At 40.9% G+C, this 107,851-nt stretch overlaps 3 protein-coding genes across 12 annotated transcripts in view; 2 read left to right on the forward strand and 1 right to left on the reverse strand.

The window, feature by feature from the left end:
- The first annotated feature begins 4,867 nt into the window (after positions 1–4,867).
- On the forward strand, positions 4,868–40,611 carry LOC128704010 (receptor-type tyrosine-protein phosphatase H). Of its 3 annotated transcripts, none has more exons than XM_070099228.1 (14): positions 4,868–4,886; positions 12,348–12,375; positions 12,479–12,841; positions 17,099–17,362; positions 18,251–18,369; positions 19,907–19,963; positions 21,373–21,487; positions 26,634–26,692; positions 26,778–26,921; positions 28,930–29,055; positions 29,592–29,740; positions 32,419–32,554; positions 32,939–34,205; positions 34,303–40,611. In XM_070099228.1, exons 3-13 carry the CDS (start codon positions 12,583–12,585, stop codon positions 33,017–33,019), a joined length of 1,509 nt encoding a protein of 502 aa, XP_069955329.1. In that variant the 5' UTR covers positions 4,868–4,886; positions 12,348–12,375; positions 12,479–12,582; the 3' UTR covers positions 33,020–34,205; positions 34,303–40,611. The 3 variants fall into 3 exon arrangements, with proteins under 3 accessions (XP_069955329.1, XP_069955327.1, XP_069955328.1); XM_070099226.1 differs by lacking the exon at positions 4,868–4,886 and adding an exon at positions 9,924–10,025 and having other exon boundaries at positions 26,799–26,921; XM_070099227.1 differs by lacking the exon at positions 4,868–4,886 and adding an exon at positions 9,967–10,029.
- A 3,318-nt stretch (positions 40,612–43,929) lies between these two features.
- On the reverse strand, positions 43,930–82,646 carry ko (Stork-head domain-containing protein knockout). Of its 3 annotated transcripts, XM_053798916.2 has the most exons (8): positions 82,157–82,646; positions 68,770–69,060; positions 66,672–66,867; positions 60,951–61,448; positions 59,925–60,131; positions 58,759–58,922; positions 56,735–58,423; positions 43,930–46,370 (listed from the first exon to the last, which is right to left on the reverse strand). In XM_053798916.2, exons 1-8 carry the CDS (start codon positions 82,205–82,207, stop codon positions 46,272–46,274), a joined length of 3,195 nt encoding a protein of 1,064 aa, XP_053654891.2. In that variant the 5' UTR covers positions 82,208–82,646; the 3' UTR covers positions 43,930–46,271. The 3 variants fall into 3 exon arrangements, with proteins under 3 accessions (XP_053654891.2, XP_053654890.2, XP_053654889.2); XM_053798915.2 differs by lacking the exon at positions 43,930–46,370 and having other exon boundaries at positions 50,367–58,420; XM_053798914.2 differs by lacking the exon at positions 43,930–46,370 and having other exon boundaries at positions 50,367–58,423.
- An 11,373-nt stretch (positions 82,647–94,019) lies between these two features.
- The window catches only part of LOC128704013 (endoplasmic reticulum junction formation protein lunapark-A), a 27,262-nt gene continuing 13,430 nt past the window's right edge, over positions 94,020–107,851 (forward strand). For 2 of the 6 annotated variants that reach the window (XM_053798917.2, XM_053798919.2), the window contains exons 1-8: positions 94,020–94,159; positions 96,153–96,194; positions 96,531–96,718; positions 97,795–97,981; positions 101,233–101,302; positions 102,343–102,501; positions 104,153–104,320; positions 105,406–105,603. In XM_053798917.2, the coding sequence (XP_053654892.2) occupies positions 94,133–94,159; positions 96,153–96,194; positions 96,531–96,718; positions 97,795–97,981; positions 101,233–101,302; positions 102,343–102,501; positions 104,153–104,320; positions 105,406–105,603 (1,039 nt within the window). In that variant the 5' untranslated portion in view covers positions 94,020–94,132. Of the gene's footprint in view, positions 94,160–94,191; positions 94,316–96,152; positions 96,195–96,519; positions 96,719–97,794; positions 97,982–101,232; positions 101,303–102,342; positions 102,502–104,152; positions 104,321–105,405; positions 105,604–107,851 lie in introns of those variants that run through there. The other 4 variants (XM_053798918.2, XM_053798922.2, XM_053798920.2 and 1 more) reach the window with 4 other exon arrangements.

Below are 107,851 nucleotides of genomic sequence, written 5' to 3' on the forward strand. Positions count from 1 at the left end.
TGTTCAACACACTTCCTGAGAATCATCAGAGTCGTTCTGGCAGTCGGGCAGCGATCTGAGTGCCAGGAATGGCTCAAATGGAGTTGAATTAACGTGCCCTTCTCATAGGGCTGCCCCCGCCATGGGGCTGTAAAGGGTACTCCACTTGACACGAAGACTCATCATGCCCTTGTCATAGGGCTGCCCCTGTCATAGGGCTGTAAACGGTACATCACTTGTACACAGACACTCCTTCGGGAGCCACTGTCGGGTCACCACTTGGAGAAGACCCGGGCCAGGACCCGCCCTGGCAAACCTACCTAAACATGGCAATACAGTGCTGAACATCTACAAATGGGAGTTTGTGTTAAATTTCCATTTTCGATTTATTAAAATCCTCCTGTTCTGCCCATCCTGAGAGGTAAACAATATCACTAACGAGGAATTAGACACATGTCCAACATCTGGGTATTATTGTAGACGTATCGATAATTCAGTGCCTTTATAAATACAAGGACATAATTGAAAGTGAGTATAACCATATACAAAAGATTAGGTAATCAGTCCCTCAGTAACAACAATAACAAGAGCAGCAGTAACAGCAACAATAACACTACTATCAACAACAAACACATCAGTCCCTCAACCTTAGCGGAGGGACTAATTACCTCATCTTTTGCATATAGTTCTACTCACTTTCAGTTATGTCGTTGAATTTGCGTTGATAAAGCCACTAGATGGAGAAACATCTACAATAAAGATACCCAGATGCTGCACATGTGTATAATTCTTCATCTTGTCGGTAGTGTGTACCATACACGTACAGTATCAGTATCTCCAACACGTGCTTGACCGGCAATATGGCGGACACTTTACCTTGTGTCGTCATGTGAAAACTATAGCCCCGTAGAACCAGTGTTAAGGACCTTGATGCCGGTGATGGGCTCTTGATCCAGGGAACTAAAATATCTTCGCAATTCCCCAGGTACTGTATGAGTGAAGCCCTACGGGTTTAACGCTCCTCTCCCCCCCCCCCATGAATTTTCTTGCGTTTTATTTTGTGAAATTAGATAACAAGGCTGAAGGATGTGTATTATGTGTTATCTCTGTGATAACATTGTGATAACTCTCTTGTTATTACTGCAGTGTTGAGATAGCTAGCAGGCTGCTCTCTTTGTTATAGTAGTGACCAACAGTGTTCTTGTGTTTGTTACTGTTGTTATTGCTGCTACTGTTATTATTGTTACTGTTGTTATTGGTGCCACTGTTGTTGTTATTGTTACTGTTGTTATTGGTGCTATGGTTGTTGTTATTGCTGCTACTGTTGTTGTTATTGTTGCTGTTGTTATTGCTGCTACTGTTGTTGTTATTGTTACTGTTGTTATTGGTGCTATAGTTGTTGTTATTGTTACTGTTGTTATTGGTGCTATGGTTGTTGTTATTGCTGCTACTGTTGTTATTATTGTTACTGTTGTTATTGCTGCTACTGTTGTTGTTATTGTTACTGTTCTTATTGGTGCTATGGTTGTTGTTATTGTTACTGTTGTTATTGCTGCTACTGTTGTTGTTATTGTTACTGTTGTTATTGGTGCTATGGTTGTTGTTATTGCTGCTACTGTTGTTGTTATTGTTACTGTTGTTATTGCTGCTACTGTTATTATTGTTACTGTTGTTATTGCTGCTACTGTTGTTGTTATTGTTACTGTTGTTATTGCTGCTACTGTTGTTGTTATTGTTACTGTTGTTATTGCTGCTACTGTTGTTGTTATTGTTACTGTTGTTATTGCTGCTACTGTTGTTGTTATTGTTACTGTTGTTATTGCTGCTACTGTTGTTATTGTTACTGTTGTTATTGCTGCTACTGTTGTTATTGTTACTGTTGTTATTGCTGCTACTGTTGTTGTTATTATTGTTGTTATTATTGTTACTGTTGTTATTGCTGCTACTGCTGTTGTTATTGTTACTGTTGTTATTGCTGCTACTGTTGTTGTTATTGTTACTGTTGTTATTGCTGCTGCTGTTGTTGTTATTGTTACTGTTGTTATTGGTGCTACTGTTGTTGTTATTGTTACTTTTGTTATTGCTGCTACTGTTGTTATTATTGTTACTGTTGTTATTGCTGCTACTGTTGTTGTTATTGTTACTGTTGTTATTGGTGCTACTGTTGTTGTTATTGTTACTGTTGTTATTGGTGCTACTGTTGTTATTATTGCTACTGTTGTTATTGCTGCTACTGTTATTATTGTTACTGTTGTTATTGCTGCTACTGTTGTTGTTATTGTTACTGTTGTTATTGCTGCTACTGTTGTTGTTATTGTTACTTTTGTTATTGGTGCTACTGTTGTTATTATTGTTACTGTTGTTATTGCTGCTACTGTTGTTGTTGTTACTGTTGTTATTGCTGCTACTGTTGTTGTTATTGTTATTGTTGTTATTAGTGCTACTGTTGTTATTATTGTTACTGTTGTTATTGCTGCTACTGCTGTTGTTATTGTTACTGTTGTTATTGCTGCTACTGTTGTTGTTATTGTTACTGTTGTTATTGCTGCTGCTGTTGTTGTTATTGTTACTGTTGTTATTGGTGCTACTGTTGTTGTTATTGTTACTTTTGTTATTGCTGCTACTGTTGTTATTATTGTTACTGTTGTTATTGTTGCTACTGTTGTTGTTATTGTTACTGTTGTTATTGGTGCTACTGTTGTTGTTATTGTTACTGTTGTTATTGGTGCTACTGTTGTTATTATTGCTACTGTTGTTATTGCTGCTACTGTTATTATTGTTACTGTTGTTATTGCTGCTACTGTTGTTGTTATTGTTACTGTTGTTATTGCTGCTACTGTTGTTGTTATTGTTACTTTTGTTATTGCTGCTACTGTTGTTATTATTGTTACTGTTGTTATTGCTGCTACTGTTGTTGTTGTTACTGTTGTTATTGCTGCTACTGTTGTTGTTATTGTTATTGTTGTTATTAGTGCTACTGTTGTTATTATTGTTACTGTTGTTATTGCTGCTACTGCTGTTGTTATTGTTACTGTTGTTATTGCTGCTACTGTTGTTGTTATTGCTACTGTTGTTATTGGTGCTACTGTTATTATTGTTACTGTTGTTATTGCCGCTACTGTTGTTATTACTGTTATTTTTGTTATTGCTGCTACTGTTGTTATTATTGTTACTTTTGTTACTGCTACTACTGTTGTTGTTATTGTTACTGTTGTTATTGCTGCTACTGTTGTTATTATTGTTACTGTTGTAATTGCCGCTACTGTTGTTATTACTGTTACTTTTGTTATTGCTGCTACTGTTGTTATTATTGTTACTGTTGTTATTGCTGCTACTGTTGTTATTATTGTTACTGTTGTTATTGCTGCTACTGTTGTTATTATTGTTACTGTTGTTATTGCTGCTACTGTTGTTATTATTGTTACTGTTGTTATTGCTGCTACTGTTGTTATTATTGTTACTGTTGTAATTGCCGCTACTGTTGTTATTACTGTTACTGTTGTTATTGCTACTACTGTTGTTGTTATTGTTACTGTTGTTATTGCTGCTACTGTTGTTATTATTGTTACTGTTGTTATTGCTGCTACTGTTGTTATTATTGTTGCTGTTGTTATTGCTGCTACTGTTGTTATTATTGTTACTGTTGTTATTGCTGCTACTATTGTTATTATTGTTACTGTTGTTATTGCTGCTACTGTTGTTATTATTGTTACTGTTGTTATTGCCGCTACTGTTACTACTGTTACTTTTGTTATTGCTGCTACTGTTGTTATTATTGTTACTGTTGTTATTGCTGCTACTGTTGTTATTATTGTTACTGTTGTTATTGCTGCTACTGTTGTTATTATTGTTACTGTTGTTATTGCTGCTACTGTTGTTATTATTGTTACTGTTGTTATTGCTGCTACTGTTGTTATTATTGTTACTGTTGTTATTGCCGCTACTGTTACTACTGTTACTTTTGTTATTGCTGCTACTGTTGTTATTATTGTTACTTTTGTTATTGCCGCTACTGTTGTTATTATTGTTATTTTTGCTATTGCCGCTACTGTTGTTATTATTGTTACTTTTGTTATTGCCGCTACTGTTGTTTTTGTTACTGTTGTTATTGCTGCTACTGTTGTTATTATTGTTACTGTTGTTATTGGTGCTACTGTTGTTGTTATTGTTACTGTTGTTATTGGTGCTACTGTTGTTGCTATTGTTACTGTTGTTGTTGCTGCTGTTGTTGCTGTTATTACTGTTGTTAGTCCAGGAAATAACACACTAGTGATAACAAGCCTGTAACTGTACGTCTTCTCTTTCCGTTACATTTGTTCACTTTCCGTTACATTTGTTCACTTTCCGTTACATTTGTTCACTTTCCGTTACATTTGTTCACTTTCCGTTACATTTGTTCACTTTCCGTTACATTTGTTCACTTTCCGTTACATATGTTCACTTTCCGTTACATTTGTTCACTTTCCGTTACATTTGTTCACTTTCCGTTACATTTGTTCACTTTCTGTTACATTTGTTCACTTTCCGTTACATTTGTTCACTGTTATTGCTAGTGTTCACCCAATTTAGTGTGAGATTTAATAAGCCTACTACATCGTGTTTAGAGTGCGACTGAGGCCTATTTAACCCCATTTAAGAAGGAATGAGGTCAACTTGACCCAGTGAACGGGGTACTAGAACTATCTGCGCACTGATAGGCCTCCTTGGTTTGTGTATAGTGTGGTAGGCCTACCTGACACACACGCAGGAAGTGGAATAGTCTGGAAAGTGATGAAGTGAAGGCAGGATCCATACATAGCTTTAAGAAGAGGTATGATAAAGCTCATGGAGCAGGGAGAGTGATCTAGTAACGACCAGTGAAGAGACGGGACCAGGAGCTGTGACTCCACCCCTGCAACCACAATTAGGTGAGTCTGGGAAATGATGTAGTGAAGGCAGGATCCATACATAGCTTTAAGAAGAGGTATGTCTCCCAGAAATGCCCCGGCATAATAGTGACTTTCTTTGTATTTAGCAAACCAAAGCTGTAACCTTTACAAAGAAATAAATCTTTATCTTTTTGGAGCTGTGACTCGACCCCTGCAACCACAACTAGGTAAGTGCAATTAGGTGAGTACACACACACACACATACACACTGGTGCTGCCTACTCCAGTATGGGCCTGATGTACACAGTGTATGGGTATGCAGCAGTTATGTGGTTGATGTGTGCCTCAGGAGATGTGCTCGGTGTGATGCTCACCCCTAGATCCTTTTTCTTGAGTGAGATTTGCAGTCTTTGACCTTTGAAACATTCTCTGTCCACCGTGTCAATTCCTCTCATTATTTTATATGTTGTTATAATGTCCCCTCTTGTCGTGTGTGTGTGTGTGTGTGTGTGTGTGTACTCACCTATTTGTACTCACCTATTTGTACTCACCTATTTGTGGTTGCAGGGGTCGATTCATAGCTCCTGGCCCCGCCTCTTCACTGATTGCTACTAGGTCCTCTCTCTCCCTGCTCCATGAGCTATATCATACCTCGCCTTAAAACTATGTATGGTTCCCGCCTCCACTACTTCACTTTCTAGGCTATTCCATGGCCTGACTACTCTATGACTGAAGAAATACTTCCTAACATCCCTTTGATTCATCTGAGTCTGCAACTTCCAATTGTGACCTCTTGTGTCTGTGTCCCATCTCTGGAACATCCCGTCTTTGTCCACCTCGTCTATTCCGCGCAGTATTTTATATGTCGTTATCATATCTTCCCTGGCCCTCCTGGCCTCCAGTGTCGTCAGGCCGATTTCCCTCAACCTTTCTTCGTTAGACAATCCCCGTAGCTCTGGGACTAGTCTTGTTGCAAACCTTTGCACTTTCTCTAATTTCTTGACGTGCTTGACTAGGTGTGGATTCCAAACTGGTGCTGCATACTCCAGTATGGGCCTAACATAAATGGTATACAGAGTCTTGAAAGAATCCTTACTGAGGTACCGGAACGCTATCCGTAGGTTTGCCAGGCGCCCGTATGCTGCAGCAGTTATCTGATTGATGTGCGCCTCGGGAGATATGCTCGGTGTTATACTCACCCCCAGATCTTTTTCCTTGAGTGAGGTTTGCAGACTTTGGCCATCTAAACTACATTGTGTCTGCGGTCTTCTTTGCCCTTCCCCAATCTTCATGACTTTGCATTTGGCAGGGTTAAACTCAAGGAGCCAGTTGCTGGACCAGGCTTGTAGCCTGTCCAGGTCTCTTTGTAGTCCTGCCTGATCCTCATCCGAATTGATTCTTCTCATTAACTTCACATCGTCCGCAAACAAGGACACTTCTGAGTCTATCCCTTCCGTTATGTCATTCACATATACCAAGAACAGCACAGGTCCTAGGACTGACCCCTGTGGAACCCCGCTTGTCACAGGCGCCCACTCTGACACCTCGTCACGTACCATGACTCGTTGTTGCCTCCCTGTCAGGTATTCTCTGATCCATTGCAGTGCCTTTCCTGTTATGTGTGCCTGATCCTCTAGCTTTTGCAGTAACCTCTTGTGAGGAACTGTGTCGAAGGCCTTCTTGCAGTCCAAAAAAATGCAGTCGATCCACCCCTCTCTCTCTTGTCTTACTTCTGTCACCTTGTCATAAAACTCTAGTAGGTTTGTGACACAGGATTTTCCCTCCCTGAAACCATGCTGGTTGTCAATTATACACTTGTTTCTTTCCAGGTGCTCCACCACTCTCCTCCTGATGATCTTCTCCATGACCTTGCATACTATACACGTTAGTGATACAGGTCTGTAGTTTAGTGCCTCATGTCTGTCTCCCTTTTTAAAAATTGGGACTACATTTGCCATCTTCCATACCTCGGGGAGTTGCCCAGTTTCAAATGATGTGTTGAAGATCTTTGTTAACGGTACACACAATATCTCTGCTCCCTCTTTAAGGACCCATGGAGAGATGTTGTCTGGTCCCACCGCCTTTGAGGTGTCAAGTTCGCATAGCAGCTTCTTCACCTCCTCCTTGGTTATATGTACCTCATCCAGCACTTGCTGGTGCACCCCCCTGCTCTGATTTCCTGGAGTCCTACTGGTTTCCACTGTAAATACTTCTTTAAATCTTGTGTTGAGCTCCTGACATACCTCCCGGTCGTTTCTTGTGAATTCCCCATCACCCTTCCTCAGTCTGATTACCTGGTCCTTGACTGTTGTTTTCCTCCTGATGTGGCTGTACAACAGCTTCGGGTCAGTCTTGGCTTTCGATGCTATGTCCTTTTCGTATTGCCGCTGAGCCTCCCTTCTTATCTGTGCATATTCGTTTCTGGCTTTTCGGCTAATCTCTTTATTTTCCTGAGTTCTCTGTCTTCTGTACCTTTTCCATTCTCTAGTACACCTAGTTTTTGCCTCCCTACACCTTTGGGTGAACCAAGGACTCATTCTGTTCTTCCCATTATTTCTGTTTCCCTTGGGAACAAACCTCTCCTCTGCCTCCTTGCATTTTGTTGCCACATAGTCCATCATTTCTTGTACTGGTTTTCCTGTCGGTTCCCTCTCCCACTGAATGTCTTGAAAGAAGTTCCTCAAGCCTGAGTAGTTCCCCCTTTTGTAGTTTGTTTTTTCCCAGCCTATTCCTGCTGCTCTCTCCACTTGGAGCTCAACTATGTAGTCGAAGCACAGAACCACATGATCACTAGCTCCCAGGGGCCTTTCATACATGATATCCTCGATGTCAGAACTACTCAAGGTGAATACAAGGTCCAGTCTTGCTGGTTCATCCTCTCCTCTCTCTCTGGTAGTGTCTCTAACATGTTGATGCATGAGGTTTTCCAGTACCACATCCATCATCTTGGCTCTCCATGTTTCGGGACCCCTATGGGGCTCCAGGTTTTCCCAGTCAATCTCCTTGTGATTGAAATCACCCATAACTAGTAACTTTGCTCCCCCCATGTGTGCTCTCCTGGCCACCTCGGCTAGTGTGTCGATCATTGCTCTGTTGCTCTCATCGTATTCTTCTCTTGGCCTCCTGCAGTTCTGTGGTGGGTTGTACATTACTGCAATTATCACCTTATGTCCCTCAGACTGGATTGTTCCTACTAAGTAGTCCCTTTCGCCCGTGCCATCCATTCCTTCCATTTTCTCAAAACCCCACTGGCTTTTAATGAGCAGTGCAACTCCTCCTCCCCCTCTCCTCCCTCTGTCTTTCCTGAGGATTTGTGTGTGTGTGTGTGTGTGTGTGTGTGTGTGTGTGTGTGTGTGTGTGTGTGTGTGTGTGTGTGTGTGTGTGTGTGTGTGTGTGTGTGTGTGTTATTGTTGTTGTCATTCCTGAAATAAAGATGTTTGTTATGACTCGGCTTACGGCTGGGTGGCGGCTTGGCTATCATGTTACAGCTTATGACCTAGGCTTATAATGTACGTGTTGTCGTAGTCTATAGGCCTAGATTACAGCTGATAAATGAGAAGACTCCTGGAGCGGAAATGTCTGGTTATTTACAAGTAGCCAGACACTCCATAGCTCAGACAAATGTCACTACTTATATTAATAACGTTATTGTGCACCTTATACCCGTCCTGTGGGTGGTAGTTACCTTATACTTGTGTTTACAATTTACAAATATCTATTAAGTTATACCATGAATTAAGGAAAGATCCTGGACTTCACCTTACGAAACAGACAAAGCGAATACGATAGTAATTATGGACAAGGTGGATTATAGTGGAAAAATAACATTACTACAACAGAGGAACTAACATGCCTCTTAAGCGAGGATGCACACTCGTTCCATGCATGACACTATTGGAGTGATAAGCCAGTGGAAGGCCTCGGTCAGATGACCAAAAGCTCCAGCTATGGGTCATAATATGACTAAGACCCGCGTCAGGAAACACTTGTCCTGTTTCCTGACGAACCTTACCTAACCTAACTATATAGCCAGGGGGCAGCAAGTGTTTGATTCCATGCACTAGACGATTCAGAACCATCTTCTGAAATGTCTTTTTTGATGGTGATTTGGTCCATGTCTCATAGCTGGGTTGGTAGCGCACTCAGCTCATTCTTTGAGTGTCCACGGTTCGACCCCCGGTACAAGTGGAAACACTGGGGCGGGTTTCCCTAAGACGCCTGCAGCCCATGTTCACCTAGCAGTAGGTAGGTATCTGGGTATTAGTCGACTGGTGTGGGTCGCATCCTGGGGGTGAGCTGGGTTTTGAAATGAGTTGAGGTTAGATAACAGCTCTTGGTCTGTTCTCTTATGTATCTGCTGAAGAGGGCGGAAATATACAGATGAATTAATCTGAGTTTCTGTCTCCATGTTGGTTATTATTGAACATCAGTAAGTAACAATTGTTCATTATACTTTAGTTATACACATATGTATAATCTTTATTCCTACATGATACAACTTATACAGACCATAGCTGACACCAATAACACACTACTATATAGAAAGTCCCTTGTTATGCTGAGTATTTCCTGCAAATTAGGTCAATTTTGTCACCAGGATGCGACCCACACCAGTCCACTAACACCCAGGTACCTATTATACTGCTAGGTGAACATGGACAGCAGGTGTCTTTGAGGAAACACGTCCTAATGTTGTTAGGTAAGACACATATGCAACAGTTAGGTATCTTTATTATGAAACGTTTCGCCTACACAGTAGGCTTCTTCAGTCAAGTACAGAAAAGTTGATAGAAGCAGAAGATACTTGAAGACGATGTAATCAGTCCATCACCCTTAAAGTTTTGAGGTGGTCAGTCCCTCAGTCTGGAGAAGAGCATTGTTCCATAGTATGAAACAATCCTAATGTTCCCACCCGTACCGGGGATCGACCCCCCGGGCCTCAGTGTGTAAAGTGAGTGCGCTAGCGACCGAGCTACGGGCAAACATGGAAAAAAAATATTTAGTGAGTAACGTCACCTGTAAATAAAATGAATCTCAAGTCTGATAAGGACAGATAGATAAGTCGGTAAATCAGGTAAAAATTATACACAGATAAGATTGCAAGGAGTTAGTGGCTGTAGTGTGTTCCGAGGCAGCATGAAGCTAATTCTGTGCCCCTCACTGCTGCTCTTATTGTCCGTAAGTACGTCTGATCACACTACTGGTATTGTACTCGCCTATTTTTGGTTGCAGGGGTCGATTCACGGCTCCTGGTCACGCCTCTTCTGCTTGTACCAATGTTATTGTGTTACTCTTCTTATATTGCTGTTCTTGTGTGTGTTACGTAGCACACACTGGTGTTACTGTGTTAGAGAAGTTGTGTTTCCTGTAGGGGTGCCATGTTAACAACGTTAGTATACTGCCTGATGCTTCCAGTCACCAAACTACACACACCATGGGTCACACACCATGGGTCTCACACAATGGGTCACACACACCATGGGTCACACACCATGGGTCTCACACCATGGGTCTCACACCATGGGTCCCACACCATGGGTCCCACACCATGGGTCACACACCATGGGTCACACACCATGGGTCACACACCATGGGTCTCACACCATGGGTCCCACACCATGGGTCTCACCATGGGTCACACACCATGGGTCACACACCATGGGTCTCACACAATGGGTCACACACACCATGGGTCACACACCATGGGTCTCACACCATGGGTCACACACCATGGGTCTCACACCATGGGTCACACACCATGGGTCACACCATGGGTCCCACACCATGGGTCCCACACCATGGGTCACACACCGTGGGTCACACACCATGGGTCACACACCATGGGTCACACACCATGGGTCTCACACACATCAGGAAGGCATATAGAATACGTAAACAATGGCTGGTGGCTCAAGGCCCCACCATAACCCATTTTTTCAGTAGTTCTGTAAACAATACGTTTTTTAAGACAACCATAATAGTGAAAACGAATGTATGTAAACGGATAACTAAAATAAACCCAAGAATGACTTAACTCGCTGTAAGAAAAGTGATAATTGAGACCAGGTAAAAATCAACCATTTATTATGTTCTAGATATGTTGACAGCAAGTTAGGTTAGGTAAGATTGGCCAGGAAACATGACTCTGTGTTTGGTCATCTGACTGTGGCCTTCCGCTGGCTTACCACTCCACCCCTTTCAAAATAATGGTCATAGTTATAGCCATTTTTTACCATTATCATTATAACAAGGGATGAGTTCAAAGGGAGAACCCATGACCAACATCATTAAGAAAGGATGGGTTCAAAGGGAGAACCCATGACCAACATCATTAAGAAAGGATGGGTTCAAAGAGAGAACCCATGACCAACATCATTAAGAAAGGATGGGTTCAAAGGGAGAACCCATGACCAACATCATTAAGAAAGGATGGGTTCAAAGGGAGAACCCATGACCAACATCATTAAGAAAGGATGGGTTCAAAGAGAGAACCCATGACCAACATCATTAAGAAAGGATGGGTTCAAAGGGAGAACCCATGACCAACATCATTAAGAAAGGATGGGTTCAAAGGGAGAACCCATGACCAACATCATTAAGAAAGGATGGGTTCAAAGGGAGAACCCATGACCAACATCATTAAGAAAGGATGGGTTCAAAGGGAGAACCCATGACCAACATCATTAAGAAAGGATGGGTTCAAAGAGAGAACCCATGACCAACATCATTAAGAAAGGATGGGTTCAAAGGGAGAACCCATGACCAACATCATTAAGAAAGGATGGGTTCAAAGGGAGAACCCATGACCAACATCATTAAGAAAGGATGGGTTCAAAGAGAGAACCCATGACCAACATCATTAAGAAAGGATGGGTTCAAAGGGAGAACCCATGACCAACATCATTAAGAAAGGATGGGTTCAAAGGGAGAACCCATGACCAACATCATTAAGAAAGGATGGGTTCAAAGGGAGAACCCATGACCAACATCATTAAGAAAGGATGGGTTCAAAGGGAGAACCCATGACCAACATCATTAAGAAAGGATGGGTTCAAAGGGAGAACCCATGACCAACATCATTAAGAAAGGATGGGTTCAAAGGGAGAACCCATGACCAACATCATTAAGAAAGGATGGGTTCAAAGGGAGAACCCATGACCAACATCATTAAGAAAGGATGGGTTCAAAGGGAGAACCCATGACCATACCAACAATCACATCCAACAAAAAATCAATACACATAGTTTCGTTTGCAATAACGCTGTGCTGTGTAAATAAAAATTCTATGTCAAAATCAAGGTTAAAGTTATTTATTTATTGCACAAAGGAGAAACAAATCTGTACAGTAAATTAAATGTGAGACGCTGCAACACGAGAGCATAACTAATTTAGCCGAGTTATGGTTATGTATGCAACTGAGAATGTTGCTTGTTATATAGATGTATAAAGTTTGTAAATTCAAATTGGAACACAATCTAAATATTTTTTTTTATTTTGCAGGTCGATGTTCCAAGATGTGGAGCTGCATGTAAGTATTCTCTCTCACTCTCTCTCTCTCTCGCTCTCTTTCTCTAACAAGAACCAGAAAGCTTACTGCAATACTCATTTCTTGTGCTCTGGCGTTATTTCAGATATTTCTCCGCCTTCCAACGTGAAGGTCTTAAATACATCATCCACGGAGCTTCATGTGTCATGGAGCCCACCAGTGTCCTGGGTTAATATATCATCCACTGAGATGTCCCGGAACCCACCAGTGTCCTGGGTGAGGATGTCTCCAGCAATCACTGCCAAGACCAGCACTGTGTCCCAGCTCACCTACACTGTGTATTGGAGAGTGTCAGATGTTGACACCTGGGTGACACACAACACCAGTGACCTGGAGTACACCATCAGGGACCTGCAGGATTGTACGGTGTACCTGGTCAAAGTCACCTCCAGGGTGGATAACATGGAGTCAGCCTCGGGTCTCACAGCAAAAACAACATGTCTGAATGATAAGTCTGATGTTATTTTCTCTTTCGTGACAAGTTGATAAGTGACATACTTGTTCAACATTTCGGTAAGTTTCGCCAGTCAGTCCATTGCAGAGAAAGGTGGAAAATAAGGAGGAGTTTGAGGTGATCAGTCCCTCAGCCTGGAGTCGATGTGTTCACTCCATCAGTCATTTTTCTCAGATTGTTGGACTGAGTAAATTGACTCCAGGCTGAGGGAGTGATTACCTCATTCTCCTCCTCATCTTTCACCGTTCTTCTCTGTAATGGACTGAAGAAGCCACTGACTTGCGAAACGTTTCCTGAATAAAGCTGCCCAAATGTTACACAAGTACGTATCTCAGTTATGAACCCATTCCGGGGACCCGTGTGTGTCTATAGTAACTACCATTCACAGGATGGGTATAGGGATGCAAAATCAAACTAATAACTTTGCTCATGTGTTTTGGTCTATTTTGTAGTTCGATTGGTAGCGCACTCAACTCACACACTGAGGTCTGGGGATCGATCTCCGGTACGAGTGGAAACATTAAGACACCTGATGTCCATGTTCACCTAGCAGTAAAATAGGTACCCGGGTGTTAGTGAACTGGTGTGGGTCGCATCCTGGGACAAAAATTGACCTAATTTGCGGGAAATGCTCAGCATAACAAGTGGCTTTGTATATAATAGTAATATCTTTATTTACTACAAGTATATGCACATGGTATATAGGCCTAGCTGACATCAATGACACACTACTATATAGAAAGCTGCTTCTTATGCTGAGCATTTCCCATGTGAAAACCTGGGTAGCCACAGCCACTCAAGAGGGAGAGGTTTTTTAGTGCCAGGAAGGAAAAAAAAACTGGCAGGAAATGGCAGAAATCGTACACCAAATCCAGTCATTCCTGGAGTGGAACCACAGTCGATGGCCTCCACTCCAAACCAACAGATACAGATACTAATGCCGGAAAAAAAATTCCCCCCCAGTACCAACAATACCACCAGTCCGATGACATTCTTCTTTGCAAATATACAGGGTCTAAAGCCAGCAACAAACAACAAAATACCTTTCATCCGTGGACTGCTTGCAGAGGCAAAGGCAATGTTCGCGGCTTTCACTGAGACCCACATAAAGGATCACTTGGACAACGAAATATGGATCCCAGGTTACAACCTATACAGATGTGACAGAGTGAACAGGCAAAAGGGGGGGGGGGGGGGGGGTTGGCCTGTACATTGCAGAGTCACTTGTTTGCACAGAACTGCTTAATGCCTCAAATGATGTAGTGGAAGTTTTAGCAGTAAAGGTCGAGAACCAAAACCTAGTCATTGTGGTAGTCTACAAGCCTCCGGATGCAACTTCCCAGCAATTCCAGGAACAGCTGTTAAAAATTGACCACTGTCTGGAAAATCTTCCAGCTCCTGCACCCAACATCTTGCTCCTGGGGGATTTCAACTTAAGGCACCTAAAATGGAGGAATATAGCAAATAATATTGTTGCAGTAATAACACCAGGAGGCAGCTCTGATGAAAACTCACACTCACGCGAGCTTTTAAATCTCTGCACAAAATTCAATTTAAACCAGCAAATAATAGAGCCTACTAGACTGGAGAATACACTAGACCTCATCTTCACTAACAATGATGATCTGATAAGAAATGTCACCATATCAAAAACAATATACTCAGATCACAACATAATTGATGTTCAGACATGTATGCGCGGAGCCCCAGACCGACATAATGAGATTTGTCACGAGGGAGCATTCACCAAATTCAACTTCAATAACAAAAACATAAAGTGGGACCAAGTAAACCAAGTCCTAACCGATATAAGCTGGGAAGATATACTAAGCAACACAGGCCCCAACTTATGCCTAGAACAGATTAACTCGGTGGCACTCGATGTATGCACAAGGCTTATTCCTCTAAGAAGAAGGAGGAGTAGATGTAAAATAGAAAGAGACAGGCGCTCCCTTTACAGGCGACGGAAAAGAATAACAGAGCGGCTAAAAGAGGTCAATATATCTGAAATGCGTAGGGAGACACTGGTCAGAGAAATAGCAAGCATCGAACTTAAGCTAAAGGAATCTTATAGGAGTCAGGAATCGCGGGAAGAACTAAAAGCCATAAATGAAATCGAAAGAAACCCAAAGTATTTCTTCTCCTATGCCAAATCAAAGTCGAGAACAACGTCCAGTAGTGGGCCCCTACTTAAACAAGATGGGTCCTACACAGATGACAGCAAGGAAATGAGTGAGCTACTCAAGTCCCAATATGACTCGGTTTTTAGCAAGCCGCTAACCAGACTGAGAGTCGAAGATCAAAATGAATTTTTTATGAGAGAGCCACAGAATTTGGTTAACACAAGCCTATCTGATGTTATCCTGACGCCAAATGACTTCGAACAGGCGATAAATGACATGCCCATGCACTCTACCCCAGGGCCAGACTCATGGAACTCCGTGTTCATCAAGAACTGCGAGAAGCCCCTGTCACGAGCCTTTACCATCCTATGGAGAGGGAGCATGTTCCTCATCCTCATATCTGACATAGACAAGGAAGTCAGCCACAGCACCGTGTTTTCCTTTGCAGATGACACCCGAATCTGCATGACAGTGTCTTCCATTGCAGACACTGCAAGGCTCCAGGTGGACATCAACCAAATCTTTCAGTGGGCTGCAGAAAACAATTTGAAGTTCAACGATGAGAAATTTCAATTACTCAGATATGGTAAGCTCGAGGAAATTAAATCTTCATCAGAGTACAAAACAAATTCTGGCCACAAAATAGAGCGAAACACCAACGTCAAAGACCTGGGAGTGATCATGTCGGAGGATCTCACCTTCAAGGACCATAACATTGTATCAATCGCATCTGCTAGAAAAATGACAAGATGGATAATGAGAACCTTCAAAACTAGAGATGCCAAGCCCATGATGACAGTCTTCAGGTCACTTGTTCTATCTAGGCTGGAATATTGCTGCACACTAGCAACACCTTTCAAGGCAGGTGAAATTGCTGACCTAGAAAATGTACAGAGAACCTTCACGGTGCGCATAACGGAGATAAAACACCTCAATTACTGGGAGCGCTTGAGGTTCCTAAACCTGTATTCCCTGGAACGCAGGAGGGAGAGATACATGATTATATACACCTGGAAAATCCTAGAGGGACTAGTACCGAACTTGCACACGAAAATCACTCACTACGAAAGCAAAAGACTTGGCAGACGATGCAACATCCCCCCAATGAAAAGCAAGGGTGTCACTAGCACGTTAAGAGACCATACAATAAGTGTCAGGGGCCCGAGACTGTTCAACTGCCTCCCAGCACACATAAGGGGGATTACCAACAGACCCCTGGCAGTCTTCAAGCTGGCACTGGACAAGCACCTAAAGTCAGTTCCTGATCAGCCGGGCTGTGGCTCGTACGTTGGTTTGCGTGCAGCCAGCAGTAACAGGCTGGTTGATCAGGCTCTGATTAACCAGGAGGCCTGGTCACAGACCGGGCCGCGGGGGCGTTGACCCCCGGAACTCTCTCCAGGTAAACTCCAGTTCTGTCCCAGGATGCGACCCACACCAATCGACTAACACCCAAGTATCCATTTTAAACTGATGGGTGAACAGAGACAGCAGGTGTCTTATGGAAACACGTCCCTAATGCTTTCCAGTCGTACCGGAGGACATTCGAACCCCGGACCTCAGTGTGTGAGCTGAGGATGCGACCCACACTAGTCCACTAACACCCAGGTACCTGATAGGTGTACCTATCAGGTACCCCCCCTCCCCCCCGGCCATATCAACGCCCCCACGGCCTGGTCACAGACCGGGCCGTGGGGGCGTTGACCACCGGAACTCTCTCCAGGTATATTCCAGAGGATCTTGTGATATACATGGCGCCTTGAATGGCGAAACTAATTGGTTGATGCACTAAACTGTATGTATGTCACAGGTAGTGAATCATCTTACAAGGACTGGTGTCCTTACTATTAAAAAAAAGTTTCTCAGTATCACTTATTTCTGCTGGTGAGAAAAAAGAACAAAAGTACACAATACGGTGACTGGAACAATACAAGAATAACCCGCACATAGAAGAGAGTCAAGGTAATGACGATGCTTCATTCCGTCTTAGGCCATCTACAAGTTATACTAACAGTAGCTTGTGTAACTTGTAGATGGTCCATGTCTGTCCGAAACGTCGCAATTAGCTCCTCTCTATCCTATATGTGGGTTATTTGTGCATTGTACTGTTACTGATTTTCCCCATATATACATTCAGCACCAGAAGATCTTGTTTTGAGCGAGTCTGGAGACGACGTGTACGTGTCTTGGACGTGGTCACCGACAGGACTAGTGGTAGTGTTCACGGTGACGTGGTACAGGAATAACCAACTTCTTGGTAGCATCAACGTTACTGACACTCACTACACCATTAACAATGTCAGCTTGGATGAGAACCTCAAGGTGTGCGTCACCGCTGTTTACGACAACTGCAACAGCGTCCCTGTCTGCCAGACTGGAGAAAAACAGACTTCAGGTAATGGACACGAATTATACTATAACTTGCAGGGGAAAATTGAGATAATGATTCGGTCGCAGTTTCTGCTACTTTAGTCCAAGACTGACCGAATTGTCAATTTCCTCTTCTAAGTGAGCTGTTACATGAAGTATTACATTAACAGTATTGCGATATTTGTTATACATGAACGATACACAACACCGACAAAATGAAAATTAGACATGTGCAATATCTGGGTATCTTCATTATAGACGTTTCGCCATCCAGTGGCTTTATCAGTACAGTAGCCACCAGGCCACCGGTGGCCTGGCCTGGTGGCTAAAGCTTCCGCTTCACACACGGAGGGCCCGGGTTCGATTCCCGGCGGGTGGAAACATTTCGACACGTTTCCTTACACCTGTTGTCCTGTTCACCTAGCAGCAAATAGGTACCTGGGTGTTAGTCGACTGGTGTGGGTCGCATCCTGGGGGACAAGATTAAGGACCACAATGGAAATAAGTTAGACAGTCCTCGATGACGCACTGACTTTCTTGGGTTATCCTGGGTGGCTAACCCTCCGGGGTTAAAAATCCGAACGAAATCTTATATTATCTTAAGATAGTTGAACTATATGCAACAGATAAGGTAATCAGTCCCTCAGCCTTGGTGAATAACATCGTAGTCCTGAAGAATGTGAGGCATTCTTGATGACTACGGTGGTGTCCACCAACTCCAAGACTGAAGGACTGATGATTACCCCATCTTTTGTATTGATAGAGCCACTGGAGGGCGAAACATCTACAATAAAGATACCAGATGTTGCACATGTGTCTAATTCTTCACCTTGTCGATATTGTGTACCATACATGTGCAAGACCCACCTAGCATGGGCCACTACGTATACTATAATAACACTTACTGTTTCAGGAAAGGGTTTGATAATTGGTCTTAGCATTGGGATCCCTGCAGTTCTCATTATCATTGCTATCATTATCTACCTTTGCTGGCGTCCCAAACCTTCACAAATTTATAGTGCTGATATTGAGGTAAGAAGGATTTGTAGTGCCTATATCTGATTAAATATTTGTGAATTGTTGCTTTCTCGATTTGATAACGGTCCAAGGTGAACCGAAACTATGTGTTCCGTTTGTATTGTTGTGTTGTGAATACTTCTTGGTCATAATAATAATTATAATCTTTATATTAGCATAATGCAATGTTTGTACAGAGATGAGTGACATCTGTGTGTGCGTGTAGAAAGTCCTTAGTTTGCAAAGGATTTCTGGCAATATATATATATATATATATATATATATATATATATATATATATATATATATATATATATATATATATATATATATTTGTTCGGATTTTTAACCACGGAGGGTTAACTATCCAGGATATCCCAAGAAAGTCAGCGCACCATCGAGGGACTGTCTGTCTTATTTCCATTGGGGTTCTCAAATCTTGTCCCCCAGGATGCCACCCACATCAGTCCACTAACGCCCAGGTACCAACTTGCTTGCTAGGTGAACGGGGATAATAGGTGTAAGCTTGCCTATCTCTGCCTTATTAACTGCATGTAGTTGACCGATGATTATTCATATCTTACTATGTCCTGTTACCTATATTTAGCTTATCTTAATCTGATTATCTATCTGTGGTTTTCCTTTTCGTGATTATCTTCGTCAATGTACAAAAAATGATGAGTGGGCGATATTTAAAGTCCCTCTCCGTCTTCTGAAGAGGAGCTCAGAGGTCGAAATATGCAGACCTCTCATTATTTCTTCTTCTCCAAGTGGGCGCCTGCACTTACAGAATTCTGTCACCAATATCTCCAGTTAAGGTGCTCTGAGGGTGTAAAAATATTGGCTAAATCTCCCGCTTCACACACGGAGGGCCCGGGTTCGATTCCCGGCGGGTGGAAACATTTCGACACGTTTCCTTACACCTGTTGTCCTGTTCACCTAGCAGCAAATAGGTACCTGGGTGTTAGTCGACTGGTGTGGGTCGCATCCTGGGGGACAAGATTAAGGACCCCAATGGAAATAAGTTAGACAGTCCTCGATGACGCACTGACTTTCTTGGGTTATCCTGGGTGGCTAACCCCCCGGGGTTAAAAATCCGAACGAAATCTTATCTTATCTAACATTGAACATAATAATTTTGTGTCACACTGTATTGTGTACATATTAAATACAGATGATATGTGGAAGGAATGTGAAGTATCGCTCTGTATAGAGCTTTATCACGTCAAGAGTTGCTAAAGCTCTATACAGAGCAAAATATGACATGACGAAGCTCTATACAGAGCAAAACATGACACGACGAAGCTCTACACAGAGCAAAACATAACATGACAAAACTCTACACAAAATATGACATGATTAAATCGCTACACAGAGCAAGAAAAACACATGAAACTCTCCTCAGAGCGAAACATGACATGATAAACCTGTACATAGAGCGAAACACTCTCGGTCTTAAAGTTTGTTCTTCAACGCATTTCGCCTCTCTCCCTTTGTCTTCAGCATGACATTTGCACCTGAAGTTGCTGATGACCCACTGTCTGTGTTTCAGATCCGAGGGAGACAGAGCGGTGGACACAACCAGAGAGGTGAAGCACATTCGAAGAGCGTAAGTTAGGAACTCTCTAGAAATTTAACTCTGTTGTGGCAATGCTACCGTATCTTCTGGCATATAAGGCGCACGACAGAGGTATCGTAACGGTAAATCAGTAATCAAATTCAAAGGTTAATTATTTTTGTTTATATTAAAAAGCATAACCCAAAGCCTAATCTTGACCCTGACCTTGAGCATATAAGGCGCAGGGTGTTTCCCAAGACTTCTGTGGGGAAAAAGGCGCGTCTTATATGCCGAAAAATACGGTATGTGCCTTCTCTCTCTTTTTTTAATGCTTCTCACTGGCTGTATCGTTTGTTATTTATTAAGACCGTGAAATACAGTTACAAACAACCTATCTTAACATTACAGAACAAGCTACATGGGGATGGAAATCTTCAGCTCTAGATCTTTCACACTCGTGCGTCGTCAGGAGCTATCCAATGTTGCAAAACTAGCTGAAGATTTCCATCTCCATGTGACTTGTTCTGTATTTCCTACTGATGTCAAGATAATTATTTAGCATATATGTAGATGGAGTTGTAAAAGAAGTGAATGCTGGGGTGTTGGGGCAGAAAAATGAGATTAAAAGATAATGAAGCTTATACAGAGTGGAAGTTGTCACAGTTACTTCTTTCCTGATGACTTAGATCCTTAAGTTACAGAGTTTGGTGGACGAGTTTGAAAGGGTGTGTAAAAGGAGGACAATAAAACTAAATACACAGGAGCAAAGTGATGAGATTAGCAAAAAAGAGAAAATCTAGGCAGTGAAAGATTGGATATCAGACTGGATGAAGTGAATGACGGCAAGAGTGTCTCATGAGAGACGAGGTGAACCAGAGAATGGACGAGGGGGGAAATAGATTCTAGATCTAGACCATCTCCCTTTCTCGTTTTCCTAGTACAGTAGATGTGTGTGTGTGTGTACTCACCTATTTCCTAGGTCCAGTGTGTGTGTTTACTCACCTAATTGTGGTTGCAGGGGTCGAAATTCATCTCCTGGCCCCGCCTCTTCAGGGATCGCTGCTAGGTCCTCTCTCTCTGCTCCCCGAACTTTGTCATACTTCGTCTTAAAGCTATTTATGGTTCCTGCCTGTGTGTGTGTTCCAGTGTACCACACATGCATTCCGTGTGTGTTTATACCCCTATAAAGAGGTATTTAAATCTTTGGCTGTTTCCCCTATATAAACACGACGTCACTCCTAACATACAATGCTGTAAGTTGCCACTGTGGGTAATTTAGATTACTTGGTGTGTCCTAGATTAAGCTGTCCAGTAAGCTGAAATCAGTGATTATTATTATTATTATTATTATTATTATTATTATTATTATTATTATTATTATTATTATTATTATTATTATTATTATTACAGCGCCTGAGGAATAGGAGATAATCAAGTTGTGTAAATGGTGCTCTTTACAGGAGGAATTGTTGAGGAACGAATTTTATGCCAAATTCGCGAAGCAGGTATACAAGAAACCCACAAAGAACGCCTTGAATCACGCTCACAAGAACAGATATGCTGACATATTGCCATGTAAGTCTCTGGTAAGATGGGCACTCACTGCCCACAAATGGAGGGGGGAAATGGATACGTCTGCACACACAACATCTATATTGAAAACGTTTCGCTCCTGGAACCTTGATCACTGGTTTATTATCTATTATACACCCTATACCCATAGTGTGGGCGGTAATCATAAGATTATAGAGACTTGGCAGACGATGCAACATCCCCCCAATGAAAAGCAGGGGTGTCACTAGCACGTTAAGAGACCATACAATAAGTGTCAGGGGCCCGAGACTGTTCAACTGCCTCCCAGCACACATAAGGGGGATTACCAACAGACCCCTGGCAGTCTTCAAGCTGGCACTGGACAAGCACCTAAAGTCGGTTCCTGATCAGCCGGGCTGTGGCTCGTACGTTGGTTTGCGTACAGCCAGCAGCAACAGCCTGGTTGATCAGGCTCTGATCCACCAGGAGGCCTGGTCACAGACCGGGCCGCGGGGGCGTTGACCCCCGGAACTCTCTCCAGGTAAACTCCAGGTAAACACAATGAATCCAGTGATTGGGCCGCAAGGTTCTGATAACTAAACAAGTTACAGTGGTACTGAACTACGTATTTGTGTATATACATCTGGTTATTATCATAATGAGTTACTTATACACACAAAAATATAGTATTAAGTGTAATATCAGAGGAGTGTAGGAGTGTAAATTGTTCAGCTATCAAAATTTTGGGATCCAGTCCCTGGACCCATTATGTGCCTCTGTAATGTTGAGGTACAGTCCCTGGACCCATTATGTGCCTCTGTAATGTTGAGGTACAGTCCCTGGACCCATTATGTGCCTCTGTAATGTTGAGGTACAGTCCCTGGACCCATTATGTGCCTCTGTAATGTTGAGGTACAGTCCCTGGACCCATTATGTGCCTCTGTAATGTTGAGGTACAGTCCCTGGACCCATTATGTGCCTCTGTAATGTTGAGGTACAGTCCCTGGACCCATTATGTGCCTCTGTAATGTTGAGGTACAGTCCCTGGACCCATTATGTGCCTCTGTAATGTTGAGGTACAGTCCCTGGACCCACTATGTGCCTCTGTAATGTTGAGGTACAGTCCCTGGACCCATTATGTGCCTCTGTAATGTTGAGGTACAGTCCCTGGACCCATTATGTGCCTCTGTAATGTTGAGGTACAGTCCCTGGACCCATTATGTGCCTCTGTAATGTTGAGGTACAGTCCCTGGACCCATTATGTGCCTCTGTAATGTTGAGGTACAGTCCCTGGACCCATTATGTGCCTCTGTAATGTTGAGGTACAGTCCCTGGACCCATTATGTGCTTCTGTAATGTTGAGGTACAGTCCCTGGACCCATTATGTGCCTCTGTAATGTTGAGGTACAGTCCCTGGACCCATTATGTGCCTCTGTAATGTTGAGGTACAGTCCCTGGACACATTATGTGCCTCTGTAATGTTGAGGTACAGTCCCTGGACCCATTATGTGCCTCTGTAATGTTGAGGTACAATCCCTGGACCCATTATGTGCCTCTGTAATGTTGAGGTACAGTCCCTGGACCCATTATGTGCCTCTGTAATGCTGAGGTACAGTTCCTGGACCCATTATGTGCCTCTGTAATGTTGAGGTACAGTCCCTGGACCCATTATGTGCCTCTGTAATATTGAGGTACAGTCCCTGGACCCATTATGTACCACTGTAACGTTGAGTTACAGTCGCTGGACCCATTATGTACCTCTGTAATGTTGAGGTACAGTCCCTGGACCCATTATGTGCCTCTGTAATGTTGAGGTACAGTCCCTGGACTCATTATGTACCACTGTAACGTTGAGTTACAGTCCCTGGACCCATTATGTACCTCTGTAATGAGGTACAATCCCTGGACCCATTATGTGCCTCTGTAATGTTGAGGTACAGTCCCTGGACCCATTATGTACCTCTAATGTTGAGGTACAGTCCCTGGACCCATTATGTACCTCTGTAATGTTGAGGTACAGTCCCTGGACCCATTATGTACCTCTGTAATGTTGAGGTACAATCCCTGAACCCACTATGTACCTCTGTAATGTTGAGGTACAATCCCTGAACCCACTATGTACCTCTGTAATGTTGAGGTACAGTCCCTGGACCCACTATGTACCTCTGTAATGTTGAGGTACAATCCCTGAACCCACTATGTACTTCTGTAATGTTGAGGTACAGTCCCTGGACCCACTATGTACCTCTGTAACCATTTGACTACCGCCCACACCATGGGTATGAGGTGCATAATAAAGAATTTGAACTCAACTTAGGATTATTAACTTCGGATGACTAATGATCCAGGATAACCCAAGAAAATCGAGCAGTATGACGAGTGTTGCTCCGGAATGTCAACACAGGAGGCGCTTAGTGTCAGTCAGGATGGAGGAAGTAAGTAAGTAAGTAAGTTTATTCAGGTATACACAAATATAGTTACATAGAATTATCATACATAGCAGCATATGTGTAGAGAACCTGGGATAACCCAAAAAAGTCAGACAGAGTGACTTATTTCCATTGGGGTCCTTTTATTTCCATTGGGGATAATAGGTATCCAGAAAAGGAGTCTTGAAGTGGTTACGTGAACGTTTATTACTGTTTTTCTTCTTCCAAACTCTCGATTATATTTCTCTCGTAACTCCAGAACGCTTCATCAGATCGGATTCAAATTTTGAAAGCTTGCGAGTGGTAAACATTAACCAGAATTGAGTCATTATTTTGGCTGTGAGCCTAATAGGCTTTGAGAGCAACTCTCCTATTGTATCCTTTGGAAGAACAGCAGTACTTGTGTTGCAAGAACAGCAGTACTTGTGTTGCAAGAACAGCAGTACTTGTGTTGCAAGAACAGCAGTACTTGTGTTGCAAGAACAGCAGTACTTGTGTTGCAAGAACAGCAGTACGTGTGTTGCAAGAACAGCAGTACTTGTGTTGCAAGAACAGCAGTATTTGTGTTGCAAGCCTGCTGTACTTGTGTTGCAAGAACAGCAGTACTTGTGTTGCAAGAACAGCAGTACTTGTGTTGCAAGCCTGCTGTACTTGTGTTGCAAGCCTGCTATACTTGTGTTGCAAGCCTGCTATACTTGTGTTGCAAGCCTGCTGTACTTGTGTTGCAAGCCTGCTATACTTGTGTTGCAAGCCTGCTGTACTTGTGTTGCAAGCCTGCTGTACTTGTGTTGCAAGCCTGCTATACTTGTGTTGCAAGCCTGCTATACTTGTGTTGCAAGCCTGCTATACTTGTGTTGCAAGCCTGCTGTACTTGTGTTGCAAGCCTGCTGTACTTGTGTTGCAAGCCTGCTGTACTTGTGTTGCAAGCTTGCTGTAATTGTGTCGCAAGCCTGCTGTACTTGTGTTGCAAGCCTGCTATACTTGTGTTGCAAGCTTGCTGTACTTGTGTTGCAAGCTTGATGTAATTGTGTTGCAAGCCTGCTGTACGTGTGTTGCAAGCCTGCTGTACTTGTGTTGCAAGCCTGCTGTAATTGTGTTGCAAGCCTGCTGTAATTGTGTTGCAAGCCTGCTATACTTGTTGCAAGAACAGCAGTACTTGTGTTGCAAGCCTGCTGTAATTGTGTTGCAAGCCTGCTATACTTGTGTTGCAAGAACAGCAGTACTTGTGTTGCAAGCCTGCTATACTTGTGTTGCAAGAACAGCAGTACTTGTGTTGCAACCCTGCTGTAATTGTGTTGCAAGCCTGCTATACTTGTGTTGCAAGAACAGCAGTACTTGTGTTGCAAGCCTGCTGTAATTGTGTTGCAAGCCTGCTATACTTGTGTTGCAAGAACAGCAGTACTTGTGTTGCAAGCCTGCTATACTTGTGTTGCAAGAACAGTACTTGTGTTGCAAGCCTGCTATACTTGTATTGCAAACCTGCTATAGTTGTGTTGCAAGCCTGCTATACTTGTGTTGCAAGCCTGCTATACTTGTGTTGCAAGCCTGCTATACTGGCTTATAAGTCACAATATCGATCAGTAAGTCAAGAGACGCTGTAATAACTTGGAATTCAATATATTATCTCACCACATTCTACGCACACTATACACAAAATTTACAGTGAATGCCAACACAAGCCAATTTCACTGGTGAAGAATGAATACTCAGCAGTGAATGCACTGTCAGAAAGCCAAAGATGCTGTAGTGCGATGACGAGAGGTGACTCTAGTTGAACGATTACCCAGACGAGGTAATTAAACCATCCACTCTACCCTTCCAGTGTAAGGTCAGACTACCACACAACACACGATGGTCGCCGGACCATCCATGATTACCAATAGACCCCTGGCTGTCTTCAAGAAGGCACTGGACAGGCACCTAAAGTCAGTACCTGACCAACCAGGCTGTGGTTCATACGTCAGCTTGCGTGCGGCCAGTAGTAACAGCCTGGTTGATCAGACCCTGATCCACCGTGAGGCCTGGTCTCAGACCGAGCCACGGGGGCGTTGACGCCCGAAATCCTCTCCAGGTAAACTCCAGGTAATGCCACACCTACATGGCTCTGGCCACAGTACGTACATGTCAGATTGTGCTCTGTGTGTACGAATAAATACATTAATGTGTACACGTCACTCTTGTAATTCAAGTTACGAAACTTGGAGTTGTTGTCTTTTCTGTGTTATAAACCCCACTGGGAATAAGTTACTTTGACTTTTTTGGGTTATCCTGGGAAATTTACACTGTGTATGATTGTACTGACATGTACCAGTACGTAAATACTAAACTTACTGTAGTGCATTCTGCTAGTAACTGGAAGGGACGGGTCAAACCCTGGGGAAGGAGGGACGTGTGGGCAAGTCTCCTATCATCTCCTAACCCCTCTTTACCTCAGTAGTAAGTAGATGCCTGAGAGTTAGTAGACTTGTGGGTGGCATCCTGGGTTACTAAGCCTCCACGGTAAATAATCCTGATTCACTTTTCTGTTCAACTAAATTTGCTTTTATGAATAAAGGGAAAAATTTTCGCGACTCATAAAAATAACACGAGTCATACAAGTATTAACACGAGTCATACAAGTATTAACACAAGACAAAGGAATACTAACACTAGTACAAAAAATCACTGTGTAACATTAGTTACTCTGAATATTATACATGTATAATAATCGATTGTATTATTGTACAATTAAAACCATTACATTTCTTCGTACATTATAGTTGACGATACGCTTGTGAGGGTCAGTCAAGTGGAATATATTAACGCGTCTTATATACTGGTGAGTATTATTACTAGTATTGTTATCTTAAAATAGAAATGTCAAGTATAATATGTTAGGTGAGAGATATTGTGAATAATGAAAGTGCTTGTTGTATATCACTCAGGGAAAGAGGTTTATAGCCACCCAAGATCCATATCCTGACCAGGACGATGACTTCTGGCAACTGATCTGGGACTGTGACGTCTGTGTTATCATCAGACTGTCTGTTGATAACACCAAGCAAGCTGTGAGTTATTATCTCCTGTGTGTGTATCATTGAAAGTGTGTACTCACCTAATTGTGGTTGCAGGGGTCGATTCATGGCTCCTGGCCCCAGTGTGTGTGTACTTACCTATATGTGATTGCAGGGGTTGATTTATAGCTCCTGGCCCCAGTGTGTGTGTACTTACCTATATGTGATTGCAGGGGTTGATTCATAGCTCCTGGCCCCAGTGTGTGTGTACTTACCTATATGTGATTGCAGGGGTCGATTCACGGCTCCTGGCCCCCAGTGTGTGTGTGTACTTACCTATATGTGATTGCAGGGGTTGATTCATAGCTCCTGGCCCCAGTGTGTGTGTACTTACCTATATGTGATTGCAGGGGTTGATTCATAGCTCCTGGCCCCAGTGTGTGTGTACTTACCTATATGTGATTGCAGGGGTTGATTCATAGCTCCTGGCCCCAGTGTGTGTGTACTTACCTATATGTGATTGCAGGGGTCGATTCATGGCTCCTGGCCCCCAGTGTGTGTGTGTACTTACCTATATGTGATTGCAGGGGTTGATTCATAGCTCCTGGCCCCAGTGTGTGTGTGTACTTACCTATATGTGATTGCAGGGGTTGATTCATAGCTCCTGGCCCCCAGTGTGTGTGTGTACTTACCTATATGTGATTGCAGGGGTTGATTCATAGCTCCTGGCCCCAGTGTGTGTGTACTTACCTATATGTGATTGCAGGGGTTGATTCATAGCTCCTGGCCCCCAGTGTGTGTGTGTACTTACCTATATGTGATTGCAGGGGTTGATTCATAGCTCCTGGCCCCAGTGTGTGTGTACTTACCTATATGTGATTGCAGGGGTCGATTCATGGCTCCTGGCCCCCAGTGTGTGTGTGTACTTACCTATATGTGATTGCAGGGGTTGATTCATAGCTCCTGGCCCCAGTGTGTGTGTACTTACCTATATGTGATTGCAGGGGTCGATTCATGGCTCCTGGCCCCGTGTGTGTGTACTTACCTATATGTGATTGCAGGGGTTGATTCATAGCTCCTGGCCCCAGTGTGTGTACTTACCTATATGTGATTGCAGGGGTCGATTCATGGCTCCTGGCCCCCCGTGTGTGTGTGTACTTACCTATATGTGATTGCAGGGGTTGATTCATAGCTCCTGGCCCCAGTGTGTGTGTACTTACCTATATGTGATTGCAGGGGTTGATTCATAGCTCCTGGCCCGTGTGTGTGTACCTACCTATATGTGATTGCAGGGGTCGATTCATGGCTCCTGGCCCCCAGTGTGTGTGTGTACTTACCTATATGTGATTGCAGGGGTTGATTCATAGCTCCTGGCCCCAGTGTGTGTATGTACTTACCTATATGTGATTGCAGGGGTTGATTCATAGCTCCTGGCCCCAGTGTGTGTGTACTTACCTATATGTGATTGTAGGGGTTGATTCATAGCTCCTGGCCCCAGTGTGTGTACTTACCTATATGTGATTGCAGGGGTTGATTCATAGCTCCTGGCCCCAGTGTGTGTGTACTTACCTATATGTGATTGCAGGGGTTGATTCATAGCTCCTGGCCCCAGTGTGTGTACTTACCTATATGTGATTGCAGGGGTTGATTCATAGCTCCTGGCCCCAGTGTGTGTGTACTTACCTGTATTTGATTGCAGGGGTTGATTCATAGCTCCTGGCCCCAGTGTGTGTGTACTTACCTATATGTGATTGCAGGGGTCGATTCATAGCTCCTGGCCCTTGTGTGTGTACTCACCTATATGTGGTTGCAGGGGTTGATTCATAGCTCCTGGCCCCAATGTGTGTGTACTTACCTGTATGTGATTGCAGGGGTCGATTCACAGCTCTTGACCCTTGTGTTGTACATGTACTCACGTATATGTGGTTGCAGGAGTCGATTCACAGCTCTTGACCCTTGTGTGTACATGTACTCACGTATATGTGGTTGCAGGAGTCGATTCACAGCTCCTGGACCCAGTGTGTGTTCGTGTGTGTGTTACATAACATATATAGTGTTACAGGTAGCACGTTACATTGATGATCGTGGTGATAACACCTGGGTGATGGGTCATGATGAACTCAGTGTTACTCTTGTTGACAGTCACAACAACGGCAGCTTCAGGAAGAGGACACTGGTAGTATCTCAGGTCAGTCATTCCTCACCTTGTACATGAGAAGTATATAATACCGATAATATGAAGAATTAGACATGTGTGCAACATATAGGTATCTTTATTTGTAGACGTTTCGCCATCCAGTGGCTTTATCAATACAAGGACATAATGGGAAGACTGTAGAACTATACACAAAAGACGAGGTAATCAGTCCCTTATCTTCTGTATCGCTGGATCACCATCTGGACGAGACCCGGGACGTACCAGCACATCATTCAAGTTCAGTCTTTTGTATATAGTTGTACAGTCTTCACATTATGGCCTCGTACTGTCACTGGATGGTGAAACATTACAAAGATATCCAATGTTACACATGCGTCTAATTCTTTATTAACCTTACTAAAGCCACTCAGTCTGGAAGGCCAAGTTTATACAATCCTTATTATCATTGTATTCATGATGATGCTCTAGACCCGTAAGGTCACACAGCGCCTGGGATATGGGAGAAAAATTTACCAAAACATTAAGAACAAAATTACTAGTTAGAATTTAACGTTTCCTCTTTGCAGGATAACCAAGTGAAGGTAATCCACCATTTTCATATGACCAACTGGCCGGAGAGGTCAGTGCCCAAGCATGATGACATTCTCAGGTTGATCATGGAAGCTAGAAGCATTGCCAAGGCACACCCTACAAGACCAGTACTTGTACACTGCGGGTTGGTTACTACTCTTTATACACTTGCTTTCTACACTCTATATACTTCTTTGGTTAAGCCTTATTTAGTTTATGCTACGTTGGTTTTGCATTATATAGATTATGCTTCTTGGGCTAGGCCTCATTTATATTATGCTTCTTAGGCTAGGCCTCATTTATATTATGCTTCTTAGGCTAGGCCTCATTTATATTATGCTTCTTAGGCTAGGCCTCATTTATATTATGCTTCTTAGGCTAGGCCTCATTTATATTATGCTTCTTAGGCTAGGCCTCATTTATATTATGCTTCTTGGACTAGGCCTCATTTATATTATGCTTCTTAGGCTAGGCCTCATTTATATTATGCTTCTTAGGCTAGGCCTCATTTATATTATGCTTCTTAGGCTAGGCCTCATTTATATTATGCTTCTTAGGCTAGGCCTCATTTATATTATGCTTCTTAGGCTAGGCCTCATTTATATTATGCTTCTTAGGCTAGGCCTCATTTATATTATGCTTCTTAGGCTAGGCCTCATTTATATTATGCTTCTTAGGCTAGGCCTCATTTATATTATGCTTCTTGGACTAGGCCTCATTTATATTATGCTTCTTAGGCTAGGCCTCATTTATATTATGCTTCTTAGGCTAGGCCTCATTTATATTATGCTTCTTAGGCTAGGCCTCATTTATATTATGCTTCTTAGGCTAGGCCTCATTTATATTATGCTTCTTAGGCTAGGCCTCATTTATATTATGCTTCTTGGGCTAGGCCTCATTTATATTATGCTTCTTAGGCTAGGCCTCATTTATATTATGCTTCTTAGGCTAGGCCTCATTTAGATTATGCTTCTTAGGCTAGACCTCATTTATATTATGCTTCTTAGGCTAGGCCTCATTTATATTATGCTTCTTAGGCTAGGCCTCATTTATATTATGCTTCTTAGGCTAGGCCTCATTTAGATTATGCTTCTTAGGCTAGGCCTCATTTAGATTATGCTTCTTAGGCTAGGCCTCATTTAGATTATGCTTCTTAGGCTAGGCCTCATTTAGATTATGCTTCTTAGGCTAGGCCTCCTTTAGATTATGCTTCTTTGGCTAGGCCTCGTTTATATTATGCTTCTTAGGCTAGGCCTCATTTAGATTATGCTTCTTAGGCTAGGCCTCATTTAGATTATGCTTCTTAGGCTAGGCCTCATGTAGATTATGCTTCTTAGGCTAGGCCTCATTTAGATTATGCTTCTTAGGCTAGGCCTCCTTTAGATTATGCTTCTTTGGCTAGGCCTCATTTAGATTATGCTTCTTAGGCTAGGCCTCATTTAGATTATGCTTCTTAGGCTAGGCCTCATTTAGATTATGCTTCTTGGGATAGGCCTCATTTAGATTATGCTTCTTTGGCTAGGCCTCATTTAGATTATGCTTCTTAGGCTAGGCCTCATTTAGATTATGCTTCTTGGGATAGGCCTCATTTAGATTATGCTTCTTAGGCTAGGCCTCATTTAGATTATGCTTCTTTGGCTAGGCCTCATTTAGATTATGCTTCTTAGGCTAGGCCTCATTTAGATTATGCTTCTTAGGCTAGGCCTCATTTAGATTATGCTTCTTGGGATAGGCCTCATTTAGATTATGCTTCTTTGGCTAGGCCTCATTTACGTTATGCTGCTCAGTTCTGGTCTCCAGAACTGAGCAAGAGGTCTGGAAAATGTATAGGAACGAGTCCATGTGTCGTGTGGGGTTCGAAACATGGATTGGGTAGTAAACACCAAGTACAATTATCATATTTAGTTTTAACATATGTGTAAGTTAAGTACGATAATTCATAAAAAGTCTAAGTGATATTTCTATTGGGGTCGTTGTATACCTGGAGAGGATTTCAGGGGTCAATGCCCCCGAGGCCTCAGAGTGGATCAGGACCTGTGGAAAACAGGCATAAATAAAGGGAATATAAATAATGTGCTGGAAATACGTAACTAACATAGGACTCGCAGAAATGGATTCAAGTTGGAGAAATCTAGATTTATATAGGATATGGGGAAATAATGATTTGTCAGTAATGTTTTAGACAAGAGGCTGAAGTGGGAGTCTGTTGTTATAACAAGTGAGGAAGAAGTGTAATGAGTTATTACAATCATAACTAAACCCTAAACCAACCAGGGTCATAGTGTGGAGATATTGATAATGGCGGCGAGAAGACATAATAGCAACAGTTGGGTATATTTATTGATGGAACATTTCACCTATACAGTAGTCTTCTTGTCAAATACAAAGGCAGCAGTAGTAGTAATGAAATAAAAAGATGATATAATCAGTCCATCAACCTTGGAGAAAGAGTACTTAAGGTGGTCAGTCCCTCAGCCTGAAGAGTTTACCTCAGTGGAAGGAATGGATTTTTAGTTTTTACGTACGACCAAAGACCCCAATGGAAATAAGTCAGTGTGTCTGACTTTTTTGGGTCATCTTAGGTAATTTATACTATGTATGATAATTATACTTACGTGTACATGTGCCTGTTTAGACACAGGTACACATGAGTCAAGTTATCATACATAGTGTAAATAGCCCACCAGGATAACCCAAAAAAGTGAATAATCATACCATTTTAACTTCACATTTTCTCTCAGTACATTGCACAAGTCATGGATAATTTACACCTAGGAATATTGCACATGCACAGGTTTACTGAAGAGATCTTGCTTCCAACAGAGCTGGTTGTGGCAGAAGTGGGACGTTGATAGCACTGTGGCACATGATAGACGAGTACACGACCAGCCGCATGGCTAACATTGTCAGGACTGTGGAAAGTATACGTGAAGGTCGCATGAGCATGGTACAGACAGTGGTTAGTCCAATATTAACATTCTTAATAATAATATCTCTATCTTTACAAGTACATGATACAACTTATACAGACCATAGCTGACACCAATGACATACTACTGTATAGAAAGTCCCTTGTTATGCTGAGCATTTCCTGCAAAGTAGGTTAATTTTGTCCCCAGGATGTGACCACTCAGTACTGACAATATTACATTATGAGAAGTACTTGAGACTTACATTGACACTAGTCAGTACATCTAGCATCATTCTACCTTGCAGGAACCTCAAAAATAAATGGTCACTTCAAAATTTGCCATAGAAACTAACAGTATTATTATAATAAAAAAAATGAAGCACTCAACCTACAAGAGTCAAACAGAAACTAATAGTAGTGTTAACATTTCAGGATCAGTACGTGTATATATATCAGTGTTTTGAAGACTTCAGAGACAACCGTGAACGTTGGGAGACAGAGGTTGGTGAGTGACAGTGTCACGGTTCCTTCGATATATTATTATAATTAAGCGCTCAACCCGCAAGTCATAATGCGCTTGTATGTATATATGCATGTATGTATATACGTATGTTTGTATAATGTTATTTCCACATGATACAATGTTTATACAGAGATGAGTGACATTTAGGTGTGCATGTAGAATGCCCATTTATATACAGATATGTACGTATATACGTATGTATGTATATACATATGTATGTATATACGTATGAATGAGCATTGTTTAGCAGTATAAACAGCAATACAAATACATACATGTAATTTTCCAAAGTTTTTGTAGAATGCAAGATACTCCATTACAAGATAATAATAATAATAATAATAATAATAATAATAATAATAATAATAATAATAATAATAGTATCTTTATTTCTACATGTACAAGGTATACAGGCCTAACTGATATAGTACTTTATTAATTATATTTAGGGGAAAGAGTTAAATAGGGGTCAGAATATACGTACTACATTAAGAGATGATGTTTCGCACTGTATACATTAAGAGATGATGTTTTGCACTGTATATACACAATAATAATGAATACCTATTTTAGGTATTAAAATCTTGACTGGTAGTTAACAAGTTGTATTCAACCTTAGTGACAGTCATGCAGTTGATTAGCTTTGAAAAACCACTAATCAGTGTAGGTCATACCATGTTTGGGGAATGGAAAACACTCCTGTTTGATCCCAGGGAAGGAAGTCCAGTTCCTTCGATCAAGATTATTATTATAATTAAGGGGAAGCACTAAACCCGTAGCATTATGCAGCGACTGTAGGGGGATGTGGAAGGTATTCAGGCTTAATTCAGGGAACTGGAGCACAGATCCAATTCCCTAGATCAAGAGCCCCTCACCGGCATCAAGGAACTTTCCATGAGGGACTTGAATCAAGAGCCCCTAACCAGTGTCAAGGAAACTTTCTTGAGGGGCTTGGATCAAGAGCCCCTGGAGTTTACCTGGAGAGGGTTTCCGGGGTCAACGCCCCCGCAGCCTGGTCTGAGACCAGTCCTCATGGTGGATCAGGGTCTGATCAGCCAGGCTGTTACTGCTGGCTGCACGCAAGCTGACGTACGAACCACAGCCCGATTGGTCAGGTACTGACTTTAGGTACCTGTCCAGTGTCAAGGAACCTTCCTTGAGGGGCTTGAATTAAGAGCCCCTCACCAACATCAAGGAACCTTCCTTAAGGGGCTTGGATTAAGAGCCCCTCACCAACATCAAGGAACCTTCCTTGAGGAGCTTGGATTAAGAGCCCCTCACCAACATCAAGGAACCTTCCTTGAGGGGCTTGAATTAAGAGCCCCTCACCAACATCAAGGAACCTTCCTTGAGGGGCTTGGATTAAGAGCCCCTCACCAACATCAAGGAACCTTCCTTGAGGAGCTTGGATTAAGAGCCCCTCACCAACATCAAGGAACCTTCCTTGAGGAGCTTGAATTAAGAGCCCCTCACCAACATCAAGGAACCTTCCTTGAGGGGCTTGGATTAAGAGCCCCTCACCAACATCAAGGAACCTTCCTTGAGGGGCTTGGATTAAGAGCCCCTCACCAACATCAAGGAACCTTCCTTGAGGGGCTTGGATTAAGAGCCCCTCACCAACATCAAGGAACCTTCCTTGAGGGGCTTGGATTAAGAGCCCCTCACCAACATCAAGGAACCTTCCTTGAGGAGCTTGGATTAAGAGCCCCTCACCAACATCAAGGAACCTTCCTTGAGGGGTTTGGATTAAGAGCCCCTCACCAACATCAAGGAACCTTCCTTGAGGAGCTTGGATTAAGAGCCCCTCACCAACATCAAGGAACCTTCCTTGAGGAGCTTGGATTAAGAGCCCCTCACCAACATCAAGGAACCTTCCTTGAGGGGCTTGGATTAAGAGCCCCTCACCAACATCAAGGAACCTTCCTTGAGGAGCTTGGATTAAGAGCCCCTCACCAACATCAAGGAACCTTCCTTGAGGGGCTTGGATTAAGAGCCCCTCACCAACATCAAGGAACCTTCCTTGAGGAGCTTGGATTAAGAGCCCCTCACCAACATCAAGGAACCTTCCTTGAGGAGCTTGGATTAAGAGCCCCTCACCAACATCAAGGAACCTTCCTTGAGGGGCTTGGATTAAGAGCCCCTCACCAACATCAAGGAACCTTCCTTGAGGGGCTTGGATTAAGAGCCCCTCACCAACATCAAGGAACCTTCCTTGAGGAGCTTGGATTAAGAGCCCCTCACCAACATCAAGGAACCTTCCTTGAGGGGCTTGGATTAAGAGCCCTCACCAACATCAAGGAACCTTCCTTGAGGAGCTTGGATCAATAGCCCCTCACCAACATCAAGGAATCTTCCTTGAGGGGCTTGGATTAAGAGCCCCTCACCAACATCAAGGAACCTTTGAGGGGCTTGGATCAAGAGTCCCTCACCAACATCAAGGAACCTTCCTTGAGGGGCTTGGATTAAGAGCCCCTCACCAACATCAAGGAACCTTCCTTGAGGGTCTTGGATCAAGAGTCCCTCACCAACATCAAGGAACCTTCCTTGAGGGGCTTGGATCAAGAGCCCTCACCAACATCAAGGAATCTTCCTTGAGGGACTTGGATCAAGAGTCCCTCATCAACATCAAGGAACCTTCTTTGAGGAGCTTGGATCAAGAGCCCCTCATCAACATCAAGGAACCTTCTTTGAGGGGCTTGGATTAAGAGCCCCTCACCAACATCAAGGAACCTTCCTTGAGGGGCTTGGATTAAGAGCCCCTCACCAACATCAAGGAACCTTCCTTGAGGGGCTTGGATTAAGAGCCCCTCACCAACATCAAGGAACCTTCCTTGAGGAGCTTGGATTAAGAGCCCCTCACCAACATCAAGGAACCTTCCTTGAGGGGCTTGGATTAAGAGCCCTCACCAACATCAAGGACCCTTCCTTGAGGAGCTTGGATCAATAGCCCCTCACCAACATCAAGGAATCTTCCTTGAGGGGCTTGGATTAAGAGCCCCTCACCAACATCAAGGAACCTTTGAGGGGCTTGGATCAAGAGTCCCTCACCAACATCAAGGAACCTTCCTTGAGGGGCTTGGATTAAGAGCCCCTCACCAACATCAAGGAACCTTCCTTGAGGGACTTGGATCAAGAGTCCCTCACCAACATCAAGGAACCTTCCTTGAGGGGCTTGGATCAAGAGCCCTCACCAACATCAAGGAATCTTCCTTGAGGGACTTGGATCAAGAGTCCCTCATCAACATCAAGGAACCTTCTTTGAGGAGCTTGGATCAAGAGCCCATCATCAACATCAAGGAACCTTCTTTGAGGGGCTTGGATCAAGAGCCCCTCATCAACATCAAGGAACCTTCTTTGAGGGACTTGGATTAAGAGCCCCTCACCAACATCAAGGAACCTTCTTTGAGGGGCTTGGATCAAGAGCCCTCACCAATATCAAGGAACCTTCCTTGAGGGGCTTGGATCAAGAGCCCCTCATCAACATCAAGGAACCTTCTTTGAGGGGCTTGGATCAAGAGCCTTCACCAACATAAAAGAACTTTCCTTGAGGGGCTTGGATCAAGAGTCCCTCACCAACATCAAGGAACCTTCCTTGAGGGGCTTGGATCAAGAGCCCTCACCAACATAAAGGAACTTTCCTTGAGGGCCTTGGATCAAGAGCCCCTCATCAACATCAAGGAACCTTCCTTGAGGGGCTTGGATCAAGAGCCCCTCACCAACATCAAGGAACCTTCCTTGAGGGGCTTGGATCAAGAGTCCCTCACCAACATCAAGGAACCTTCCTTGAGAGGCTTGGATCAAGATCCCCTCATCAACATCAAGGAACCTTCCTTGAGGGACTTGGATTAAGAGCCCCTCACCAACATCAAGGAACCTTCCTTGAGGGCCTTGGATCAAGAGCCCTCACCAACATCAAGGAACTTTCCTTGAGGGGCTTGGATTAAGAGCCCCTCACCAAAATCAAGGAACCTTCCTTGAGGGGCTTGGATCAAGAGCCCTCACCAACATCAAGGAACTTTCCTTGAGGGGCTTGGATCAAGAACCCCTCACCAACATCAAGGAACCTTCCTTGAGGGGCTTGGATCAAGAGCCCCTCACCAGCATCAAGAAACCTCAGATTGCATAATACAGTTATGTAGGTTACTGAAGTCAAATCCCCGATGTTTCAAGAGACAGTCGTAATATTATATTCATATGGAAATGCTAAACCAACATCTATCATACAACGCTGCAAAATTCAGTAAAGAGCGATATATAAGTATCAATTAATAATTTTTCAGAGATTATTATTTAAGCATCGTATAAAGTCTTGGGGTAGAAATACATACACCTGGTGTTATCTACAACAACTTATCACATCTCTGCTACAAGACACCTACAACTCTGTATATGGCTGTGATATATCACTTCAGCTCTAGGGTATAATATATCGAGAGGTGTGAATCTCGCAGTGCATACATGCTAAGAGTTTACCTTAAGTCCCTTTTTAAGGGATTATTATCAAGGGGAAGCACTTCACCTGTAAGGGGTCATATGACACCTGAAGAATGGAAGGTAATTTTTTGATCTAGTATATTATACATCCCATGAAGGGTGTACAGTATTATATATAGACTCATGAAATCGTAATGACATGATTGCAAACATACCATACCATGGGCGGGGATAGAACCTGCGATCAGAGAGTCTCAAAACTCCAGACCGTTGCGTTTCGTGTCATCAATCATCTCGGTTAATCTTAAATTACATTGTAGTTTGATACTGTTTTTCATAATTAGTATGTCTATTTTTTTTTGGGGGGGGGGGAACCTTTGTGTCACACATGTAGGCCAATTGGTAATGTGCTTCGGGAACTTTGGTGCCTGTAAAAAAATGTACTATGAAAGTAACTTTATAGCAATATACAGTACAGCTCTTCCCTACTGTACTTAAAAAAAATAGAACAAACTTTACAATAGATATCTTTAAAATAATCTTTCTCTGGCAGACTTGGAAAATCTAGTATGACATTTTTCACATTATTTTCTAACTGCACTCTGACATTATTTATTAAAGATTAAGTTACAATTTGGTGGAAACCTTAGACAATATTCCAGTCTGTGCTGAACCACTTGCAACTTGATGCCCCAGGACAGACACAAACATTCCCACTCTGAATTGTGGGTTACTTGCAAAAGATATTTATTGATGTGATGAAGAGTATACCACAAAGGTAGTGTTATAATGCCTCACATGTTATATACTTCAGGGTGGATACATAATGTGAAAGTATTTAATTTTTATTAGAAAAATCCACTCTTAAGTGACCAGTTTACAAATGAGGTTAAGTATTTATCATGTGACTTTTTTTTTTTTTATTCTATAAAGGGAGATGACTTGATGCCAGTGAAGGGTTCTTGATCCAAATAATCTTGAGTAATCCTTCCATTCCTTGGATCAAATTTGATTTTTCCATTACCTAAGATGCTGTATGACCCCTATGGATTTGGCCCTCCTCCCATGATTTTCCATTTTATTACTGTAAAATATTTTACTTAGTACCACAACAGTTACTATTTTCATATTCAAGCATGATGTTTTTAGAGTCAATTTATTAAAAGCAATATTTTTTGTTTCTATTCTCCAAAACTTACTAAACCATATGGGACACACAGCACTATTCAAGTGCAGTATTATTAATTTAAATTCATGGAGAAGAGCTAAACCCATACAGGGCCTGGTGAATTGTACATAGGTTTGATACAAATAAGTGAAGTGTATCTGAAATTCTTCAGTTCAAGATCTCTTCATCAGCATTAAAGTACAGCGGTACCTTGGGATACGAACTTAATTCATTCCAGAATTCGTTCCCATGAGGAATAATGTAAATTAGATTAATCCGTTTCAGACCCCCAAAAATACACTTACATAAATACACTTAACATAATGGTTCATGTTTTGAGCTTTTCGTATCCCAAGGTGCCACTGTATTCACCTTGAAGGGGTATTCAAATAGATGTTCAGATGCAGGTTTGAAATAAATTTGAACATTTACCTACCACTGATGACAGTAGAGTAATGAGGTGTATTGACATCCATGTCAACTGGGGTTAGAGTTGAGCTAATGTGTGTGGAGCCAGTGAGTGTGATACTCTTAACTCAACCTGCTAATCTCAGCCCTGTAAGTAAGATTATTCAGGTATAGGTACACACAAATACAGTTGCATAAATTATCAAATAAAATATCAAATAAGTCACTCTGTCTGACTTTTTTGGGTTATCCTAGGTTCTCTACACATATGCTGCTATGTATGATAATTCTATGTAACTGTATTTGTGTATACCTGAATAAACTTACTTACTTACTTACTTAATCATACATAGCAGCACATGTGTAGAGTACCTAGGATAACTCAAGAAAGTCAGACAAAGTGGCTTTCCATTGGGGCTCTTGACACATCATATGTGGGAACCTCAACATAATTCATTTAGTCTTTATCAGTCTTTTCATGGTGATTGTGACAACAAACTGACAAGTGGGTATAAAGACATGCAATATGGAGCAATGTTGCATTTTAGATGACTTTTTGCTCATGACTGAGTTTTATCAAGTCATGTGATGGAGACTTGATGAAGCTCTATCTTAAGCTAAGTGCCAATGACAATAAAGGCGTTCTCTGCATTACATATCTTTATACCCAGTTTTGTATATGTGCAAGGCAGGTCATCAGGGTCACATTACATTAATTAAATTATTACTGTACGTCTATGTCAAATGTGAAGCAAATTTCTATTACAGTGGAACCTCGGCACTCGAACTTAATTGGTTTCAGAAGGCTATTTGAGTGCCGATCTGTTTGAGTACAGAACAAATTTTTCCCAACAAATTGTCTTTTTGGTTGACTGTTATCACTAGCCCTCTTAGGCCCCATAATGACTTATTTATACAAATAATATTAAAGAAACACCAAAATATGCGAAATAGTTTGCAGCGAAGTTCTGGCAGGTCACATTTGTTCGGTTAAGTTCCGAGCAAACAGTCGACTACCGAGTGATTTGTTTACTCAACAAAGTGTTCAAATGCCAAATTGTTTGAGTATGGAGCTGTTCGAGTACCGAGGTTCCACTGTATTCAGTAACCTGAAAAAGTCCATCACATTATTCATTATTATTATGTCATCTGATATTTAATTAAAACACTCACATAATGGTAGTACAGAATGCATGTACTGATAATACTTTTTTAACATAAAATTTTAATTTATATTTATCATATTTGTTCACTGGTTAAAGTTTTTTTTTTGTTAATATATCTCACATTTAGGAATGTGAAAAGATTTACAGTAACTTGTCATATTTATTCTTAATGACAGTGAAATTCTTGTAATCTAGTGTACATTTAGAGTATGTTATGTGATGTATTTTACATTTAAAGTATTTTACGAGATGTAAAAATATGTTTTAACGTAAAAAATATATTTGTTACTGTACAGATTTACAATTGTCCTGGTGCTTATTGTTGAGTTTTAAATATTATTATTATTATTAATATTATAATAATAATAATAATAATAATAATAGTAATAAAAATTATTACCAGCAAGTTAGTTTTCCTGAAGTCCCTTTTATAGTGTACATATATATACTAAACATCTCCATGAGGAAGAGAAGAATCTTTCCTAGACAAGCCATGCATGTAGTAAGAAGCATTAAAAATGCCAGGAGCAAAGGGCTAATAACCTCTTCTCCTGTATGAATTGCTAAATGTTAAAAGAAAAAACTTCGTTTCTTCTTTCTCGGGTAACCCTGCCTCTGTGGGAGACAACCTTTATGCTGAAAAAATGCACTATACAATCTAGCACCCTAACTTCAAATATATCATTGCCGAAGACATTCCAGTCTTAAAATCCATCCTGTTTAGCCCAATGTGAAAATCTAAGTGGAAAATTCCAAGGAATAATTGGAAAGAAACATTACAGTACAAATCCAAGACCATATCGGTATACCAGTACAGTCTAAGAATTAACTTTTCTGTTCTCTAAAGCATGGGTCACCAAACTAGTCCACGGGCCACTTGTGGCTCTTCTAGGAAATGGATGCACCCCTAACATGAAATTATGAATTTACTTTTATGTAGGTTCCACATGGTACAATGTCAACACACATTTGACCATCAAATATGGCACACTTGTATGAGAAATTTGAGTACCACTGCTCTAAAGCATCTAAATCCCAGCTTATGCATTTTGTCCATATATATTGCCGTGTTTACGTAGGATTTGTCAAATCCAATAATGGTGATAACTAACCATAATTTTTAAAGGGGTGGACCAGTAAGCCAGCGGAAGGTCTCGGTCAGATGACCAAAAGCTCCAACGGCGGGTCATCATCTGACTGAGACCCGTATCAGGAAACACTTGTCCTGTTTCCTGACGAACCTTACCTAACCTTGGATTTGTCAAATCCCATGGAGTACTTGCCTCTGTTTACTCCAGTCTAACATGCCCACATATACCTGAGTATTATGTATTATTATTATTAGGGAAAAACACTAAACCCAAAGGGGTCATACAGTGCTTGGGAGAAAGGGAAGCAATCTTGTTCAATCCAAGGAAGGGAAGACTGGTCTATTTCCTTGCATCGAGAATGGGACCTTTCGACTGGTGAAGATCTAGAAAGTGGTAGTGCACAGCTCTGGTCACAAACCTTAAAAGTCCCAGTAAGACTGCAAGAATCTTCAGACATTAATGTCAAATACTGTATTAACTAAAATGATAACAAGGGCAGGAAGTGGAAGTCCTGACATTTGGAGATAGGAGAAACAGAGAATTATTATTGTATTCATGGCAAGCTCTAAATCTGTAAGTCATGCAGTGCCTGGGAATGGATTGAAAAGGGGATAATCAGGTTTAATCCCAGGAAGCAGCAAAAGCTTTAATTCCTTGGACCAAGAACCCTTCACCAGCCTCATGGCAGTCCTCTTGAAGGAAAAGCAGAAGACATGAAAACAACTTACAAATTCCTGAAGGAATAAAAAAAAATTCAGATATGGAAGCAGGTTTCAAACAACCAACAGAGGAAATAAACTACAGTCCAAACATAAATTTAAGAAAATGATGTGTAAAATAATACATTAAAAAAGTATCGATAAATTAGACACACGTGCAACACTTGGGTATCTTTACTGTAGAAATGTTTCGCCACAAAGATATCCAAGTGTTGCATATGTATCTAATTTATCAACCTGTTGGTTCTCTGAACCATTTATCTTCACATTAAAACGTATTATCAAAAGCAGCCTCAGTAATGAGAGACCAGGCAGTGATCAGAGGAAGACTTAGAGCCTCCGCCACTCCTTGTGCTGAATGACTCACAAGTGTTTAAATGCTTCACAAAAATGCCACTAATAATAATGTATACACCTACCGTCCGACTTACGACCGAGTTCGGTTCCGAGAAACCGGTCGTAAGTCGAAATGGTCGTAAGTTGAACTTTACTACTGAATATCAATAAAACATTTTTGTAATGACTTTATTTTATTGTTTTATTTTGGTATTTCATGTTTTACTTTACTTTTTATGTTGTTAGTACTGTATTTTATACTTTATACACTGTGTACAACACAAATAGTTGTTTATTTCCCAGAAATTTGGCATAAAAAACACGGTCGTAAGTCGAGTGGTCATAAGTCGAGCAGGTCGTAAGTCAGATGGTAGGTGTATTTCTTTATAGACTCCACGAGGAAGTAGAGAAGACTCCTTCCTCCGTAAGCCACGTGTGTCGTAAGAGGCAACTAAAATGCCAGGGGCACAGGGCTAGTAACCTTTTTTGTATAAATTATTAAATGTAAAAAGAAGAAAACCTTTGCTTCTTTTTCAAGTCACACAGCCTTGGTGGGAGGCGGCCATTGTGTTAAAAAAATTCTTTAGAGAGTAGTCGCAACATACTTAACCTGTAAACGGTCCAAACGTATATATACGTTTTTTCAACATTTGAAAGTATGTAAAAAAAGTAGATCTTTTTGTTTTTTACATTTGAAAATGTGTAAAAAAACTTTGATCTACTTTTTTTTGTTATATTTGAAAATATGTAAAGAAAACGTAGATCTACTTTTGTAGCACTACACATGTGAACGTAGATCTGCTTGGACCGTTTACGGGTTAAAAAGGAAGTGGTGTGCACTACAGTAAATTTCAAAATTATGTACAGTATAAATTAAAGAATACTGAAAATTATGAATATACTTCTACTTTTGTGGGTACAGTACAAGGAGGTAATAAGAGAAAAGACAATAAACTTAATAAGTGAACTGAGAAAACCCACATGAGACAGAACATAAGGATGAAAGAACACTACAGCAGCCCTACTGGCCCACACCTGGCAGGCCTTTCTCAAATCCAACCCTCGTTGACCACATATTTGTCCAGCCTATTCTCAACGCTACCTAAAGATTAGCGTCAATTAGGCTGGAATAAACGGTTTAGAAAACTGACAAGTTGATAATAAGACGCTCATTTAACACTAAGATATCCAAGTGTTGAACAGGTGTCTTATTTATCAACCCTATCAGGTGTAGAAAAAAATCCTAGACAGGTGTGAAAGAAACTATATTTCGATCAACTTCAGCTCTTTATCAGCAATGAGACAGAGATCAATACAGATTTTTTTTACACTTTCTGTCTCCATAAGTTTCCTCAGTTCATCGGCACTTTAAAGTTCATCATTAAGTAACAGGTGCTTTATTGATAGAGCAATGCTCCTCGCAGAACCCTGCATTGTAAATACTGTAATTACCACCAGTGAAAAACATCATACTCATTATTCAAAAGAGACTCACAAGTTTATGATTAATTATTATAGAATACTTTGGTAATCTAGCTTTATTCTTTAACACTGTATGGAATAAAATTATAAGAAATCTTGACTGATTTGTACCTGTATTTATCAACATACGTATTACACTTCATATATACTGTAATTGAAATAAACAAATATATGTAGCTACCCTGTTGAAGAAAGAGCTATTATACTTAACATAGCAAACAGGCTTCTCATTTTATTATATACATTAACAAGCAGAAAACAGCACTAAAACTGGTACAGCATCAATACATATTACAATGTAGCAGCTTGGTTACAATGACCACTTTTTTCTCTCTTAATCATACTGCACTACACACTACATATATAAATATATGTATACATTTTTTAACAATGGTAAATAAAATTTGGCACAGTTCTAATAAACTTATGATTCACATTTTGTGTTTCGTGACAGAGTAATAAATGAAACTCTGGACAGAGTATGTGTAAACATTGCAACTTTTGTAAACAATGCCCTAAAACTACTTATGCAAGGAAAACGATAAAGTCAATATTTAAAAACAAAACTGTTTTAGGGTATTGTTGAGTTTGCCTTTACTACCAGCAATGTCTCGTACTGAAACACAATACTCTATTGCTGAACGTGAAACTTAAGAAAAAATGCTACAGTGAACATACGAAATAAAACCTGAGCGATTTCACGTGCATACACACACATTAGTGATGCAGTAAAGGCAGGATCCATACATAGCTTTAAGGGGTCTTCTCTTTTATTATAATAATAATAATTTAAGAAGAGGTATGATAAAGCTCCGAGCAGGAAGAGTGACCCAGGAGCGACCAGTGAAGAGGCAGGGCCAGGAGCTATGACTCGACCCCTGCAACCACAACTAGGTGAGCACATCTTCGTCTGAAGATGTATGTGTAAGCACATGAGTGTTCAGGTTTTATTTCCTATTTTCACTGCGATACTTTTTTCATATTTTGCAATCATACATTTTATTGTGATTTCTTCCAAGAAACTATAATTGTTCTTTTAGATTACATAATGTAAAACACTGCAGTCTAATACCTTCATGTAGCAACAATGCAAAGTGCAATATAGTCATGTAGTAACAATGGAGAGTGCAATGTGTTTCTTTTAGTTTGTTTTATCTTGATGGTTGGGTCCTTAACCCTTAAATGGTCCAAACGTATATATACGTTCACTTGCGTAGCGCCCCAAATTTTTTGAGGAAAAAAAAAATAGTTTTTTTTTTTTTAATAGGAAAAAAGAGCATATGGTACCCAGGCATCCCCAATTATTTTAATATGGCGCACAGTGAGTGCGCACACCCATTCTCTCATGTCTAGGCGACTCAGGCTTATCGTGGCAATGTTTAATGAATGACAAAGAAAACGTATATAGTATACATTTGGGGCGTTACACGAGAGAACACATATATACGTTTGGACCGTTTAGGGGTTAACTTCATGGTGTATACAGCCAGAATGCACAAGTATATGCAGTCACCATCATGTTTGCAATGAGTTATTACCAATCTCACGCATAGGCTAATTACACGAAAAATAACAAGAAAAGCATTAATGGATAATGTATGGAGAGCAAGACACCCTCAGTATAAAATGTCATTATAGATTAGGGTAGGGTAGTTCCACAGTGTGGTTGTACTAGTTTTAATAACCATTTTCTGTTATGTGATGTGTGTAACTATGACTCAAGTTAATACATATTTACAGTTTAGAAGGATATCATTTCGGTTTCAAGGATCATTGAATTATGATGTTTGTGTACTTTTGGAAAAACAACTAGAGAATGAATACTGGTGAATGTATTTTCCTCTTAGGGTCACCCTGTGTTGGTGAGGAAAGGCCATGTTAAAAAAATAGCTTATAATGTATTGTAAACAGAGATGAAAAAATAATGTATTCTAGGCACTGAAAGTCAGTGGAAAGACATGGGCAAATACTGATTTGCAAATGTTTAGTCTCTATACAGGTCAAATACTCTGCAGTGTAAGGGAGCAGGGACTGTTTGGGTGGTGGAATAGTTCGGACAGTTGTGAATACTATGCCAATTATTGCTGACTACAAAAAATAACAATATAATTTTAATATACATTCTGTTCCCCAAAGAAGTCTGTTTTTCTTGTGCAAAAGCTGAAAGGTTGAATGTTCTTATTATAAAAAATAAACAGGCAGGATAATTCTTAAGACAGATGTCCAATGTAGTCAACTGTACTGAATATAAATAGTTCAGAAAATTACCAACTTGATGAATGATACTGAAGTATCACATTCATCAATCAGCTGCACGTTTAATTCAATACATTCTTGTAACTAATTAGAAACAATGGAAATGTAAACATTTTGTTGTGCCTATTTTGCTTTGGCTTGGTGCACATTACCTAAATTAAAAGCTAGCCATGGTATTTTGGTCAAAATCTGCACACTAGGTTTCCCATGCCCAGTCTCTCTGCTTTCTTTAATCTTTTCTTATCAGAGATATTCCTCTGAGACACAAAATCAGCACAAATCTGAAACAAAATTAATTATATTAACATAATTTAGTTATATTCACAGATTATGCATTGTCAAGGACCTCTGGGAACATAACCTTTCAAATTTGGATGGCTGAATACACAATGTAAAACAATTATGAACAATTAGCACTCCTATATATTGCAATATATACAGTACATCAAAAGCACCAGTCTGAAGGCTACAGGTAATTAGGAACTATACAATACTAGTTCCTTCAAAACACTAACTAGATAATGTTTTCACAAAGCTTAAATTAGGGGATGAAATATTCAGATCATTATCTACTAATAGTTTTGGAGATCACTGACCCTACAGCCCAATCTTAAACTAGGCCTCCAACACTTGGAAACAAAATATACAGTACTATACTACAAAAAAAAGTACTGCATTACCAGTATTAAGAAACAATTAGCTGAGAAAGGTGTATACTGAGTATAAGTAAATGTTTGTAATAGACAAATAACTTGCATGTAAGAGAGAGAAGCTCATGACGATGTTTCGGTCTGACCTGGACCATTTGCAAGTCACACTAAATGTTTGTAAGATTTACCTGTAACTTTTAATGCTCAAGAACAGAATAAAAACATTAATAGGCTTTTTGTTTCACATTTATATGACTGGACGGTAGCACTGAACCTCCCTGGATGTGACCATCTACTGAGCTATGGGGATAAAAAGGCATTGACGAGAAATATTACAACCAGGGAGATAACTGTTATCACAAGAGTGAATCCATGCTTCCTGATTGCTATCTACTTGACAATTATCCCAAAATCAACATACAAAAACCCTATAATCACCTACTGTTAGTGTAATTCACTATTGCAAAAAAAAAATAAAAAATGCTACTAATACCTTACTGAAATTTGTTAAAAAATATTTATTATCATAGTAAAGAAGGAGTAACAATGCTTGAATAAAATTCATCGGTAAGATGTCTACATTAATATATATCAGTGACTAACACATCTGAATGGTCACTTGCAAAAATTAATCATACCCACATTAATATGGACTGGAATTACCAAAGTTAAAGGGATGAATCTCTACTCATTAAATCTTGCAGGAGGAACATTAAGAACCAACAAACATAATAACACTATTGGAAACAAAGCCAGCTGGTCGAGCTGCTTACACACTGGCCTGGAGTTGTACAACTCACTTGCCATGAGTTCAAACCCTACTTGTTCCATGGTTTAATAGCTGTCAATCTGAAACCGCCGTGCGAGACTAACGGGTGCCACGTGCAAATGTGTGAGATTAATATATGTTGTGTCATGTATGTGAGAGTAATGATTGTTGTATATTGTGTGTGTGTGATGATTGTTGTATATTGTGTGAGAGTAATGATTTTATTTTTTATTTTTATTTTAGATTGCTGTATATTATGAGTGATGATTGTTGTATACGTATTGTGTGAGAGTAATGATTGTTGTATATTGTGAGTGATGATTGTTGTATATTGTGTGTGTGATGATTGTTGTATACAGTGGACCCTCGACTAACGCTATTAATCCGTTCCTGAGAGCTCATCGTTAGTCAAAATAATCGTTAGTCAAGTTAATTTTCCCCATAAGAAATAATGGAAATCAAATTAATCCGTGCAAGACACCCAAAAGTATTGAAAAAAAAAAATTTTAACACATGAAATATTAATTTTAATACACACAAACTGAAGAAGACATGCACAGTTACATGACACTTACCTTTATTGAAGATCTGGTGATGACTGATGGGATGGGAAGAGGGGAGTGTGTTGATGGTCTTAGTGTTTAGAAGGGGAATCCCCTTCCATTAGGACTTGAGGTGGCAAGTCCTTTTTCGGGGTTACTTCCCTTCTTTTAATGCCACTAGGACCAGCTTGAGAGTCACTGGACCTCTGTTGCACAACATATCTGCCCATAGAGGTCTGTACCTCCCATTCCTTTATGACATTCCTAACGTGTTTCACAACATTGTCAGTGTCACCATTAAACACTTGTTCAGGTTTCAGTCCTTCACTGTCTGTGTACTCCTTGAATTCCTGCACATATTTTTCAGCTGCTTTTTGGTCCAAACTGGCAGCCTCAACATGCCTTATCACACTATGTATGCCACTACGATTCTTAAATCTCTCAAACCAACCTTTGCTGGCCTTAAATTCACTCACATCACCACTAGTTGCTGGCATTTTTCTAATTAAATCGTCATGCAACTTCCTAGCCTTTTCACATATGATCGCTTGAGAGATGCTATCTCCTGCTATCTGTTTTTCGTTTATCCATACCAATAACAGTCTCTCAACATCTTCCATCACTTGCAATCTCAGTTTCGAAAACATAGTTGCACCTTTGGCAAGAACAGCTTCCTTGATTGCCATTTTCTTGGCCACAATAGTAGCGATGGTTGATTGGGGTTTTGTGTACAGCCTGGCCAGCTCGGAGACATGAACTCCACTTTCATACTTAGCAATGATCTCTTTCTTCATATCCATAGTAATTCTCACCCTTTTTGCTGTAGGGTTGGCACTAGAAGCTTTCTTGGGGCCCATGGTGACTTATTTTGCAGGTGCAATCACTAAAAAGGCTGTGATAATATGAAATGTTCCGATTGTATGCTTGGAAGCAACCGCGGTGCCTGGCTGGCTTGTAAACACTGGCCAGAAGTGGACGCGTCTCAGATGGAAGGAATAGTGTTGGTCGAGTTTTTTAGCGCTAATCGAGGCAAAATTTTTGCGATAAAATGTATCGCTAGTCAGATTTATCGTTAATCGATGCCATCGCTGGTCGAGGGTCCACTGTATTGTGTGAGAGTAATGGTTGTTGTATATTGTGTGAGCGATGATTGTTGTATATTGTGTGTGAGTAATGATCGGTGTATACTGTGTGTGGGAGTAATAATTGTTGTATACTGTGTGTGAGAGTAATGACTGTATACTGTGTGTGAGAGTAATGACTGTATACTGTGTGTGAGAGTAATGACTGTATACTGTGTGTGAGAGTAATGACTGTATACTGTGTGTGAGAGTAATGACTGTATACTGTGTGTGAGAGTAATGACTGTATACTGTGTGTGAGAGTAGTGACTGTATACTGTGTGTGAGAGTAATGACTGTATACTGTGTGTGAGAGTAGTGACTGTATACTGTGTGTGAGAGTAATGACTGTATACTGTGTGTGAGAGTAGTGACTGTATACTGTGTGTGAGAGTAATGACTGTATACTGTGTGTGAAAGTAATAATGGTTTTATACTGTGTGTGAGAGTAATGGGTGCTGTGTACTATGTGTGTGAGTGATGGATGCTGTGTACTAATTGTGTGAGTGATGGATGCTGTGTATTATGTGTGTGAGTGATGGATGCTGTGTACTATGTGAGTGATGGATGCTGTGTACTATGTGTGTGAGTGATGGATGCTGTGTACTATGTGTGTGAGTGATGGATGCTGTGTACTATGTGTGTGAGTGATGGATGCTGTGTACTATGTGTGTGAGTGATGGATGCTGTGTACTATGTGTGTGAGTGATGGATGCTGTGTACTATGTGTGTGAGTGATGGATGCTGTGTACTATGTGTGTGAGTGATGGATGCTGTGTACTATGTGTGTGAGTGATGGATGCTGTGTACTATGTGTGTGAGTGATGGATGCTGTGTACCAACATGGCCTCAACAGGTACTCTTGTATTAAATTACATATTCTGCAAATTAGGATAATTTTTAATATTAATAAGCCCACATAATTCAACCTGAGTTACCTACAGTAATCAAACCTTCCCATGAATGGTGTGTTTGGAGATGATAGGCCACAAAAGTGATAAGTTATATGTATATAAATTTTTTTTTTTTTTTTTTATTATACCGATAGGGTGGCCCGAAAAAGAAAAACTTTTAACCATCAAAAGGGTGCTTTACACTACAGTTTTTAAACTGCAACATTAAAAAGTGCAGGCACTGTACTTCCCATCTCCAGGAGTCCGGCCTGCCGGTTTCCCAATCCCTTCATAAATGGAGATGATAGGCCACAAAAGTGATAAGTTATATGTATATAAATACCATACATTAACCAAAAATTCATAAAAAAACAGAAAGACAACCAGGGAATGAGTGATGGTGAAAAAAAATAGCTAAGAGTATGAAGTTTGATCAATATATTAGTAATAACATAAGCATTCAGGTCATGCAAAATCGATGTTCAATAGTAATCATCTTGAAGAAGTCACTATGCACTGGATTTTCTACTTATATGAGACACTCTCAATCTGAGAATGTATTCTTCATCTAGAAAAATGCTAGAAAAATGACAGGATGGATAATGAGAACCTTCAAAACTAGGGAGGCCAAGCCCATGATGACACTCTTCAGGTCACTTGTTCTATCTAGGCTGGAATATTGCTGCACACTAACAGCACCTTTCAAGGCAGGTGAAATTGCTGACCTAGAAAATGTACAGAGAACCTTCACGGCGCACATAACGGAGATAAAACACCTCAATTACTGGGAGCGCTTGAGGTTCCTGAACCTGTATTCCCTGGAAAGCAGGCGGGAGAGATACATGATTATATACACCTGGAAAATCCTAAAGGGACTAGTACCGAACTTGCACACGAAAATCACTCGCAACGAAAGCAAAAGACTTGGCAGACGATGCAACATCCCCCCAATATAAAGCAGGGGTGTCACTAGCACGTTAAGAGACCATACAATAAGTGTCAGGGGCCCGAGACTGTTCAACTGCCTCCCAGCATACATAAGGGGGATCACCAAGAGACCCCTGGCAGTCTTCAAGCTGGCACTGGACAAGCACCTAAAGTCGGTACCTAACCAGCCGGGCTGTGGCTCGCATGTTGGATTGTGTGCAGCCAGCAGTAACAGCCTAGTTGATCAGGCTCTGATCCACCAGGAGGCCTGGTCACAGACTGGGCCGCGGGGGCGTTGACCCCCGGAACTCTCTCCAGATAAACTCCAGAGTAATAAAAAAAATTCTGCCTTCTTAAAAAAATGGAGTATGCTCTAATAATAAATTTAAGTCAGATGAGTAAAACCATAATATTGGCACTGTAATATTAATAACAGGTAACCTATCCTCAAAGTTGAGAATTAATTTTTGTGTGCAATACAGTGTGTCAATTTCTACATGATCTAAACAGTGGATTTTTTTCTATACTACTTGGCAGTTATTCTAGGTTATGTTAACCTAACTTAATCTAAATTAACCTATAGTTTCTTATAGTTAACCAGCAATAAAGAATTACTCCTGGATGTAGGGGAGACTTTGTTGCTGCTTAAACTGTTGGTAACCCCCATACTTTCTGCATAAGTTAGACAATGGGATGTAGTCATATACAGTACATACAAGACATATTTGTGGTTGCAGGGGTCGATTCATAGCTCCTGGCCCTGCCTCTTCACTGATTGCTACTATATTTACTGAGTAACAGCTCTACCATGACACATCACCATAGTCAGTGTCATCTATTATCATCCATAATAAACTTGGCAGTAATATTATGGTCAATATTATTTGAACATTACAAACATTTAAAAATAAAGTTATGTTGATTAAACATATAAAATATGGGCCCTATTACAAAAACAATTTAAGAAGTCTGAACTGCAGACGCAATCCTTTTCCAGTACAAATTACCAATATACGTACATGCCATATTTGCACTGCATGTGGTTTTCCACACCAAACAATATACACATGTATGAAAATCTAGCTCCATACATCCACAAAATGCAAAATGTCTCCAAGTTCAAAGAGATAAAATGTTATCTGAATTGTGAAGTTAATTTTAAATGTTTTGGCACACTTGTGTCCTCTGGCACATATTATTTTATTTACAAAAAAATATAAAAATCATAAATTATCTTAAAACATAACCAACCAATATTAGCATACATAAATAAGAAACACTAAATAATCCAGTAGGAAAAGCTATGCCAAATAATATTGCACATATAAACTGTATTGTCTCTACAGGTATGTAAGAGGGAATCATTAATGTACAGTACTGTGTGGAAAGGGCCACTTGTGTACAGTTTAGGACATTTATTAAAGGAAACAAGAGTGGCTTCATAATTCCTAAATTTAGGACTGATGAAGGCACTTATGGGAAAACACTTACTTTATAAATGTCCTGAACACACAAGTGTCCAGTTTGACTCACAAAATCATAAAAACATGACTGCGAATAAATCACGGAACGGGTGGGATTTGAACCCCTGGGAGGTTGGATAAATCCTAACCCTTTCAGGGTCTCCAGGCCCTCTCCTAGACTTGTTCTCAGGATCGCCCAAATTTCAAAAAAAAAAAAAAAAATTATTTTTTCTTATGAAAAGATAGGGAATCTTTTCCCAATCATAATGACACCAAAAGTATGAAATTTGATGGAAAACTTACAGAATTATGCTCTTGCAAAGTTAGCAGTCTTGACGATGTTTACACATCGGCGATTTTGCCCACTTTGAGCCCTATTTTCGGCCTATTCTAGTGTACTAGTCGACAAAAATCATAACTATTTCGCTAGAACTCCATTTTTTCTATCGAATGAGTACAAGAAACCACCCATTTACCGATTTCAACTATCCAGTACGTACAGTGGTCAGAATTTAGCAATTTTGCCAATTTCACACAAATTTCATAAGATGCCAATTTCCAAATAGGGTCCAGAATAAACAAGAAATACATTCCTGGCACTAAAATAACATTTCCTCTGTTCATTAGTCACGTCCCCATGCCCCTCTTACATTCTTTTGCTTTCCACTTTAAATTTTTATTCTCACAAAAAATAGAAGATTTACTGTTATGAAGACTAATGCATTAGTGTAGAAATGGTATAAATAATATCAGCGCACTTGTGAAAGAATATCAGACTCACCAGTTGACGTGTATTGGACGCTTAGCATGATTTGTTTACTTTTGAACTTTGGTAAAAATCGAACATTTCTGTTACTTTGAGCTCAATTTCAAGGTACTTTTCTTTGTAAAACCAGTCAAAATCATCTCAATTTCTGTAATATGTCTTCTTCTATAAAATGAGACCAGGAAAACTAGAATACAACAATAAATACCATGTGAAAATACAGTGCAAAGTCACTGATTTAATCCAAAAACACGGTCAAAGTTTTTTTCTCATTACGCACTGTGTGCTGCAGGATTTTTTTTATAATGCGCACACTGACCACATAGACCCATTCGTTCATATGTAGGCCTACCAGCTTTCTCTCACTAGATTTGAGGGCGCTAGAATTTAGGCGTACTAGTACATCAAAAACCCTGGTGCATAAGCCAAACCAGTACGTCTGAAACCCCGAAAGGGTTAATGAAGCCAGCTGGCCAAGTGGTTAACATACTGGCCTGTGAATTTTAGGACTCACTCGCCTTGGTTTAAATCCCACCCGTTCCCTGGTATGTATCAATTTCCACAGTTCATCAGTATCACCATACCATTTACAACCCCACACAGAACCAGGATGACCCAGCACTGCGCTGGACCCTGCCACCACCTTGCACTGCAGACTAAATGACACAAGAAGCATTAGTGAGCACCAAACATAATGAATGCATATAATAATTTCCCTGAGTTAATGTGATTGCCACTCCAACATGAACTACAACACATCAGTACTATGTTGTAGGGTTGCTATTTTAGTGCCACAATACAAGAAAAACCAACATATGCCTGTCCTGGGACACCATTTTCAACACACAGAATAAGTACAGCATTGTATTAAAAATTCTTGCAATGAATTTATATTCTTATAAAGAATGATGATGCAAATGAGTTTAGTCTTAGGTTACTCTCGTTCTATGGCTGCTACACACAAATCTTGCAACAACAAGAATTAATGTGTAGTAATTATTAGCCCAAACTAAATAAAAATGTTCATAATTAGGCAAAAGTGAAGTGTTAAAATTTGCTCATATCACTTGCAAGGCATAAATACTCCTAAGTTACATCTAAATAGCTCAACTTGTGATGGTAGTATACTAAGATAATTATGGCAGACATCATGTGATTACATGTCAGTACAGTGGTACCTTGGGATACAAAAAGCTCAAAACTTGAACAATTATGTAAGTGTATTTATGTAAGTGCTTTGTAAGTGTATTTTTGGGGGTCTGAAACAGATTAATCTAATTTACATTATTTCTTATGGGAACAAATTTGTTCGGTATTGGCACTCGAACAGCCTTCTGGAACGAAATAAATTCGTATCCCGAGTTACCACTGTACGTATATGACATATAATTTCTGAAACTCTTCTGCATGCATTTGTATAAGAATATTTACTATAACTATACTAATATATGCTGATGTTTCAGTGAAGAAGTACATGCAGTTAATGTGCATCAACTCCACTTGCATGAATGCTCGCACTTTTTAGCACAAAGCATACATGTACGTACTGTACAGGTACATTAATTTGGTATATGGTACATGGTTGCTAGTTTACAGCATAGAATCTAGTGCTATGCAAAATCAATTCTGAAAAATACTGAAATGAGTTAAAAGTGTTTAAGGCCACCTTGGGAGACCCTATGGTTACTTCAAAGGACCCTAAAAACTCTCCAGCATCCGCTGCATACACACACATACTCATTCACACACACACATATTCACTTACTCTCACACTCACTCTCACTCACTCTATGAACATTGCTACACTGATTAAATATTTACAAACTGACTTCTATTGTGGTGAGCAGATAAATTAATTTTAGTATAAAATGTATGTTTATGTTAGTATACAAAGATAACTATATCTACAATTATATGAGCTGCTAATATTATCTAAACCAGAGACTGGATTACACCTTCATAGTGTTTTGAATTCCTATTACATACTCTCCATAATCTGGTCCATTCCAAAGAGACAATTACAAGTCGTACATAAATTAATGTATTTCGAATTTAATTAAGCGTAACTCAAATTGGCAATAACATTATTCTACATGGGGACACAGGAGTGAGTATCAAAGATTAAGCTCTCTGACACATTTACTGAACTCTAATGCAAAATGAACCATGGACGACTGGAGTACAATCTTGGTTTATTCAACATTTCACCAAGATGACTTTTCAGGAATAACAAAGCAAGGGTACAGAGCAAAACTTATACACAGGTACAGGGTACAGTAATTTGTACAACTTTAATCAAAGTAAAGGGGTCTTTATGCAATTAAAGTCTCTTGCTTAACTATAGACGAGAAACGTATCTAGTCTGTGTTGTTGTAAACCCTCAGGTACACTGCTGGGCGGCACTATAAGACCTCACTGTATGCCCCCACTTTACGCCTTTAGAAACTATCTTGGTAAAAAGTTTAATAAACTAAGGTTTTGTGGGCGAGGGGCTTGGACTTCCAGCAAGTGTGCATGAGCGTGTTAGATAGGAGTGAATGGAGACGAATGATACTTGGGACCTGACGATCTGTTGGAGTGTGAGCAGGGTAATATTTAGTGAAGGGATTCAGGGAAACCGGTTATTTTCATATAGTCGGACTTGAGTCCTGGAAATGGGAAGTACAATGCCTGCACTTTAAAGGAGGGGTTTGGGATATTGGCAGTTTGGAGGGATATGTTGTGTATCTTTATACGTATATGCTTCTAAACTGTTGTATTCTGAGCACCTCTGCAAAAGCAGTGATAATGTGTGAGTGTGGTGAAAGTGTTGAATGATGATGAAAGTATTTCCTTTTTGGGGATTTTCTTTCTTTTTTGGGTCACCCTGCCTCGGTGGGAGACGACCGACTTGTTGAAAAAAAAAAAAAAAAAAAAAAAAACCTACTCTACATCCATTTTTCTATGAAACTGAATTCCCATGCTGCCCTGTCACATGAAGGCTTTCCTACATTTAATATTAACCCCGGAGAAAAGAGGAAGGAGAAATTGCAGATATTTATCCTGCACTGACCTAAAACCTCTTCCACCAGTGTGGTCTTTACGACAGAGTTTATGTGAAAATTTGGGGATATATTTTTCTTCCTCTCTTCCTCCTGATAGTAAATGCACTGTATTCTAAAAAATCTGTGAAGAAAATTTCCCTAAACTATACAAATGGCGTTTTTGTTTTCGCATTTGTATCGCTATACTTTTGCAAATGCTTGGTTTAAAGAAAACCAAAGTCAGTATTGGTGACAGATTCTGAATGTTTATTATTTATGTTGTGCTTCTCCGCTGCCAAGTTGACCTCCACCAGTGTGTCGATGCTGTTGATACTTGCACCACACAAAATCTTCTGGGCTGCCAAGGAGCTGAAATTGAGGTTAAGTTCTGGAAGGCTGGGATACGTACTAACTGACACCACCTCAGCATCTGGACTACTGCTGACTTTGTCACCATCCTTTTCCATGCAAGTTGTACTGGTGCTACTTACATCTTTAGAAGTTGCTTGTTTGTTGTCTAAAACTACAATGTTGGTGTCATTCTGTGCCTCAGTTTCTGGAGATATTTTCTTCTTGGGCGAGCAAAGGCACTGCTTTTTGGTGTAAGGAGATATCTGTGTCTGCTGTGTTGGACTCACTGTCTGCTGTTGCACCTGATCAAGGGTCTGACTGCACATCTGCTTGTGGCATTTGTCCACCTCTTGATAACCTAGATTACGGGAGGTAAGATCATGACATGAGCCTTTACTGATGTCTGTCAACCCATTGTCATTGTGCAGCATATTATTTTTAAGTCCTTCTGGACGCTGAGGAGATGATACCACTTTTCGAGAATTGTTCATGTTAGTAGATGCTAGATCCAGTTGCAGAGAAGAGCGGTCATATTGCAAAACATTCTTCCTAGGAAGATCTCTCTTCAATTTCTGCCGTTGGCAGTTTTCATTCCTCTTTGCTTCTTTACATTCAGGCTTTTTACCAGCTTTTGAGATTTCAATTTGTGGTTCTTTCTCACCTTCTTTAAGCTCGAGCATCTTCTGACTTCGCTCTTCCTTATTTTCAAAAGGAATATTTTTATGTGATTTGACATTATTTGTCTGGCTTTTTTTATCTGCATTACTTACTATTTCATCCTTGCTGTCTTCCCTGTCTTTATCTCTTCTTTGGTATTTCTCTGTACTCTGGTTCTTGAGATTGCTTTCCTCTTGCTTCTGATTTTTTTCTTTCATATTGTGATGTGGCCTATGTCTATGGTTTTGGGTCAATGGCATCTCCTCAGATCTCTGTATGTTCTCATCTTCTTTTATACTATGATGTGGCCTGTGTCTGTGGCGTTGGCTCACTGGCATCTCCTCAGATCTTTGCATGTTCTCGTCCTGTGTTCTCTCTACTCCCTCTCCACTTCTTTTGATGAGAACCTCACTCAACTTTTTTATTTGGACATCTCTGGACACATTAGTACAAGTCTCCTGTAATGGCACTTTAATTTCCTCCCTTGACTTCTTTTGGTGTAGTTCTGTTTGTCTCTTGTGTGTCTGTGCTTTGGTTGTAACTGTGTGAGATTCTAGCAATGAGTGGTGAGGAAACTCCTCGTGTATCTGTTTCTTTATAGGTACCTGGTTATGGAGAGTTCTTTTGTTGGGCGAGGATTCAAATGAACATTCATTGTGAGTTTTCTTGTTTTCAGAATAGTGGTGAGCTGGTGGTCTATATTTGTAATTCTCTATAGATTGGCAAACTGGAGAATGATGTTTGTAAGTTTCAGTATTGGAATGGACTGGTGATCGATGCTTATGGTTCCCAGCGTTTGGATGAACTGGTGACCAATGTTCATGATTTTCATAATGCTGGTAAGCTGGTGATCGATGTCTGTGACTCCTGGTGATAAAAACCGGCTCTCCACAGCGATGCATGGGTGAAACTTCAGCCCCAAGCCTCTCATCTTTTTCCTTTGCAGGCGTGTGAGAACAATGAGATGGTGACATCTGAAGGTGAACATGAGAGAGGAAATGAGAACCCTGAATATGAAAGTAAGATGTCTGTTGTGGTGCTGGAGAAGAAGAGTCTGATCTTTGTGACAATGGTGGAGTGGCAGACTGGGGGCGGCGTAGCCGGCGTGGAAGTGTTGCAGAACGTGGTGTCCACTGTGATGCACCACACCACCAAAACTCCTTTTCTTCCTGCTGAAAAAACATAGGTTAAAAACAATGGTATAAAGTAAACCCTCAATATAACACATTAATACAGCATGGATTATCAGAATGTTAAAAAATAGCAAAATAGCACTTAAATGCTCTATTGTTTACCCAATATAGTACAGTAAAAGCTGAATAAGTTAGCCAAAATACATAATACATAAAAGTTCTTTAAAAATTCAAGTTGACATACATCTTTAACAATAATGCAGTTGGTAAATGCAGATTACCCACTTGCAAATATTCCAAGCTACACACATTCTCATATAGTTATGTGTGTTACTACAACATTTACAAAGGCATCCAAAGTGAGTACAGCACACCTGTTTGTGTTGCGACACTGTCTGGACAGCAACACAATGAAGGTGGACAGCTGGAGCATCATTATCACTCCACTCAGGCGGAGGAAACTGTGCAGAGAATGACCCCAACCGTCGGCGTGGAGACACTCTCAATAACTTGCTCAGTACTGACCCTCGTTCTCCTGCTGTAGAAAACAAAGCAATAACATAAATTTTAATAGACATAAACTTAAATAAATTTGACTCATTTAGTAACTTTATAGACCAATTAGATTTGAGTAAAATGCTGCTTTATTTCTAGATGTAGAGTAAACAAAGGAGATAAAAAGACTACCTGTGACTATACCTGAAGCTTGTTGTGAGGGTTCTTCTACCCTCAGCTCAAAATACCTTGCATAATAAGGGGCTTTCTACAGAGTAGTTTATATATGTCAATCACCCTAATTGTATTTTTATTCTGTACTCCATTTTATTTCTATAAAGTTAGTTCTGTTTGATGCCAGCTTCCTACATGTGTACACAGACATCACCTGACCCATAATTGGACACTAACACATATTGACAGGGTGATGGCATTTTGGAGACAATGTAGAACTTTAGACCATCATGTAAAACTTATGCTGAAGTGCAAGACAATGCCAGACTTGCTGCAGTTATTCCTGTGACAGGTAAAAAGTTACCCACACACTGCACTGTATCTGATTTTAAAAAATAAAAATGAAATAAGAAAAAGCACTGAAGTATGTGTACTTAAAGGTACTAATTCCAATATGTAAGTCCCATTTCCACAAAATTAGCTCAAATTCCACAACACATGAGCTCACTGCACAACATTATATGTACAAGCATCTGTGTATAATTACCCTAGTTTAATGTGTGGAGATAATAACTAGATACGATGACAGAACAAAATCCTGCCACTTGAAAGTGGACTCATTATATACAATGATACTCAATCATACATGCGATGATACCTAATTTATCTTGTAATACAGCCCCCTTAAAAACTAAAGTAACTTCATAAAATATTTTGGATCATTCCTCTTACTCAATCATCAGACCAAACATGTATAATAAACTGGTGCCACACAAAAACATATTTGTCTGGGTTTCCTAGTTACAAAGAAACCAGCTCCTAGTTACTGAAAATGAAATGATCCTGTCCACAATTGTGCTGCCAAACACACCTCGCACAGTGATGTCGGACATATCATGTGCCTTGTAGATGTTGGAGTGCAAACTACTTGAAGGCTCATTGGCAAATGCAGTCGCAAGCAAGGCAGCCTTGTTGGGCGACAGTCTAAGGGAAGCAGTGCGGGAATGACTGCGGTGGCTCGACAACACTCGCAGTGATGTTTGGCGCTCCAAAGTTGATGACCCTCCACTCCAAAATCCTAAAATACAAGGTAAAAATAACAGATGAACCATACCAATGAAAGCATTCAATCCCAGAAGTTGCATTCTACATACACACCATACACAGAGTGATAGAACAATGCAATGGAATGGATTAATAGAAGAAGTGGTAGGTGCCCAATGTGCTGTGGAAAACATTCTGATAGGTATAATCACATTCAATGTAACATAACTTATGAATGAATGTTACTCATAACAAATGATTACTGCACGAATAAATAATCGCTACTATAAAATACAGTATGTTACAAGTCTACCACAACCAGAATAACAAAAAACATTGATGCATATAATGTTTATACACAGTAGTACTCAAGTTGAAATCCCACTTTACAATGAGCTTAGCCTTTTCATGAGTGTTTTTCATCAACAGTTCCTTTAGTGCATTATGAAGTCCCTTATTTACTGTGTCAAATTTATTATTATTATTATTGTTATTATTTATTATTATATTCATCAGGAAGTGGTAAACCCATAAGGGTTATAGTGCTAAGGAATAGTAGGTACTCAGGTTTGATTCAAGGAAGGGAAGGGTAGCTTCAATTTCTTGGATCGAGAGCCCTTCACCATTGATGGGATTAAGTTGTTAAACAGTGGATTACTACACAATCATAATTTTATTAATGTTCATTCTTTCTCTGTAGCTTGAAGTGATGTATTTTTTGCACATGGTGAAATAAAGCAAGACAGTAGAGGAAAGAAGTTACTAGACCAGTGATTGTTTAGTACAAGTGAAGGCAAAATGGCAGAGTGAGAATAAGAAGGATTATAAGATTTGGATGTTGTAAGCAGCTAACCTGGTGGAATGGGGCTGGGCGTGATGAGTTTATCTGCAGGTTGAGAAGATCCTGTTATGAGTTCTGCCAGGTCTGTCTGAGCTGCAGCGTGTGAGAGGTTGTCGCTGCACATGGCATTGGTGCCACACAGATGAGGTTTGTTGATGACTCCAGGAAATGGATGGCTAGAAGACCCAGTAGGAGATAAAGTGTGTGAATTGCCAGGAGATTTGTCGGGTACTGCCGTCAGCAAGTAAGTATTGGGTTGGACGATGCCATAGCTATGTCCCGTGTAAAAGACTTTACACTGGCGAATGAGGTTCGACAGAGTGGAATGAATGTGTGCTGCATCTGGAGCGACGAGGCTTGGAAAGGTAATGGCAAGCGTTGCACGAACTGCCTCAGCTTCAGCTCGTCCACCATCTCTTGTCAGTCTGTGAATCACCCAGCATAATGCATCACCCAGAGGTGTAAACTGTCCCTGAGGTACTGTGACAACACTGCAACCAGAAACCTCACCTGCAACACACAGATTGAGGAGACACTGTAAAGAGGGTTAATGTAAATATTGAACAGTTAATATGTAAGAGCATTCACAGAGATATTACATATTCTGATGAACAGTACTCACTTATTTCTACTCACCTATTTGTGGTTGCAGGGGTTGATTCACAGATTCTGGCCCTGCCTCTGAACTTGCCACTCTCCAGATTCACTCCCTCTTAGCCTTGTGGGCCTGTTGTACCTGACTCACGAAATCGTTATGACACGATTGCAGACAAACCATACCACGGGCAGGTTCTAACCCCGCCCGTGGTACGGTCTGGAGTTTTGAGGCTCTCTGATTGCGGGTTCTAACCCCGCCCGTGATATGATCTATTGTACCTGTTCTTAAAACTATCTATGGAGTCTGCCTCTGGCACTGCTTCACCCAGAGCATTCCACTTCCCAACCATGAGACTGAAGAAATACTTCTTAACATCCCTGTGGCTCATCTGTGACTTGAACTCCAACGGTGTCCAGGAGTTCCTATTTCTCACCTCTCAGCCAGGCTATCCCTGTCTACCTTATCAATTATTCTGAATATTTTGTATGTTGTTATCATTTCCCCTGGTTCTTGTCCTCTAATGCCTGTTAGGTTCAATTCCCTTAGCCTTCCCTTGCAGTTTATGTCCTTAAAGTTTATGCCCTTAAAGGACCCCAATGGAAATAAGTCACTCTGTCTGACTTTTTTGGGTTATCCTAGGTTCTCTACACATATGCTGCTATGTATGATAATCTATGTAACTGTATTTGTGTATACCTGAATAAACTTGCTTACTTACTAACAAGCCTCGCTGCATACTTTCACACTTACTCAAGCTTCTTAGCATGAAGAATAAAAAGGCACAATACTGTGACTGGAACCATGAAACATCATTTATAAGTTGTGTATTATAAACTTCATTCTCCTATGTGCGAGTTATTTGTGCATTCTTAACATGCTTTTTCAGGTACAAGCTCCATTCTGGACCGGTGTACTCCAAGATGGACCTAACGAATGTTGTATCAAGGGCCTGGAATGACTGTTGAACTTCCTGAAGGCTACCCTTTGAGAGAGAGAGAGGGGGAAGGAAAAAGTGTGTGTGTACTCACCTAGTTGAGGTTGCAGGGGTCGAGTCCGAGCTCCTGTGTGTGTGTGTGTGTGTGTGTACTCACCTATTTGTACTCACCTATTTGTGGTTGCAGGGGTCGAGTCCTAGCTCCTGGCCCCGCCTCTTCACCGGTTGCTACTAGGCCCTCTCTCTCCCCGCTCCATGAGCTTTATCAAACCTCGTCTTAAAACTGTGTATGGTTCCTGCCTCCACTACGTCATTTTCTAGGCTATTCCACTGCCTTACAACTCTATGACTGAAGAAATACTTCCTACTATCTCTCTGACTCATTTGTGTCTTCAACTTCCAATTGTGGCCTCTTGTTTCTGTGTCCCCTCCCTGGAACATCCTGTCTTTGTCCACCTTGTCTATTCCATGCAGTATTTTATATGTCGTTATCATGTCTCCCCTGACCCTCCTGTCCTCCAGTGTCGTCAGGCCGATTTCCCTTAATCTTTCTTCATAGAACATTCCCCTTAGCTCTGGAACTAACCTTGTCGCAAACCTTGTGTGTGTGTGTGTGTGTGTGTGTGTGTGTGTGTGTGTGTGTGTGTGTGTGTGTGTGTGTGTGTGTACTCACTTAGTTGAGGTTGCAGGGGTCGAGTCCAAGCTCCTGGCCCCGCCTCTTCACTGGTCGCTACTAGGTCACTCTCCCTGAACCTTGAGCTTTATCATACCTCTGCTTAAAGCTATGTATGGATCCTGCATCCACTACATCGCTTCCCAAACTATTCCACTTCCTGACTACTCTGTGGCTGAAGAAATACTTCCTAACATCCCTGTGATTCATCTGTGTCTTCAACTTCCAACTGTGTCCCCTTGCTGCTGTGTCCCATCTCTGGAACATCCTGTCTTTGTCCACCTTGTCAATTCCTCTCAATATTTTGTATGTCGTTAACATGTCCCCCTATCTCTCCTGTCCTCCAGTGTCGTCTTAACAGGGGTCGAGTCACAGCTCCTGGCCCCACCTCTTCGCTGATTGCTACTAGGTCCTCTCTCTCCCTGCCCCATGAGCTCTATCATACCTCGCCTTAAAACTATGTATGGTTCCCGCCTCCACTACGTCACTTCTAGGCTATTCCACGGCCTGACTACTCTATGACTGAAGAAATACTTCCTAACATCCCTTTGATTCATCTGAGTCTTCAACTTCCAATTGTGACCTCTTGTGTCTGTGTCCCTTCTCTGGAACATCCCGTCTTTGTCCACCTTGTCTATTCCGCGCAGTATTTTATATGTCGTTATCATGTCTCCCCTGACCCTCCTGGCCTCCAGTGTCGTCAGGCCGATTTCCCTCAACCTTTCTTCGTAGGACAATCCCCGTAGCTCTGGGACTAGTCTTGTTGCAAACCTTTGCACTTTCTCTAATTTCTTGACGTGCTTGACGAGGTGTGGGTTCCAAACTGGTGCTGCATACTCCAGTATGGGCCTGACATAAATGGTATACAGAGTCTTAAACGAATCCTTACTGAGGTATCGGAACGCTATCCGTAGGTTTGCCAGGCGCCCGTATGCTGCAGCAGTTATGATTGATGTGCGCCTCAGGAGATATGCTCAGTGTTATACTCACCCCCAGATCTTTTTCCTTGAGTGAGGTTTGCAGTCTTTGGCCATCTAAACTATATTGTGTCTGCGGTCTTCTTTGCCCTTCCCCAATCTTCATGACTTTGCATTTGGCAGGGTTAAATTCAAGGAGCCAGTTTCTGGACCAGGCTTGTAGCCTGTCCAGGTCTCTTTGTAGCCCTGCCTGATCCTCATCCGATTTGATTCTTCTCATTAACTTCGCATCATCTGCAAACAAGGACACTTCTGAGTCTATCCCTTCTGTTATGTCATTCACATATACTAAGAACAGCACAGGTCCTAGGACTGACCCCTGTGGAACCCCGCTTGTCACAGGCGCCCACTCTGACACCTCGTCGCGTACCATGACTCGTTGTTGCCTCCCTGTCAGGTATTCTCTGATCCATTGCAGTGCCTTTCCTGTTATGTGTGCCTGATCCTCTAGCTTTTGCAGTAACCTCTTGTGAGGACCTGTGTCGAAGGCCTTCTTGCAGTCCAAAAATATGCAGTCGATCCACCCCTCTCTCTCTTGTCTTACTTCTGTCACCCTGTCATAAAACTCTAGTAGGTTTGTGACACAGGATTTTCCTTCCCTGAAACCATGCTGGTTGTCAATTATACACTTGTTTCTTTCCAGGTGCTCCACCACTCTCCTCCTGATGACCTTCTCCATGACCTTGCATACTATACACGTTAGTGATACAGGTCTGTAGTTTAGTGCCTCATGTCCGTCTCCCTTTTTAAAAATTGGGACTACATTTGCCATTTTCCATACCTCAGGGAGTTGCCCAGTTTCAAATGATGTGTGTGTGTGTGTGTGTGTGTGTGTGTGTGACTATTCCACTTCATGACAACTCTATGACTAAAGAAATACTTCTTAACATCTCTTTGACTCATCTGAGTCTTCAACTTCCAATTGTGACCCCTTGTTTCTCTGTCCCCTCCCTGGAACATCCTGTCTCTGTCCAATTTGTCAATTCCTCACAGTATTTTGTATGTCATTATCATGTCTCCCCTAACCCTCCTGTCCTCCAGTGTCGTCAGGCCGATTTCCCCATAATCTTTCTTTATAGGACATTCCTCTTAGCTCTAGAACTAGCCTTGTTGCAAACCTTTGTACTTTCTCTAATTTCCTGAGGTGCTTGACCAGGTGTGGGTTTCAAACTGGTGCTGCATACTCCAGTATGGCCCTGACGTACACGGTGTACAGTCTTGAACGATTCCTTACTGAGGTACTGGAATGCTATTTTCAGGTTTGCCAGGCTCCCACATGCTGCAGCAGTTATCTAGTTGATGTGTGCCTCAGGAGATGTGTTCGGTATTATACTCACCCCAAGTTCCTTTTCCTTGACTGAGGTTTGCAGTCTTTGACCATCTAGCCTATACTCTGTCTGCAGTCTTCTTTGCCCTTCCCCGACCTTCATGACTTTGCATTCGGCGGGGTTGCATTCGAGGAGCCAGTTGCTGGACCTAGCTTCCAGCTTGTCCAGGTCTCTTTGTAGTCCTGCTTGATCCTCATCCGATTTAATTCTCCTCATTAACTTCACATCATCTGCAAACAGGGACACTTCTGAGTCTATCCCTTCAGTCATGTCATTCACATATACAAAAAAAAAAAAAACACTGGTCCTAGGGCTGACCCCTGTGGAACCCCGCTGATCACAGGCGCCCACTCTGATACCTCGTCACATACCATGACTCGTTGTTGCCTCCTTGTTAGGTATTTTCTGATCCACTGCAGTGCCCTTCCTGTTATACGTGCCTGATCCTATAGCTTTTGCACTAATCTCTTGAGAGGAACTGTGTCGAAGGCCTTGCAGTTCATGAAAATACAATTTATCCACCCCTCTCTCTAGTGTCTTACTTCCATTACCTTGCCATAAAACTCCAGTAGGTTTGTGACACAGGATTTGCCTTCACTGAATCTGTGCTGGTTGTCGTTATAAGTTTGTTCTGTTCTAGGTGCTCCACCACTCTCCTGATAATCTTCTCCATGACTTTGCATACTATACGTCAGTGACACTGGTCTATAGTTTAGTGCCTCATGTCTGTCTCCTTTCTCAAAAATAGGGACTACATTTGCCGTCTTCCATACCTCAGGTAGTTGCCCAGTTTCAATGGATGTGTTGAAAATTGTGTGTGTGTGTATGTGTGTACACAGTTCATTTAAAAAATCCTTCCAAATGGGCTACCAATGACATAAAAATCTATCCTACTATTACTGTCACCAAGTATCTGGATAATACTATTGGGACTGGTTACAAATCGGGACCTGAAACAACCCCCTTGCAATAGCAGGAGACATAACAAACAGTGCAAAATACCCTAGCAAAAGTAGGGAGGCAATAAGTATGCTACGAGATAACAGAATAAGTAAAAAAAGGTTCAACACACTCGCTTCAATTAAAAGAGGAATTACCACCAGCCACCCCCCATACCTTTACGCAGTTCCTAATCATTCAGGCTGTGATACATGCTTCAAGCTGTATACTGGGAGCACCAAAATCCTGAGTGACCAAGGCATGAAGGAGGAAGGGGTACCCACCAAACATGGTGATGGTGAAGCCAGTTGGAGCAGCGAGGAGAGCCCTGGACCAGGCATGTGTGAGGGCAGCCAACACACAGGAACTCCCTCCCACCAGCACCACGCCACCAACTAGGTGACCAACGTACTCTGTCTCCTGCACGGCCACCAGTAACTCCTTGTCCCACACACACACCAGATTAGCCGTTTGCCACGCCTGTAAGAGAACAGTTAATACAATTCCCTTTTACAGGATGGACATGGAGTGCATAAACATATAGAAGGAAGATGATCAAGACAAGTGCAACAGTTGGGTGCCTTTATTGGCGAAACATTTCGCCTCCTCAGCAGGCTTCTTCAGGCTGGAGTTTACCTGGAGAGAGTTCCGGGGGTCAACGCCCCCGCGGCCCGGTCTGTGACCAGGCCTCCTGGTGGATCAGAGCCTGATCAACCAGGCTGTTGCTGCTGGCTGCACGCAAACCAACGTACGAGCCACAGCCCGGCTGATCAGGAACTGACTTTAGGTGCTTGTCCAGTGCCAGCTTGAAGACTGCCAGGGGTCTGTTGGTAATCCCCCTTATGTGTGCTGGGAGGCAGTTGAACAGTCTCGGGCCCCTGACACTTATTGTATGGTCTCTTAACGTGCTAGTGACACCCCTGCTTTTCATTGGGGGGATGGTGCATCGTCTGCCAAGTCTTTTGCTTTCGTAGTGAGTGATTTTCGTGTGCAAGTTCGGTACTAGTCCCTCTAGGATTTTCCAGGTGTATATAATCATGTATCTCTCCCTCCTGCGTTCCAGGGAATACAGGTTTAGGAACCTCAAGCGCTCCCAGTAATTGAGGTGTTTTATCTCCGTTATGCGCGCCGTGAAAGTTCTCTGTACATTTTCTAGGTCGGCAATTTCACCTGCCTTGAAAGGTGCTGTTAGTGTGCAGCAATATTCCAGCCTAGATAGAACAAGTGACCTGAAGAGTGTCACTTGTTCTATCTAGGCTGGAATATTGCTGCACACTAACAGCACCTTGCAAGGCAGGTGAAATTGCCGACCTAGAAAATGTACAGAGAACTTTCACGGCGCGCATAACGGAGATAAAACACCTCAATTACTGGGAGCGCTTGAGGCTAAATGCACAGGTGACTTAATACTGAAGACAGCAAAAGTAGTGGAAAGATAGACATGCGGTGATCAGTCCCTGAGCCTTGAAGAAGTAAGCTTGAAGCAGTCAATCCCTCAGCCTTGAAAAAGTAAGCTTGAAGTAGTCAATCCCTCAGCTTTGAAGAAGTAAGCTTGAAGTAGTCAATCCCTCAGCCTTGAATAAGTAAGCTTGTAGTCAGTCCCTCAGACTTGAAAAAGTAAGCTTGAAGCAGTCAGTCCCTCAGCCTTGGTAAGTGTTCAGCTTCGTATCTTCGATGATTCGATCAACGTGAAGCTGAGGTTAGGTAAAATCGTCAGAAAACAGGATAATTGTTTCCTGACTCAGAGTCAATGGTTACCCGCCACTGGAACTTTTGTCATTTGACCGAGGCTTTCACTAGCTTACCTCTCCACCCCTTTAAAATTTAAAATTATACGAAGCAGAGGCATGAGAATGCTGCCTTTTATTCTAGAGCAAGAAGTGGGTACGAAAGTTTGAGATGGTGTCAGTAGGTATGAATTAGACACGTACATCTGTGTATTTTCACTTTGTAGACGTTTCGCCATCCAGTGGCTTTATCAGTACATGGACATGATATGGGAACTGTAGAAATATATAAAGAAGACAGTGGAAGACGAGGTAATCAGTCCCTCAGCCTAGTAGCAAGTGATCAGCACCGTAGTTTTATTAGGTAAACATACGGTAGTGAGTTCTTATTTTAACGTTATAAACAATGTCATATAGATCAGTGTAGGTACACAATGTGGTGTGTATAAATTAAAACGTCAAATAACATTTCGTTACAAATAGACAACAACAAACAAGTGTATGAAGTGAAATAAGAAGCAACAACTATTGTGGAGAAATTTTCTCCAACCCCAAGGGAGGGGGCTGCTGCCCCCAGAGGCGTCGATCATCCCCCTGGAGGTTGGAGAAAATTTCTCCACAAATGTATTAACGAGGGTGGTGCGTGAGTAGTTACCAGAAAGAGGAGGTATCCATCTTGATGGTTGGTGGTGGTGGTGCTGATGGCAGAGTGTACAGAGGTTGTCAGGTCAGAAACTACAGGGGTAGTGGTCGTCAGTGAACCTAGAGGCGGACCGTTGGTGGGTGTGGGAGTGTCGCTATCCGTGGAGGGTGTGGTAGAGGTGGTGGATGGAACCTTGCGCCCGCCCACCTCTTCGAAGGCGGAGGATGGACGGGTGGGTGGTGGATGGTCTCTTGTGAGTTTGATGGCCAGACAACGCTGGTACAACACTACATTCTCGCCCATCTGTAGAAACCAAGATTATTCCATTACATGACAACTTGTCGTGTAGCTGCCCTGTAGCAGTCGCCTGGTTAACCTATTGAAATTCCCCGTTTACCCCTGAGACTGAGTTCCCTTCACGTGATAGGTATATCCCATAAACCATGACTGGGTGACTACTGTTTACCAGGAACACTCCATGGAAGAAGATCCCATCATTATTTGGATTTAAACAGCGAGGATATTTCCTCATTGAGTAACTTCAACAAGTTTACCGTTATTCATAAAGACAGTAAATAATGTTTCTGTGGAAAATACTGTATATATTTTCCAGAAATTCAGTATTTATATGGAAATAGATGGCCATACTGTATTTAATAATATTTATGTCATAGAAAACGGAAAGCCTGCGTCTGGGCAGGAGACTCGCCATCTTGGTTTTGAATTTTGTACAAACGTTGGTGTAATGGGAAGAATTTTTCGTGCTCTAGTGGTTAAAATTGTGTTGACACCTCTCAAATAGGAGGCGAAATTGGTGGATGTGCATTCCTGCATAACTTGAGATATCAGACGACTGAACAAGACAGCTCCAGGAACCTCAGATAAGCTCTCTAGATTTGTGTGTAATTCTGGCCAGCATTATTTTCATATATTTAGTTAGAGTGAGGTTTTCTGAGTATGATACACATTAATCTCCAGTCAAATTGGTGAGTGATATTAAGATATATTTTCCTTCTGTTATGTAATTGTGTGTATATATATATATATATATATATATATATATATATATATATATATATATATATATATATATATATATATATATATATATATATATAACCATTTATTTTTAATATACAGTCCACAAATTTATATATTTACCAGTATTCCTAGTGTATGTATATTTCATTTAATTAATAGGTCCAGAGCAACTTGTGGTTATGACAGTGGTAGGTATCGAAGGGGGACATTTTTTGTGACCTAGGGGTCCCAAATTCCTACTTGTCTATGTAACATTGATAAATAATAATTATCTTTGTTATCATTTACTATTATGTACATAATTAGTTACATTCAGATAAATGCAATTTTCCACAGTTTCCGTCGCTGCTCAATCCAAGAAAGGTATCCCCCTTTTGCACGCAAAAAGATTAATACAGTACGGCTTAAGTTGCTAAGGCAGCTAACTCTTGGCATTGAAAAATTAATCAAGATAGACACTGAAAATTTTTTTACACTGCTTCCTAATGTAAAACGCATCAGCCTTTAGATAAGAAGTCGTTCAGAAGAAATAGACTCAAGTTATTTCGCAAGAGATACGCTGCAGTTTTTCAACTGCAGTGTAAGTACACCTCTGGCAAGACTGGGGTGGAGTGACTAATGATGAAAGTATTTCTTCTTTTTCGGGTCACCCTGCCTCGGGAAACGGCCGACGTTTTCATAAAAAATAATGACAAATTGATTCCAACAGACCCGGATAACAATGCCAACCTTCTAGGTAGGAAACCAGTGTTGACAGTTTGAGGCCGATTAGAAAAGCTTTGATTAAGTCACCCCACGAAAACCAAAATCAGGAATGATCTATGTCAAATTTACCAAACGGCACCAGCCTGTTGCTACTGTTATTACTCATGGTCACACACACACACACACACACACACACACACACACACACACACACACACACACACACACACACACACACACACACACACACACAGGACTTCAAAGAGACCTGGACAGACTGGACACCTGGTCCAGCAAATGGCTTCTCGAATTTAATCCTGCCAAATGCAAAGTCATGAAGATAGGGGAAGGGCACAGAAGACCACAGACAGAGTATAGGCTAGGTGGCCAAAGACTGCAAACCTCACTCAAGGAGAAAGATCTTGGGGTGAGTATAACACCGAGCATGTCTCCGGAAGCACACATCAATCAGATAACTGCTGCAGCATATGGGCGCCTGGCAAACCTGAGAACAGCATTCCGACACCTTAGTAAGGAATCATTCAAGACACTGTACACCGTGTATGTCAGGCCCATACTGGAGTATGCAGCACCTGTTTGGAACCCGCACTTGATAAAGCACGTCAAGAAACTAGAGAAAGTACAAAGGTTTGCAACAAGGTTAGTTCCAGAGCTAAGGGGAATGTCCTATGAAGAAAGATTAAGGGAAATCGGCCTGACGACACTGGAGGACAGGAGGGTCAGGGGAGACATGATAACGACATATAAAATACTGCGTGGAATAGACAAGGTGGACAAGGACAGGATGTTCCAGGGAGGGGACACAGAAACAAGAGGCCACAATTGGAAGTTGAAGACACAAATGAGTCAGAGAGATAGTAGGAAGTATTTCTTCAGTCATAGAGTTGTAAGGCAGTGGAATAGCCTAGAAAATGACGTAGTGGAGGCAGGAACCATACACAGTTTTAAGACGAGGTTTGATAAAGCTCATGGAGCGGGGAGAGAGAGGGTCTAGTAGCAACCGGTGAAGAGGCGGGGCCAGGAGCTAGGACTCGACCCCTGCAACCACAAATAGGTGAGTACAAATAGGTGAGTACACACACACACACACACACACACACACACACACACACACACACACAACAGGCCAAGTGTCTAATCAGTGCCTATGACAAAATAATAATAATATATTTATTTACTACACAAGTACATGTACAAGGTATACAGACCATAGTTGACATCAATGACATACTACTATATAGAAAGCTCCTTGTTATGCAGAGCATTTCGGGCAAATTAAGTCAGATTTGTCCCAGGATGCGACCCACGACAGTCGACTAACACCCAGGTGCCCATTTTAATGGTGGGTGAACATAGACAACCGGTGTAAGGAAACACGTCCAATGTTTCCACCCCTTCGCCGGGAATCGAACCCGGACATCACCGTGTGAAGCGAGAGCTTTTGCCACCAGGCCACGGGGCACCGTAATTAACACATTCATATATATGCAGGCAGACAGAATAATAACTGCACATTACCGATACATTGTTTTAATTGTTGAAGCAATCATGGCACAGACAGAGAGAAAACCCCATCAACTGGTAAAACAAGAGGCCGTAACTTTAAACTAAAAGGAGAAGAGATGTTGAAAGGATACTAGAAAGCTTTGCAAACAATGGTAAAACAGTGGAATGGTTTACATGGAGAGGAAATAATACTACCATCTAAGACTTCAAAAAAACTGCACGATAAAATAAATACTGAAGGTGGAACGCCACGAGCTTAGCTTTGCTCTTACAGCTACAAATATGTAATAAAAAAAATAGGTAATCTCCCGGCACTAGCACACGCAGTACCAGGTACAAGAAATTGGTGACAACTGGAACAAAAAGCCGACATGTGATTATGAAGGTACGTTGTACACATCACGTTTTTTTTATTTCGGATACTTCACTCAGGATTCATTTTTATCACCCAAAAGTCTTTTATTTTAAACGACGGCTCCCTCAGGATTCATTTTTATCACCCACATCTTTATCGCAACACACTTCAGATTACTGCCACCCCAGATTGTTTCTTTTTTTCCTGGTTACGATATCTTTTTACAAACCCCTCTTCAAGTTACTATACATTACAGATGTACCAGATTATTTCTGTCACCCCAGGCAGCCGTCGCCCAAGAATCTTCAACCTGCTACCACCGGCTATATCACCAGAACAAAGGTAGAAGTTTTCAATATAATGCAGGAGTATAAGGACGGAGCCCAACTAATGGACATGAGCTACTTCCACTAGTGGGCCCCGCCCACATGTCATCACGTCTTTAGCTGCTACATCTCACCACATTTAAAATTCTGGCCCACTTTATGGGCCTCATACACTTCCACTAGAGGGCCCCGCTCACTTGTGACCCTGTCTTCATCTGCTACATCTCATATCTAAAGCTCCACTGCTAAATCTCTGTGCAATTATCATACATAGTGTAAATTACCTAGGATAACCCAAAAAGTCAAAGTGACCTATTTTCATCGGGGTTCTTGCATTTCCATTCCCACTAACAAATGTGACTGTTTATGCCATCAGCTGTGTTTATCATAAACACGTGGAGCGTGGCGTCTTGTAGTGACGTCACAATCACCCACTATGTACACAAACCCGATATAATGAACCACATTCACTACGTGGGTACATCTCTTCCAGTGACACTTGGCTGACAGCCCTAGCTGCCTTTGGTGTAAGTTTATTCAGGTACAGGTACACATAAATAGTTACATAAATTATCATACATAGCATTATTATTATTATAATCATGGGGGAGCGCTATATATATTATACAGCGTATGTGGGGGGATTGAAGGTATTCAGGCTCAATTCAGGGAACTGAAGCACAGATCCAATTCCCTAGATCAAGAGCCCCTCACAAGCATCAAGGAACCTCCCTTGAGGGGATTATACATAGCAGCATGTGTAGATTACCCAGAATAATACAGGAGGATGATACACATGAACAGTTTCTCCTCTCAAAAGAGGTTCCTTGATGCTGGTGAGGGGCTCTTGATCTAGGGAATTGGATCTGTGCTCCAGTTCCCTGAATTAAACCTGAATGCCTTCCATCCCCCCCCAGCAGGTTTAGCGCTCCCCAAGATACTACTAATAATAATGAACATTTTCTACAGCAATGTCTAAAGTTTTACTCAGTCTGTACTCGACATCGCCAAGATTTAGCTCGAAAAGGAATTCGACTTCCGACCATTCCAGTCGTCAACGGCTCTGGCTTCGACCCAGACATTCATGTCTATAATGTACGTGATACATATTCCTTACTCCGAGCCACGGGCAAGTTGGCCAGTCTCCAAGCGTTAAACGCACGTTAAAACGCCAAACTTCTGGGAGCAGGCAAAAAGATGATCTTTATTTACTAGGTGGAAGTTCATTATCATTTACTTGTATATTTCGTGACTAAACTGTTTTTCATTACACAATACTATCAAGAATTTCATTTTTTTTTTTTTTGCTATAATAAGCCTCAGGCTCTGGTGGCCTGGTGGTTAACGCTCTCGCTTCACACGGTGAGGGCCTGGGTTCGATTCCCAGCCAGAGTAGAAACATTGGACGTGTTTCTTTCAACCTGTTGTCTATGTTCCCCATCAGTAAAATGGGTACCTGGGTGTTAGTCGACTGGTGTGGGTCGCATCCTGGGACACTGACCTAAGGAGGCTTGGTCACAGACCGGGCCGCAGGGGCGTTGACCCCCGGAACTCTCTCCAGGTAATCTCCAGGTAAAGCCTTGGTACATTATAAAAAAATACTGATAGTCTACTAATAATGTTTTTTTTTAATTTGATAAACATTACAACCGTAATAATGCTAGACTATTAAATTAATTAAACTCACAATTATTTACATTGTTTATACAATGAGGATGTGTTTTTATGTATATCCACTGAAGCAGCAGTATATATATATATATATATATATATATATATATATATATATATATATATATATATATATATATATATATATATATATTTTTTTTTTTTTTTTTTTTCAACAAGTCGGCCGTCTCCCACCGAGGCAGGGTGACCCAAAAAAGAAAGAAAATCTACAAAAAGAAAATACTTTCATCATCATTCAACACTTTCACCACACTCGCACATTATCACTGTTTTTGCAGAGGTGCTCAGAATACAACAGTCTAGAAGCATAAACATATAAAGATACACAACATATCCCTCCAAACTGCCAATATCCCAAACCCCTCCTTTAAAGTGCAGGCATTGTACTTCCCATTTCCAGGACTCAAGTCCGACTATATGAAAATAACCGGTTTCCCTGAATCCCTTCACTAAATATTACCCTGCTCACACTCCAACAGATCGTCAGGTCCCAAGTACCATTCGTCTCCATTCACTCCTATCTAACACGCTCACGCACGCTTGCTGGAAGTCCAAGCCCCTTACCCACAAAACCTCCTTTACCCCCTCTCTCCAACCCTTTCGAGGACGACCCCTACCCCGCCTTCCTTCCCCTATAGATTTATATGCTTTCCATGTCATTCTACTGTGATCCATTCTCTCTAAATGACCAAACCACCTCAACAACCCCTCTTCTGCCCTCTGACTAATACTTTTATTAACTCCACACCTTCTCCTAATTTCCACACTCCGAATTTTCTGCATAATATTTACACCACACATTGCCCTTAAACAGGACATCTCCGCTGCCTCCAACCGTCTCCTCGCTGCTGCATTTACCACCCAAGCTTCACACCCATATAAGAGTGTTGGTACTACTATACTTTCATACATTCCCTTCTTTGCCTCCATAGATAACGTTTTTTGACTCCACATATACCTCAACGCACCACTCACCTTTTTTCCCTCATCAATTCTATGATTAACCTCATCCTTCATAAATCCATCTGCCGACACATCAACTCCCAAGTATCTGAAAACATTCACTTCTTCCATACTCCTCCTCCCCAATTTGATATCCAATTTTTCTTTATCTAAATCATTTGACACCCTCATCACCTTACTCTTTTCTATGTTCACTTTCAACTTTCTACCTTTACACACATTCCCAAACTCATCCACTAACCTTTGCAATTTTTCTTTAGAATCTCCCATAAGCACAGTATCATCAGCAAAAAGTAACTGTGTCAATTCCCATTTTGAATTTGATTCCCCATAATTTAATCCCACCCCTCTCCCAAACACCCTAGCATTTACTTCCTTTACAACCCCATCTATAAATATATTAAACAACCATGGTGACATTACACATCCCTGTCTAAGACCTACTTTTACCGGGAAGTAGTCTCCCTCTCTTCTACACACCCTAACCTGAGCCTCACTATCCTCATAAAAACTCTTTACAGCATTTAATAACTTACCACCTATTCCATATACTTGCAACATCTGCCACATTGCTCCTCTATCCACTCTATCATATGCCTTTTCTAAATCCATAAATGCAATAAAAACTTCCCTATCTTTATCTAAATACTGTTCACATATATGCTTCAATGTAAACACCTGATCTACACATCCCCTACCCACTCTAAAACCTCCTTGCTCATCCGCAATCCTACATTCTGTCTTACCTCTAATTCTTTCAATTATAACCCTACCGTACACTTTTCCTGGTATACTCAGTAAGCTTATTCCTCTATAATTTTTACAGTCTCTTTTGTCCCCTTTCCCTTTATATAAAGGGACTATACATGCTCTCTGCCAATCCCTAGGTACCTTCCCCTCTTTCATACATTTATTAAACAAAAGTACCAACCACTCCAACACTATATCCCCCCCTGCTTTTAACATTTCTGTCATGATCCCATCAGTTCCAGCTGCTTTACCCCCTTTCATTTTACGTAATGCCTCACGTACCTCCCCCACACTTACATTCTGCTCTTCTTCACTCCTAAAAGATGGTATACCTCCCTGACCAGTGCATGAAATTACTGCCTCTGTTTCTTCCTTAACATTTAAAAGTTCCTCAAAATATTCTCGCCATCTTCCCAATACCTCCATCTCCCCATCTACTAACTCCCCTACTCTGTTTTTAACTGACAAATCCATATTTTCCCTAGGCTTTCTTAACTTGTTTAACTCACTCCAAAATTTTTTCTTATTTTCATTAAAATTTCTTGACAGTGCCTCTCCCACTCTATCATCTGCTCTCCTTTTGCACTCTCTCACCACTCTCTTTACCTTTCTTTTACTCTCCATATACTCTGCTCTTCTTATAACACTTCTGCTTTGTAAAAACCTCTCATAAGCTACCTTTTTCTCTTTTATCACACCCTTTACTTCATCATTCCACCAATCACTCCTCTTTCCTCCTGCCCCCACCCTCCTATAACCACAAACTTCTGCCCCACATTCTAATACTGCATTTTTAAAACTATTCCAACCCTCTTCAACCCCCCCACTACTCATCTTTGCACTAGCCCACCTTTCTGCCAATAGTCGCTTATATCTCACCCGAACTTCCTCCTCCCTTAGTTTATACACTTTCACCTCCCTCTTACTTGTTGTTGCCACCTTCCTCTTTTCCCATCTACCTCTTACTCTAACTGTAGCTACAACTAAATAATGATCCGATATATCAGTTGCCCCTCTATAAACATGTACATCCTGGAGCCTACCCATCAACCTTTTATCCACCAATACATAATCTAATAAACTACTTTCATTACGTGCTACATCATACCTTGTATATTTATTTATCCTCTTTTTCATAAAATATGTATTACTTATTACCAAATTTCTTTCTACACATAGCTCAATTAAAGGCTCCCCATTTACATTTACCCCTGGCACCCCAAATTTACCTACTACTCCCTCCATAACATTTTTACCCACTTTAGCATTAAAATCCCCAACCACCATTACTCTCACACTTGATTCAAAACTCCCCACGCATTCACTCAACATTTCCCAAAATCTCTCTCTCTCCTCTACACTTCTCTCTTCTCCAGGTGCATACACGCTTATTATAACCCACTTTTCACATCCAATCTTTATTTTACTCCACATAATCCTTGAATTAATACATTTATAGTCCCTCTTTTCCTGCCATAGCTTATCCTTCAACATTATTGCTACTCCTTCTTTAGCTCTAACTCTATTTGAAACCCCTGACCTAATCCCATTTATTCCTCTCCACTGAAACTCTCCCACCCCCTTCAGCTTTGTTTCACTTAAAGCCAGGACATCCAGCTTCTTCTCATTCATAACATCCACAATCATCTCTTTCTTATCATCTGCACAACATCCACGCACATTCAGACTTCCCACTTTGACAATTTTCTTCTTCTTATTCTTTTTAGTAATCTTTACAGGAAAAGGGGTTACTAGCCCATTGTTCCCGGCATTTTAGTTGACTTTTACAACACGCATGGCTTACGGAGGAAAGATTCTTATTCCACTTCCCCATGGATATAAAAGGAAAATTAATAAGACCAAGAACTATTAAGATAAAATCAAAGAAAACTCAGATGAGTGTGTATAAATAAATGTGTACATGTATGTGTAGTGTGACCTAAGTGTAAGTAGAAGTATATATATAGATATATATATATATATATATATATATAAATATAATATATATATATATATATATATATATATATATATGTCGTGCCGAATAAGCAGAACTTGCGATCTTGGCTTAAATAGCAACGCTCATCTTGCCATATAGGACAAGCTAAAATTTGTGTATGCAATAATTTCGCAAAAATCATTCTAAACCTAACGAAAAAAATATATTTCATTGTGTTTGTTTAGTATTAAATTACTGTAAAAGTATTTAAAATATATTTAGTTGGGTTAGGCTAAAATAAATTGCGCTTGTTATAATAAGGTTAGGTAAGTTTTCTAAGTTTCTTTTGTTGCAAAATTATAAATTTTTACATTATCATTAATGAAAAAAATATATCTTTAAACGTATAAGAGAAAATTTTAGAAAAGACTTAATTTTAAATGAGTTCTTGCTAATTGACCAGTTTTACATATTCGGCACGACATATATATATATATATATATATATATATATATATATACATGTATATATATATATATATATATATATATATATATATATATATATATATATATATATATATATATATATATATAAGTTTCTGGGGGAGGAGGGATTAGGGAGGGAAGAGGTAAAACTTGGTACTGCCTCTTAACTTTCCACCAACACGTGACATAGCTGTCATATCTATCACTGAACTCCTGTATGTAGTCCGCTTTCACAGTGTTATTATTCAGTTCATTCAACTTCTATACTACTCTTACGTTGATGAAAACTTGTATATTTCTGTGGCTCGTTTACATGTGTGATCTCTGACCATATCCTCTTGTTTTGTGGCTTCCTTGTAAAATTTTTATATTCACGAGGAAGCGTTAAACCTGTACAAATAACGCCTAGAGGATGAGGTAATAATAAAAAAAAAAAAGACCCGGGCCGGGAGAATACCGGTGAATAAAAAAAAAACAAAAAAAAAAAAACAGTGTTGGTCTAATAATGGACGGAGTATCCTAGTAAATGACACCAATGGAAATAAGTCACTTTGTCTGACTTTCTTTGAATTAACCTAAGTAATTTACACATTAACTATGTATGAATTGTACTTATGTGTACCTATGCCTAAATAAAGTTTCTTAAAGAGCCTATCCCGAAATCTCTGCATCACTATGGGTTTTCAACATGCCCTAAAAAAGTCATTCATTTCTGTTAGGTAAGACACATATGCAACAGTTAGGTAACTTTATTCTGAAACGTTTCGCCTACACAGTAGGCTTCTTCAGTCGAATACAGAAAGTAGGCAGGAACAGTAGAGATGTGAAGACGATGTAATCATTCCATCACCCTTGAAGTCGTAGAATTTGAGGTTGTCAGTCCCTCAGCCTGGAGCAGTTCAGTTCCATAGTCAGGAACTATCTATGGAACTGAACTTCTCCAGGCTGAGGGACTGACAACCTTAAATTCTACGACTTCAATGGTGATGGAATGATTACATCGTCTTCACATCTCTACTATTCCTGCCTACTTTCTGTATTCGACTGAAGAAGCCTACTGTGTAGGCGAAACGTTTCAGAATAAAGTTACCTAACTGTTGCATATGTGTCTTACCTAACAACCTGTCGGTATTGTATACCATTTTGATGTTCAGCCATTTCTGTATAAACAATGTACAATGTTCAAATAAAGTTGTATTTGTATGTATATGTCACTGAGTATTTCGTATATCATGATCAAGTTCCCTCTTGTTCTCATTACATCTAGTGACAGATCTACCTCTGGTATTTTTCAGAGCACATTCCACTCAACTCGCGTACCAGCCTGGGGGTACTCACTGCTTTCTCACAATTACCTCTCCCACCCCTCTCTCTCCAGGAGAGGGGTTCCATACAGATGAAGAAGAATTCTTCGAATTATTAAGTCTAAAAGATTATAATCCAGGGTAGCCCCATAAAGGACGCATTTCCTTGTCCTGTGGTACTCTTCCCCAGGATGCCAGCCACATCAATCGAGTAGCTCCTGTTTATCAATTTTGACGAGTTTCCGCCTACCTGGAGGTTATTCCGGGGATCAACGCCCCCGCGGCCCGGTCCATGACCAGGCCTCCCGATGGATCAGGGCCTGATCAACTAGGCTGTTACTGCTGGCCGCACGCAGTCCAACGTACGAGCCACAGCCCGGCTGATCCGGCACTGACTTTAGGTATCTGTCCAGCTCTCTCTTGAAGGCAGCCAGGGGTTTATTGGCAATTCCCCTAATGCTTGATGGGAGGCTGTTGAACAGTTTTGGGCCCCGGACACTTATGGTGTTTTCCCTTAGTGTACCAATGGCGCCCCTACTTTTTATTGGGGGCATTTTGCATCGCCTGCCCAGTCTTTTACTTTCGTAGTGAGTGATTTCTGTGTGCAGATTTGGGACCATTCCTTCCAAGATTTTCCAAGTGCCTAGGTTCCTGAATCTCGCTCTTAACTCTTAAGTGTTTGCGAACCTACTGTAGACTGTGTAGGATGGTAGGTATTACCGACAAGTATTGTAGTATAAGATGGCAGGTATTATCCATAAGTAGGTAGTGTAGGATGACAGGTACTACCTGCAAGTATGCTAGTGTAGGATAGCAGGTATTACTGACAAGTATGCTAGTGTAGGATAGGTGTTGCCCGTGGTAGTGTGGGGTGGCAGGTATTGCTCGTGGTAGTATAGGATGGCAAGTATTGCCCGTAGTAGTATAGGATGACAGGTATTGCCCGTAGTAGTATAGGATGACAGGTGTTGCCCGTGGTAGTGTAGGATGGCAGGTATTGCCCATAGTAGTATAGGATGACAGGTGTTGCCCGTGGTAATGTAGGATGGCAGGTATTGTCCATAGTAGTATAGGATGACAGGTGTTGCCCGTGGTAGTGTAGGATGGCAGGTATTGCTCGTGGTAGTATAGGATGACAAGTGTTGCCCGTAGTAGTATAGGATGACAGGTATTGCCAGTAGTAGATTAGGATGACAGGTGTTGCCCGTGGTAGTGTAGGATGGTAGGTATTGCCCATAGTAGTATAGGATGACAGGTGTTGCCCGTGGCAGTGTAGGATGGAAGGTATTCCTCGGGGTAGTGTAGTATGACAGGTATTGCCCGTGGTAGTGTAAGATGGCAGGTACAGGTATCATACCTACAAGTATGCTAGTGTAGGATGACTGTGTGTGGTTGCTGGGGTCGACTCCCAAATCGCCTGTCTCTTGTCATTCTTCAGATTCACTCCCTCTTAGCCTCGTTGGGTCTTATTATCGTACCTGCTCTTAAAGCCATGTTTGGTATGCTTCCACCACTTCACTAAAATTATTCCACTTCCCGACCACTCTGAGACTAAAAAAAATACTTCCTAACATCCCTGTGACTCGTCTGTGACTTTAACTTCAGCAGTATCCCTGAGTTACCGTTTCTTCCCTCTCAATCTAAACCTTATCAATTCCCCTGAGTATTTTATATGTTGTTGTCATGTCTCCCCTGCTTCTTCTTGTCCTCCAATGTCGTTAGATTAAATTTTGTTACTTTTCTCCTCCTTAACTCAGGAACAGCCTCGTAGCATATTTTTGCATCCTCAGATGTGGGTTCCATACTGGTACTGCGTACTCAAAGATGGGCATGACCTATGGACCCGGAATGACTTTGAGATTCCTGAAAGCCACTCGCTTCACATAATGAGTGTCCGTGGTTCAATCCCCGGCACGAGTGATGTCCTTGTTCACCTAGTAGTAAGTAGATACCCGGGTGTTAGTCGACTGGTGTGGGTCGCATCCTGGGGAACGTCCTCAATGATGTACTGGCTTTATTGGATTATCCCTCCGAGTTAAAAATTAAAATATATCTTATCTTATCAATTTTAGATTTACCAGACGAGCGTTATCTTCAGAAATTGTTCGGTTGATGTGAGCTTCTGGTAACATGACACAGAAGTTTGCGGTCTGTCCCCCAATTCTATACTCCGTTTCCGGTCTTCTCTTCCCTTCCCACTGCATAACTGCATTTGTTGGGGTTAACATTTGTTTTGTGCATGTGCAGTCGCTGAGGTTTGCTTGTGGGGATCGAGACTCAGCTCCTGGCCCCACCAAGTGTGTACTCACTTGTGCCTGCAGAGGTGGAGCTCCAGCTCCCGGTCCTCGCCTCTTAATCATCAATGAAAGGTTGTGGCACCGGAGAGGGGAAGGGGGGAGAGGGAGGGAAGGGGGGAGCCGCCCACCATAGGCTGGTGTTGTGGATGCTGAGTGATACTCTCCTTGACCCTCACACCTGTTCCTACTCTACGAACAGCTGTTGCAGCTCTACTAACAGCTGTTGCAGCTCTACTAACAGCTGTTGCAGCTCTACTAACAGCTGTTCCAGCTCTATTTCTCTCTGTACATTCACTTTCATTAGTTTAAATTCTCCCGAGTCCTCTCCCCCACCTGTCTTCACAGCTTCACCTTTCCCTCGATCATGATCTCCTTAACACGAGAATGACAGATTATCACACGCTCCCAAGTTAGCACGTATTTGCAACTTTTAATTATGTTAATCAACAATTAGTGTCACGAAATCACGAGATGAGTGAGCAGCATCCATCCCGCCACGTGATCAACGTGCAACTGTTTCCCAAGATCACCGAGTGTTGTGTCCCGGCACCGCGCAAACTCTCGTACACCATCACAAATTCACACGAAGGGCGAAAATTACTTGGATTTCAGACATATTGATGGCAAATCGGACTTAGGAGCATTGTTTTTAACGAACTTATCCCGAGATAAAGTAATGGTAAGAATGACATTACTCGGGAGAAAGGGGTGAGGTATGTTTAGTTATCGTACAGGTGTTTTGGTGCATCTCCATTGATCTATAGCAGCGCAGCCACACGTCCTCTGTACATTACCTCAAAATATATAACTCTTCGCGTACTACGAGTGGGTCTCATGATACTATAAGCTTTAATTTTCACCCTAAGTCTCAAAATAACCAGCAGTATTCAATGGCATAATCGAATAAATAAATAAAATAAGTAGTCGTGTGTCTGGCAAGGATGGGATGGCGCCGCAGGGCTGCCCTAGGGGAAAAGAACATCAACAATGTCAGGCAGTTCTCAAAAAAAATATATTAAAAAACATTCCCAAGTATCTCCATAATACCAGAAGATATAGATAAAGTGTAAAACACCAAGAAAACACGACTGTGGAGTAGTCTGAGGCCCTGGCCTCACCAGTAGCATCGTTCAATGGAATTTTTGTGATGGGTCACGCCCTCCTAGCCAGCCAGAATGACTGAGTTTTCTGATGGGTTCCCAAGCGCGACCATTATTCTGCTCCATTAATCATCAGTCTGAAGCCATACCCATTATTCTGCTCTGTTAGAATTCCGTTGCATCAACTATTATTTCTGCTCTGACGACCATAATTTCTGCTCCATAAGCCGTTAATTCAACCCAATCAACTATTACTTCTACTCTACCAGCCTTTAATTCTATTTTACCAACCATTAATACTACTCTACCAACCATTAATACTACTCTACCAACCATTAATTCTAATCTACCAACCATTAATACTACTCTACCAACCATTAATTCTAATCTACCAACCATTAATACTACTCTACCAACCATTAATTCTATTCTACCAACCATTAATACTACTCTACCAACCATTAATTCTAATCTACCAACCATTAATACTACTCTACCAACCATTAATACTACTCTACCAACCATTAATTCTAATCTACCAACCATTAATTCTAATCTACCAACCATTAATACTACTCTACCAACCATTAATTCTATTCTACCAACCATTAATTCTAATCTACCAACCATTAATACTACTCTACCAACCATTAATACTACTCTACCAACCATTAATTCTAATCTACCAACCATTAATTCTAATTTACCAACCATTAATACTACTCTACCAACCATTAATACTACTCTACCAACCATTAATTCTATTCTACCAACCATTAATTCTAATCTACCAACCATTAATACTACTCTACCAACCATTAATACTACTCTACCAACCATTAATTCTAATCTACCAACCATTAATTCTAATCTACCAACCATTAATACTAATCTACCAACCATTAATACTACTCTACCAACCATAAATTCTAATCTACCAACCATTAATACTACTCTACCAACCATTAATACTACTCTACCAACCATTAATACTACTCTACCAACCATTAATACTACTCTACCAACCATTAATTCTAATCTGCCAACCATTAATTCTATTCTACCAACCATTAATACTACTCTACCAACCATTAATACTACTCTACCAACCATTAATACTACTCTACCAACCATTAATACTACTCTACCAACCATTAATACTACTCTACCAACCATTAATACTACTCTACCAACCATTAATTCTAATCTACCAACCATTAATACTACTCTACCAACCATTAATACTACTCTACCAATCATTAATACTACTCTACCAACCATTAATACTACTCTACCAACCATTAATACTACTCTACCAATCATTAATACTACTCTACCAACCATTAATACTACTCTACCAACCATTAATACTACTCTACCAACCATTAATACTACTCTACCAACCATTAATACTACTCTACCAACCATTAATACTACTCTACCAATCATTAATACTACTCTACCAACCATTAATACTACTCTACCAACCATTAATACTATACCAACCATTAATACTACTCTACCAACTATTAATACTACTCTACCAACCATTAATACTACTCTACCAACCATTAATTCTAATCTACCAACCATTAATTCTATTCTACCAACCATTAATACTACTCTACCAACCATTAATACTACTCTACCAACCATTAATACTACTCTACCAACCATTAATGCTACTCTACCAACCATTAATACTACTCTACCAACCATTAATTCTAATCTACCAACCATTAATTCTATTCTACCAACCATTAATACTACTCTACCAACCATTAATACTACTCTACCAACCATTAATTCTAATCTACCAACCATTAATTCTATTCTACCAACCATTAATACTACTCTACCAACCATTAATACTACTCTACCAACCATTAATTCTAATCTACCAACCATTAATTCTATTCTACCAACCATTAATACTACTCTACCAACCATTAATACTACTCTACCAACCATTAATACTACTCTACCAACCATTAATTCTAATCTACCAACCATTAATTCTATTCTACCAACCATTAATACTACTCTACCAACTATTAATACTACTCTACCAACCATGAATACTACTCTACCAACCATTAATACTACTCTACCAACCATTAATACTACTCTACCAACCATTAATACTACTCTACCAACCATTAATACTACTCTACCAACCAGTAATACTACTCCCAACCATTAATACTACTCTACCAACCATTAATACTACTCTAATAACCATCAATTTTTCACAAATAACTCGTACATAGTAGAAAGACATTTATGATGTTTCGGTCCGACTTAGACCATTAACTAGTTAATGGCCCGAGTCAGGTTGGTCATGGACCGGGCCGCGGGGGCGTTGATCCCCGGAATATCCTCCAGGTAATCCAGGCTAACCACTGAGTATGAAGCACCAGTGTCCATCCCACACCTCAAAAATGTCCAGAGGTTCATGGAAATCTTGAGGCTAGTGAGCAGATAGATCCCAGGGATCATGGAGCCTATCTGGAGGGTTTTCCGGGGGTCAGCGCCCCCGTGGCCAGGTCCCTGACCTGACCTGGTAAATTACCTGATCACCCAGGTTACAAAGACTGAACAAAATTGATGTGTGAGAATTAACGTGAAATTAATCCTGATATTTTCTTCAGCAACACGTTGGTACGTTGGTTTGCGTGCAGCCAGCAGCAACAGCCTGGTTGATCAGGCTCTGATCCACCAGGAGGCCTGGTCACAGACCGGGCCGCGGGGGCGTTGACCCCCGGAACTCTCTCCAGGTAAACTCCAGGTAAACATGTACAAGGCATACAAGTACATGTACAAGGTATACAAGTACATGTACAAGGTATACAAGTACATGTACAAGGTATACAAGTACATGTACAAGGTATGCAAGTACATGTACAAGGTATACAAGTACATGTACAAGGTATACAAGTACATGTACAAGGTATGCAAGTACATGTACAAGGTATACAAGTACATGTACAAGGTATACAAGTACATGTACAAGGTATACAAGTACATGTACAAGGTATACAAGTACATGTACAAGGTATGCAAGTACATGTACAAGGTATACAAGTACATGTACAAGGTATACAAGTACATGTACAAGGTATACAAGTACATGTACAAGGTATACAAGTACATGTACAAGGTATACAAGTACATGTACAAGGTATACAAGTACATGTACAAGGTATACAAGTACATGTACAAGGTATACAAGTACATGTACAAGGTATACAAGTACATGTACAAGGTATACAAGTACATGTACAAGGTATACAAGTACATGTACAAGGTATGCAAGTACATGTACAAGGTATACAAGTACATGTACAAGGTATACAAGTACATGTACAAGGTATACAAGTACATGTACAAGGTATACAAGTACATGTACAAGGTATACAAGTACATGTACAAGGTATACATGTACATGTACAAGGTATACAAGTACATGTACAAGGTATACAAGTACATGTACAAGGTATGCAAGTACGTGTACAAGGTATGCAAGTACATGTACAAGGTATACAAGTACATGTACAAGGTATGCAAGTACATGTACAAGGTATGCAAGTACATGTACAAGGTATACAAGTACATGTATAAGATATGCAAGTACATGTACAAGGTATACAAGTACATGTACAAGGTATACAGGTACATGTACAAGGTATACAAGTACATGTACAAGGTATGCAAGTACATGTACAAGGTATACAAGTACATGTACAAGGTATGCAAGTACCTAGAAAATGTACAGATAACTTTCACGGCGTGCATAACGGAGATAAAACACCTCAATTACTGGGAGCGCTTGAGGTTTCTAAACCTGTATTCCCTGGAACGCAGGAGGGAGAGATACATGATTATATACACCTGGAAAATCCTAGAGGGACTAGTACCGAACTTGCACACGAAAATCACTCACTACGAAAGCAAAAGACTTGGCAGACGATGCACCACCCCCCCAATGAAAAGCAGGGGTGTCACTAGCACGTTAAGAGACCATACAATAAGTGTCAGGGGCCCGAGACTGTTCAACTGCCTCCCAGCACACATAAGGGGGATTACCAACAGACCCCTGGCAGTCTTCAAGCTGGCACTGGACAAGCACCTAAAGTCAGTTCCTGATCAGCCGGGCTGTGGCTCGTACGTTGGTTTGCGTGCAGCCAGCAGCAACAGCCTGGTTGATCAGGGGCTGATCCACCAGGAGGCCTGGTCACAGACCGGGCCGCGGGGGCGTTGACCCCCGAAACTCTCTCCAGGTAAACTCCAGGTCTCCAGGTAAACATGTACAAGGTATACAAGTACATGTACAAGGTATACAAGTACATGTACAAGGTATACAAGTACATGTACAAGGTATACAAGTACATGTACAAGGTATACAAGTACATGTACAAGGTATAAAAGTACATGTACAAGGTATACAAGTACATGTACAAGGTATACAAGTACATGTACAAGGTATACAAGTACATGTACAAGGTATACAAGTACATGTACAAGGTATACAAGTACATGTACAAGGTATACAAGTACATGTACAAGGTATACAAGTACATGTACAAGGTATGCAAGTACATGTACAAGGTATACAAGTACATGTACAAGGTATACAAGTACATGTACAAGGTATACAAATACATGTACAAGGTATACAAGTACATGTACAAGGTATGCAAGTACATGTACAAGGTATGCAAGTACATGTACAAGGTATACAAGTACATGTGCAAGGTATACAAGTACATGTACAAGGTATACAAGTACATGTACAAGGTATACAAGTACATGTACAAGGTATACAAGTACATGTACAAGGTATACAAGTACATGTACAAGGTATGCAAGTACATGTACAAGGTATACAAGTACATGTACAAGGTATACAAGTACATGTACAAGGTATACAAGTACATGTACAAGGTATACAGGTACATGTACAAGGTATACAAGTACATGTACAAGGTATACATGTACATGTACAAGGTATACAAGTACATGTACAAGGTATACAAGTACATGTACAAGGTATGCAAGTACATGTACAAGGTATGCAGGTACATGTACAAGGTATACAAGTACATGTACAATGTATACAAGTATATGTACAAGGTATACAAGTACATGTACAAGGTATACAAGTACATGTACAAGGTATACAAGTACATGTACAAGGTATACAAGTACATGTACAAGGTATACAAGTACATGTACAAGGTATACAAGTACATGTACAAGGTATACAGGTACATGTACAAGGTATACAAGTACATGTACAAGGTATACACGTACATGTACAAGGTATACAAGTACATGTACAAGGTATACAAGTACATGTACAAGGTATGCAAGTACATGTACAAGGTATACAGGTACATGTACAAGGTATACAAGTACATGTACAAGGTATACAAGTATATGTACAAGGTATACAAGTACATGTACAAGGTATACAAGTACATGTACAAGGTATACAAGTACATGTACAAGGTATACAGACCATAGCTGACATCAATGACATACTATATAGAAAGTCCCTTGTTATGCAAAGCATTTCGTTCAAAGTAGGTCAATTTTGTCCCAGGATGTGACCCACACAAGTCGACTAACACCCAGGTACCTATTTTACTGATAGGTGAACATGGACAGCAGGTGTCTTAAGGAAACACGTCCTAATGTTACCACCCGTACCGGGGATCAAACCACGGACCTCAAATGTGTGAGCTGAGAGCTCTACCAATCTAGCTACGGTATTAAATGATGAATATTTAATCTAATCTATTAACACTTGTGTCATATTTAGTGCAAAATTTGGGTTGCATACGTTACAATTAGCTAAAGATCAAAAAAGGCACAATACCGTGACTAGAACAATGCATGTATAACCCGCAGGTAGGAGAAAGACTAGTTAATGATCCAAGTCGTATTACCTGGAGTTTACCTGGAGAGAGTTTCGGGGGTCAACGCCCCCGCGGCCCGGTCTGTGACCAGGCCTCCTGGTGGATCAGCGCCTGATCAACCAGGCTGTTGCTGCTGGCTGCACGCAAACCAACGTACGAGCCACAGCCCGGCTGATCAGGAACTGACTTTAGGTGCTTGTCCAGTGCCAGCTTGAAGACTGCCAGGGGTCTGTTGGTAATCCCCCTTATGTGTGCTGGGAGGCAGTTGAACAGTCTCGGTCCCCTGACACTTATTGTATGGTCTCTTAACGTGCTAGTGACACCCCTGCTTTTCATTGGGGGGATGGTGCATCGTCTGCCAAGTCTTTTGCTTTCGTAGTGAGTGATTTTCGTGTGCAAGTTCGGTACTAGTCCCTCTAGGATTTTCCAGGTGTATATAATCATGTATCTCTCCCTCCTGCGTTCCAGGGAATACAGGTTTAGAAACCTCAAGCGCTCCCAGTAATTGAGGTGTTTTATCTCCGTTATGCGTGCCGTGAAAGTTCTCTGTACAATTTCTAGGTCGGCAATTTCACCTGCCTTGAAAGGTGCTGTTAGAGTGCAGCAATATTCCAGCCTAGATAGAACAAGTGACCTGAAGAGTGTCATCATGGGCTTGGCCTCCCTAGTTTTGAAGGTTCTCATTATCCATCCATATATTTCTTCTATGTGCGTGTTATTTGTGCAAAGACCCGCAAAGTCAATATCTCACTTAGTAAACCATACCCCGGCCGGGACTGAACTCGGGGTCAGAGAGTCTCAAAACTCCTGACCGCGGGTTCAATCCCGGCCGGGGTATGGTTTGTTTGCAATCGTGTCATTACGATTTCGTGAGTCATCTCACTTAGTCACCCACTCATCTATCATCGATGGCTCCTCATAAGCTAGCAGAAGCTCTGACCAAACATTTATCGATGCTGATGGGAACAATCAGCTGCGCAGATTTGAAACATTCAGGGGATTTCTTCAACCATATTCAACATTTGACGTAAGAAACAAGAAACTGGCAAGCATGGATGTCATTTCTCTGTTTACAAATGTACCCATGACCTCAAGCTCTTGAGCTGTATCGTGGGAAGGACAACGATGACCTCGATCTTCCAGTGCCTGGCAGTGATTTCATTCATCTTATTGTACCACGTTATTTTTTTTTCTTGTGGTAGCTATACCATATACTATGACCTAGAAAATGTACAGAGAACCTTCACGGCACGCATAACTGCGATAAAACACCTCAATTACTGCGAACGCTTGAAGTTCCTAAACTCGTACTCCCTGGAACGTAAGAGGGAGAGATACATGATTATATACACCTGGAAAATCCTAGAGGGACTAGTACCAAACTTGCACACGAAAATCACTCCGTACGACAGCAAAAGACTCGGCAGACTGTGCAACATTCTCCCAATGAAAAAGCAGGGGTGTCATTAGCACGATAAGAGACAACACAAGTGTCAGGGGCCCAAGACTGTTCAACTGCCTCCCAGCATACATAAGGGGCATTACCAATAGACCCCTGGCTGTCTTCAAGCAGGCACTGGACAGGCACCTAAAGTCAGTAACTGACCATCCGGACTGTGGTTCGTACGTTGGATTACGTGCGGCCAGTAGTAACATCCTGCTTCTTCAGGACCTGATCCACCATGAGGCCTGGTCACAGACCGGGCCGCGGGGTCGTTGACCCCCGGAACTCTCTCCAGGTATACAGACAAAGCTTTGGTATTGCAACGGGGTCCTCTTTATAGTACGATACTAGCTCACATATACATGGAGCAACCTAGAGATCACAGAAAGTCACTCCTTCCATTCCCGGAAGTGTAATGTGGGTTCGATACACAGATGAAACCCCTGTAGTAACCAGGATATTTAACATCATCAACCAACAGCAAAAAACAACGTAATTGAGCCATCCATTAATTAAATTCGACCCTAAAGAGGAGTGTGAAGGCAGACTTCATGTGCTGGTGTATGAACCCCCACGTTAGGTGAGTTAATAATGCCAAAACTTTGCCTGTTTAGAGTTGCCAGATGAAAAAAATGAAAATACAGATGCTCGAAACTAGTGATATCGTAAACACGTACATTACACTAGCACTGAGAATCCACTAAATTCGTCTTTACAGGACACAGGTCACTTCACTACATAGTTTGAAGAGTAGGTACAGTAGGTTCCAAAAGGGCAGGAACCAACTATTACCGGCCGAGGAGCTGAACCTCGACTCATAAATACAATTAGGTGAGCACACGCGGGACAGTAGCATGAGTGACCATACTACTGATAGTGACCATACTACTGACAGTGACCATACTACTGATAGTGACCATACTACTGACAGTAACCATACTACTGACAGTGACCATACTACTGATAGTGACCATACTACTGACAGTGACCATACTACTGACAGTGACCATACTACTGATAGTGACCATACTACTGACAGTGACCATACTACTGATAGTGACCATACTACTGACAGTGACCATACTACTGACAGTGACCATACTACTGATAGTGACCATACTACTGACAGTGACCATACTACTGACAGTGACCATACTACTGATAGTGACCATACTACTGACAGTGACCATACTACTGACAGTGACCATACTACTGACAGTGACCATACTGAAGACAGTGACCATACTACTGACAGTGACCATACTGAAGACAGTGACCATACTACTGACAGTGACCATACTACTGACAGTGACCATACTACTGACAGTGACCATACTGAAGACAGTGACCATACTACTGACAGTGACCATACTACTGACAGTGACCATACTACTGACAGTGACCATACTGAAGACAGTGACCATACTACTGACAGTGACCATACTGAAAACAGTGACCATACTGACAGTGACCATACTACTGACAGTGACCATACTACTGACAGTGACCATACTGAAGACAGTGACCATACTACTGACAGTGACCATACTACTGACAGTGACCATACTACTGACAGTGACCATACTGAAGACAGTGACCATACTACTGACAGTGACCATACTACTGACAGTGACCATACTGAAGACAGTGACCATACTACTGACAGTGACCATGCTGAAAACAGTGACCATACTACTGACAGCGACCATACTACTGACACTGACCATACTGAAGACAGTGACCATACTACTGACAGCAACCATACTACTGACAGTGACCATACTACTGACACTGACCATACTGAGGACAGTGACCATACTACTGACAGTGACCATACTGAAGACAGTGACCATACTACTGACACTGACCATACTGAAGACAGTGACCATACTGAAGACAGTGACCATACTACTGACACTGACCATACTGAAGACAGTGACCATACTGAAGACAGTGACCATACTACTGACACTGACCATACTGAAGACAGTGACCATACTACTGACAGCGACCATACTACTGACACTGACCATACTGAAGACAGTGACCATACTACTGATAGCAACCATACTACTGACAGTGACCATACTACTGACACTGACCATACTGAGGACAGTGACCATACTACTGACAGCAACCATACTACTGACAGTGACCATACTACTGACACTGACCATACTGAGGACAGTGACCATACTACTGACAGTGACCATACTACCGACACTGACCATAATACTGGCAGTGACCATACTGAAGACAGTGACCATACTACTGACAGTGACCATACTACTGACAGTGACCATACTACTGACAATGACCATAATGAAGACAGTGACCATACTGAAGACAGTGACCATACTACTGACAATGACCATGCTGAAAACAGTGACCATACTACTGACAGTGACCATACTGAAGAGAATGACCATACTACTGACAGTGGCCATACTACTGACAGTGACCATACTACTGACACTGACCATAATACTGACAGTGACCATACTACTGACAGTGACCATACTACTGACAGTGACCATACTGAAGACAGTGACCATACTACTGACAGTGGCCATACTACTGACAGTGACCATACTACTGACACTGACCATAATACTGACAGTGACCATACTGAAGACAGTGACCATACTGCTGACAGTGACCATACTACTGAGAGTGACCATACTACTGACAGTGACCATACTAATGACAGTGACCATACTACTGACAGTGACCATACTACTGACAGTGATCATACTGAAGACAGTGACCATACTACTGACAGTGGCCATACTGAAGACAGTGACCATAATACTGACAGTGACCATACTGAAGACAGTGACCATACTACTGAGAGTGACCATACTACTGACAGTGACCATACTACTGACAGTGACCATACTGAAGACAGTGACCATACTACTGACAGTGGCCATACTGAAGACAGTGACCATAATACTGACAGTGACCATACTGAAGACAGTGACCATACTACTGAGAGTGACCATACTACTGACAGTGACCATACTACTGACAGTAACAGAGGTTGCAACTTTTAAAGGACAGTAGCAAGAAAGTGGTCATGCCAGTGACCATGTTAGTGACAGTAATCATGCTAGTGACAGTACCATGACTGCCAGTCTCCCATTGGTAATGACTTCCCTGCTTCATGAAACAGACATTCTCTACCTGGATAACAGAGAAAAGAAAGTGCCAACATGTCATTTATTATTACCTATTTCTACCATTAACATAAATAATATCCTGAATAAAATAGGAAACGAAAAGCGATGGAAATTGTTCAAACAATCCGCGAGAACCTCTCCACAGGTCCCGGATAACGCTCACCAATCACCAAGCAGTTTAATAAGTTCTTAGGAAAGCCTACCAATGAGAGGGGCTCTTACAAGAAAGGAGGAGTGACGCGGACCAATCAGGGAATTTGTTTTGACCTGAGTGTTGAGGCCGAGCATGGAGGATCACTTCACGTGAGGATGTCTCTAGTCAAGCAACGCTAAAAGGCGCCATGGGGCTTATTATATCCAGATTTCGGGTAAGATGGCTTGCCAGGGAGTGCCATGATGAGTGACGAGGTGGGAGGAGTGGCCAGGGTGGCGGCAGAGACGGTAAATGAGGAACAAGAGGCTTGAGACACCCGGCCACAGCCCACATCTGGCACTTCTGATTTTACTTCCTCATACATATATTGGTGACGTGTTATTTTTTTCTATTTAACGTTCCTGCTTTATCTACATCTATTGACCTCTGTGGACATTGCTTTATTAATTGTGTGTGTTGGTATGTGTGTGTTGTCATCTGTCTAACTTGTCTTCATTGATCGACAGATGTTCTATTGTTAATGTTATTTTTATGTTGTTAATTGTGTTAATTATGAATTAATGTTAAGAGATATACGAGGGTGACATTATACGTCTTACTAGTTCATTATTGTGGAATGGCATTATTTCTGACAAGTATGTTCGTTATAAACTACTTGTAGATAGAAATTATAGACCCCAATGGAAATACCTGGAGTTTACCTGGAGAGAGTTCCGGGGGTCAACGCCCCCGCGGCCCGGTCTGTGACCAGGCCTCCTGGTGGATCAGCGCCTGATCAACCAGGCTGTTGCTGCTGGCTGCACGCAAACCAACGTACGAGCCACAGCCCGGCTGATCAGGAACTGACTTTAGGTGCTTGTCCAGTGCCAGCTTGAAGACTGCCAGGGGTCTGTTGGTAATCCCCCTTATGTGTGCTGGGAGGCAGTTGAACAGTCTCGGGCCCCTGACACTTATTGTATGGTCTCTTAACGTGCTAGTGACACCCCTGCTTTTCATTGGGGGGATGTTGCATCGTCTGCCAAGTCTCTTGCTTTCGTAGTGAGTGATTTTCATGTGCAAGTTCGGTACTAGTCCCTCTAGGATTTTCCAGGTGTATATAATCGTGTATCTCTCCCACCTGCGTTCCAGGGAATACAGGTTCAGGAACCTCGAGGTCACTTTTTTTTGGGGGGCGGGGGGAGATTCTAGTTAATTTTTAATATGTATGATAATTGTAATTGTGTACCTGTACCTAAGTTAATTTACTCATTGTAAAGACGAAGTTCTGCCCACCGGCATTATCTAGTCGGGACGTAACAAATTAGGCGAAGTATAAATATATTCGAAAAGGCGTGAAGGTAGAGGTTGTCAGGTAGTGGATGACTGAATAGTGATGTTGTCAGGTGCTTGGGTCATCCGGATACTGATTTAAGAACTTTTTCAGGATAAGTTTAGATATTTTGCGATGGTCGATGCCCCTTGGCTCCGTTGGATTGTTTGATGTTGAAACTGGTGAGGCATAAATTACAACAAGCCTTTACCTGTAAACAAGGACATGGATAAGGTTCCTGTGTTCTCCACTTCCCCCTTCAAGGGCGGCTCCTTGATGCTGGTGAGGGGCTCTTGACCTAAGGAATTGGACTCTTCCCCCTTCCTTGGACCAAACCTAAATTCCTCCCATTGTTCTAGGTGTTCTATGACATGTATGGGTTTGACTTCCCCCTATGAATGTAGTAGCCTCGAGACTACACCATCTTTACTCTCTCCATTAAAAACTGCACTCATGGGGTCAGTATAGTAAATATAACTCAGCAATTTCTCACAGCCAGTCCTAAGGCAGTTCATCCTTGTTGATTGCCTGCTCAACCAGGCTGGGGCTGTGTGCAGCCTCCTAGCCCACATAACCTTCACAGCCTTGATGATCTACCGCTTGGAGATATTGGTTTCTTTCTTGATGACTTAAACATTTGCTCTACCTATATTTTTTTTTTTTTCATCTGCTGGTAGCCAGTAAATGAATCTTGGGCTATGGATGTAGCCAAAGATATTATTGTATTTAGATGTATTTTTGGTGTTAAGAGTATCAGCGGTCGACTGACTTTAATTTCAAATGAATTTTGGGGGGAAAATGTTAAGATCACTGACAATTCATTAAATCCATATTCACAAAAATGCCTTGCTTGATCTCTTCATTCGAACTTCAAATACCTTTCCTTTTCTCTTTACAGAAACAAAAGTCAACAAAAGAATTGCTTGAACAGATTCAGAAGGTAACAATTTAGAAGTTTTAAAATCATGCAAAACTACATTAAATACATTATATTCTGAAAACTTATAGCTAAAATAACTCAAAGTTGTTATATCTAGCATTACTTCTGTTATATTTTATGTTTTTTTAAAGTAAATACTGAGAATTTAGCAAATAAGAAATTTTTATATAACAGCTGTGCCTTTTTTTTCTTTTTTAGGACAATACGTATATGAAGATTTACGATTTTAAACGGCAATTATATTTTTAAGAATAAAAATGAAAAATTTAAGTAGCTATATGAGGGGTGACAAGTAGGTGATGGTACAGTATTTGAGTTATTGTAGTTACATGACAGGATGTGGCAGAGATCGAGGAGTACCGGGAGACGACAGAGCAGCGGCAGAAGAGGCTGGTGGGGAGCCTCGTTCTTTACTCCATCGTCCTTTACTTGATGGCTGCTGTCATTTTCTACTTCTACTACTTTCCTGACACATTACAGGAGAAGTTGTTGTATGCCACCCCATTTATTTTCTTCATCTTCTTGTGAGTACAGTACTATCCTTTTCAGTTTTGATATACATACATGTACACCACTTTTGTGAGTATGTAACAATTGAGGTAAAATATTGAATGGTATGACACCGTGAATTTTTGCAATTCCAGGGTGGGTTCCGGAGATATGTACTACATAAAAAGGCACAATACCATGACTGAAACAGTGCACAAATAACCTGCATTTAGGAGACTTAAACCTGTGACTGTTTCTGTACAACTTGGACTGTTACCTAGTTAATGTTCAAGTTGGACAGAAATGTCATCATAAGTTTGTGTATATATAATAGATTTATGAATAAGGGCTGCAGGAAGGCTGTGTCCAGTTTGGGTAGTGTGAGCCTGGTGGAAATATCTGAAATAAAACAGTCAGAATTTTGTGATGGGATTGATAATTTATACACAGTTCTTATGTTCTCATTTTTTACCTTCAATGTTTTTAAATGCATTTTTCATTTTATGTCCAAGGGTGCTGAGTACTCTACCATGTCAAAGCACTTTTAATCTCAAACCTTCCTTCCTCTCCAAACTGCTACATCAGTCTTACAGTCATCAACACTTGGAATATGTCTTGAAATATTCATTGCTTTCTCCACTTCTTCCAACTGGCATTGTTATTAGGATCCTTGTTGTTGTAATTTGTTTCCTTGATATTTTGAATACAGTCTACAGTATTATTTCTATCACTTTGGAAAATGATAGTCTTGAGAGGACCTACAAACAAGCTGCTTCTCTTGTTCATTCCCATTCCTCTACACAATCTTCTATACTGTAATAAAGAATTGTTTGTACTGTAAAATTGTGGGTATTGCAGTAGGTATTGATACTGCTTTCTGCCTCTCATGAGGGTTTCATCACTGCTCTCTTTCTCAAGTTTAATTACTGAAGATCAAAGACTCTTAAACTTGCTTTACTATCTGTACATAACCGCCAAGAATAGGGATATGCATTTAGTTTTCTTTGTTTTAAAATACTAAAAAAATTGTCAGAATTTTTTTAGGCCACATTCTTTCCTGGCATTGAAAGTCGAGTAACATTCTGTATTCTCCCAACAAATAACTCCACAGAATCTACACCCTAAAGAGACTGCTGACTTGGTATTATCGGCGGAAGATTTCTAAGAATGAAGAAAAGTTGAAGATTCTCCACGAGAGAAGAGAGAAGATCTTAGAGCAGGTGATGGAGACTGAAACATATAAGGTGGCCAAGGAGATACTGGAATTGTATGCGCCTGACCAGCTGCGCAGAACTCAGGTATTGTTATTGTTTCTTTCCTTTTTTTTTTAAGGCTCAGGTTTAATCACAGCTGAAAAAATTTTCTGGAAATGCTGAATCATACTTTGGTTTTGCATATAAAACAACAGCACACTTAATGGCAGAGGAGGAGGAGGAGGAGGAGGAGGAAGAAGAGGAGGAGGAGGAGGAAGAAGAAGAGGAGGAGGAGGAAGAAGAGGAGGAGGAGGAGGAAGAAGAGGAGGAGGAGGAGGAAGAAGAAGAGGAGGAGGAGGAGGAAGAAGGAGGAGGAGGAGGAGGAAGAAGAAGAGGAGGAGGAGGAGGAGGAAGAAAAAGAGGAGGAGGAAGATTAAAAAGAGGAGGAGAAGGAGGAAGAAGAGGAGGAGGAGGAAGAAGAGGAGGAGGAGGAGGAGGAAGAAGAAGACGAGGAGGAGGAGGAGGAGTAGAAGGAAGAAGAAGAAGAGGAGGAGGAGGAAGAAGAAGAGGAGGAGGAGGAGGAAGAAGAAGAGGAGGAGGAGGAGGACGAAGAGGAGGAGGAGGAGGAGGAGGACGAAGAGGAGGAGGACGAGGAGGAGGAGGAAGAGGAGGAGGAGGAGGACGAGGAGGACGAGGAGAAGGAGGAGGAGGAGGAGGAAGAAGACGAGGAGGAGGAGGAAGAAGACGAGGAGGAGAAGGAAGAAGACGAAGAGGAGGAGGAGGAAGAAGAGGAGGAGGAGGAAGAGGAGGAAGAGGAGGAGGAGGAAGAAGAGGAAGAGGAGGAAGAGGAAGAGGAGGAGGAGGAGGAAGAGGAAGAGGAAGAGGAAGAGGAAGAGGAGGAGGAAGAAGAAGAATACGTAATGATAACAATAATACATAATAATAATACATAATAATAATACATAATAATAATAATACATAATAATAATAATACATAATAATAATACATAATAATAATAATACATAATAATAATAATACATAATAATAATAGGTAATAATAATATGTAATAATTGTTCACCCATGACAGTAACAAGATAAGGGGAGATAACATCTGATAAGTGCTGACGTTTGATGAGGGTAAATGAGGGTAGAGCTGATGCCAAAAGATGAGATGAACATCGCCCTCCCTTTGTTTTTGCTGGTATACTAACATTTCTGTCTGTCTATTTGCCTGTCTGTCAAGCTCCCTGTCTATCCATCTAGCTCTCTGTCTCAGAGAGCCACAAGACTGCGTCATCACTTTTACTCACATCTTCAAGCAGAGTATAGCACTTTGTCTGGGTTTCTTGGGTTATCCTAGGTAATTTATACTATGTATACTTGTATTTATGTGTACCTGTGAGACAGAGATAGACAGACAGATAGAAAGAGAGAGAGAGATTGAAAGAGATAGAATGAGGGAGAAAGATAAAACACCATTGTGTATGACACCATGTTTCAGAGTTCCACAAGCTGCAGAACTAATAGGAATATGTTCAGTGACTGTATATTGGTATATATATTATAGAACAATAATAATAATAAACAATGTTTTGTATTGTTTGTTTTTGTAAACAAGTTTTGTAAACAATATATTGATAATTATGTTTGTGTGCTTATTGTGTTGTATACAACGAGTGTATATATGTACATTGCACCTTACTTTGGTCTCATAGGCCACATAAGTTATGTGAAAAAATAAAATAGTGAAAAAAACAACAAACCTTCAAATACAAGTAAATCAAAGTTTACCGGGTGAGCGGCAGTCGCCGCTGTTGCCATACGCGGCTCATTTTCTGCAAACTTCATGCATCCATATCTCCGTAAGTATTGATGGTAAAATTTTTTTGTTTATCCTATAATGTTTAGAAAAAAAACCTCTATTTTTTCATAAGAAAAAATTATTTTTTTTTTTTTTTGAAATTTGGCCGACCCTGAGAACGAGTTTCGGAGAGGGCCTGTCGACCCTCAAAGGGTTAATGACAAGCCAATTTAATTGTATTAACTAAAACCTTGTTGCTCCAACTTGATTCACACCATTTGTATCAAGAGGTCAAGTTACACTCTTGACTACACTGGATGAGGCTCTTCATCCTGGACATAGGTTTTAGATTTTCACCCACATTCATATGTAAAATTATCTTTTTCATTTGTGACACTTGCCCATGGTCAGATAAAAAAAAAACTGGATCGAAGGAGGTGTAGCTTGTAAGCTCAAGATATAATTCAAACTCCAAGTGAGAGCTTATAGGTCCTGCATCGGAAAACCATTGACATTCTGTATTTTTTCCCCTTGACATAGAATAGACTAGTCAGCAGGGCACAGTTCCTTGACAATAACTGCCTTACTTCTTTCCCTTGTAGTTACTACTGAGTTTCTCTGTGAGACTAATACAAAGATGCTGTTTATGACCTATTATCAAGTAATTCCTAATTTTCTCCTACAAGTGCACACTCGTGCTTTGAATCTATTTTGTTAACTTCTTGCCACAACTTTTTTTTTCTTTACTACAGCTATCTCTCCTCAGTGTAGGATAACTTGAAAAAAAGGAAATGCATTCATCATCATTCATTGTCTTGATAGAAGTGTGTAGACATCACAGTTCAGATGACACTCCAAACAGCATCATCCCCACCCTTACCTGGGTTGACCTCCTTACCTCCACTCCAGATTTATATACCCTTTTGGCCATCGTTTTCTGCTCCATCCTTTCTAAATATCCAAACAACCACGGCCTGGTTATTTTTATATAGCCTGACTGAGTTCTGGAAATGGGAAGTACAATGCCTGCACTTCAAAAGGAGGAGTTTGGGATATTGACAGTTTGGAGGGATGTGTAATAGGATGATGTATATATAATTGGGGCCCTGATATTATATTATATTATAGGGAGTTTATTATATTATTTCAGGTCATTTTTTTATATTGTATCTTTATATATGCTTCTAAACTGTTGTATCTGGGCATCTCTGCAAAAACAGTGATTATGTGAGAGTGAATAAATAACAAAAAGGCGCAATACCGTGATTGGAATGATACACAAATAACCCGCACATAAATGAGAGAAGCTTACGACGACGTTTCGGTCCGACTTGGACCATTGACAAAGTGAGAGTGAAGTGAAAGTGTTGAATGATGATGAGAGTATTTTCGTTTTGGAGATTTTCTTTCTTTTTGGGTCACCCTGCCTAGGTGGGGGATGGCCATCTTGTTGAAAAAAAAATAATTTTTTTCACTTCTACCACCTACCTCTTCCCTCTGCTTTTTTCCCCAGTAGAGCTCAAAATATGCTTGATACAATATTTTGTTTTCAGATGCTGAAAACACCAGCACCTTTACCATCTGTGAGCCAGATTGCACCAACTCCTGTCAGCCAGCATTCAGGTTAGTCCAGCGTTGAGACAATTGATACATGAATGACTAGCCTCTGGTTATTGCCAATGTGTTATCATTTGTTTAACAGTTAATGAATGAAAGATTTACTTCAGGATAGATGAATTCTTTTATAAACTGACTCAAAAGCATTGGTGCAGTCAAAATATTAGTTGTGTAATGTAGAACAAGTTAGTCTATGTAATACGTATACAAGACTACATTTGGAATGTGTAGACTCGTGTAAAAAGTTAATGAGCATTTTCCTCTAATACTTTAAAAATATGTTAAGATTGAAAGAGGATAGGGTGTGAGATAACAAAAATAGTTTGGTCAGTTAAGATTTGAGAGAGAAGAGTACTTGTACATACTTGAAACTAGAGCACCTTGATGGTACTGTACATACAAACTACAAGTTATAAATAGTGCCTACTCTGGCAGCTCTCGTCAAGTCAGTTGGATACTTTCAAGGTTGTGTGGCCATATAGTATGGATGGTAATAAGCAATGTTCAGAATTTGTTTGGTACATGAAACGCATTAGGCATCTCTGAAGGTGTCAGATTTTTTATTTCTCGTCCTCCAAAGTTTTCATTAATTTTAAGCTGATCTGATCAGCTTGTATGTGCATAACTAGGGAAAGGTTAAGGCAACATTTGTTAAGTGTAGTCACCTTCTGGGCAATTATCTACATATTGTACACCATTTATCTGTGTAAATGTGCTTGTTCATTTATTTTGTGTTAATGTGTACGTATAATTATATTTTTGAATTGCCAACCGTGCTGGTGATCTTGTAGGTCAAGGTGCTCTGTAAATCTTGCAACATCATTCCTTCTGAAAGTGTGTGTGGCAATTTGCTTTTCTGTTAGGAAAAGCTAAATAAGGGAAAACTAAAGAATGGCACATAAAAGGATTTAGAAACTAAAAATATTTGAAGTTTTGTCCTTTGAGGAATTAATTATCAGTTAATGTTAGTTTTAAATTATTCATTTCTTAATAATTTAGATTTTGTGGTGACAGATTTTTTTCCTAATGACAATGTATCATTAAAGAAGTTCGAAGAAGAGTGGTGGGTTCAGCCCAGACTCCTCTACCTATGCCTCAGGGAAGTATTGGAGTACGGCCCCTGGGTCCCCAGGTATTACCGCACCAGACCACCACCTTCACCCCCAGACCACTGATGACTTCTCAGCCAACACCTGCTAGACCAGGTCAGTTGCAGCTCCTGGACAAGTCTCAATGGATGTAAAGTTATCCTTTAACCATTCAGCAAAATAAGGCATTGTGACAATATAAGGCCTCTTTTTTTATGGATGAGTATGAACAATTTTTAAAAGAATGTTGTATACGTACATTGAACAAGGCGAGGAGGGCAACAACCATCAGGTTAGTTGGAACTTGAATGTGACCTTGCTTCTCAACTTGTCTAGAGCTGTTTGTATTTACCACAGCACATTTGTGTGTACCTGAGTAGCTACAAGAGTAGTTATTTATGTGGTAATCTTTCTTTATAATCCTTGTATTTTTGTATTTTCCAGTACAGTAGTTTTAAGATATGCATCCTCCTTGGGTCCCACTCCAATATCTACTGTTGTTTGTATGGAAGTGGAAATGCTTCCCATATAATATCTGCACTGCTTTTTATTTTATTTTTAAATTATGGCTGCCCTTTATTTTCCCCTTACACTGTGTGTGTCCTTCCAAGGTAGGGTGTCCCCAGAAAATAAACATTCATTCAATTGCTGCTTTACCAGAAGTAAGCAGCCATCACAATTTGAATGAGCCTCAGAACTGTAACATCCCTACCTATCATTCAGAAAGCAGTCACTGTACTTCCTACTTCCCAGACTTGGCCGACCAGTTTTCCCCTAATCTCTTCATAAGTGCTACTTTGCTTACACCAACAACATATTAAATCTCACTTGTGAACATCTATAATACAATAGCTTTAAGATTATGGTACATCTGCTACCTGGTAGTTTGCGACCTCTGTCAGTCTGAATTATCTCGATTACCATACCCTACGATGAGGTTCACAAGACACTAATAGCAAGTGATTTTGGGTTACTGAGGTGTCCTGTATCTTATCTGAGTTGTGGGAAAGGTAATAAATGCTAATACATACACTCAAGGTTTAGGTATTTAAAGAAATACATTTTAATTTAATGTGAGTTAAAGTTCACGAGGGCCCTGAGTATTCAGCACCCTCTTTTTGGTGTTCCAATTTTTGTCTTTCATTTGAGCCATTGGTCATCATGTTCAATGCTTTTACTGCTTTTTTGCCATTTTCGCACAGTTGCGTAAGGGAGGGGCAACTGGTGTCACATTTTAAGGTAGGTATTGTATGTGCTGTGTATTTTACTTTTTTTTTTGTCAAGCTGTATTAAGCACTTAAAATAACGTAAACATGTTATCAGGAGTTTTAGATGCATTCGATAAAATTCTTTCCATCCGCTGATGATTTTCACTTATCACACTGGATTGGGGACCTAAGCGCCGTACAAACTGGGGGCCCTTCTGTATATATGAGTTAGGTTGTGGGATAAAGTGAAGTGTCTTCAGGTTGCAGAATCACAGTATTAATGCATGTAGTCCATTATGGGTTTAGTGCTTCCCCCATGACTGTAATAAGTGTGTGTAGTAATGTTAGCATATATGTTGTATGACCAGTTTTTATATGCTTTGCAAATAAAGCATTGTCCACCTAGACGAGTTAACAAGTATAGCAGCAGCATAAAGGCTTCACGTAAAAGTGGTCTTCCTTTTTATTACTTTTTTGATACCTTTCTATTACTACTATTATTTGCTTAATGTTTTGTTGATTAGCATTATGTGCATGAATACAAGTAGATTTGTTTAAAGTTGGTGATAATGCAGGTCTAGTTGGCATGAGCACAGTAAGGTCGACATCACTGGGAGCAGGTGGTGGATCTGTAGTCCCTGGGCTGCCACTAACAGGTCTCCCTGTTGGTGGTGTCACTCCTACTCCCTACACCACACCAGCTTCCTCCCTCCACTCAGTTGCTCAAAGTAAGTCTTCTAATCTGCCTTTCATGCTGTAGATAATTTAATCTAATTTTACCTGTGCTTAAGACTTTCAGAGAATTGAACATCTGTTACTTCAACAAGAATTATGTAGTAAGAGTAGAGAGCTGCAAAAATTTGGCTGTAGTTCATTATTCAGCTGCAGAGAGATTTTTGAAGGAAAGTAGACTTTCTAAAATAAAATTCCACAAGAATATCATGGTGGTTAGTTTAATATGTTTATTATGCGCTCCATACCCATCCTGTGGGCGGTAGTCAAAAGATTACAGAGGTACATAATTGGTCCAGGAACTGGACTCCAAAGTTTTGATAGCTGAGCAAGTTAGAGGTAATGAACTCACAATTTACAAAGGTAATGAACTCTCAATTTACAAAGGTAATGAACTCCAGGTAGGTCTAGTCACAATCATGACAAGTTACAAAGGTATTTACAGATTACAGAGGTACGTAATGGGGAAATGTATAATGCAACACATTTGGTTTTCTTGATAATAGGAAAATTGTTAGGCTGGCACAGCAGTGATTAATCAATAGCAAATCAAGAGCTTTAATTCCCTAGCTATCTTTCCAGAAGAGAATGGCCATAAGAGTTCAAATGACCCACTGATTCAGAGTGCAGACCTTTCCACCCCACAACTCAATCCAGCTGATGGATTTTCGTGAAACCCTTCATAAGTGTTACTTTGCTTACACTCCAGCAGCCTATCAAATTCCCAGAAGTCTCTCTCTTGTCTCACATATGCCTGCCTGCCTGCTGGATGTTCAAGCTCTTACCATTTAACCCTTAAACTGTCCAAATGTAGATCTTTGTTTGCACGCGTAGCGCTCCGAACGTTTTCTTTTATATAATGTAAAATCGAACGTAGATCTACGTTTTGAGTGCCACGTGTGCGAACATAGATCTACGTTTGGACAGTTTAAGGGTTAAACCTTCCATTACACCCTCCTTCCAATCTTCCATTTGCCCAAGATTTCTGGATAAATACTGTACAATAGCATATGTTTTGAGATAGTTAATGCTTTATTGTGCATGTTAAAAACTGTTATCATAAAATATTCTTTATTTACAGCTCCCAGTATTGTGAGGAATGATGGTGCACCTCCAGGGCCACCTATGCCACGGCCGGTGTTGCCGCGAGAGCGAGGCTACCTTGATCGCTTCGTAGAATACTTGGTGGGTGATGGACCTGCCAACCGCTTTGCCTTAGTGTGTCGTCAGTGCGAGTCTCACAACGGGATGGCCCTTAAGGATGAGTTTCCTTATCTTGGTAAGTTATTGGTTATTTGTAATTACTTAGTGAAACATTGTAAGTCAGTCTTGATCAAGGCAGAAGGCATTCTGAAGCTAGGACTCATCTGATAAACTCAATGTGAAAATGTTAGGGAAATTTCAAATGGAAAATTTAAGATAAAATTAAAGTACGTATCAGATAAGTAATTCTTATTAATGTTGGTTGGGGCAGTGCTTCAACGTTAAATGATTAGTAGGGTCTACCTGTCAGACCCTTAATTGTCATATAGTCCTGCAAAGGCACTGATCCAAACCAGGTAGGTAGGCTACCCTACTCTTGTACACTAAACAAGAAATGATTTTTCTGCATTGCTGCACTGGTATAGCTGTTGATGCATATAATGTAGTTCTTTCTTTCAACACATCGGCCATATCCCACCGAGGCGGGGTGGCCCAAAAGGAAAAACGAAAGTTTCTCCTTTTACATTTAGTAATATATACAGAAGGGGTTACTAGCCCCTTGCTCCTGGCATTTTAGTTGCTTCTTACAACATGCATGGCTTACGGAGGAAGAATTCTGATCCACTTTCCCATGGAGATAAGAGGAAATAGACAAGAACAAGAACCAGAAAGAAAATACAAGAAAACCCAGAGGGGTAAGTATATATATGCTTGTACATGCATGTGCAGTGTGACCTAAGTGTAAGTAGAAGTAGCAAGACGTACCTGAAATCTTGCATGTTTATGAAACAGAAAAAAGGACACCAGCAATCCTACCATCATGTAAAACAATTGCAGGCTTTCGTTTTACACTCGCTTGGCAGGACGGTAGTACCTCCCTGGATGGTTGCTGTCTACCAACTTACTACCTATAATAATGTAGTTCTGCTGTGTATATTTACCTTCAGTTTCCCTTCAGTAGGGATGCCTTGATAGTGGTTAATGCCTCTTGCTCTGACGAACTAAAGCTATCCTCTCCTTCCTGAGATCCAACTTGATTACTCCTATTTCTTAGGTGCTGCATAACCCTTATGGATTTAACATTCCAAACTTGAATATAATACTACTAACAATAATTCACCTAGGAAGTAGGCTGGTAGACAGCAACCACCCAGAGAAGCACTGTTGTCCTGCCAAGTGAGAGTGAAATGGAAACCTATAATTTTTACATGTAGGGTTGCTGGTGTCTTTTGTCTTATAAACTTGAGATACCAGGTATGTATTGCTACATCTACTTGCACTTAGGTCATTACACATGCATGTATATGCATATATGTACATACCCTCTCTGTTTTTTCTATTTTCTTAATAGTTCTCGTTTATTTCCTCTTAGCTCTATGGGAAAGTGGAACAGAATTCTTCCTCCGTATGTCGTGTGTGTCGTAAGAGGTGACTTAAATGTCCGGAGCATTACTGTATACATTACTAAAGTTAGAGAAACTTGTTTTTCTTTTTGGGCCACCCTGCCCTGGTGGGATATGGCTAGGTTGGTAGACAGCAACCACCCAGGGAGGTACTACCGTCCTGCCAAGAGTGTAAAACGAAAGCCTGGAATTGTTTTACATGATGGTAGGATTGCTGGTGTCTTGTCTGTCTCATAAATATGCAAGGTTACAAGTACGTCTTGCTACTTCTACTTACACTTAGGTCACACTAAACATGCATGTACATGTTTATTTATACACACTCATCTGAGTTTTCTTTGATTTTATCTTAGGTCTTGTTCTTAGTACTTTTCCTTTTATATCCATGGGGAAGTGGAATAAGAATCTTTCCTCCGTAAGCCATACGTGTTGTAAAAGTCGACTAAAATGCCAGGAACAGTGGGCTAGTAACCCCTTTTCCTGTAATAATTACTAAAAAGAATAAGAAGAAAATTGTCAAAGTGGGAAGTCTGAATGTGCATGGATGTTGTGTGAATGATAAGAAAGAGATGATTGTGGATGTTATGAATGAGAAGCTGGATGTCCTGGCTTTAAGTGAAAGTGAAGTGATTCCCATCAGTGAAAAAACTGATACTTCTCTACTTATTGTGCATAATTTATCAATTATTTATAATAGGTATGTATAAAGGTTGGATGTGAGAAGTGGGTTATAGTAAGCTTATATGCACTTATGGAAGAGAGATTGAGAGAGAGATTGAGAGAGAGAGAGAGATTGAGATTGAGAGAGAGATTGAGATTGAGAGAGAGATTGAGATTGAGAGAGAGATTGAGATTGAGAGAGAGATTGAGAGAGAGATTGAGAGAGAGATTGAGATTGAGAGAGAGATTGAGATTGAGAGA

Source organism: Cherax quadricarinatus, chromosome 66, assembly GCF_038502225.1.
Source record: "Cherax quadricarinatus isolate ZL_2023a chromosome 66, ASM3850222v1, whole genome shotgun sequence".
Taxonomy (NCBI): domain Eukaryota; kingdom Metazoa; phylum Arthropoda; class Malacostraca; order Decapoda; family Parastacidae; genus Cherax; species Cherax quadricarinatus.

Excerpts from the sequence above, each read along its gene's own strand:
- LOC128704010 (XM_070099226.1), top strand. The coding sequence starts at position 9,984 with ATGAAGCTAATTCTGTGCCCCTCACTGCTGCTCTTATTGTCC. Across the intron at positions 18,370-19,906 it reads TTTATAGTGCTGATATTGAG|ATCCGAGGGAGACAGAGCGG; the intron begins GTAAGAAGGATT and ends TCTGTGTTTCAG. Across the intron at positions 26,922-28,929 it reads TTGATAACACCAAGCAAGCT|GTAGCACGTTACATTGATGA; the intron begins GTGAGTTATTAT and ends ATAGTGTTACAG.
- ko (XM_053798914.2), bottom strand. The coding sequence starts at position 82,207 with ATGATTAAGAGGCGAGGACCGGGAGCTGGAGCTCCACCTCTGCAGGCA. Across the intron at positions 66,868-68,769 it reads ATGGATACCTCCTCTTTCTG|GCGTGGCAAACGGCTAATCT; the intron begins GTAACTACTCAC and ends GTTCTCTTACAG. Across the intron at positions 61,449-66,671 it reads CTTCACCATCACCATGTTTG|GTGAGGTTTCTGGTTGCAGT; the intron begins GTGGGTACCCCT and ends TGTGTGTTGCAG.